This window comes from Salarias fasciatus, chromosome 23 (genome assembly GCF_902148845.1).
Source record: "Salarias fasciatus chromosome 23, fSalaFa1.1, whole genome shotgun sequence".
NCBI classification, from domain to species: Eukaryota; Metazoa; Chordata; class Actinopteri; order Blenniiformes; family Blenniidae; genus Salarias; species Salarias fasciatus.
Genome location: NC_043766.1, coordinates 22381055 through 22525233, shown reverse-complemented (window position 1 = coordinate 22525233; position 144179 = coordinate 22381055). Strand labels below are relative to the sequence as shown.

General features: G+C 40.1%; 4 protein-coding genes across 6 annotated transcripts; 3 read left to right on the top strand and 1 right to left on the bottom strand.

The window, feature by feature from the left end:
- The first annotated feature begins 9932 nt into the window (after window positions 1–9932).
- rnf126 (ring finger protein 126) lies at window positions 9933–17617 on the top strand. 2 transcript variants are annotated; one of them, XM_030082441.1, is made up of 9 exons: window positions 9933–10039; window positions 12448–12506; window positions 13850–13910; window positions 14471–14703; window positions 14834–14902; window positions 14992–15061; window positions 15174–15267; window positions 15413–15528; window positions 15643–17617. In XM_030082441.1, exons 1-9 carry the CDS (start codon window positions 9965–9967, stop codon window positions 15784–15786), a joined length of 921 nt encoding a protein of 306 aa, XP_029938301.1. In that variant the 5' UTR covers window positions 9933–9964; the 3' UTR covers window positions 15787–17617. The 2 variants fall into 2 exon arrangements, with proteins under 2 accessions (XP_029938301.1, XP_029938300.1); XM_030082440.1 differs by having other exon boundaries at window positions 14468–14703.
- A 1259-nt stretch (window positions 17618–18876) lies between these two features.
- Window positions 18877–38981, top strand: bsg (basigin). 2 transcript variants are annotated; one of them, XM_030082438.1, is made up of 10 exons: window positions 18877–19115; window positions 23297–23647; window positions 25146–25314; window positions 27763–27851; window positions 28896–29038; window positions 30503–30782; window positions 32507–32531; window positions 32610–32685; window positions 34540–34543; window positions 38972–38981. In XM_030082438.1, exons 1-8 carry the CDS (start codon window positions 19052–19054, stop codon window positions 32668–32670), a joined length of 1182 nt encoding a protein of 393 aa, XP_029938298.1. In that variant the 5' UTR covers window positions 18877–19051; the 3' UTR covers window positions 32671–32685; window positions 34540–34543; window positions 38972–38981. The 2 variants fall into 2 exon arrangements, with proteins under 2 accessions (XP_029938298.1, XP_029938299.1); XM_030082439.1 differs by lacking the exons at window positions 34540–34543; window positions 38972–38981 and adding an exon at window positions 32776–33518 and having other exon boundaries at window positions 18879–19115; window positions 28896–29035; window positions 30506–30782; window positions 32610–32681.
- hcn2b (hyperpolarization activated cyclic nucleotide-gated potassium channel 2b) lies at window positions 34980–72312 on the top strand. Its single transcript, XM_030082437.1, has 8 exons — window positions 34980–35598; window positions 37140–37563; window positions 42171–42332; window positions 52631–52849; window positions 63931–64077; window positions 64381–64621; window positions 67852–68016; window positions 71212–72312. Exons 1-8 carry the CDS (start codon window positions 35093–35095, stop codon window positions 72180–72182), a joined length of 2835 nt encoding a protein of 944 aa, XP_029938297.1. The 5' UTR covers window positions 34980–35092; the 3' UTR covers window positions 72183–72312.
- Window positions 72313–87581: 15269 nt separating this feature from the next.
- polrmt (polymerase (RNA) mitochondrial (DNA directed)) lies at window positions 87582–141152 on the bottom strand. Its single transcript, XM_030083557.1, has 21 exons — window positions 140973–141152; window positions 139864–139962; window positions 138577–139421; window positions 137869–138002; window positions 131989–132175; window positions 129072–129221; window positions 126739–126906; window positions 126060–126230; window positions 124879–125118; window positions 121536–122321; window positions 120544–120666; window positions 119361–119483; window positions 117563–117742; window positions 116430–116516; window positions 114269–114382; window positions 102937–102989; window positions 98622–98720; window positions 97941–98013; window positions 96173–96264; window positions 91156–91229; window positions 87582–89362 (listed from the first exon to the last, which is right to left on the bottom strand). Exons 1-21 carry the CDS (start codon window positions 141112–141114, stop codon window positions 89313–89315), a joined length of 3990 nt encoding a protein of 1329 aa, XP_029939417.1. The 5' UTR covers window positions 141115–141152; the 3' UTR covers window positions 87582–89312.
- Window positions 141153–144179: the final 3027 nt, after the last annotated feature.

Below are 144179 nucleotides of genomic sequence, written 5' to 3'. Positions count from 1 at the left end.
GCAGAGGGTTTCAGAGACCACCCACTCTCTGGATCGCACCGCTGGATTGTAAACAGCCTCAACCCACAGCTGAAACTAATAGATATCAGATCCATCACTCTATCAGAATATATCTGCCTCAGACATTACTTCCCATTGTGGGCTTTGTTACACAGCAAGTCTTTATAATGTTCCACATGTGAACATTATTTTACCTCTGACAATTGATCATTTTACTGACACAACAGCCCACACTACTGTTTCTCAGTTGATACTTTTACAGATTGTGTTTTATGGCTTTCTGGAAATTCTTTTCACTATAAACATTTATCTGAGGTAATTTTGTTTTCTGCTTGAGAAAAATAAAGTACCATTCAGTTAAACTGTCATTGAGTGTTCACTTTGTTTTTTACATGTACGAAATAAAGCTTCAAACAAAAGAAAAAAATAGAAATCAATATAACCATTATAAACCTGAAAAATGTAATTTTCATGAAAAAAATCATATGTGTGTGTGTTTGTGTGGTGTGTGTGTGTGTGTGTGTGTGTGTGTGTGTGCGTGCATGTGTGCTTATTTTATACACATTGTCGAGAGCCCTGCTTTTTTGCTATTGGCCTCTAAATTGCCTGTAATTCTGATTTTGTGTGTTAGTTCTTTGTCTGAGGTGTACCTCTCAGTTCAACTGTCTTGAACTCCCCTCAACCCAGGTCTAAAAGAAACGCTGATCGAAGGTGGATGGATGGCAGATTACTTTACAGAAATAAGCAATCATAATGAAGCCCTGGCCTCAACAAATCTACTTATTTAGTGTTCACTTCAAGCAACAATGTAAGTTCAGACAAGCTAACTGCAAATCACTGTATTGTTTCTGTGAAACATGACATCAAAACAAATCAGCAGAGGTAGGAAGTTGTGTAAATGCTAATTGTGCACAATTATTCTTGGTGAATAGCTTCACTTCCTCTTTGGGACCTCGGGGACAGCTTCTCTACGGGCTGTGTGTGTGGTCTGGCCCATATGTATTAGGTCCAACAAGACATGAAATGTACACAACAGAATGTCCTGAATGGATCCCCGAGTGTCTCAAACACAGCTCAGGAAAAAGCAGATTTCTATCTATGCTGAATTAACTTTGCTGTGGAGCTCTGTCATATATAAGCCAATGCTGTCTGGGAAAATGTGTGTGGGAAGATATGATAGTATATGGCCACACTGTTAAGGTGTTTAAAAAAAACTGGTTTCAGTTTGTGTTAAAATATTGAGGCGCATAACCAAAAAAAGTCAATGAAGTGTGATAATTGAGCCACATTTAGTTCCCAAACTGGACTCAAATTGAGTCCAATTGTGCATTCTGAGGCTTGGAAAACTACCAGACCATGACCATAATTTCACATCAGCTCGTCAGGTGGCTCGCACATAGAGGAGTAAATGCTTTCTTTATGAGCCTTGGACCAGTACCGGGTTGTTTATCATGGAACATTGGTTGGTTATGATGGAAAACTGCTTGAGCATTCTTTGCTGTCATGCATTACGGTACACACTGCAACTTGAAAGTGGAAAAATAGCTTAGATTTCATTTAAATTTACCTACTCATTATCAACAGGGTTGCCTAGTTCAACAGCAACAACACCTACAAGGCCATATCAAGGTAAAGACACGAGACCCACATGGTTTCCACTCCCACAAATTGGTGCAATGCATCCAAACAAACTTATGGTCAGTTTTTAAACAACTGACTGTAATGCATAGTGATGTTGGAAAAGGTAACAAGTTATTGTAACACCACTACTTTTTGAAGTAACAAGCTAACAACTGATAACTGACATGAATAGCACTAGAGAGCTGTTATAGTTTGTTACTCCTTAGTTTTGTTGTAAATGGAAACATTCACAGAGGCACTGACTCTTGATCCTACTTATGGAGCTGAGTGTTAGCTAAAGCTTTAGCATTATTCAAAGCTGCTGTTGCAACCATTTTTATTTCATCAAATTCCTGTTTAACTCTTTTAACAACATTAAAAATGCCTAAGTGTGAGCAAAAATACTATCACAATATATAGGCTATGGGCTGTATCCAAATAAAATTGGCTAGAATATAACAAAATTGAATGTAATAGAATCTAATACTTTGCTATGCTAAGTTATGCTCGGTTCATTAATCCATTGTTCAATCTTTGCTCATCTCTGCGTCATATTGGAGTGAGTTCAGAAGCCTACCAACAAGGTAAAGAGAGCGGGAGAGTCAGGCGTACCTACATTCAGAACCAATAGAAATTCAAAGACGCTATTTATCGCCAGGTGCATTTTCTTTGACTGTGACATGGAACCAGAGTAATGTGAGAAAACCAGTGCAAAGAACACACAAGAACTGCACTTGAGCAGGCTCCAAGCAAGGAATCAAACTGGTGACATGATTGCTGCAAGGCAACTATGCTGAACACTAGACCACTCCAGACCCTACTTCTTCTTTTTAAAGTGTTGATAATGTCTGCAATTATCTTCACTGTCCTCTGAATAACTAATATAATTTCAAATAAACTGACAAAGTGAATCAGACAACAGCACATCCAGTACAGCTGTGATCAAAACTCAAGCTGTGTGAGTTGAGTTATAATCTTCAATTGTATTCAGTGCCCCAATTGTATGTTTTATTGTTTAATTTCATCTTCCTTCCTTACTTATACTTTATTCCTTATTTAACAAACAAGTATTGTAAAAAAAAAAAAAAAAAAAAGAGAGAGAGAGAGAGAGAAGAAAAAAAAAACAGTTGTGTTGTAATAGTAATCACAACCAATTGAGCTCCATCCTGGAGAAGTGCTCCGAATATGAATTGTGTGAGAAGAATGCACTGACATACTAAAGGAAATAGTAATACATGCCCAGGAATTTTAAACGAGACTGTTCCTTCCACTGGGAGGGGCAGCCAGAATAGCTTCCTCTAATGTAACAATTATGTCCTGACCTGCATATAATTTGTCAAACTCATCAAAATTATGGCATTCATCCTTGTGGAATCCATGTCAAGATTGTCAGATATTTATTGCGATCTGTTAGAATCATCACCACAAAAGTAAATCTCATCCTGGAAACTCAAGAAAAATGACACAGGAGCCAAAGAAAGTAATTTGCATCATTTGTGGACAACAAGCGACAGCACATATATTTTCACTATTATAATGACTACTGAAAGTTTTCTGTCATGACTCAATTAGCAAACTAAACCAGAGCTATAGTAATATCAATATGATAATAAAGCACACTATAGCAGTGACATAATTACAAAGACAAACCAAAGGAGTTAAGAACACAGGGAAAACTATTGCACTGGTTATGCTAAATACAGATTACCACAGAAAAAGTCCGGTTTCAGAGAAACATCTGTAGTGAGTAACCACAAAACACTCCGGTGAAACAAAGATGGTCAGACCTGAGTCTTCTAATTGTGCACATATGTTTCTCTCAGCATCCATATTTTGTTAGCTGCTCACTGATGTAATCCCAAATACTTCTGTACCAATGCTGTAGCTGGGGATTTTGTTCTTGAGTAGAGTGGAAAAACACTAAAGCAGTGAAGATGCCTGCTGTGCTTCAGATATGACATGAAGACATACATGTTCATGAATGTATTATGTTTATTTTGCTGGCAACAACTTTGACTCTCTCTCTCTCTCTCTCTCTGTGTGTGTGTGTGTGTGTGTGTGTGTGTGTGTGTGTGTGTGTGTGTGTGTGTGTGTTATAGATGCTCTCAGATCTTGTGACACATGGTCTCAGACAGAGTACGTCTGGAGCGAGAGAGATAGTTTGTGATGGGTGGGACTTAAAACAAGTGACGCATTACTAAGAGGCCCAGGAAGTTCCTGTAGGCGGCTGTTATTGCTGAATGTGCGTGCGTATGTGTGTGCATGTGCGCGTGCATGCCTGCGTACGTGCGTGTGTGAATGTGATTTGGAGGGCTCAGAAGGACAGTGTGGGGCAATCCTGGCTGGAGTGTCTGGAAAAACCCTATGGAGTGACAAAAGCAGCAGTGTCCTTTGCAGCATATCAGTCTACAATCCTTCACAGCCAGTTAGACCGTTAATGAAATGAACATAAAATTTTTCAGGGAAATGCTCGATCTGAATATATATGTTCATGTGACAGTACATACATGTCCAGTTTGGAATATGTTTGCATACTGGAGAAGCAAATTTCACCCCTTGCTGTGTTTAACAGTGTGGTTTTAGTCTTTATTTGTAGATTACATTAGAAAATATGTACGTATGTATGTGTGTATGTATGAAAATATAATTGGCACTATATAAATATAGCTGAACTGAACTGAAATGAACAGAAAATCTCCAATGTATTTGTATTTATGCATAACTAATGAAGTTAAATAGCACCAGCCTACACAAAGTGTGCCTCATCCAACTTAATCCTGAATTATAACTACATGATGTGGCCTCTCAGTCTGGTGAAGTTGTTTTCTGCTGCTCACATGACCTCTTTCTGACCCACAGTCACTCACTCCCCAGATTGCATTGCTACAATGAGCTTTCGACTGCAATGGCTGTGACGCACTGGATAGAGGGAGACAATAGCTTACCTCAGCCAGGCAGACATAGCAAACCTCAGTGCTATCAGACACTCTCTAATCTCAGTTCATGGGACAGTGGTGTTGTTCCTGCTCCCACATGGCCAGATCAGACACAACACCAAGCTACAGAGCACATTAGGACCTAACTAGATTACATTGTGATGTGGTTGTGCAGAACCGTCTGGCTTTTTTAGAACAAGACAAATATGTTATTTTGCACACCACCTTGAACATTGTGCTGTTGTTGCACTGTGGTGAATAAGATGTTTCTGCATAGAGTACAACATATTTACATACATGTTTCAGTCCACTCATATTTCACATACAAAACAGCACAGCCATAAACTTGGTTCTTACTTGGCTGATGGACAGTCTGACAGAAACTCCTACCTACTTTCAGTGTGGTCTGTTAGTTACTCTAGATTCTAGACTTGTGTGACTGATTTGTAGGCATCAACCTGCACTTACACAAGTAAAGCAAATGTTCCATTGCATATTGCAGACCCCTTATAGATAAGTGATATCTGAGACATTCACTACTATCTCGGGGTCACCAGTCAGACGCCAATGACAATTTCACTGTGTAAACAACGGAATATTCTTCTCCTGTGAGCAGTTACATATTGACTGTTTTATGTTGAGGCTCTGACACTTGATGAAATGATTCTAATAAATACTGTTGTGCAGTCAAGAAAGAAAAAAAAAAAAGAAATCTACCTCTGGCAAGATGTGAGGTTGGAAAGCAGATGCTACAAAAATTTTAAGCACTTCAATTTTGCCTGATGGGATCATACAGTGCTTGACAGGAGTCCAGTGGAACAGAAACATAAATCACATGTGATGCCCAATTGCAAAAACACATCCCGAGTTTTCATGGGAAAAGAAATGGAGTCATGAACCTGCAGGAATTAGGTATCAGTTCAGAAGAGACAAAGTGTGGTCTTACATAGAGATGTCGACTACATGCACAATGAACTCCTTAGATTGTTGCATATGGATGTCATTGAAGCAACAACACATTAATAGTTTTCTCAGTAAGTAGGATCTCATAAATTAGTGAAATAAAAACAAGACTGAAAACCTACCATGGGTGCATGTTATCTTCAGTCAGCAACCCCCACGTGAGGTGCAGTGACAACTGATGCACAAAAGCGCCACCATGTGGCAATATTTTGAAATGTTTCTCTATGGTTTCAGAATGTAGGAGAAATTAAGGAATTGTTTCTTTCACAACTGAAGAGTTTTATTGAAAGCGTTATTGTGGTAAATTTGACTGATTAGGGCTTAACAATTTTAACAGTGCAGTATTGTTTGCCATAAAACCAAAAATTTGTGTGGAAATGTATTGATTGTTGATTACTTTTCAAAGAAGAATCTTTTTTGTCCAGACTTTAAATTTTAAAAGGTGAAGACCTACCCACATGTAATGACAAACTTGTTTTCAGTCTCTCTCCAAGGTTTGTTGATAAATTATATTAATTAAAATTCAGTGTGTTAAAGCGGGAAGTGATCCAATTTGAGGTGAACATTGAGTCCTATGGGAATGTTTCATGTAACAGATTTCAATTTCATCAAAAAAGAACTTGTATTGAAGGCTGTCTCTACCCTGGAAAGAGATATTTTATGGTATAAAGTTGCATAAACAATGGAACAATTTTATACACTATTTGGCACAACTGTATCTCTTCTCTTCAAAGTAAAATATAATTTATCTTTGATCGATTATTTGTTTATTGTCACAATGTTTCTTGTGTAGACATCTTAAACCACTGGAAGACCAGATTATTTTTCTTTTAATGTGCCAAATCATATATAAGAAACCTGAATTTGTGAGGTGAGTAACAAATAAGAGTATATGAGTTGCACTCGTGAAAAAATAGCCAAACCTTTACTAAACAGCTTGTTTTTATTCTTGACTCTTGTGTTGAACGGTGGATTGAATGATTGAACTTTGAAGAACCAACAATATAACTACTTAGCTACAACAGACAGGCACCTCCTCTTCGTGTTGATCAGCAGCCTGCACACACACTGCTGTCGGATGGATCTTGGATGGATCCTTCAAACAGCATTTGTCAAAAGTCAGCCAAAAGGATTGACTTGATCACTCCGGCATGTGCAGCACACCCAAACTCATCCCATTAGTGTTCAGCCGGGTTAAGAGTAGAATTTGCTGGCAGGTACTTCCATCTTATCTTCCAAATTTTGAAGGTATTGTCTCATATACTCAGCTCCATGAGTTCATTATCATCTCACAGGAGAAGTTCAATTTAATTGAGCTCTATTTATATGCTTAGCACAGCAGTCAGTGCTCGGCAGTTTCACAGAGAAAAACCAACAATTCCACATGAGCAAGCAAAGCTTATTTTTTAAAGAACTCTCTTTAAAAAGGAAGAAACCTTTGCAGAACCAGCCTCAGAGGTGGCAGCTTTCTGCTTTTCCGGCTGGCATTGGGGATAGAAGGAGAGAAAATGATAGGACAGACAGACAGGTTCTCTGAATCCACTCAGCATTGCTGTCACTTGCTGCAGATGGATCAGGGCTGGAGACTGTTGAGGACCCTGCAGGGAGGTAAAGGTGCAATAGTTATGCCACTTAACAATGCGAAGAGAAGCTTAGTTTCGGTCCTTCAGCACCAATAGCAGATTCACAAAAAAAAAAAAAACCCTAAATGGTCCAGGAAGGCCTGAAAGCCTAGCCTTGAAAGCAGAGACTGCATGTGCTGTCCTCCCTCACTGAAGGTGGGAGCCGGGAGAAAGTGTAGCCTCCCTTTCTACATTTAAAGAACCTAGAAACCCCCAGTGGGCCAGCACTCTGAGAATGAAGCGTTCTAGTGGGACAATTTGGGACTAACAGCTCTTTAAGGTATGATGGGGCCTGGTTGGTAGGAGCTTTGTAGGTTCAAAGAAGGATTTTAAATTCAATTCTAGATTTAACAGGAAGTCAGGCAGCCAGAAATATTATGCAAGTGAAAGAATGAAGTCCTGCAGACCTGTTTAATGTGGGATCTGAAGGATCAGTCCTGGTCAAAGGTCACTCCCAGGTTCCTCACAGCGTTACTGGAGGTTAAATTAACACCATCCAGGGTCTTCATTTGTTTATACAATTTCTCTCTCAGGTGTTTTGGGCCAAATGAAATAACATCTCTTTTATCTGAGTTTAAGTATTACAACTCATCTAGGGTTTTATGTCTTTAAGACAAGCTTCTAATTTGACAATTTGATCAGAGTCATCTGGCTTCATGGATAAGTAGATTTGCATATCATCTGCATAACAACAGAAGTTAATGGAGTAATTCCTGATGATATTCCCTACAGGGATTATGTATAATGTGAAGAGTATAGGCCCTAAGAAAGAACCCTGTGGAACTCCATGTTTAACTTTAGTCAAAGGTGGAGTCATCATTAATATGAACATGTTTGCTAAATAAAATCAAAGCCACTTTAATGCTGTCCATTTAATCCCAATAATCTGTTCCTGTACCTGTAGTAGGATGCTATCAACAGTATCAAATACAGCAATGAGATTTAACAGAACAAGAACAGGAACCATTCCTTTGTTTGAGTGTAGAAATATGGCAGAATTTCATGTTGAAACCTCTTTACATTGATCTCAAAGAAAATCAATTCAGTTCAACCAGCCAGCCTAATCTAGCAAACACACATGAACTGATGAAACCACTTGGATAATGGAAAAAATATCTTCCATGACATGACAAAGTGTTTTTGACCTGATTTGCTTTGAGATTCCTACTCTCTGGACAAATAACAATATTCATATTTATCTGTCTTTATCATTTTTTTTTTCCTTTGAGAAACATGTTCCTCCACACAGTCACATAACCTCACCCAAAAGATGTTACTCCTTCAGTTCAGTTCTCCTTGACTTAATCACTGATTGACTCAAAACAATCTAAGTTCTGTAGACAAGTAGAACATAAGAATCTTCTATATTTTCCATTCGCAGTGCACGTGTCTCTAACAAATGCAAACAAACCTGACACTGAAAGGCAGGAGGCCTGAATGACAGGCTTTCTGTCAGGTTATGTGACTGGAGGCCTGCATAGGTTCCTGACTGCAAGCAGGATTAGGGAATAGTTTTCTTGGGATTTCATGTTCTTGTGATGCCCACTTTGCAGTCTGTTGCTTTCATCCTCGCCTAAATGGAACTTGGCCTGCAGTTTGCAGATGGTACACAGTTTCTCTATTGTATTGTCCCTATCAAGATCAGTCATCAGTAACATCCTGAGTCTTGAAACAGAAACCACCTGATCAGTGAAGGAGGGGCCATCCTCACCGGGTATATCAACAGCTCAATAACGAAGAGAAGCTGTTTAGTGGCAGAAAAGATTTGTCAATTTTTGTTATGCACACAATCCACATGCTTACCCTGCTGCTCATCTCACATATGCTTAATCTATTATGCATCCAAAAAAAGCACCATTTGAAAGTACATTAACCTTGCTTTTCTATAGCCTAAGATTAAATGCCAAGAATTTTTCTCACAACAAGGAAGCACAAATTTTCTTACATTTTGAGTGTAATTTATTTTCTAGATTACTTAATGACTCGTGTGTTTGTATGTTGTTAGGCAATTTAGACTCATCAGTTAACCTCGAATATTTTGGGGCTGTGGGAGGAAGCTGGAGTACCTGGAGTGAACCCATGCACACACAGAGGGAACATGCAGACTCCACACAGACTGGGCCCTATTTGAGGCCCAACAACAACAACAATAACAACAACAACAACAACAACAACAACAACAACAACAACAACAACAACAACAACAACAACAACATAATAATGATGATAATGATATGCTTGGACAGAAAAGAATTAAAAACAAAAACTAAAATTTAAGATGGGATTATGAGGTTATAACTTTTTGAGAAAAGATTCAGCCTGACTTATTTCCACAGGCAGGTTGTTCCAAAGATGTGTGTGGGCCTGATAAAAGGGTCACAGTTTTCTTCAGTTTTCAAGGGATAATCATTGCTGGTCCCAGAGGGCTACCATCCTCCATGTCTACCCAGTGGCAACACACCTGACTTTTTGGAATCCCTTGAGAAGACCAGAAAGGCCCTGTCTGATTATGTGAGGCTTCAGAGTAGTTAATGTAGCCAGGCATATACTGTATGTGCTTTAAAAGTTCTAAATAAAATTAAAATTATAATTGTAAAATAAATAAATAGAGCCCCTGCAGAGGCACTAAGATATGAAAATCAGAAATAAATAAATAGTAATGTTAATGGTAGTGGTAGTACTGGTAGTAATATTGGGAAACAGTGAATATATAATATTTAAAAGTTCGTGACGTCATACTGAACGTCACTCGTATGTTTCAGTATTTAACAATGTCCTTGCGGTGTTCCGTAGTTCTTCCTCCTCTAGCTTGAGTGGCTAAGGATGGCAGAAGCACCACCATGGTCCAGCCGGTTTTTCTGTCATAGATGTTCAGCAGAGATTAGACCAAGGCTTCCCGTAAGTACCACAGACAGAGGCCACAGAATATGACAGCTGTGGTGATGAAAACGCTCTTGCTGTGCCAGTAGATATCATTGTGGCCGCGGTATAACACTTAGCATGCTAACAGAGTTAGCTGACTCCTACGTTTATCTTGCTAACGCACGCCTGTAAGATTGTTATCTGAATCAAGCGTTTGTCGGCACACGTATATCAACTGCGTAGTTATTAACGACAGCCACACCGCTGCCACACTTAACACGAGTGGCACCAACATCAGGCACAATCATGCGATGATTATTTTATCGGAGGCGTGTTAGCCTAACTACCGTTAGCTTTGGTAACTACAAACAACGCGAAAAAAACGAAAAATCCTTTACTTTATGACTTTTGTGCTGCGTGTCAACAAAACCCGTTGCTCTTCTAAGTCAACTGCCGCTATCACGCACGTGGATTTATTTATTTATTTTCCTCCGAATATTAATGACTTGGTTGAATGACCCGGTGACAACAAAGCCTCCCCGAGCTTTTCCTTGTTTTTTTGTTCAGTTGGCCACATAGGTGGGATTCCAGTCGGGCTAGAATGATCTGTCACAGAACAGTAACTGTGCTCATTACAATGCAGAAGATCAACCGTCACTTTCTGTAGGTTACTGGTAATGGCCTGTAGTCAGCGTCACACCTCAATTCCCTGTTCCTCCGCATTTTGCTGATAAGCTGTCAATATCAGCTTATTTTTGACCAGTGTTACAAAATACATCTCGAACCATCATCAGCGCACAATAAAAAAAAAATGTTAAATCAGGGAGAGGCAAATTTTTATTGGGCTTCTTTACGAGCTTGACGAAGACATCAACATCAGGTTGAGGTGTGCTGAAGCAGAGAGAGAGCTGAAACATGCAGGACTCGAGGCCCGGAGTTGCCTGCCCCTGCTCTATATATTGGATTCTGGTGATCTTGAGTTGTCACGTTTTATAAATGAAGGGTTCAGATAAGGAATGGCACATCATGTCAGTTTAATTTGACTTGTACTGGTCGATGTGCATCCAAATAATTTGGATTAAAAGGTTTTATGGGTGGATTTTTGGATCTGAAACATGTTATTGGAGTAAATAGTGTTCCACCCTTTTCTCTTTTATTAATAGCCTCCATAACTCCTATGGTTTGTATGGACACTTTTTAGCAGCAAAACGTGTATCTCTGGTTTGTTAGGTTTCATTTTCTTTTTTTCCCCTTCACAATCCCTTTGCAAGTGCCCGAAATAACCTTCACTATTCCTTTAATTTAAATAGTGTAGATTGCAAGGGTTGCTGGAAAGCAGTGCTTCTCAATTCCAGTCCTCAGGCCCCTATTGTCCAACATGTTTTAGCCGTTTTCTTCTTTCAGCACACCTGATTCTAATGAATACCTCATCATTCAGCTCTACAGAATGTGTTGGAGGCAAACATCTAAAACATGATGGATGGGGGGGGGGGGGGGGGGCGTGCTGAGAACCAGAATTGAAAAACACTGCTGCAGAGTGTGTGGCAGGTTGTTGGGTAGATTAAGGCAGGGGTGTCCATCTCTGATCCGCAAGTGCTCCCTTCTGCATGTCTTCATTTTCCTCAATCTCATGTTGATGTCCTCCTAAAGCATGTAGGGAAGCCCACTAAGGAGTCCCTCATTGCGATCAGGTATGCTGCAGCTGGGAGAAAGCTAAAACGTGCAGGACATTGGCCCAGCAGGACTGAGTTTGGATACCCTTGGATTAAGGATATGAAAGTCTGTTGTGGGTACATTTGACCTCATGCCACTATTCCACTCCATGGAAAAGGCTTTTTTTATGTACAAGAGTTTATTTTGCCACACCAGCTTTTTTGATGCTTAGTAGTAATTTTGTTTTTCTGCCCTTTGTAATGTTTGTCACAATATAAGATATGTTTATTGATGGCTGTTGGGACTCAAAGATGAAAACTGCGTAACTTCTTTTGTGCTAAGTTAGAAGCTTCTAGCTTGACACTTGGTGTGCTTTTTGTAGATCCTTCTGGCCTCTTTTGTCTTGCGCTGAAAATCATTTTAGTTGTAGTTCATCCCAATAAATAAATTCACCTCTCAGCATGTGCCTGCATATAGCCAATGATAGTTGTAGCCATAATTTTTTTTGTTTTTATGATTTTTTTTCCCCTCAATATAACAATGGATATTCATGCTTGGAAAACTCATCCTTATCGACAGATTTTTATCGCTGCAGTGTTCCCACTGAAGATCCTGAGGCTCAAATAATACTTTGGATACCATTGGGTTGATGTAATTTAAATATTGTGATACAGTGTGGTCCTTAACTTTCACAGAAATTCTTGTTATAGTTAACAATGGGTCTATATTTCCCTCAGAGTCACTTTTTAATTGCTACAATTTGGAACCTGTTATTGTTTGTTTCTTTACAGGAATATACATGTCCAAGATGTGATTCTGGGTTTATTGAGGAACTGTTGGAAGACAGAAGGTGTGTAAAAAGTGTATATTGTCAATACTTCATGAAACAGGATTTATTTCTGCTGTATTTGACTTGAAGTGGTGCAGTTTCATAAAGCATAGGTTTTCCGTGCTAGATTGTTTTCAAGTGTTTCGCTTCATTTTGGCCTATATTTCATTCCATTCACTCATTACCGTGCAGTAGTTGAGTTCATTTTGTTTCCATCATCTGAATGATGCAGAATCCCATCTTTTGGAGTCGTCTTAAGCCCTATTCACACATGACAAGTATTACCTAAGGACCTCTGGTAATTTGTGAATTACTCCCACATGTCTGTGTTTCTTTCAGTGCATTTGCACAGGACAGGCGAACTCTGTTTTACTTGAATTTACAGACATTATGGTCGTCGGGTAGGTTGGGGGGAATTTTGTGCGGGTGCATGCGTATTTTCATTTTACTTTAAATCTAAAAGAGTAGATCAACAGCTGGGGAAGCTCAAAAAGATCCAGACACTCTACATTAGGAGTCTAAATATTATATTTTCAAGGGACGGATTGTTTTTAATTTATATGCATCATAATTCTGAACCAAAAATGCGTCCTCCGTAATTATTACGAATCACCAGAGGTCCCAGGGTTGTTCTTATCCCGTGCAAACAGAGCTTTACAGGAGTAGTTTCAACATTAGACATGAAGGCCCAGTTTACATGAAATTTGTAAACTTTGCTTGTTTTTGAGGTGTGTTGCACACAACAAAGCTGCCAGTTTTTGAAAACGGCAGTTTGTGAAAACTGCTTTAACAAGGCTACATTTTCGCAAAAGCTTCTGTCTAAATGGGACAAACATAAGTTGCACACCGTTACACTTAATTTTTTCAGTGTGTGCATATCGATCAACAAAAATAATTTGAATTTCATATTGTTTGTACTGTTTGACAACAGTACCTTTTCAAACTGTTCATAATACCATTTGATGTGTTTCCAGTTACTGGCTTGGTACAGTATTCGATGTGTGTATGGTCATGTAAACCTTGCTGCTGTCTGCATGTGTAACTTCTTTGGAACTAACAATGTAGTTTCCAGCAAAACATTTTTGTGTAAACAGGGTCTAATTGCTGATGATTGAAGGGTTATTTGTCAGCTCAAAGTTGTACTTTCAGTCAATATAATAACACTGTAACTTCAGAACAGTCTATAGCCAGCACCTCAACTAGCAGAGTACACATAGTACACATATTTTGAAAGCGGCATAATAAATGAGCACAGATTTTGATATGACACCTGAAAAGGAAAATGGCTTCGTCTTCTCTCTCTCTCTTTTTTTTTTAAACCATTCTCACACATAACATTGTCAAATATTTGTCCTCCCGTTTAGTGCTGACTATGGCTCCATGCCTACCATCTCCAGTGGACCCTCGAACCAACAACCATTTGAGGTTTTTAACACGTTCTTTACTCAAACTCTATCTCTATCACATAACCACTCTTTATTCTGCTCCATTCTGACTTTCCTATGCTCACTGTTGCACAACAGACTTAGCATTTCTCAAATCAGCTTCCATTGACATTTGTGCGATCTGCTGTTTGAAAATAGAAGTTGTCTCTGGGTTTTTCACTTCTTCTTTTGCAGGGTTAGAGCTGTAGTCTGCATCTTTCTAATCCTAAACTAATATGTTTCAACTTTGGTCAGTCCAGAAACAGTATTTTAAAGTAGTGAGCTTTGCTCTTTCTCTGAAAACATTTGTGACTGAAACTAATGAAGGGCTGTTATGATTTTATTGCCTGTTATTAATAAGGACATTTTGTGTCACCTGGCATTCTGTGACATTTCCAGAGAGTTGATATTTGAACTGGTAGGCAACAGCACTCTTTATGCTTCTAGGTGTACTGTAATGACTGTAAGTAGCTGAGAGACTGCAGCAAAGTTGACTGACTTCTTGACTACTGGAACTTTGAGATGTTTTTTTTTAATTTTTTTTATCTATTTGTCTAGCACACTGCAGACCCACACTGGTATGCATTCCCCACGGGCTATGTGCCATTTACACTGGGTGTTTTTGATGACACTTTTGACGTTGGGGCCACACTGGGAGCAGAAGACAACCAAGAAGCTGAAAACCGCCGGGAGAGGGACCTGGCGTCGCGACAGCGATACAGTGCCAGGCAATTGAGAAGTCGTCACAGTTCAAGACAAGTCGGACGACATGAGGGAGTTCCCACCTTGGAGGGGTATGCATCGTGGCCTGTGACTCAATTTTTTACTTCCTGTGATTTGTCACAGTTTCCTGTGGCTCCATTTGTAAATCTGTTGTCATCTCCTACAAAAGTGTCATATATTTACCATGTTATCTTTTCCTAGAATCATACAGCAGGTAATGAATGGAATAATTGCCCCCACTGCAATGCCAAATATTGGTGTTGGACCTTGGTAAGTCTGTGTAATGGAAATAAATTCCAATAAAGTGCCAATTAATGTTGAACTTGAATATACTAATGTCTCAATCTTTTTTTTTAAAGGGGTGTTCTTCACTCAAATCCTATGGACTATGCTTGGGGGGCTAACGGACTAGATGCTATTATAACGCAGGTAACTTCCCCACACACATTTAGTACAATAACATTTTTAAAATTATTTACATGAGTGCATTGTATTTACATATGTTTTAATTCACTACCTAAAACTATTCTGTTCTGTTTAGTTACTGAACCAGTTTGAGAACACGGGACCTCCACCTGCTGACAGGGATAAAATAAAAAGTCTTCCAACAGTACAAATTACGGACGATCATGTTGGTAAGTGAGAAAGTAATCACTTTTGGTATTGTTGATTTCAGTGGCTGATTTCCTATGATACACAAGAAATTGTTTACCCACTGTTATCTGATGTTTAGGGCATATTTGGCAAGGTCCTTAAACTCATTGACATGTTGTTTTTCAGCTTCAGGACTGGAATGCCCAGTGTGTAAAGAAGATTATATTGTTGGAGAAAATGTGCGGCAGCTCCCATGCAATCACATGTTCCACAATGAGTGTATAGTCCCCTGGTTGGAACAGGTACTTCACGTTACTTTTTTAATGCTCTCTTTTACTATGGTGCTGTTTTTGGTGTTTATTTTTGTTTTCGAGTAAAAACCACAGAAAAATAAATCTGTCACTTTGTTCTTGCAGCATGACACCTGTCCAGTGTGCAGGAAAAGCTTGAGTGGACAAAACACAGCAACGAATCCTCCAGAACTATCAGGGATGAACTTTACCTCTTCTCCCTCCTCATCCTCTTCCTCTTCTTCCTCCTCTTCTACACCCCAGCCCTGAACTTCGACCAGCAATGAGAACGCCACTGATAACTCATAGAACATTTATCCTTTTGAGAGAATTTTTTTTTTGACTTTTGACTTTTGCACTTCAGAGCTGAGACCTCCATTCTCTGGCTGCCTTATGGCAGTAGTCTCAATCCACCTATCCAGGAGCACTCACGACTGAATTTTGTTTTTCCCACCTTCATTGGGAATGTGAGCAAAGGAAGGGCTGAGGCCTGAAGTGCAGTTTCCTTCGAGAACGATATGGAGAAGCGTTAAAACTTCAAGCAACTTCATCTTCTTGGAATTTGATGTTGCCACTTAAATTTGATTAACTTCATGATTATGTACAATGTGCTGAAAATAAAGTTTTGTGGGTGCTAATATTCTCATGCAAGTCATTTTCATTTTAATTTCCTCTTAAAGGTGAACAGTTACAGACTGTAATAGGACTGGACTGAAAGACTGCCCATGGTGACCTACTGCGATCATCGGTGGAAAAACCATTGAAACAAAGTCTTTTTTTGTTACATTTGATCCATGCTTAAATATGAATTGAAAGCGAAGAATTAAAAATCCAGTACAATGCCACTTCTGTGATTATAAATGCAGTAGTATATTGAAACTGTTAAAACACACAGATGACTATTGGGTTGTCTGTGCTTTCTGGTCTAAATTATTGTATTCCTTTCATCAAGTCAGGCAGGTCATTGCAACTACCAAGCAGCAACTACAGAACAATGACCCCATTAGCAAGTACCTTTGGATGTTTTCCATGCATAATACAGGTTTTGAGACCATTTTGTACTTTCAAAGTAAAGCCAAGTCCAAAGGCATGCCTATAATAAACAGTCTGTGTTGAATCCTTAACCGGTGCGCTTGCCTGCAAAATGTTATCAATAAGCCAATAAATTCTGCTTCCTTCTTTTGTTTAGCCATATGGGTGTATTTCCTCCACATTGTTCTGTTCTCCTCAGGGGTTTGTGTTCAAAGTCCTTTAATCCAAAAGTATTGTTAGGACACAATTCTGGCTTGGCTGAACACCTCTGACTTAAGGCCATGGGTATGACTCCACAATATGTTGATTCATGTTCAATTTTGTCTTTGCATTGTGGATGATGTTGCAAGTGGTTATGCCTTTTGACTGCATACTTTGAAGCTTGAGATTTTTAAGGATGTTGCTTCAAGCTTTATAGTTTCTTATAGCTTGTGCTAAGGTATAGCACTGATATACCATTCAATTATTCTTTGTTACAATTCAAAAGTTCTCATTTGGGAAAATGGTCAGTGGAAAATTTTAGAGTACAAACAGTTATGATGAAAGCAGCATTTAGTTTTAGAAAAGCAAAATTTGACAACCTAGCATACTACATTGGAATGCTAATCTTTAATAAAGATAATTTCTGTTCTGTAGTTGCTGGGTCCTAAATCTAATTCCTACTTAAAATTTTTAGGTGAGACAACTTTTCTGAGATATGTTTATATGAAGTGATTTCATGTGATTGTCCTTAAATGCTAAATATAGGACCGTTGTTGCAGGTATTAAAATAATTAAAATGATTTTGGTAATTGGTGTTGATGCACACATTTCCTTACAGTGTCTTGTCTGTTAACATGGTGAACAAACTTGTCAACCAGAATGTGCAATAATGTGTCTTTTTATTTCAAATGTTTCACCCGAGCAGCATGTAGTTCTCCGCTTGTGTTCATTTTCCCTGTGATCGTCTTTCGACCTGCCCACAATGTGCTCTGCATTCGCCCATATTCAAATTAGAAATGCTCAAGCCCCTTTACTATTTTTATGTTGGGAAAAGTGATATGTCATGATAAATATCCTAGTTACTGGATTTTTGCTGAAGTCTGCAGCTGATTCTTCATTAGATTATTCAGAAATAGTAATCTTTCCATCTTCTATGCCAATTTTGCAATCACAAGGCACCTACAGAAATTTAGAGTCATCAAGACTGAAGACTTTATTTTTCTTTTTTTTAGGACTGTGGGACCAAACTGGAGTACCTCGAGAAAATTCATGCACACATTGGACAGAAAGGCCCTCTGATTTAAACCTGGGACATTCTTGCTATGAGTCAAGCCTACTAATCACTCCTCCACTGTCTTGCACGATCAGAACCATGCGCTGCATTTTTGAAGAACTGTTTACACCAAAATGCTTTTTGATGGGTGATCTGTGTTTTCTGGTTTTATATGTATGTTTTGCATTGATACTTGGATTTTATGTATTTTTTTCATAATTATTGTCTTGTATTCGAACAGTATCTGGGAAAGGAAGTACTCCCTGCTGCACTGCACACTGATTTCTTACATTTGGACTCTAGGGTGTACAATGGAAACAACAAATGATTCCCAACTCTGGACCTGATTTATCAAATCAGTCTTGTTTTCAGTAATGCAAATAAGCAGTCCTGTAATGTTCTAAACTTTTTTTTTTTTTTAATGAAACATGTTTAAGCCTTGCCAAGCTGTTTGGCTCTTTAAACCAAATCAAAATACAGAGTGCTCTCACCTCACATTGAGAGTGTTGGGGGTTCAAATACTGGCAGGGCTTTCTTGTATATAGTATACATACTCACCCTGTGTGTGTGGTCCAGAATTATGCATGTGAGGTTAATTGGTGACCCTATATTGCCCCTAGGTGTCATTTGTCCTGTGAAGGACTGGTGACCGGTCTGGGGGATGTATCCTGCCAATACACATAGTTTGCTGGGAGTGCCCCACAACCCTGCTCAGGATAAAGTTGTCTAGTAAACGAATGATCAGGCACTACACAAACTGCTGTTTTTTGTAAAAAAGCTTTTGAAGCAACGTTTTTTTTTTACACACAGAGCATACAATTCTTCACCAGCGTTTGACTTAGTACTAGTAGTACTATTAGTAGTAAGAAGGTTTTCATTTGGACTGGCAATTTTTATGTACCATTTCATCACTTTTATTATATTCCTTCTTCTACGTTATCTTATGTAGCATAACTTTATCATGTCACCAATACAGTAATTAATAATTATTCGACTGAAACTGGACCACTCTGAGTGGGTCTATCGCTCTTCGTGTGGCCACGCCCACAACCCTACGTCATGCGTACGTGCTGATCGGGGTGTGTGCGTGAGGTGCAAATAGAGGACGACCAACTCCATCGTCTCAGTCGACCGTCCAGTTTTCAGCTCAACCCGGTCGAAGTTGGTAAGCCCAGGAGGGAGACGGTTCTGCCGAGCGCCGCTGACAGCCCGTTGGTTCGACGGTCCAGTAAATCCTCCGCCTCCGCCATGAAGTTACTGTGGGCTGTCGGCGCCCTTCTGCTGAGCTGTTGGCGAGCGAATGCGTCCACAGGTAAGAAATTAGCGTCAGCCATGTTTATTACAGCGTGTAGACTTTGCCCTGACGTTTTAAAATGTTAATTCACGATCTTGCTGTGTTACAGTGAACATAGTTAAGGCCTTCGACGGTCCATAGGTTTGTGGTGATGTTGCTCAAAAATGGAACATCTGTCACCGCTTGAAACAGACGTATGTTGTCGCGAGCTCATCGAGCCGCTACTGCTAGCCTCACAGTTTGCTAATTTGCGGTGTAAAACGCTGTCGCCTCGTTTCGTGACTGCAGTATTGTCGCGTTAAGGTTGGATTGTTTACAGATCCGTGATTTGGTTGTGTTAGGTAAATGTATCTAGGTTTTAATCAAATCTTTAGACTACTGCTGTCACGTGAGCGTCTATGTCGATTTGCAATCTTTTTTATTTTTTTGTTTTTGTGTTGCCGTCCGGTAGTGGTTACTGCCGGAATCTCAACCAATGGAAATCGCTGTTGCGTAACGTTTGAAATGCTTGTCAAACCTTTTTTAGTTAGCTATTTAAATTAACCCAGGTCATAGTCTCAGAAGCCGGAATCCCCACTGAAAAAAAACGTCGACATGTTCAGCTTGCCTTTGCTACATAGCCGGTAGCGTGATCGTGCTAAATGGGCCCGACAGTTTCCATTTGATCGACCTGCTGACTAGAATCAGATTTGTGTGTTGTTGCCTTTCCTGGACATCATTTAGAACCGTGTGTCTTAATTTAGGAGGCATTTTGAACGGTTGCAAAAAACATTCATACAAAATAGAAGACAGATCAAATAATCGCTTTCATAATCATATCCTCAATTCAGTATTTACACTGACAGTTATGAATGTAGGGTCTTGCAACGATGAGCAATTTTCTTACCAATACTGAATCACTGGAAATTGGTTTAAGATAAATTTCCTAGTACATACCGTTACACTATGCATTACATGATTATAGGATTTGGCCCCAGTGTTTTGCTGTTATGATCCTAGGAGGGCCCCTACCCTGTATGGGCTAGATGTTTTCCTGCTCCAACACACGTGATGCAGAAGATTTCTCAGCTCTGCAGAGGCCTGGGAACTCTCCAGCCATCTGAATCTCCTGTGTGGGAGAAGGGAGACATTCAATACTCGAAAGTCAGGGACTCCCTTCGAGCAGGGTTAGAAAATACTCTTTTAGGGCAGCATACACTCGTTTTTACTTGGTGTCTTGTGTAATGATAAAACCAACAATAGGTATAATTGGAAGCAGGGAGGTGGCACAATGTGCACTGTAGTCAAGCTTGTATGAGGAGCTTTGTGCCATTTGTTGTGTGGTGGGGTTTTTTTTCCGTCAGTAGGTCTTGGGTTGATCATGAGTAAAATTAAATTTCCCTGTAATTTCAGCCTCTTCCTTAGTTAACCTTTGCCCAGGAAAAGGTAGATGACTGGCAAAATTGGTAAAAATGGCTAATATGATTGTGAAAAGCAGCCAAATAGAAAACTAGAAGTCCACTACACTGCACATTGTGTGCTTGATTTTGAGTTGTCATTTGGTAAATGGGTGACTACAGACTCATTTTGTTAGTGAGCACTATTTAAAGACCATAGCTGCTTAATATGCTCTCACTTAAATCATCCTTTCATGATGAAAGCCTGCTGTCTGACTTTTTAGCCTTTTTTCCTCCCACCTGAGAGAATAAACATCGTTTTAATAATGGTCGTAAATCTCTGGCAGGCGATCAGAGCTGAATCATTAAGGTGGATAGAGTGGGTTAGAAATTCGCTTTCCACAACAGGTCATTTATTCAGTGTGCCACTTCTGTCATTGAGCTGGGACCGTTGGCATGCATTTTCTGTTTGAAAGAAAAAATCCCTTGTCTTAGCCTTTTCTTTTCAATGTCAACTTGGTGTGTTTGCAAAGCATTGAAAGTTGCCTCAGAATGATACATTTGAGTCTTTTAAAAGACATGTACCTGTGTGTGAAATCTTTGTAAGACTGATTTTCCTATCAGTTGGCCTGATATTAAAAAAAAAAGTAAAAGACAAACTTTATCTGAAAAAGATTGTAGCACATTCTTTTTCACTAGTATTAGGTCAGAACTGTGCAAGATACAATCTTATCTGTTTTTTTTTGTAAGGTAATCTTTGAACAGTTCTTTTTATGTGTATTGTTGCCATTGACTACATATAAATGTCACATGCTGAGAAGGGAATTTGATCTTTGAAAGCACCACAGCAAATACTTTCTCATGTTATAGAGCAAAAGGTTATAGGCAGTAAGGCATAGTGTCAAAACTCGCATGCTTCACATTTAATCAGAAATGGGACTGGGGCTGTGCCTATATTTAATTCTGAACTTTTGTACAGCATGTGCTATGAAGGTGACCTTTACTAGTGGTGTGGAAGCCATTCCTAGCTGCGAGCATTGCATGCTCCTAGCACACATGTGCAGAGACGAGAGCTCTTGTTGACAACTTCAGTGTTCATGCTGGTTCTACTCTTAACTTCCTATCTACCCATACTTTTTTTAAGCTTCGCTTTAAATACTGACAATCATAAAAACAAGTTTCGTTTACACACAGGAAATGTTAAAGGTGTTTGTTGTAGTCTTAAAAGGGTGGAGGGTGCTTGTGTTTGTGGCAGTTTTTTGTTTTTGTAAGACTGGGCTCTCAGAGGACTAAAAGTCAGCTAATTTTTTCACTGAAGTGTTGACTGGTTGCATAATTCTGCCTTCAACTGAATTTCTGTCTTACACGACTTGGAAAAAGAAATATTTTATGAGTCTACAAGGGATGCATTTGCCGAGCATTTAGGAATCGGATATGGAATTAAATAGAAGCTGGTATCTGATATTTATATTCAACTTTTTTAAAGTGCACTCTGGAATGGTTTCGATTTATAATAAACATAGCAGTTAAAGTGGCTTACTTGTACATTTCTTTACACTCCACTCTCTGTGGACTGAATGACCTTCAAAATTCACGTATTCACGATGTTTAAAAATACATTCACCACTTTTGGAGGATGTGCACACAATGGAACGGTGCCATATTGTTCGGTGCACTTTTATTTGCTCATTGTATTGCTTTTTTTATGTAAACATTATTTTCCTTTAACGCGCCTTACAGCTGCTTTTATGTGCATGTTCTGTTTCATTCATTAATTTCAGGAAAGGCCATTGTTTGCGCTTTCGCTGTTGTGTTGCTATTGTGTGACTATGTCTGTCTAAAGGGATGTCTCTCTGAAGCTTTTTTGCAAACAGCCTCTAGTGTAGGTATGTAAAAGACTGGTTGCCATTTGTGTGCTATGAAAGGCCATTGTGTCCGGTGGTATCCTGGATAACAAACTGTTGTGGCACTCAGTATTGTCAACATTGGTATAAGAACTTCCTGATGGGGTGTACCTAAATTGCACAATATAGGAATATCTTGTTTAGTATTAGTGTATTTCAAGACACTTAGATTTCAGCACAACCTTCAGCTTTCATGATACTATTTCAAGCTTCAAAGGTTCTTCATTGTCATTGTTCTAAAAACAGCAAGAAGCACAGCTTCTCCAACAAATACCCTGTAAAATAAATAGTCTGTCATGAATACAATGACTAGAATTGGTGCTCAGAAAAAGTAAAAATCTGAATCGTTACATTTTTACAGAGCACATTGTATAAATCAGTTAGTCACAGTGCAATGGCGGTGATCGAATCTGCGTGTCTTGTGGCCGTGGTGGGTGGCGAGCAAGTGTTAGTGGTGGGACACTGTTATTGAGGTGTGTTGTGGATTTCACTAGCCAATAGAGACCAACCAGTGAAAAAGTTTTAAATGTTTTTACTGAGTGAATGATTTGTACAAAATTTAAACTGTGTAGTGCAATAACAAATAAGCTCAGACCATCCCTATTTATCCATGTTATTTTATGTTGCATTTTGTTTATCTTAATAGATCAGAGTACCAGGAATGATGAAAACATTTCCCAAACTAATTGGGTGAAAATGTTGCTCTGATCTATGCTTTTTCTTTGTGCTTATTTTCATGTTTTCCATTTCATTTGTTTTATTAACTGTCTTTTTCTTTCTCTTTTCTTTTATGCTTTTCTGTTTTTCCATGCTTGCATCTGATTATTCATTCATCCAATCATCTGGTTTTGGTTTGAACTCATCCCATACCAAATTTGTTTGCAATGTGTTTGCTGTGTTCACCACAAATGGTGCACAGCGGGTTTTATCAAGTCCCCGTTGTCTCAGATGAAGTTGATTAATGATGATGCAGAGCTGCATTGTGAGGTGATAGGAAATCCCATCCCCGAGGTGCAGTGGTGGTTTATAGAGGGTGAAGAGCCCGACGAGACCTTCACCCAACTCTTTGACGGGGCCAGGAATGACCGTGTGCAAATAAATGCCACCTACATAGCGCATGCCACTAGCACCATTCACCTCACTAGCCTCACCCTCAACGACTCGGGCACATACGAGTGCCGCGCTTCCAACGACCCTGACCGCAATGAACTGAAGAAGACGCCAAAAATCAAGTGGATCCGCTCGCAGGCAAACATAATTGTGATTGAAAGTGAGTGGCAGAGGAAGTATGAGGAGACTCCAGTCAGTGTAGCTGGCTGTCCTCTCCTCATTAGTGAAGTCCTGGTCATTCAACTCCTGTTACACTCGACTGCCATGCTTCCCAGCCCAGTATCCCCTCCAACCTGCTTTCCCAAGTACAAACTCTCCCTTTCCCTCCCACAGAAACTCCGAGATTGTCCTGTTGTAGAAAACAAACCTGGTCATTATGCATGGCTGGGCTTCTCCCTTTGTCCTGTTATTACCTGACACAGAGCATGCCTTAAATCTGATGCCTTTTTTTTCCCCTCTCCTTGTTTCAAGGCGTAAGTGCTGTTACAATAGGTTTTATGGCATGTAATACTGGTCATGAGGTTGGATATATGCAAAATGGCTTCTGCAGAAACACTGTATTTCAATCTTAAAAAAAAAAAAAAAATACTTTGGTTCATTAAAGAAAAAATAATAAAAAGGGGTGTCAGATGACATAGTGTTGCTTCTTGGTAGAAATTTTCTTGCATTTCCCTTAATTGATACTAACATTGGCAATACCCCTCTGTTTATGCTTTTAGACTTTTCCTATGGCTTAACCTACAGAGCTGTATGCACAGAAGATGGCAACACAAATTGACAAAGATTTCCAGCCATAGGGTATTTTTCTGCCTTGTGGTCCAGTATTATCTTTAGATGAATTGGTCATTTTCTCCTCTCCACTGAAGCAAGGCTTCTTTATTTTAAATGTTTTCTTTAAGTAATCCTGTTATTAGAATTTAGGCTGATTTTATTAGTTCCCTTTCTTGTTGCTTCTTCTGCATGTATTAAATGATTATCCTCTTTGTCTTTTTTGTACTTCAATATTACCTTTCCTGTTACAAAAAAAAAAAAAAAAAAATAGAACGACCTACCATTTTTTTTCCACTGTGGGTGTGGTAGGTCTCCCCTATCTTGGGGAAGTGCTACACCTTCCTAACACAATTCTGTTCATTTGTACAGGATTTGAATTTGTTTGATTAAAAAAAAGATTAAATTTGTGTAAATTGATTTTCATATTGTAATTCTTGCCATTGTTCAGTTAAGGAAATCTCCGAAGGACTCAGGTTTGCTATTTTATAATTTTTTTTTTTCTTTTTCCAATCAACACTCAGCTGTTTCAATAAAATTGATACATTGGTCTTTTAAACAAGCGAACACTGCTCAGAGTGCAATGATTACAGTGATGCTGTGAGTTATAACCACACATCTTTTCATAAGACTTTTAATTTTTTGCTTGCCATTAAGTGGTAACATTATTCTGTCCCTCTATGTTGCTATGTAGAACCCGCCTCTTTAAGACAGCTGTTGTGTGTTGAAAGGAAAATGTAGAGTTTAAAAGGATGCATATCGCCTTTATATTTTGTCAATTTAATCTAGTGGAAGTTGAAGCATCCACTGACATCTGAACAAACAAGCGTGCCTTTTAATTCCATGCCTAAAATGTCATTTTTTTCCCTCCACCATCTCTTCATCTTAAGCTCCGAATATCTTCACGGAGCCATCTGAGGTCACCAACCAAACCAATGCTGTGCTCAGGTGCAACTTGACAGATACCAGCCTTCCAATCATGGGTTCACAGTGGCTACACAACGGCAAAGTCATTGAAAAGTCAGTGACCACTGATCCCTCGCCACACACGACCCTAAGGTATGTGATCAAAGTCGTCCAACGCAATCTCAGCAGGTCTGTCTTGCAGTTCATGTCTGATGAAACCAAAGACTTTGTGTGGCCCTATTGTAGAGCACAATGCCAAAAAAAGCCAAGTGGTTTTAGAGACAACAATTCAAAACAAAATTACAAGCATTACCAAAAGTGGCTCTTTCATAGTTCTTCGGTAAGGATTTAAATTATCCTACTGTAAGCTGTTCTGTTTAACACAAGTTCATTTGGAAAGTATTCCATGAAGATGGGGCAGCGTGTTTGAAGTCTGTCTTACCCAGTTTGATCAAAACTCTGGCAACAGTCATTTTGATAAAATCCTGGCAGTGCAGACCAAAGTTATTTCTTAACATATGTGGTCAAGTATGACAGAAGCAGCCAGAGAACAGCTCCGTAAACAGCTGCCAGTGTGAAGAAAGGACAGTTTGGGATTGCAACACTTCAGAGTTGTAAAGGTTAAATGGCTTAGGTTCCTGCGCTAGTACACCGAGTTGAAGAGAGCCTAATTTGCTTCATGTGACACACTGTAACCATATATAGTTTGTTACTTTTCTATTATTGACTCATTCATTTTTGGCTTTGAACCTAGTGTTACGGTCATCTCTGTCCTTTCATGCTCTCTTCTTCTCTTTTTGTTTGTGCGTACACTAGGGCTGGACAAAATTTCGATATCAATATATACCGCGGTATATTTTTATTCAATAACGGTGATATGAGTTTTAAACACATTTTCGATGTAGTGCATTACAGTATGCGTTTCACAATCACTAATTGCTGTTCACGGCGCCGCCGATTCAAGCCGAACAGAAAGCACGAAGAGTGATCCTGCACTCGACACGCACACCACAGCTGGCTGTCCTCAGCTCATGCTACAAGCTAAGCTCCACCGCGGCAAGTTTGAGCTCCAAAATGAGTACTGGTGATGTAAACGCAACTGAATAAGCTTCCACAAGCTAATTTGTCCAACAGGATCCAGCTGCAGACCTAAGTCGTGCCACGAATTAGGTATATCATTCACTGAACAGTCCATTAAAGTTAGCAGCAGATGCGGACTTTCGATCTCAATAACTCTTTAACAAAATGTCAGTAACATACAAAGGGCGCCTCCATCCCATCGTCGTGAGGTGGACTATTTGCTACAAGCTCATTTTCATTAAAAGTATCTGTCTATCAAGTGTCAGAAGCAATATTGTTTTCGATTAGCAGCCGGTGGTGCTGCGGGGTTAAGGGACCGTCTACAATTTACAAGATGCTGCAACAGTGAAGATAAATACCACAAAAAAAAAAAGTACAATTATTCGCTGCAGTGTCACCATAATCACTACAACCTTAAGTAATTATGTACTTAACCTTAATAATTCTGAGCACTTTTATTTTTCTCCCTGGTTGAAGCACCTTTGTTTAAATATATAAGAAAAACTGTGTTGGAGTTTAAAAGTTAAAGCCATTACTATTGAAAATGTGAGTGTATGGCAGTTATTTCAATTCCCTGTCCCAGTAATATTTGTTTGTTGTTGCTCACTCTTTTTTCTGTTTATTGCAGTAATTCTGAGCACTTTAATTTTTCTTTGTGGTTGAAGCACCTTTGTTTGAATCTATAACAATAACATAACTGTATTTAAGTGTAAAGTTAAAGCCATTTATATTGGAAAAAGGTGAAACTTACGTTTATTTGACAGTGATTTCATATTTTTTAAATAAAAGGTGAACATTTAATTTATTGTAGTGTTTTTTATTTCTAAAATGTTATACTGGAGGAGCTTCCTGGATAAATGATTTCTAGTTTTACAGGTAGTACATTATGTGCATGATTCTTAACAGTTTTTATGAGGCTTTTGTATTATTTATATCGATATCGGAATTATATCGTATCGACCGAAATTAAGACCTATATCGTGATAACATTTGTGGCCATATCGTCCAGCCCTAGCGTATATACACACACAGACGCACACGCACACGCACACTCTTTTCCCTCCATGCGTCTCTATGGCTCCCTCCATTAGCAGAGCTAAGGGCGCCATTCAGGCATTCAGCGCTCTCGATTATCAGAGAGATGGACCGTGCCGACGTGCAGCTTTGCCAGTAGTCTTGGCAGCAAGGCTAAGCGCCCCTAGCAGTGTACTCACTTGGCCTGACCTTAATTCCCCATTAGAGAGGGAGAAGGCAGGGCTACACTGGACAGTTGCTACAAACAAAAGTGTGATTGTTGTTCAGGTTGGAAATTTGAAATAATTGTTGATGGAACAAGCCGCTTTAGTTTTACTCTCAGATCTTAAGCATAAACGTGGTGTTTTTGTGGATTTTCTTCTTGGCTAAATTTAAGAGGCCGCTGGTCATAAAATCCAAGAATAAATATGCAGTATTGCAGACAATGGAGTATTTAACTGGCTTCTCTCTCTCTTTTTTTTTTTTTTTTTTTTTTCCTTGCTATAGTTTGGACAAGATCACTCACACCAATGCTGGAAAGTATGAATGTGTGTTCCTGACTAACCCAGAGGTGAAAAAGACGATTGAGGTCAAAGGTAAGTTAATAGATGTTGCAGATGAAATTACCTTTCAATGAGGAGCTCATTCATACTTCTTGGCCTTTTCATGTTGATGTTGTTAGTAATGCATAACTGGGTTTTTCTTCAGGATTGTCCAACTAACCTGTTGAGTCTTAGTTATAGTATGTGTAGTACAAGCCACAGTGGATTTATTTTCTTTAAAAATAAATGAAATTATGTTCACCTTTAAACATAAATTCCGTAATCTTTTTGCTCCATTTAAAATCAACTGGTATGAATCTTCTAAAATACCATTTTTGAGTGATGAAGAGCCGTACCTTGTTGTTAATGTGCTTGTTATGTAACTGTATTGTACAGTTTGGCCGTCAAAAGGTGACAAATTATACTTGTATTAGGAGCTGCTGTGTCATGTGAGCTCTCTGTACGCCTTTCTACTGGCAGTGGTGGGAGAGCTCACTGTTACACTTGCTGTTACAGACTATAAACATTTGAAAATCGCTGATCTTGGTTGTATTTAAATAAATATATGAGATGACTGTTTAGAGTTAGAAATGTGGTCTTTAGACCATCATCTTAAAGGGCGTATCATCTGTTAGATGAACGCAATTCCTGTTTCTGTTTTGTGCTGACAATGAAGGTCTCCTTCACAACATGGTCTTAATGTGGTTGTTTTAGTTCACAACTTAATGTTAGACATAATATGATGCTATCTAACTGAATCGTCACAGCAGTTATATTAACGGTATGCATAGAGTTAAACATCTGGTGACGGCAGTCTGAGTAAAACATATTTTTGGGATCTTTGATTTCCTCTTTTGCTCACTCTGTAAGGGAAGTAGCAGATAAATGATGTCACGTTTACATGGATCCTGTGACAACCATTTTGTGCAATAATTGGATAATGAATAGATTACGATGTAAGGAGAGTTTTGAAAGCTAAGATCTGTTTTTAATATTGCCTGCCTTGCTCTGTTCATTCTTTACAATTATCAAAAAGAAAATCTAACTTCAATTGTTTTTTTGTTTTTTTTTGTTTTGTTTTGTTTTGTTTTTTTGCAGCAATCCCCCATGTCTCTGCCTACAAGCACTCTGAACATGGCAATGAGAAGGACAAAGGCGTGATGGTCTGCGTGGGCCATGGTTATCCCCTGCCCACTGACTGGGTGTGGTTCAAAGAAGTAGATGGTGCTCGACAGCAGGTGTGTTTCCATTAGAACATGATACAGTCACTCAAACAAGACTTGCTATTGCTTTTAGATCTGTTAGACTTTCTTTACTTAGGGTGTTTTTTCTTCTCCCCCTCACCCAATCACATCTAAATCGCTTCCACAGGAGGCCCTAGTTTGCTAAATATCTGAAGTTTTTCCAATGTGATCTCATCTGAAAAGTCACGTTTTATTTGACTTTTATACCATTGAGGTGAACCAGCCGTCGCATATCTACATGGGAGCAGGTGGCGTGCTGCAAGGTCGCATTAAAAATAAAAAGTGGGTGCGGACTTCACAGCATTCACACGTCCTGCACAGAGATCACTGCCGCTGCTCCACATAATCACACGGTTAATGTTTTTCTGATTTTGTCTTGTTGTCACACACACACTGACAAAATTGACACACATGCATATATGTTGCATCAAACATATATGAAACAGCTTTTTGAGACATGTATATAATCGTCAGTCCCCATTGTTCTCAGCCGTTCCCTGTTGGCTTGTTTCAGCATCCTATAACTGGGTTTGTCAAATCTTTGGGTCTTTACTACCCGAGACAATATCACTCTCCACCACTATGACTGACCTGAACATACAGCAGTGGAGGATTACCCCATTGGCTATGGACTTATTTCAACTATACATTTCATGTTCTCTGTTTTGCATTTTGTGCTATTTTTGCAATTTTATATATTTTAAATGACTTTAATGAAAAAATAATACAGTTATGACTTGCCCCTTGACACCCCTAGAGGGAGCTCATGTACCACAGTTTGAGAGCCCTGATTCACACACTCTCTCACTGTCCCCCATCCTAAAACTGTGAAAACATTTTTAATTTTGGCAAATTTGGATTTTGTTTTCACATTCAGTGGTGAGGCTTACCCCATTACCACTGGACCAGTTACATAAATGCTTTATTTAGATATGAATGTCAAGTTTTCCATTTCAAATTACAAGATAGCGATGGTGCCTTGTTAATGCAACTTAAATTTTATTCCATATATTCAGAGATTATTTCCTGAATGGCATGCATACACTACACATACCACTCATGATACACTGGCACCACAGTTTGAGAATCCTGGATCTGTTTGACCTTTTCTTGGTTCAGGCAGTGAATCACATCGAGCTTGTTGTTTTTTCTTAGACCTTGTGTTGTTGCTGTTACATGAAACTTGGCTTTATACCTGGGAACTGAACACCAAATACAAGATTTCCTAACTTTTTTAGAAATACCCAGCATGTTGCATGGGATGTTTTCTTTTGTTTGCAGGTCACTGCAGGGCAAGTCTGGAAAATATCACATTTGAATTATGCAAACCTCCTTGCAATTACAAAAAAAAAAAATCAGAATGGAGTTATTAAGGCTTGTAATGTGAACGTAGCTGTAGTGAATGATTATGCAGCCAAGTTGTATTGTCTGTATCACTAAATCACTACCTGAAACAATCCACAGCTTGAAAGCAATGGCACCTCTGGAAAATATATGATCAAAACTACCCCCAACAACACCACTCTGACCATCAATGACCTGAGCATCCAGAACGACATCGGTGACTACGTCTGCTCTGGCGACAACGGCCTCGGCACACACAGCGACACAATCCACCTGCGTGTCCGCAGCCGCCTGGCCGCTCTCTGGCCTTTCCTTGGCATCGTGGCGGAGGTCATTGTCCTTGTGACCATCATCTTCATCTACGAGAAGAGGAGAAAGCCCGATGAAGTCAATGACGGTACATTTAACCACACCACCGTGCTCTGAACATGTGTTTACGTTGAAATTTGTGATGAAATGCTGACTTGTGGAGTCAAGGAATCTGCGGGGTTACAACAGTTCCAATATGCCCCAGTGTTTGTGGTTTTCCCAGATTTTTTTTTTTTTTTTTTTTTTCCTTTGTACATTTCAGCTGGCGCGTCCTGTTTACTCTTATCTACGTGAAGTATAGCCTAAACCCAACTTCACAATGAAAACTCTCTCATGGTGTAGTGGAACAATTTTATTGACAGAACTCTCACTTGACAGTTTTAGATTCCAAAGCAAAGGGAGAATTTTTGGTTGTTACTAATTTACGATTTTTTGTTGTTTCAGCATATATTTCTTTTTCAGTTTGTTGCCAAAATAGTTTGACAGATCTTCACTTAAACCTTGGATAGAAAAAACACAAATCATCCAGCCAGTTAATTCTCTTGTCAGTGTGACAAATCATTCAATTTCTGCAGAATGTAGACGTACAACAAACTGCAGTAAATTTCCTGCGGTTAAATGTTTTTGCAAGGCATTGAAATGAAGTGAGGCGATGTCTAGTCTGGAGCAGTCTGTTTGTCAACGTAAATTCATAAAGCTTTTGGCAATTTATAATATGCGGACTTGAATCAAAAATCAGATGTTGGTTTCCGTCTGTGATAGAACCTTTTCTTTTATTTACATTTTTACTTCTCTGTTCGCTGCTGAATTTGCATTTTGGTAAGTGAACAAAACTGCATGTCAGACTGAAGTGGTTGAACTGAGATGACCGTGTGGAGAAAGCTATGGGAGTCTGAATGAGCTGCTTTCATAGGAACCACTTCTAAGAGGAATGTGCTCAAAGATTTGGTCACTCTTTCACTGGCCCTGATACTGAACGCAGCAATCGTCAATGATTTCATTTCATGTCATTTTCATGGTCTTTAAAATCATCAGATTAAGCCAATGAAAGAGTCAAATGAGACACCTGAACCAGTGTAATGGTTCGACTTGAAAATTGGCAGGTTGAAAAGAGGTTTCAGTGGTCTGTCTGCATGCTTTCTGCATCTTGTACTCTATGCATGAGCAATAAAAGGCAACCTCTTCTCAAAATTAGCCTATCATTTGTCCTATTCATCATTCAGCGACACAGGTAGCGTACTTTTGCCTTCTCCTGTGAATATATGCTCTTGCTCGAATGTTGGTTCTGCCACAATACGTGCCAGGTTGTGAATTTAACTCGGCCTGTTTACAGTTGTGTGCCGTTCTTGTTTGTAAATACAGCCACTGCAGTGTTACTTGGATGTCCTTTGCTTGTACTGCATGTTATGTGATGCTGAAGGGTGACTCGGGACAGGACGTAAAGTTTCTGTCAGAAATTTCAGCTGATTCAGCACATGCTAGTTGAGGTGATGTTATTCAGTAATTTTTTTTTCTTTTGACAAACAATTTCACGGAATAATTTAGTAGATGGATGTAAATGTATTGTTGATGGTCAGGAATGCAGCAGGCAGGCATGCTTCCATGGGTTGGACTGGCTCATAACCTCATTACAGTCATGTTACAGAGGACGCCACATGGTACATGTTACAACATTTGCTTCGCTCACGTGGGGAGAGGGAGCGGCATGCAATTAGAGTCACACTTCAAATCAGCTTTTAACTGATTATGTTGGTTTTTTTTCTCTCTCCCTTTGTGAAAATGCGTTTTCACCGATGGTTTGCTGCTCTCCAGATGACGACTCAGGATCTGCTCCTCTGTAAGTTCACTCCACAGTTCATGGCTTTTTCTGACTTTGCCCGCTGTTCCAGAGCTCACGTTGCGCTGTGTTTTTTAGGAAGAGCAATTCTACTTCAAACCACAAAGACAAGAATGTGAGGCAAAGGAATTCTAACTAGAAGCTGAAGAGGTGAGTCAGATCTTCTTTTAACGTCCCCCCAATGAACGAGACGGTGAATGCAGTGTTAACCCTTTCCCCTTTTTTTTTTTTTCCCCTCTCTCAGACGGACGGGTCACAGGCAGTCCAGGATTCAGCTCTTGAGTGGCACATTATACTGTGCACCCTGCAATTTTAAGTACCTTTTATGTGCTTGGGTGTTAATGTTTTAATAAACTGATTTCCTCTCCTTTTATTTTCTTCTTATTATTCTCCACATTGTGCAGCCACAAAATTATAGTGTGAACTACTTTCTGCTTGAGGCCGCGGGGCAAATATTGCATGAGTTTAAATGCTGTTCTAGAAAAGTGTGTGTTGTTGAATCACTAGAAAGTTCACGTGAGGAATGCTTAGTTTGTGATCATTTTCTGTTGATGCTGATGCTTCCTACACTGACCTGTCTATGCTTTTTTTTTTTTTTTTCATCCACAAACAAATTTTTGAAGGACCAAGTGCAGGAGATGTAACTGTTGCTTCTTTTGGATGCAACTTTAATATTGTGCACTGATGTTGAAAAACTGCAGATTGATAGGTTTTTTTTTGTTTGTTTTTCTTTTTGCTTTTCACTCATTGTGATCTGACACATTTTTGTGAGATGGTTGGACTGTCATCTGTTTTCTTCACTGTGTAGATGATACCGAAGCCATATGTACCATTTTAACCTGAGTAGTGTTGTGATTGGATGTTACCACTTCAGAGTTACACTAATAATGACCTGGCCAGGAGTGTGTAAGTTGTTGTACCTTCCAGCTACTTGGAAAACCATCTCTTGTACAACGTGCACAGACTGAATAAAGGTATTTAAATTTATGTGTGCTTCACTTGCTTTATTCACCTACTCCTCTTACAGATTTTGCTTTTATTGGGGGGAGGGTGGGCCAAAGTCGTTTAGTACTGCCACCTTCTGAGTCCCAAGAACTTTTAAATATGATCCTGAATGCTTTAATGTTGTACAGCCCTCAGACTGTGACATCTAAACTACAAACAAAAACAATTGGTTTTGTTTTTCACAAAAATTTATTTGAATGACTAAATCTTGGTCCAATGTCTGGCCTTGGTTGTCTCAGTTTTTCCAGCACAAAAGATCATCAGGGGTTTTTCTTTCTTTCTTTTTTTTTTTTTTTTTTTTTGGGGGGGGGGGGCGGCTGTGATTACAAAAGACATTGCCAAACAGATTCAGTCATGTTGTCATTTACAATATTTAAGGGTCATTGAGAAACAGGTCAACAGGGGGGTTATTAAACACCCCTTGAAAATTCATTTTCAAGGGTAAAATTTGACTTAAGTAAAGTTCGCTGTCATCTTTGCATTGGCATTGAAAATTCCCATGTCAGTAAAAAAAAAAGATGGTGGGGCTGGGAGGTGATGGCAGAAAAAGACATGCTGAATTAAATTTTATTTTTAAAGGTTTTGAGAACAGATGATCACTGACTGAATCCATGCAGTGTAAGAGCTTGGTTAATGAGTTTCACTTTGAGGTTGTGCAATGCCCACTTTTGTCCAGAAGGTGGAGCCATGTGATCAGAACCGAGGACACTTCAGGAGAGCTCAGCCTCGGAAAGGCAACAGGCAGAAGCTTCATACCCTCTGGTGAAATAAACCCAGTTCTGTTATATTTGCTTCTCAGCTCACAACGGCAACACGAACTATTGACTCGTGCTTTTGAGGTTTTTGCTATTTTAATGATTAAATGTCAGAACGACCTGGTGTTGTGACCTTAATTGGTCATCTTAACCCCGTCGCTTCTTGTCCACTACAGGTAAGTCTCCAGTGAGTCATGCATGTTTGTGTTTTAAAACATCCAGAGGGTTAATGCTATCGACATGGTCAGATGGGTGAGCCCATGCATGGAAAAAGTGCATGTCATTTTGTTTCTGTGTTGAGCCAGCTGTCACGCCAAAGTGCTTTAAAGAGGAAGCGCAGAGCTCCTGTGCCTGGAACTTCACTCTTTCCCCGCCGCCGCCCAGTCTGCAGCTTCAAGGAGAATCTGTCTTTATCTGCCAGACGAGGAGGAGGAGGAGGACAGCGAAGACGACTCCAAAACTGAATAAATAAATAAATAAATAAATAAAAAACCTCGATCACTCCAAGTGGCCACTTGGACTGTTGGCGCTGATCATGTGAGAAGCGGAGGAACCAAGATGAAGAAATTTACGCCAGGAGGCGGAGTCGCGTGCATTGCGCGCAAAAACTCTGACAACAATGAGCGCCGGCTGCTGCCAGATGAGGGCTGTGCTGCTTCCTGTGCCAGTGGCAGCCCTGCCTCTGCTCTGCGGCGCCACAGGCATGCAGCTGCCGACCGGGGCGGCTCAGAGTCAGACCACCGGAGCACAGGGGACGCGGCGGTCTCAGAGCCGGGCTTGAGGGGAGAGGCGGCCATCGGTATGATATGCAACAAAAACGGAGACTGTAGAAGGGACCCGACCAGTTCAGGGAGCCTCTCTTCTCTCATCTCAAGACAGGAGAAGCAGGCAGATGGAGAAGTAGCTGCGGAAGAGGACCGGGAACTGGCTGCGGGCATGGACGGCTCTGTCGATTCAGCGGGGTCCCTCACACAGGGGCCCGGGGCCGAGGTCAAGACCGCGGCAGAGAAAAAGGACTCCAGAGTTTCTTTCTCTAACGCCCCAACTAGTAAAGGACAGACTCCAAGTCAGCAGTCGAGAAATTCCGTTACCTTCTCCAAAGCAGAGGACGGCTCTCAGATAGTGCCGGACGATGGGGAGTCCAGGGGGAATCAGACCTACATGCAGCGGCAGTTTAGTTCCATGCTTCAGCCCGGAGTTAACAAGTTCTCCCTGCGCATGTTTGGCAGCCAGAAGGCTGTGGAGAAAGAGCAAGAGCGCGTAAAGTCAGCGGGTAATTGGATTATCCACCCATACAGCGACTTCAGGTATGGGTCAAATTGAGTTAGATTCATGAGCTGCTGGACCTGAGTTGGGCTGCATGGAGAGCATGGCATGTCTGCTGTAACTGGTACTGCACACACCTGAGCTTTAATCACAATGAAATAAAGATGGAAATAAATCGTTTTAGATGTTTACTGCGTTTCCAAGGTGAGATGGAACAAAGGCAACAGTAAAGTTCACGAATTAAAAATCTGTTTCGACCAGAGGAGGAAATAGAAGACGCACAAACAGATAAAAACATTTTTCTCAACTTTTAAAACGAATAACATCTGGTCACTCTCAGGACATGTAAGAGTTTAGACAAGTTCTTTTTCTGTACGCAGGAGAAATGTGTTAAATGCATCTTGATTGGTCTTAAAAAAGTTAAAAAACTTTGGGTCTGTTCAGTGGTTTCAGCACCGAGGACAGCTCCCAGAGTCCCCCAATTATTTTAAAAAGTGTTTTTTTTTACAACACTTTAGGAGAAGTGTCAAGAACATTGCCTTGCTTGATACTGGCGTTAAACAACATGCATTTTAACAAGAATTTCTGAAAAACAGCATCTAATTAATAATGATTCAGCAGCACATTTCAGTCACTGAGCTCTTCAGCTGATTAGGCAGAAACAGAAACCTTCACAAGGGATCCAGAAATTTCTATCACGGAATAATCTGTCTGCTAATAATGGCACAGCCTGTAAAATACAAGTAAACAGTAAACAAACAGTGCAGCACTTTACAAGTGCATTTCCACACACCTTGTAGCTGAACTATTATGAAATCATTAATAGAGTTCATTCATTTGATAAAGAAAAGCAAGGAGACTTTGTCTCCTTCATAAGCTGCCAAGATATATTAGTTGCTGTTTTTGTGTGAGCATCGTTTATAATTCAATACCTTGGAGAATGGACTGTAGATTCTAGTTTCCAAATGTTTCCAATATTGTTGGCTGTATTAAAGTGGCTTTGAGAAAATGTTACACAATTTTTGTAAGTGTAAAAGTAGTGGAAAAGCAGTTGAGATGTGTGAATGTATCAAACGCTGTTTTTATGCAAAGATAACTGTTCTTTCATTTGCTTCATTCAGACTTGAATCAATGCATGTAGGTTGATACGTCAGAAAAAAAGAAAGAATTCGCTTTAACCGGGATGCACATTGAAATCACCTGCATGTTCCTGTGGTTCAGGATGGTTCACTATTTTTGTGTATGTGTGCATGTGTGTGTGGCCCATGAGGGCATGCTGCTTCACAGTACAGATAAAGTTGGAAATACCACTTGTCATGAATCAAGCTGGATCAGCATCTTTGTTGTGATGTGGCATCTATAGCGAAAAGCACCACTGTGAGGATGTCAGCTTTTAGATATTTTGATTTGGATTCTATGTTTGGACTTTATGTCATGCCCTCATAAGTTTTCATAGTGTGTAATTGTTTGGATTTCAGATTGAAACAGGGTATATGAAGTAAGTTGCTTGCATGTTTGTGCATTTTGTGAATGAAGAGCTAAACTGTCAAGTATGCATTCATATTTTCTGTGATTATAACAGGTTCTACTGGGACTTCTCTATGCTGATGTTCATGGTGGGAAACCTCATCATCATCCCTGTGGGCATCACCTTCTTTAAGGATGAGACAACCACACCCTGGATCATCTTCAATGTGGTGTCTGACACCTTCTTCTTAATGGACCTTGTGCTCAACTTCAGAACAGGCATCGTGTTTGAGGACAACACAGAGATCATCCTCGACCCCAAAAAGATCAAAAAGAAGTACTTGAAGAGCTGGTTTGTGGTGGACTTTGTTTCCTCTATACCTGTGGATTATATCTTCCTCATCGTTGAGAAGGGGATCGACTCAGAGGTCTACAAAACCGCCCGGGCGCTCCGCATCGTCCGCTTCACAAAGATTCTCAGTCTGCTGCGCCTGCTGAGGCTGTCCCGACTCATCCGATACATCCACCAGTGGGAGGAGGTACACTGATTTTTACAATTTATATTACTTTAACTATTAAAGCTACATTTGGATAAACAATAGTAAATAGTAAATGATCAAACACCTGTCCCTGAACAGAAAGGAGTGTTACTGATAAGTGACAAACACAGCACTCTGTGAACAGTGGGATATGCATAGTACTCCATTGTTACAGGATGTATCCTTTATGTCACCAATGACAGTTTTTGCATTTTATTCATTTATTTTTTTTTAAAATGGATTCATCAGTATAGCTGATAAAAATGCAACATGGACATTGATGAATGATCAGCTAGTGTAGTTTTGAAGCACACCGTTAACAGTTTTTTCATTAACAGGTAAATGCATTATTATATTAAAAAAAAACTTTCTCCTTTTTATGTAAAAGCTGATTAAAACCCTTCTGTAGACTGCTGTCGCCAGTGTCTTTGCAGTTCAAGTAATTGTCAAATTATTTTTAAACTCACACATTTAAGTCTAATGCTTAAGATAACTCATGCATTTGAGGGAAGCTGTTGCCCTAACTGATGATATTCTTGAGCGTTAGGTTTACAGGGATGTTTGAGACTGTAAGTGTAATGCCATGTGCCTCAAAAAGCCTGCAGAAGTCAGTCAACAGTTTGCAAAATGTTATTGTTGCGAACATTGAAGCATATGTTACACACAAGAGTGTGACTTAATGTGGATATATGTTATTTTTTTAACCTTTATATATATATTTTAATGGTTTTTCAGCTGTTCTGTGCCTGCTAAACATATCTTTACAAGTTAGTACTAGCATAAAGATGAAAATACAACATCATATACAGCCAGATATGTCAGTTCAAACATTTTATTTTCACTAAACATGTTGAAAATCAAAATGATTAGCTGATGAAAAGCCAACAAAATCATTTAAGGAATATATGTAGAGTGGATTAATCTTTTTTTGTCAATTACCTTTAGCTTGGGCACTCTCTGTCCCTGATCTAAAAATATGTTTTCAGGCTTCTAAATATGTTTATATGACATAGTTTTATATATTGTGCAGATGGAATCGCAGTGTTGGAATGTATTTATGGGAATTCAAAAAAACTTACAGCTTATTTTATTTCCCTCTAAGTCATTATGTCTACATTATCATTTCTTATTTTTTGAAAATGTTCAGAATTTTTATGACAGACTTTATGAATTGAAGGAATTCTATCAAAGAACTCATTATCACCACTTCACACACACGCACACACACACACACACACACACACACACACACACACACACACACACACACACACACACACACACACACACACACACAGAGCTGTAGCCAGAATCATATCATCACAGACTGCTGTACCATGCAGTTTGGATAATATGGTCAGATAAGGAGTCACATCAATAAATAACACAATATCATAGTGTAGTGCAGTGAATTTCCAAACAGTTCTGTTTGTCAAATATCCCTCGTCTTAATGTTATCCTGACACACAGCAATTCTGTTTTTCAATGTTTTATTGCAGTCTAACTGGAAACTGAATTGCAGTGCATGATAACACAGCTTAGCTATGCAGTTACAGTCTCAGAAAAATTGATTTGGATCCGTGGGAAAGGGGAAAAAAAAAAACATTTTCAGGAGAATGAAGGCAAACACTGGATTGATTTTCTTCGTATCAGAAACGAGCATTTCCCTACTTTTCTAAGTAATGGTTTTGATGTGGGATTTCAACCAATTAAGGCATCAAATGGTGGAAAATTGATATAGACAGACTAGATAATGCAACCACTCATGCTTCTCTAATTGCATTACACACCAGGAAATAGTGTTCTCCCATAGATAGATGCATTAGAATCCATCATATGCCACCATGATGCATAAACACAGTTCTGCTGCGGTCCACTCTGTGCATGTGCTCTTCGTCTCTGTATGAAATGATGTTTGTTTTGGAGTTTTTTTCTTTCGACTTGCTATCTACCAATCAAATGTGTGTCTCTCACTCTGAAAATAACCACTGCTCTTCTGATTACTGAGTAGTAATTTGAGCTCTTCAAAAACCCTAATCACTGATTCAAACACACACACAACCAAATGCTCCTCAGCTTTCACTCAGCCCTGTCCTGATCCTCTTAGTTCAGCTGAGCTCTGCTCTGCTCAGCTCGATCCCTACGTGCCTGGCCATGTTTCTCTTCTGCCCAGCTTAGCTCGGCTCAAACTAAAGTCCATCCGCTGCACTGGGGTTTCCTAAAAGATGGTCTTATGATTCATTGTGATTTCACTACATTACTCAGCTGTAGGATGGCACCGGGGCGACCGCAAGGACACGACCGCGTCTACAACTAATGAGGACTGGACATGTTAACAATAATTATTTGTCGTAAGCCACAGATTAGTTGATGTTTGGGTTTGTTGTGTAGCTGGTATAGGGGCAGAGATCAGTTACTGGAAGATATCAGTGCAATTAGCTAAAGCAAGAAGTCGGTGCTGTTGTGTTTTTCATGTGGTAGATATTGGCGAATGTGCATCAGACCATAAACACAGGAGTCAGGGTTTGGTGGCAGAGCTAATATTTGTCTCATTCACTGTTTTTTCTCTAAATGCATTTGACCACGTGTAACTGGAATGAGTGGGAAATAGTTTATCTGTGTTTTTCAGGCTGTGACTTGTGGTCACAGTGATATGCTTTGACCCAGATTGTGGTCTGACAGTGACACATGGCCAGGTGCTGTTCTGGTGTCGAGGGGAACATTAGTCCTGGAGCCTCATTAATCATGATGGGAACACTTCCAAATCACAGGGCAGGGCCTCACGGTGTGATTCCCTTTTTTGTTTCTTCCAACCCATTAGCCACTGTGGAAGATACTCCAAAAAAAAGAAGAGTTGCACCGTGAATGGTTTATGACTGAATTACATTTTTTGACACAGGACAGCGGTATGATGAAATTTCAAGTATAGAAAAGACTTGACCATAAAGAAGGAATTCAACATGTATTTAGAGATAATATCAAACTAATAGACGAAGCCAGTTATTGATATGGAGCTATTTTAAATGTAGAGTAAGATGTGATAATAACTGCACTACACAATTCCAGCAGAAATATTTTCAAAGGACCCCAAAGAATCTCATATATGTGAGGAGCAGATATTCAAAGGAGCTACAAGCAGAGGACAATGAAGCCTCTGAGAGGACGGATGAGTCCACCAATGTTCCAACCTGGCTGCTCCCCAACACACACACACAGGCACACACACACTTCCATTAAGTACATAATCCAGTTCTTTCATCTGAAGGGAAAATGTGATATTTTTGATGTAGAAGACAGCAGGGCTTCCCAATACGCATAAATACATGAACTATATGCAGGCATACAGTTTGTGGCCTACTTCCCCATTTGGACATTCCTCTTGGCCCCGGTGGAGAAAAATGCTTTTACTTGTGACTTAGTGAAGCATCGAGTTGGCCCAGTTAAGCAAGACATTTACACCAGTGAAAACACATGCACATAAAGTTGTACACACACACACACACACACACACAGTGGTAATGAGGCCTGGCCATTAGCCAGTGAAGCCACGGTCTTTGTTCACTGGACTGTGGCCATGTCAACAATCCCTCTGAGTTCTGGTGATCAGGGCTTAGAGACAGCAGTGAGTGGTCGACCTGGGCTGAAGAGCAGCGTTTCATCAACACGTGAAGAACTGCGATTACGAATGACGTAGATTGTATTCCTATGGTGGACCCTTTTTGTTTCAACTTTATTGTACAAGTGGAACTGTGTTGTGGTGTGTGAGTCCTGCTAAAACTGATCAGGTGTTTCACACAGCACAATCCACGAAGACCCAAATCTCCAGTGACGATGCTGTAGGGGTGTATCTTTGTACTGTTTAATGGCTCTGTGTTCATCTGACTTTATACTGCTAAATTGCGGATTTAAAGTTCCAAGTTGTTTGACTCATAGCTGCTTCATTTAATAGTTTTACTATTTACAATTAATCCAACAACTTCTTGTAAGGGCAGAGATAAGATAACAAGTACAACTGAAATTACTGTACCGCCAGACGTCAGGGTGCCCGTCATCTTAAGCATTGAAGTTTTTTAATCAAAGTTACAACCAACTGTTTAACTTCAAAGTAACTTGTAAGTTCCTACTCTGTATTAATGTAAAGTTAGTTTCTCAATTACTGTGTGAGATTTGACACGGTCACTCCACTTAGATTTTAAAAGGCATTTTATTTCTGCTGGTGAGCCAGTTTTACTACCACGAGGGGGATATTTAGACTTAATCTTTTTCCACCTCAAATTCAGTGATGAACATCAGCATATATGAGCTTTAAAATGTACTTAATATACTGATGCTTTCATCGACACAGCTGTGTGTTTGATGTCGAAACAGACTGAACAGTCTTCTCAAAGCAAAGGGAATCAGGTCAGCTGGTAATGATCGTCTTCAAGAATAAATCCTACTTGGACAAATGAGAATATGCAAAGACAGATTGAACAGTGTTTACTGTAATTGACGTTTCCCTCACTTTATATGGACGCATGTATCTATTCTCTTCGCACATTTGTCTCTGCTGTGTGTCTTTGTCTTTGGTTTCTGTAACACTCTGTTCCCATCTCTCCTGTCAACAGATCTTTCACATGACCTATGACCTGGCGAGTGCTGTGGTTCGAATTTTCAACCTTATTGGTATGATGCTGCTGTTATGCCACTGGGACGGATGCCTCCAGTTCCTTGTTCCCATGCTCCAGGACTTTCCCTCTGACTGCTGGGTGTCCCTCAACAAGATGGTGGTAAGCACAGATCAGTTCAAAAATTAATGCATCTTGAAGGTTTTCAGTGGACACACAGCACAAGCGTTTGGTAGCCGAGCAACAAATACTGCAAGAAAGAGCAAAGCATAAAACACGTCCTACATGGAAGAGAACTGCGTGTTGTTTACTCTCAGATGGGGAAATTCAGCTTATTTTTAGTTATATTTTCACACTCACATTCACTGGCTCGTATGCAGGACCGGCCTCAATTAAACCTACTAGTAAACCCAAGAGACACACCAGTGTACAGACAGCAGGAGTGGGCTGGGGAAAAAAAAGCATATGTTTTCACTTGGTTCATCCAGCACATTATGTGGTTTGTTATTCAGCTGTTCCCCTCTTTAATTCTCTGTTCAGATGTCCTTCCTTCCTTCCGTCTGCCGGGCAGGTAGCTTCCAGCCATCTGCTGAAAGACAGACCATTAGCAGAGACTTTCTCTAAAAATGTTGCTGGTGTAAAAGAAATGAAGTACACTCAAGGGGTCCAGTGGTACAACACTAAAGTTGCAGGAAAAACAATTATCTGACCAGATAATTAATGAGACAACATCATTAAAGGTTGTTCTTTGTCAACTTATAATATTTATCAGCCAAATAATAATCCCTGCAGGAACATTTTGGTAGCTTTCATCATGTGTCTATTTAGCGTGTTGAACCCTGAACCCCCCCCCCCCACCGCTATTCATTGAAATTCATGACAATAAATGGAAAAAAAAAAACACTAAAACAATCTGAGTCTTTATCTTTGCCAGCCTCTTTCCATTAACAACAAAGCCAGAAGAAGAAACCTCAACACAAGACATGCACTGACCACAGAGGGTAGAATTAATCCCTCCATCCACCCCGAAACTGGCTATGTTGACGACCACCAGTGTGCCAGACGTGACTGTTGCCGGCTAAATGGGAGCTGAGCTGTACCTGTAAGCAGCAATCTCCACTAAGTATTAGATAGCCAGCCACATTTAGAAATATTGCATGTAAGAGCGAACAATTTATTTACAGAGCACCATTCAGACGCAAGGCAAATTCATAGTGCTCTGCAAAGAAATAAAAGAACTAAAAATGAAAACAAAAATGATTAAGACTCTTAACATTAAGTGATCAAGATGATGAAAAACATTAAAACAAAGGGATTAAAAACAGCATTAAAATGAGAAGAAACAAAGGAAAAGATATCATAAGATAACAGTAATCAAAGAAGTAATATTCATTGTTTACATCCTACACAATCTATTGTTTTAGTGCTGGTTTATTTTCTGAACGAAATGCTGAGGCTGTGCGTGCTGAGTTTACAGAGTGGTGGATTTGTGTCTGTCTTGCATACAGAAAATGGACTGATGGAAAACTGCATTAATGTGCTAAATAAATCTGTTATCAATGAACTTGACGTAAGACTACGCTGGCTTTAGAGTTTTAGTGCAGAATGAATGTGAAGTAATTGGTGGGCTTGTTGACAATTGTGGTTTAATTACACTGAATTAAAGTTGTAAATTACATTAACATCACTGTAGGGACAAATTGCGCTGCCATTGTGCCACTATGATGAGGCTGAATGTTACTGTCAGCTGATTGATGCTTCCTACTCTAATGTAAGAGTCTACATATTTAGTTGTTTTTATGGCATTTAAGTGCTGGTTTAATATATGTTTGATAAAACATTTGGACGCACTGACTGTAAAGTCAATAAATGTGACTGAAAGAATGAAACACCTGCTGTGTCCACGGTGTGTTCTCACATTGGTTTTTGAAGTACAGACAGAGTCACGAAACATTTTATCTTATCTGAAATGTTTAATACATTGATTTGATTTAAAGGTAGAATAAGTTATTTCAGTTGGTGTGGCAATCAGAACAGAATGTATTTAAAGTGGCTCCTCAAGGGAACAGCAACAAATGTGTGGAATGAATAATATTAATGGATAAACAACACTGTGTAAGCAAGTTAAGGTTCAGTCCAAATATAGACGTCCTGTCTGCAAGCACTTACAGGCTTTCAAGTAAAATAATCCTATAAAAGATAATAGAGTGACAGGAATACACTCTGCTAACTGTAAATGTGGTAGATAAAAGTCTGACACAGCCTCTATTTTAGGTCTGCTTTGTAAAACAGGCCCTTACTGCAGGCCGGCACACTTCTACAGATAGTTTGGACACTGGTACAGAGAAGTGATGTACTCGAGTTTCAGGAACTGTATGAATGAGTAAGACCCCTGAACCTTCGGAACAAATGTGTCAGGCCTGTTTCATTTGCTCATGAGCACGCATGCGTGCTTTCCACGTACGTATGGGTCTCACACCCTTTTACCTTAAGGGACATCACTGTCATTTCACTGTTGTCACTTCGTCTTTCAATTTGTCATGTCATGTGCTTTTATTCTGTATACAGTCTCACACACACAAAGACACACACACACACACACACACACACACACACACACACACACACACACACTTGTCTTGTGTTTGAATGGTCGTTACACTGCTTTGCATTTATTTCCTCCCCTGAAAACTGTGTGACTTTCACTGTCGGAGAGCAATGACAAATGCAGGTGTGGTGTGTGTCACTTAGCTTAATTTCAAGTTTGGTCATCTTTGTGTATGGGCAGGTTTGAATATTTTCATTTTCTTCATGTTCTCCGAAGTACAACCGTGTGTGTGTGTGTGTGTGTGTGTGTGTGTGTGTGTGTGTGTGTGTGTGTGTGTGTGTGTGTGTGTGTGTCTTTCTGTAGCCTGAGCATTGTTATCCATCCCCCCCCTGAACAACCCTAACTTGGTTAAAGCGGCTGTGGGAGGAGGAAGAAAAGATAGATGGATATTTTGTTTATGTGGACGTTATCCATTTTTGGAGAGGACTCTTCTCCTTTATCACACGATGACTTGTTTGTGGTGGTGTATTGTCTATCAGTTGCCCTCCCCCTCCACCAACCCCCCCACCCCCAACTTGTCTTCCTCCTCTCCATGGTGCTGTGCATACGTTCAGCTTTCCTTTAGAAGCTTCAGAGCGATGCATGTTGTTCATGCCCGCCTGCTGCTCTCCGAGCCGTCGGTGCCACGCTGCCGAGCCCCGGCGTGGGCGTGGCTGCCTGGTATGCTGAGCTGTTTGCCACATCGGGGTAATCAAGGTCAGGTCCTCTCCTGAGTCACTTTGAATGAGAGAGACGGTGTTAAACGATCCTCATCCTCGTGCCTCCAGGCTCACTGGACATACTGGATGCCATCTCACTTTCACTTTTGGATCATTCTTGCGCTCAGAGCTTTAATAATGGAGGAAGAAACGATTATATAAACATCACGTAGTCAGAGCTCATAGTTTTTTGTACTTGCTCTTGTTCCCATCTCCTTTTGTTATTCTGAGCTTTTTGTGTAAAAATAATCAAAATAGCCTCCTTCCTCTGCTTTTTTCCTTTGTAATGTATTCAAATCTTCCCGTTATCACTCAAAGACAATACCTGTGACTTATGAAAGATGTGCAAACAGCAGACTGTGGTGTTTATAGTAAGCCTGATAATCGGGATCCTGCTGTACAGAGATTACAAAAGACCAGATCATCATGGCCTGTTATGTAAGTGAGTCTGTTATGTGGATGATGACAGGTGGTTTTGTCCCATCTATCTCTGCCTGATTGGTTGTTAGATCAATTGCATTAGTACAAAGTCACTCTTTTCCTCTCAATTTCAGCTTCTACTTCTTACTGTGCCATTCGTCTGTAATATTTAAGCGACAATGAGACACATCACTAGAGAATGAGGGAGTTGCTCTGGCTGTTCAGTTCATGAGGACTTATACACACTCACTTGTGTTCAGGTGCACAGCGATGCACTTGGCAATACAGTTAATGGGCAAATCCTCCCTTTATTCAGCTGCTGGAGTAATTCCACTGGCTGCAAGGTCTGTCAGCACACATAAGAATAATGGACAGCTGCATAGTGAGATGTGTGCGGAGGTGTTGGTGTGTATGTGTGTGAATGACAAAATGCCTGTAATGATCTGACAGACACTCACAGTGCTAATTTGGGTTTAGACCTCAGTGACACACTATGAAGTTGTCAAAGAAGAAGAGTGGAAACCAATGGTTCAATGTAGTGTGCAATTTGGAACAATGGACATGCACATAATATCCAAGTAGAAACTGAATGGACTCTTCATTTTCTCAGTTAGTTCTCATTTATGAGTGCTACATGTTTGTGAGAGTATGTCACAGATTGGTGGCGAACCCAAAAGTGGACTCATTCACCGAGAAAAGTTCAAAGACTTTAGTCCAAAGGTGAAGGTATCTTGAGGGGGCGTCCAAAACAATAACCAAAACATGAGCAGAAGTCAAAAACAGGCGAAAGTCTAAAACACGACAAAACCAACGACCACGAGGGTAAACGCAGGATGTCTCAAGAAAAAAGTATGAAGGTGATCTGGCAATGAAACACTCAGGGGAGAAGGTTTATATATAGCGGGGAGAGAAAGACACAGATGAAACACAACGCAGAATCAGACGCACAGAGGGAGGACAGACAGTAAGGACAAGTGTGCAGTGACGGACAAAACATTTAAGACACTGAGTCTTCTTGAGACCACAGAGCCATAAGAGAATGCAGATGTAGAGGTTTTAGTTATGCAGTGAAACTTTGTGAGCACAGCTTTTGCTAGGAGATCAATAGACCTTTTTGAAAGTATTCATATTTATAGATCAAAGCATTTTAAGTTTCTCATGTCCTTTTGAAACAATGCGTTTTTGTGTTTGTAAGGATGAATGCAATCTCATACTCTCTCAGATTCCCCACAGTGGTTTTTTTTTTCTCATCAAAACAAATACCAGAACTAAGCTATAAAGCATTTCTGTATCAGTGTCCAAACTGTGTGTGGAAGTGTGCCACTGGCCCTGCTCTGTAAAGCACATCTTAAAATAGAGGCTGCAGTGCCAGATGTTTATCTACCACATTTATAGTTACCAGAGTGTACTCCTGTCACTCCGTTATCTAGTTATATGCTCATTAACTGTTTGAAGCACTGCTATTCATTCATGACAGCTAATAGAAGAGATTTTATTTGTCCAAGAAAACATTCATCTGACGCTGCAAAATAAATTAAAGAATAATAATTCTGACTCATTTTCGTGTAGTTGTGAGCACTCTCACCCTATTGTGTATAGCCCTCATTTGACATTTGATTCAAAGATTATTAGGCCCTTTCTGTGTGGAGTTTGCATGTTCTCCCTGTGTGTTAGGAAGACGAAACAAGAAAGACAGCACACTTTATTATATAATGATTATTATATAATACAAATATCTTAACATCTGTATATTTCCTATTAATGCATTGGTTTTGACCTGGTACACTGGCTTCCCCCCACATTCTGTAAACTAGCATTTGAGATTAACTGGTCACTTACATTAACCAGTTGAATAAAACTGTGATCCATGCAAGCATATATCCATCCATCATAGATGGAACATAAATGGTTTCTGTGGTTATGCATAAAAATAATACATCTTTCTTCCTCTGTTTCTTGTTACCAATAAAGACACAGTTCTTCAACAAACACTTACCTTACACTGGGCACTTCCAGGACAGAACTGATGCTCTGGGTTTGACTCGTATGGCCACAGCTTGCAGTTTGAGACACTGAGCTGATACACATGGTTGCACACAAACAGCAGTGTAATTCGTACAGCTGTGTCTCAGTACAGGAGTCTCCAAATGACACAGTTCATTAAGGTGGGGCCCTCAGAGGACTCACATGTCGGATTGAGCCTCCTTCCTCTTTACCGTGGGTCATTTATTACAAACCTAAACTGCTCTTAGTGATGATAGTGGTGAACCTATGATTATTACCGTCAGAAAACCTTGTCTGGTAACAAACACACTCGCACGGCTGAACTTGATTCTCAGTTGCGCTGAGAGCAGCACGGCAGCTGTGGTGTTTCTGACTGCAGTGCTGCCGTTGTTGAATACCACAGGGCTTTACACTGAAATGTAAAAAAGCCTCTCAACTTCTAAATATCAGGCTTTGAAACTGGAGAATAGTTGAACGAATGAGATGACAGATTCCATGTTAATAACAGCTAGGTATCGAGATCATTTCTATCCAGTCTTTATTATCCGAGCTGATGCTTATTTATCAGATTTAACTATCAGATAATTTCCATTATTATTCATTTATGTAATGTTTCAATTGTAATTTTGGGCTCAAATTTCATTTTCTGGACAGGAAAGCTATTTTTGCTGATTAAAATGAAGGTCACTATTTGTCTTCATCTTAAGGTCCACCACTTTAAACTGGATTCCTGAATTCTCCTTGGGGGCCATGCATTGCCCACTGCTCTTTCAGGATCAATAATAATGGATCACATCACTTCACTGAATTACTGTGTATGCAAATAAACTAATTTGTTCTTCCTCTTTCTTGATTCATGACTCAAAACTTGCCAAATTATTCACCTTACCTTGACTGTGTATCACTGAAGAAACTGCACATTCTCAAGAGACAGCGGCCTTCTCCCACAATTACAAGAGGCACATGCTGAAATTAAATGTGCTAATTTTAAAGTGTCCTGGTCATTTCCAATAAGATGTGTGTCCAAAACACAAAACATCTCGATTCTGGTATGGGTTAAAGGAGTATGGATGGATGGATGAACTGAAGATTTTTTTTAAAAACTGTTAATAACTTCATGCAACAATGAAACCATCTACAACATACCAGCAATTTATTCTTAGAAGTAAAGATTGTGCACTGGGATTAATAACAATTAATTGCTTTACTAGAGCACATATAGAAAATACATAGCATAGTAAACAGTAAATCCTATTGTTTTCCATTCTATGCTACTTCATATTGTACTCCTTTAGTTCTGAATAATGAAGCTTAACTTTGCTAAATAGTTCATTCAGAGAAGCTTGCATTTTAAAAATGTAAGAGTCAGTTGTTCCACTTCCACTATCTGTATATTGTCAGAGACTGGTTGTCAAAATGTGCATGTTTGACCTAACTTCACTTCACATTCCGCAAGAAACTTTACCATGACTTTGTATAATGTGCCTCATTAAGCTCTAGGCTGAGGCCTATTCTAGGAAGCGGGATTACCTGGGGTAACTTACCCAGACATTCACAATCCCGATAAGAGGCACTATAAAGCAGGCTGTCAACTCAATAATTGAACCCAGGGCTTTCCAACCTTGATCAGTGCATGTGCACCTGCAATGGATTGGGTTTGCAGCATCTGCAAACCCTGCAGAGCAGCTTACGTCCCGATGGAGGAGCACACAGTTATTCTCAACTATTATTCTCAATTAATCACAGACAATGAAGTAGGGAGTAAAAAAAAAGCATATTTTTGAATTGCAATAGATAACTCTGACCTGTTTTTAATCTCAGTTGTTAAACCGCATTTACATACATGTGGAGCTGAGCATTTTGGCTTTATTGTAAATTCCCACAGAGACAGTAAAACAACACAGTCAAATAGATGTTGTAAGTCAAACAGCGAGGCAAGCCAAATGGGTGTGCCAGCATGCATGTACATCCACTATTCTATAATTACACCATAATGCATCATAGATGTTCCACATTCCCTTTGTGTACCTCCGTAAATGTATTATGTATAATTAGCTATCATCCGCACCGCTCAGTGAAGACTGATAGCAAATAAAACCAACACAACAAATTTCATTCATTTCCTTTGTCTCCCTCTTCGCCCTCACAGAGCGTGGTATCTCTGTAGATTTAGATTATTGTGTTACCATGAAGATTGTCATTTCCAATAGAAAGAGACAGCTGTGCACTGTGTCAGTTTTAATTAGCTGTTGCATAAAACTTAAACAGACACTGACCAGTTACAGATGGTCAGTGCATTTAAAGTACTACGTCTCCTTTACTTGGCACACAAGCAAATGAAGCATTTAATATTTGGTGACTGGAGTCGAAGGTTTCCACCTAAGCTTGGACACACAATCCCGCATGGTTCAGAGTTTAGAATTTGTAGTTTAATTATTTGAAAAACAGATCAAAAACAGAGGACTATCCTTCAGCCAGTTCTTGATTCCAATAAAAATATCTCTAGGAATACTGCAGTCATGAGCCGGGTTATATACACACACACGCACGCATGCACGCACGCACACACACACACACACGCAGGCATTCAGCCAGATTTATTTTCAACCCATGAATGAGCGATATACTGATACCTCCTGTATTTATGCTAAGATGGTGAAAAACTACAGGAAGGAGCCATAGATTGACAGTAATGATATCTTAGAAACGCCCCAATAGCATGAAATCATGCAAGATAGCCCATTTTATCACCAGGAGTTGCTGAGTTCACATACAGATAAAGTAAAGGTTATTACCTTAACCCAAGGAGGTTATGGAATCACGTTGGTTTGTTGGTTTGTTGGTTTATTTGTTAGCAACATTACGGAAAAAGTAATGGACGGATTGCAATGAAACTTTGTGGAAACTTTGTGGAAAGGTGGGTCTTGGACTTAGAATCCATTAAATTTTGGTGATGATCCGGATCACTGTCTGGTTCCAGGAATTTTTTAAAGGATTCTTTATCACTGAGAGACAGGGAGTCTTTCACAAAGTTGGGCAGGCCCGCCGACAGGGGCCTGTGTGGCATGTGCACGCCACGCTGCACCGCACGCCGCTCGCTGCAGTGCTCCGCTTCGATCTGACCACTCCCCCGATCACAATGTTGTTTTATTATAGATGGTGTTCTTATTGTTGCTGGTGACTAATTTGAACTGTGGTGGAGGTCTGCGCTCTCTGACTGCCAAATTCTAGTTATTTATGTTATTAGAGGGATCAAGGTTCAAGCTTCAAAGTGGTTCAAGGTGACTTTATTGATACCTGTCGGTAGATTTTTTTTTTCTGTTCTACTGCAGCTGGACAGTAGAACAGAAAAAAAAAAATCTCCTGCCAAACTCCTGACTGTTAGTTGCAAGCACCAAGGTGTTAATATGAATTACAAAACCAATCAATGGAATTACCATAAGGAATTATTTTATAAGCAGTATTTAAGATACAGACATACATATATAGACCCCTTCTCAGGCTGCATGTTTAAATGCTTTGCCAACAGTTGTGTGACGTATTTCCTTTTAAAAATGTGTCCAAGAACTCTATATGATAGTGAGACAAAGACTGAAGCTATAAAACAGCATTTCATAGAAATAGCAACAAAGCGAGAGATGTGACATTGTCTGACATAATCTAACAGCTTCAAACTGTTGTCATTTATCTTTCATGTAAGATTATAAGGTCCAACTTATCTCCTCAAACAAATCATAAAGCGTTGATACTGCTGACAGCTCGAGACCGATAGAAAACTTTAAGCCATGTTCAGATCCAGAGCTGAGTGCACAGAGTGACAGTGAGGCTGAGTCTCTGGTTACCCCGCTGCTCAAGGCTAAGTGCCTTTGAAATCCCATCTTCTGTCTGTACAGTCCATCAAATCACCTTTATAAACGCTAATTTTTAAACATCTGATGGCAGCGCTTTGCCAGCATGCCCTCTCTCAACCCCAGCAGATTTGAATCTGAAATTGATGCAAATCGCCCTGGAAAAATACAAATCAGTAAAGAATCTATCCCGTCAATCAGCGGCTGAGCCGGCAGAGGAGATTTAGGCCACACGCATGCACGCCACCTGCGTGCGCTCACACAAGCATTTAATGGTAAACTCCAGACACTGTGCAAACCACCACTATCTTAGGGGATGATGTGAGCTCCAGCAGTGCCTGTGGAGGGCTCTCTAATGAATCCAGCGTGGAGGAGTGGGGCCTTGACTGAGTGCACAAGCACCAATCAAAGAAAGACGGGAGCAGGCAGATGTACAGGCTCCTCGTTAACTGCTCGCCTTTTCCTTTGTCTTCTCCTACTTGGCCGAGACAAGGCGAGGCTGCTTAGTGATAATCATTAGGCCCCTTGCAAAATCTGACACAATCACGAGACACAGCTACAGACTTCACCAGTAATATCTTACTCCTCTGACTTCTTTTTCTGCCATTCACTTTTCCCTCCACCGTGGCTGTCACGCTGCACTCGTATGGATTTTCACCGCACTGAGCCCTAACAGTCTGTCTTTGGCAAGATGAAAGCCTCAGGCCATCAGGCCAAACCACCTCTAACATTACACTGAACTTATGAAAGTGAAAAAAGCTTTTTAGAGCGAGGCAATGGCCTGCATTGTCCACTTACTCATCCATTCTCACTTATTTCTCCTCCACCTTTATGTTCTTCCTAAATTTTTTTAACCCCCCCCCCCGAAATCCTTTCCTACAGAATGACTCATGGAGTGAGCTTTACTCCTTCGCCCTCTTCAAAGCCATGAGCCACATGCTGTGTATTGGATATGGAAGACAAGCCCCGGAGAGCATGTCGGATATCTGGCTCACCATGCTCAGTATGATCGTGGGAGCCACCTGCTACGCCATGTTCATCGGTCATGCCACCGCTCTCATCCAGTCACTGGACTCGTCCAGACGGCAGTATCAGGAAAAGGTAAGGATCTTGATCGTTTCTGGCTTATGCACTTCCTCACTGCTTTAACCTGTTATAGAGCACTCAGTGAAAGAGCTGACAATGAAAAACACAACCAGAGCCTTGTTACAAGACTTTCAGGTGTCGAGGAAATAAATACTTTGACATTTACTTTTCATGGAAGAAAAACGATTGGAGAGTGTAAAACAAACCAAAATGACAAGACTTCTTAATTCTCACCTAAAAATATTCTCATTGGAATTCTCCCAAAATACTATTCTATGCTCCTCTGAGCAAATTTAACATTATTTGATTTCAGCATTGTTTAAGTATTTTTGAACTCGCTTTTTTTAGATTATTTTGATTCAAATTCACTTTTTGGAACAGTGTTGAGACACCTGCTACTTGATTTCAGAAAAAAAAAGAGATGGCAGTAGAATGTAAGCCCCCTTTGCAACATAAGACAGCCAACAGTCTCTTTTAACAAATGAGTCAAAAGTTTTTTTGTACACTGAGCAGCTAAATAATGGATTTCAGCTCGAGGATGACAGAGGGAAAGAAAGAGCTATAATATCACTCCAAAGCGTTGATATATGTTCCGTAGATGGGAAAATGCCAATTATTGAGCCTGCCACAGCAGGTTGATGATAGTGTAGCAGTGTAGCTAGTTTCTCTTGTCTTGCCTTGTTAAAGCCTATTTAATGTGCGTTGACAGGGATATCGCTTCGTCTTTGAAAGATAGGGCATTGAGAGGATTAAGATTTATATTTGATGTCAGAGGGTGAGTTGTGTTGCTGCTATTTATGAGCATATTCTATTTTCAAACTCACTTTACACTTCAGATTCTCTTTAGCTTCCGTGCGCATTGTTTATGCTTTCAATAATAGTGTTCACATGGATTATTAGTTGTGACAATCAAGTTTGATTCCTGTATAATCGACAACAGTATGAGTATGTTGCCACTTCGGTAAGTGACTCCAATTTTAAGAAGGTGGCATTCTTTGAATAACAAGGTACTATAGTAGTTGTTTGTTAAAATGTACTTTAAGAATAAGTTTTTTCCTTTTTTTGGGGGGTGCGCATGTGTGATTTTTTTTTTTTTTTTTTTTTTTTTTTTTTCCCCCAGTATATCTGACTTAGGTGATGAGGTGATTAGTGGCGCATTATCATAATCGAGGTGGTCCTACAGTCTCCAGGACATCGTAAGAAGTCCCTATAACAAGAGTGAACCTACTCAGTCTCTCCTGCTATGTTGTGCAATGTGGATGAGGTTGTCATGCCTGATGTGAACAAAGAGGATACCTCATTTGATTCCAACACACACACGGCATCTGCTCTATTAGTTCAGTATTAACGGCTGCATCTTGCTGGGCCCCAGACCGTCTGTCACGTCTGAGCGCTGCCAAATCAAAGCTTTCCATTTCTGCAGGCCGGGGAAGGGAGCATGCTCCTGCTTTTTAAGGCTATAGTGTCACTGGTGTTCTGTGTCTTGTCAGCTTCCTTAGATCCTGGGTGATGTGGAAGCGTCTCATGCTCTCTCCCGCTCACACACACCCATTTACTATTCACACAGACGTTTACTACATCAGAGTGATTGGTCAAGCTTTGTTGCTTGGCAGAAAGAGGCCTCTGGCAAATGTTTAGAACAAAGGGTGATTAGGTTTTCTTTTGTCTCTCTGGGTAATCTCCAGCATGTAGAAAAGCTCTGTTTATTTTCTGGCTTTTTGTTCGTTGCAGCTTGGTGGGGTGTCATGTTGGAAAGATTATTAGGTAGGTCAAAAATAATGATGAGGATGATGATGATGTTGAGTTCAAAGAGGACCGACTCGCCGGTGACAGGCGCTGCAGTGATTTCTGAAATACTATAGACGTACATGTCTGATGAGGCACGCAGCAGAGAACGATACACTGTCACTGAATCCTGGAAAACGACCTCTGTAAACACCATGTGCAACATGTATGCAATGATTATTCACAGGCACACAGTGAATCACTGCAGTGTGATAATTAATCCACCACAGTCACCATGGCCAAAGATAAACAATGATTCAAATGGACATTTCATATATAATATCTCATCTGGTGTTGAGAATCTTATATTGAGAGATCCTTTCTTCTCTTTGGAGGTAGAACACAGAAACACAAACACCTTCACATTCCCACTTAAGGCAATTTAATGCAATCAGTTACTAATGCATGCGTTTTTGGGGGGTTGAGCAGAAATACCAGAAAATGCAAACTCCACACAGAAAGCCTGGTCCAGATTTGAATCCATGAGCTTCCCAATTATGAGTGCTAGCCGCTGATACTCCGCCACCATGCAGCATCTTGTGGAGAAATCCCCTAACAGAAATATTGATGACCTTTTAAAGTCACCATCGACCTCAGATCTCCCCGTCCTAAAAATCAAACACTGATTCAGCATTATCCTTTAAACCAACAACTCTGGAAGTACATGCACACACACTTGTTTTTGTGTGTCTTTTGATCTTGCCAACTCGTAACCTTGTGATGCTTTCTGTGCATTTTTAAAATCTAATTTAACTTTTAGAAGTTACTTTTCTTTTGATCATGCCCTCTATTTTTGTAGCCTCATTGTGTTTTGTTGTTCATTAATTTGTCTTTTCTTGGTGTTCCTTGCTTTCCTGTAATGGTTTGAGTGAACAGCTTCGTTTGGTCAAGTGCTACTTTGAAAGTTTCTGTTGCCCTTTTCACTTCTGCAGTAATGCTGTTGTGCTTAGTTGCCTTTTAGCTGAGCTTTATTAAAACCTAAAAGTAGGCTTCACTGGACTTTCAGACTTCATATATTGCCTCATACCACTTCAAAAATGTTTCTTGGAAAAGTGGGTGCTTAAAAGTTTATTCCACATATAGTGATATTTCTCAGTATGAATATATGAATCTGGAGAAAGTCTCCATACAATTCTGCTGTAATTGGTTTCCTGTAGGGTTATTTTACATTAATGCTATAGGTCTGAAGGAGGTCCTCTCGCAGTTTACCCCACACTGAGACTGTAGACAAGAGTGGAAAGAAAGAGCAAATGAGCTTCTGGCTCCATGCTGAGGTCTGCTTTGTGTCATTCACTGGAAGCTGTGGTTCGTCAGTGGTATGACGTCTGCAGCAATCAGCTCCCTGTCGTCTGTCTCGTCCCCCCCCGATTTCTGTCATGGCCACTGTGAAGTAATGAACAGAGCAGAAACACCCCGCAAAGTCACAACCGAGACCACTCTGGCAACATGCTGGCTGACTCCAACTCCTTCATAACTTCTTGTTCGCCATTGCCCTTTGAACTGACCACTGCTGCACCAAAGTCAGTCAACGCACTGGAAACAGAGCCATGGCTTTAAACTCTCCTCGCTGACAACAGATTGCTTTTCTCAGATTGTGTGAGCGCTAGCGACATCAGGGGCTTGTATTGACATACTGCAGAGCAAACAGTTAGCATTGCGCCATGTGTTGAGACAGAAATGTCATAATAGCTCCGACTGTAAGCATCTCGCCCTCTGTATGCAGAGACCTCACAGACCAAAGAGAGAGATGTGTACTGTAGCTGTTTACTGTCACTCTGAGTTAGACAAAACATCCTGGCATTTCCCTTCTGTATCTGAAATGACATATGGTGTTTGGTGATTGGTGTCTATGGACAAGAATATAAATAAAGACCCAGTGACATGGTGGTAAGAGTGGAATGAAACGCCTGCTGAACAGATGAACACAACCAGGGTGGTAAAACCATCTTACATATAGTAGTTTTGATTAAGAAACAGGAAGGGTTTGTCCTAATTTGTGTTGTTGTTGCAAATACAAGTGTCAGAAGTGTGATATTTATCCACTATTCAACATGTCTTTTCTACTTTCTTATGAAGCCTCTCAATGAACAATCAATCATCTTGAAAATGTTTTGCATGTCTGAATATTTCTTATTCTGTTATTTTCCTTCCTCTCCTTCTAAATATATTTTTCCTTACAAGTGCAGGCACATGAAAAATCAAACCAAAATATGTAATTGTGCATTGTACCAACTATGATGGTGTATGTGACCAATAAAAAATGTTGAATTTTGAATAGTGAATCTTTTAAGATGATAACTTGAGAAATTATGACCTGGTGGACTGAGTGTCACCTCAGACAATTTGCTTTGAAAAATTTTCCTTTTTTTTTTGGTTTTATTTTTCTTTACCTTTATTGTTCCAAGCAGTTCCTTGAGAACACGTATTTGCCTATGTAAGTAAATGGGTTTCACTTATAAACCTCTTGAACATTTCCCAAATCGCTTTACATTGTAAATCACAGTCACCCATTCACACTCCAATGGAGGTGCTGAGTCCATCGTTCCATTGGAAATATTTTGAGGTTAAGTGTCTTGCTCAAGGACACTTTGAAATGCAGACAGATGGGGAATTGCATCTGCAAACTTCCCATTGAGAGGCCACTTGCCTCCCATGGTAATCATTGGAGATGCCACAGTGTGATATTAATAATACACTGAAATCTGTCCATCCAGTTTTTATGCCTACCTCAGGCTTTTGAATGCTAATAGATTACAGTCAAGTGAAAATTAAACAAAATGTTTAAAGCTGTCATGCAAAACCCAGTGATCTGTTGCTGTGTTTCACCCTCAAATTTTGTCTCCCAAAAGACCTTTGGTAACATTTGATTCATCCGATTATTATGTGTTTTAAGTCCTTGTGTCTGACACGCCTTGCAACATAATTCAACATACGAGTCGACTACTGTAAGTAATGGATTAATTAAATCCTCCAGGCTTGGTTATTGTGATGAATTACTAAATGTTTGTGTCACGTTGATGTTCTTAACATACCTCATAGCTAGAAAACCTCTGGCTGCTCCTTTCTTAGTGGAATTTACTTTGGCTCTCTGCGCCTGAATAACTTTTCTATGACTTTTTCCAGTTTCTCCCTCAATCCAACATCATGCATTTTGGGTTAGTTGATCATTTTCCCAGATGTCTGCATGTGATTGTATTGTCTACCTGTGTTGACCCTGTGATAGACAGGTGAACTGTTTGAAAAATTCAATGAATAGTAAAGGTGGCACAGTGATGTAGTGATCGGCACGCACACTTAACAAGAAGACCCAAGGCTCGTATTGTGTAGTATGTTGTTTTGACTGAGGTGCGTGAGCATCAAGAATGGATTATGCTACATCAGTCTAGTGTCCAATTCCATTCGAGCAGATCTGGCACAGATGTTGCATTGCTTGGGAATCGCTGCTGCTGCTGAGCATCCCTCTGGCTCAGGAATCATGTATTTTTTTAAAAAAAAAGTTGGAAGCTGTGACCATAGTTAGAAGGACTACAGTAGCTGACATGTGAAGTCTTAGATAATGTAGATTGGTGTTTACGCAATCTTCACTAGAAGCCCTACAGCAGAAATGATGAGGCAGCGGCTGAACCTCAGTCATCTCCTCTTTCGCATTGAGGTGACTGGTGCCCTCAACCTGTTTCTCTCCACACCCCCCTTCCTATCTTTGTTCCAGCTGTCCTCACTTGTTTCATCCATCTGCCCTTGGCTGTTGGGCAATACACCATCTGCCAGTGGACACCACACACGGACAAGGGGCATTGCCCATTATGTAACCGTACTATTTCTCCTCCCCCTCAAAAGTCACGGAGTAGTGAGTCCAGATAGTTGTGTGAGGAGGGAGCTGTGACCTCTGGGGCTTTTGGTGATGGACACTGATGCACTTTGCCATGACAAATCAAAAAACAGCTTGAGGAACTATCCATTTATCATCTGGACAATCGCTGAGTCCTGACCTGGAGCCTGACACCTGCACCCAGTAGATTAACTGCACCTACTGAAAAATTAACAGCATGTTCTCACTAGGTATCGTTTGAGATGTCAGCTTTTTAATAATTCCGCTGCAGGGGTAAGTTCCTGAAATATCCAGAATCCAGATATTGATTAAAAAGATTTTACAGTCACTCTCATTAGACATTTCATTTCAGTTTTGAAACTGAATCCAAATTGCTTTATTCCTTATCTTCAAGCAACAAAGTCAATTTTAGCTGCTACCTTTGAATGCATTTTTCGTCCCTTCATGACCTCAACCATAGACCCCCAGCTTTTTTACATATCTGTTCAAGTTAGCTATACTTTGTCTGAAAAATTTGGAGAAAAGTCTTGACATTTGGCACACACATTGCCTCTAACTGAAGATAAATTGCTGAGGCAAAGTTGATTTTAGGCCAGTCTGACACCCTGAAACATCTCTCATTAAATATTAGCTTGAAGTCTCAGGGACGCCCCTTGATCATCATTTAAACAGATATGGTCATCACTAACCCAATCAAGCATGTGATCTGAGGTCAACAATGACCACTGATTGAAGCCACATTAATTGCTTTCTGTCATATTTTTCATGAACATCATCAATTGCAATTCTGCTTGTTATAAGACACATACAGCTAGGGCTTTACAAAATATTGGCAATTTATTATTATTGCAATATACACATAGTAAAAGCCAGGGTGGATACACACATTTGGAGAATCAGATGGAGACTGACAGAGATTGTGCTACATATCTGTCAGAAGCACAAAAATACATGAAAAATAGCTTAAAACAAGAAAAAGTCACCAGATTCTCTGCTTATGAAACCCTACTGGTGGGAACTGCAGACATGCACAAACACATCAATATCATGTACCTGAGGGTTTGTTTATTGCAAGTCATATCACAACCATAGCAACTTGTTTCATATCAGCCCAGACAGAATCCAAAGGGAAAGTGCTGAGGGAGGGTGCTCATGAACTAGCGCAAGTGTGGATGGACTCGTTTAATAGCTCACCCTCCTGAGCTATGGTGCAGATATATCTCAGCGCTCCCTCCATCCTCCCTGTAACATTACATTGTCCCACATGTCAGTGCAACAGTACATAGCATGAATGATTTGTGATCTGTGGCCCCCCCAAAAAAATCATGAAATGCTTTGAGTTGCTGGTTCTGGTTTATGAAAGAAAAAAACATAGACAATCATGCAAGACTCTTACATGATCAAATTTTTGGAACCAGAGAGATAATACAAAAAAAAAAAAAAAAAACAGCAATGGGGTGGGACAAAGGGGTGCTGACCAAGATGAGAAGTCAGCTGAAGCTAATAGCAAAGTGCATCAATGTTGAATTTTATGTTTTTTAAGCCACAACACCTTAGAAGGAATGAACAACCTTTTGGTCGTACAAATCATGTTAACTGCTAAATACAACATTTACTGACTGAAAAAACTAGATAAAGAAACTCTTCAAGGGTCTGTAATCCTAGAACAAGCCCTGGTTACAGAGAACTTACAAATATTTAAAACAAACCAACAAACTGGGTAACTGTGGAAAATAACGGTAATTAGAGGACAACTTAATCTACACGTGGATGAGAGCCGAATTCCACTGAATAAAGAAAATCCAGAAAATCCTGCTGAAAAATATCTGTCAATCACTCCAGACCAGACGGTCAATCAAGTAACCACGGCAACTGATGCAAAACTTTAATGTGCTATATAAAATTTTACATTACCTTATTTTCAGACAGATTATGCAGCTTATGCTAGATATAGATATCAATATAGACAGTGTGACTTTGTGTTTCTAAAAGCAGGATGTCTATAATTGAAGTATTTTGAAGAATTAAAAAGAAAAAAAAGTCTGGTATGTATGATGTGAAATTCCTTCCATTCTTTGTTGGGTGAAACCGCATCATTTTACAAACACGAACACACACACACACACACACACACACACACACACACACACACACACACACACACACACACACACACACACACACACACGTACACACACCACAGATATAAGACATGTCACATCCTGATCCATGACGTTCAGTGACATGGCCCATTAATAAGGGGGCCAATTCAATTTCTCCTTTCCCTCTGTGGCAGCTTACGGTGACAGCCATGCATCATGCTCCCAACCTACCAACTAGCAGCTTTATGTCCCATAAAAAACCTCTCTGTAGCTTCTGCTTACCCCTACCCCCTCCTTCCAGTTAGTCCACAGGGTGAAACTGATTCCATTATATGTATGTAATGCATTTGATAGTTTTATAAGAGCACCACATCAGGGATTGAAGTCCAGTACTTTCTGCCTTCTGCCATTAGGTTGTATTTAGAAAGGAGGCGGTGCTTTAGAAGTATATCAGATAGTTGTATTGGTGTGTGCTTGGAAGAAATCATTTGGTCAGAGGATTTGGAGTTCCAGTTTTAAAAGGCTTTTTTTAATTGGAAATATTAATTAAATAAACAATGAATGACGTTATAGTTATATATAATCTGTGTTTTTGTGTGCCATATGGTTTTTCAGAAGAACCTAAGGTTTTCCAGAACACAATTTCTTAAGCGCTACCTTCTCATTCCTCTGCTTTGTGAGTGACATGGTTACTAATCTGAGTCTAATGCTGAGAAAGTCACAAAGTCAATAAAGCTCAGTTGCCTCTGCAACCACTTTAAAAGAAGAGAGAGAAAGAGAGAGAGAGAGAGAGAGAGAGAGAGAGAGACAGAGAGAGAGAGATGTCATTCCAGTTTAATTGAGACTGTCACACTGGATCTTGAGGCAGGAAACACTTAGTAGCAGCCTCCCAATTTATCCTTGTGCTTGACTGAATGAGTTGGATTCTCTAGTCGTCTGCTGGATCTTTATTGTTGCTGACACTTGGCAAATGAGGTGGCGTTTGACAACTTTGTGCAAATCGCAATGTGTTTCATTACATGTGTTAGGGTTACTGGGGTTACATACATTTTAAGGGAGTCCTCACTTAACGTAGTGAAGAATTTGACAAGAAAATTCAGGTTTTATTTGAGGATTGGAGAAGAAATCTAAGGGAGAGACTGAGTTAAACAGCTTCCAAGATTTTTGTTTAGTGCTGCTGTGACTTTTCGTGCTAAATGAACCATGACAAAAGCAATTAATTAAAACTGAATGAGATGCAGATTAAAATTGGTTTGCTTGAGAATTAAAGAAGATCCTGTGAATTGTTTTGGAGATGTAATCTCATTATATGAGTCATTAAAATAAGTGACCCAATCTGATGGTCATTTTGTCATGTATGCGACGACCTTGTATTTGTAGAATTAATGCAGTTTATAAACCACACAAGCGCAGTGAAATGGGAAGGCTGTAGGAGTTGGATTAAATAGTCAAAATTCCATTAAATGTGAAAAGAACTACATCTCACTTTTTCACTTGTAAACAATTCTTTTCCCTTTACATGAAAACCTGTCTGGTCCTTACATGTGAAGAGAAAAAGCGTTGGTAGAGAGACAAAATTAATAATGTCCTGCCGTGACAGCCACTCTGTGCCATATTAAGGATATTGTGATTTGCCGTGTCAACCGTGCCGCCGAGGTCAACCCTCCATTCTGTACTCTCGGCCATATGTCACCTCATAACGTGACAAAATGTAATTTCCTGGACAGAAAGCTATTCTGTCCAACACATGTGTCATTGACTATTACAGCCAAGGTCACTGCCGGAGCGCCCACTGCCCCCTCCTCCTCCATACATATACACACTTGGACGACGTGTCCTTTAAATTCGTCTGTCAGTGTGGAACGCCGAGGTTCTCCCTCAGCCCTGTGCTTGAAATCTACTACTTGCCCAATTGACAGTTTATTCCACAGGGGGATGACTCACACTGCTTAGCACGCACAAACACACACACACACACACACAACACACACACACACACACTTGGGAGAGACTTTATGTAAGATTTAAAGCAACTCCAAAACACAGTCCTGTATGGATTTGTTGCAGATTTCGTATAGTATTGATGACCCTTTTTTAGGCTGTTTAGTCTGTAGGTTCATGGAAACAGCTGCATCGTTCATAGCGTTGCATCTGTGCGTGTTGACTGCTCTCCTGCTGGAACACGAGGTAGACTCGTTTCAGGGTTATCTTGTTGGCCCGTTCAAAATCATGCAGTCGCTCTTCCATCCTCGGGTTGTTGAGCAATGTGTAGTGCGGATCGTTTGTTTACAGAAAAGGTAGTGATGCGTGTAACCGCATTAATGCATATTCCAGGAATGAGCACACTCAAAGTGTGGACAGTTAATATATAGTCGTGTCGTGGTTTATTTCAGAGCTGGTACTGTGCAATTGCACCTTACCAAAAGAGACATGCAGGAGGTCTCGCTATTTCCACTGAGAAACCAGAAATGAAAATGAAATGCATAGTGGAGTGTTCCAATGAGCTGACAGAAGTGGACACTCAAGCATCCCTTGATATAGATAAACATAACTTCACTGAATATGCAGCGGTGTGAAACACTTGCGTTCAATTTGACCCTCCAGTGAACAAACAAGATGTGCAGCGGCCAGCCTATGTTTTATGCTCTTTACATCCAGCCGTAGTTCCATATTTATCAGCTACAACATAAATAACAAACATCTCTCGTTCGGTGTACACAAACACACACCGACTTCGGTTTAATTATTTACATGTATCTGTTTTACTCCTCACGGTTTCACATAGCAGTTGCTTCACCTGCATTTCTCATAGAAACAGTGATGATAAAATATTTTCAACTGTGAGCAGGGCTACGACTTTTTGTAAACTTTTTCAATAAATAATAATGATAATACCAAAAAAAAAAAAAAAATTTTAACCAATATCACCAAAGAGAAAGAAAGAGATGGAGGAAGAGAAGCTGTCTGTGGTTAAACATGTTCAATCCAGCTGTCTTTTTTTCTCTAAACACAGCAGAGCGTGATAAATCCTCATGGGTTTCCAGAGCTGTCATGTTTCCTTAACGGCTTCATCACAGTTGTCTTCCCATAGCTACAAGGTATAAATGGGTCACAGGATCCTCATGTGTGCACAGCTCAGCATCTCAGTAGCTTTGGCATTAACATACACATGCATGCTCAGGCTGCTGGTGACGGCCTGAGCGACGCGCTTTTCAAGTCGCAGCGGAAGGTCTTGCTTCAGCTATTTAGACACTTGCAAAGAGATCAGTGTGATGCTGCACTTCTTCTCAAACAATCCCATTTAACAATAAGGTTTGCTGTCTCATTCTTCATCGATCAATGCTTCTGTCTCTCCTTGTTGTTGTGTGTTATGGCTCCAGTACAAACAAGTGGAGCAGTACATGTCATTCCACAAGCTACCAGCCGACTTCCGACAGAAGATCCATGACTACTACGAGCACAGGTACCAGGGGAAGATGTTTGATGAAGAGAGCATCCTGGAGGAGCTTAATGAGCCTCTGCGTGAGGTATGAAAACAGCCCAGCACTCACTCTCAATCTGCTCACTCACCCAAAAACACACACATTTCCCAAGTGTTCATTAAGTATACACTGGATTAAGTTGATTATGATGGTTGGTTATAGTGTTTTCTGCATATATCCTGACTTTGTTGCAATTACCTACTCTATTTTTTAAATCAGATTGTTGAAAATATTTCAAATGAACTGTAACTCAAGGTTCACATTTAAAGAGACTAATAAGACATTTCCTCTAGCTGTGAATTCAATTAAAATCTAAATAAGTTCTTTACTCTCTGCTTAACCATTTAGGAAATCGTCAACTTCAACTGTCGTAAGCTGGTGGGCTGCATGCCGCTGTTTGCCAACGCAGATCCTAACTTTGTGACTGCTATGCTGACCAAGCTGAGGTTTGAGGTTTTCCAGCCTGGAGACTACATCATTCGGGAGGGCACCATCGGCAAGAAGATGTATTTCATCCAGCATGGCGTGGTCAATGTCCTGACCAAAGGCACCACGGGCATGAAGCTCATTGATGGCTCCTACTTTGGAGGTAGGTCACAACTTTAGAAGCTTCTTTGGTTGACATCATATTCTGTTGTTGTTGTTGTTAAAGATTTATGTTATTTATGTTTATTATTTAAAAACACACCAGCAACATAAACATAACATACAGCATCACTTGTAACAGTAATACAATCTAGAAAGTGGCAGCAGAAGTGGAAGTTAGTGGTGAAAGACAAAAGAACAAAGTGTAGAGAAAAGAAATTGGTGCAGAATATAAGATGACAGCATTAATAACTGTCACTAAGTCAGGTTTTTGATCAATGCCGAGTGTGAGCTTCATTTGTAGCCACCTAAGCCCTCTCTGGGTTGTGTGGTGCTAGAGCTGATTTCAGCAGTTTATTGGAAAAGACAGTGAGCCCAATAAAAATGCAGCAAACACATAGCAACAATCACACTGTACGTGAACTGTCAGTTCAGTCCAGTCATCAAATCTACTATCCATGTTTTCTAACCTGTGGGAGAAAGGTAGAATACAGTCTTTCATTAGAATCTCAAGTCTTCATTCACAAAAACAAGTTTCACTCTTGGCTTGGAGTAATGTCGCAGCTTGAGCACCACAGGAGTGGATCTGTGTGGTTAAAGCTCTGAATTAATAAGCGGCTGGAAGTTGTTGGGAATGTCAACATCACCAGGATTGACCTTTTTTAGCTCTCGGTCAGAGACCTCGAGAGCCAGAGTTCGGTCATCTACAAATAAGCTTGACTGTACTGTTTATGTGGACACATAATGCTACATTGATGCACACATTTATGGACATTCGACTGGATTGTGTTTGATTTAACAGTTTAATTTATTTTTTCTTTGGTTCTAATGCAGGTAAACATAGAAGTCATCCGTGGGGTGTATTGCCTCATAAAGTGGAAGTCTGTCAAACCAATTGATGAAATTGTTGAGGCTTCAACAAAAGACTGCATCTATCACTGAAACATTTTACCACAGGACTTTAAAAATATGGAAAGATGAGGCAACAGACAGCATGAATGTCTTTGCCTCCGACACTCCCATTCAGCTCAGGATTTTTCTCACTCTCAGTAGAAATTTCACATTGATTCTTGACTTGTCATTATTTCCTGCTATTTTATAAAATATAATATACTGTTATCAATAGATAAACTCCATAAGCGTGAGAAAGCTTCACTTTTCTTGAACCAGATGCTGTAGATCCTTTGAAAGTTTTTTTATTTACTCAGTCTTCGTATATAGGCTGTCATAACTGTTATAATTATGGTTTTTAACATTTGTTGGAGGCTTTACCTGCATAAGATACATTCAGTCAATATTCCTCCTCAGTATGCACGAAGCCATTCATACGGTCCCTCCATTTATTAACAATGAGTTTATGAGCAATGATTAAAAGATAACATGTTTACATGGACTGCAAGTGTTTCCCCATAAACACAACCTTTTCCACATCTGTCAGCAAGAAAAGGCGCTTGTGGGCGTCCAAAATTTACTTTACCCATCCTGCAGTTCTCTGTATTGTTCAGTGTGTTTAATGATGACTGTTGTCTTATTCACAAACTACAAATGGACCTCCAGTAGTTTGAACAGCCTTTTAATTTAGCCCCAGCGGTTTCATTAGGATTATCATCCTCTGCAAGCACTTCCCCCTGCACGCTAATGATGCTATGCACTATGCAAATGAACACGTTATGTATAACCATGAAGCTCTCCTAAGTGAGAGTTTATGAAAGGATGTCTCGGGTAGTTTCTGAGTTTTCCTGAACTTACATAAAAGTGGAACATCTAAAAGGGTGTGATTAATTTCTTGAGAATGATGAGGCAAAATTCAAAGGACAAAGAAAACCTACTTTCTAGAAAGCTGTTTTGAGAAAACCAAATATTATATAGACTGTGGGGATCTTAGTATTAGTTCAAAGAAAGCACAACTCAGTGCCTCGAGTATAACGGTTTTTGAAGGACTTCACACAGTTTATTCTGCTTACACTATAGCAGCTTCTCATGAGGTGCTAATCATTTATTGTCCTTCATAAAATGGACAGAAATCACGGTATATTCAACATAACACTTTTCCAGTACTTTCCATTAGTTGTATTTTACTTGTCATTATTTAGGACTGTTCACTCATACTCCACTCAAATATCTGTACTTTCTGCTCTCGCTTCTTTAATGAGTCACAGTGCGAGGATCGAGGCAGGCATTGTTCATGCTGAAACTCCAGAAATTAATTAAAATTGGAATTTATTTAAAATTAAGGATGATCAAGTTTTTATTAAAAAAAAAAACTTTCTGCCTTAAAAAAGGCTTGACTTGGCTAAAGGTTCAGGTGATTGTGTGTCAGTAAAGTGAAAATATTTTTTCACTCTCTAAATTTAAACATAGTTTTAAAAAAAACAAACAAATGAGTAAAATATTGGCAATGACAGAAGAAATATACGCAATATATAAAGCGAAATATATAAAGCAGTTTTCATTAAGTAAACACCAGCCTACACTGAAATATCGGTGGGCACCGTATTGATTTACTTCTTCACTTGACATTATCTTTTTGACACTGTGAAGATGTCATTATTGTAGCACTTGACTTTGTGTTTTTCCTTTTTAAGAAATCTCAGTGAAAAAGACAGCTATGTTCCACTCCAGTGCAGTGCCAGTAAGCACATCCTTAATTAAGTATCCTCACGTTTCATTATTTTTCTCTTTCCCACCAAGAGTCAGAGCAGGTCGACCTCTCAGGTGAGGGGAAACAAGGGCACATGGTTGTCAGGAGAACAGTCAGCTCCAGCCCATAAAAGGAAAAGCTGCATAGAAGAATATATAAAGGGAAAAAGGAAAAGAAATGGGAAAAATCAACCATAATGAAGCTTAGGTTGCACACCTCTAAATATAGTGCTGTGTACCCTTCACATAGCTGTCAGAGCTCTGCCAGAGGTGGAGGAAACACTCCGTGTTACTGTCACTGGGTCACACTCATGACATGTGTGAGATGCCTTCACTGTGATAACATGTTTGTGTTTGGTTTGATTTCATACATATCAGAGTGAATTCCACTCTTTCTCTGACATTTGCACAGTCGGGTTAAGTGAAGATCAGTTTCAGACTGCTCACTCTATCTCTCCTTTTCAGTATCTCAGCTCTTTTCTTTTTTTTTCTTTTTTTTTTTTCGTTCCTGTCTGACACCCTGGAATCAGCCAGCCTGGCATTCATCTGATCCAACCATTTCTTTCTTTCCCGGCTTGTCTGTCACCTTACCAGAGATCTGTCTCCTGACCCGTGGCAGACGGACAGCCAGTGTGCGAGCAGACACCTACTGTCGCCTGTACTCTCTCTCTGTGGACAATTTCAACGAGGTGCTGGAGGAGTATCCCATGATGAGGAGGGCATTTGAGACCGTCGCAATCGACAGATTGGACAGGATAGGTAAGACTGCCACCTTTCAGCAAAGGCAAAGTCTCCTTACCCACAACAGTTGTTTCTATTTGATACTAACACTAAATAACTCACCATTAATTATTCCGTTTGTACGAGAGTTAGTTTGCTTTGGTTTTAGTTTGCCTGTCTCTAATTGAAGATTTGATAACTCTTATACCACCCATACCTGCGTCATTCTAATTCATACAAAAAGGCTGTGATTTTGAAGAGACAAATAACTAATAATAATTTATTCTGAGCTACCCACATCTAAAAAGGTCAGAATAATAATAAATGAAAAGATATCCAAAGGAAATGTTCCATCTAAATGGAATGTATAGCTTTTTTTAGAGATTTATTCTCAAATAATTAACCTCGTACCTTTTTGGCAAAAATGTAGATGTGGTGCCTTAGCCATTCACGAGATGAAATGAAGTATAAGCATAAAAAAAGATTTTCATTCATTAACATGATGTCTCTGTCAAAACACAGTGTGATATGACAGCTGTGATGTGCAGTGTGATGATCCTAACAAGCGCTGTGTATGGTTTGGTGCAAAGGAAAGTAACTGAGGGGGGAAGTGTATCCATGCAAAGATGTGAATGATTTCCTTTGAATTTTAATGGTTGCTTAGACAGCTTGCCATTTTCAGGACACCTCAGACACTTAAGACTTTTGCATTTTTTGTCTTTAAATATAAAAAACTTATGCACATAATAATTGACTCCGATTGTCAGTGCAGTGGGTCATTCTTGAAACAATGAAAACAACTTTCACCTATGAGCATGCCACCTGAGGTCAGCTGTTGTTCTGGTGTCACTTCCCACATCCAGACTTCACATGCTAGCTAAATCCCCGCATCCGCTACCTGCCGGCTGTTGTTGCCATAGCAGCAAGACTCCAGTCATGGGTAGCCTTCGGTCGGGCAGCTTAGCGATTTGCAGGATGACTAGCATGAGATCTCACCACCAGCCAGACATTCCCACTGGGCTCCATGTGCTCTCCATGTGCATATTAATTACTCATAGCGTGTTTTGTTTTTCTTTAGCTGACAAATAATAGGATCAAAGAAATACAGGCCTGAAACATGTAAGAAAAACTCCCAATATTTAAACAATGAAATCTTCAAAATGTCAGGAAAATATTATATCATGGTATAGGTTATTTTAGCACACACACACACGTGCACACACGTGCACACACAGTCTTGAAGTGCACACCTGAATGATCCTTGGCCACATAAGCTGATTATTCACAAGAGAGACACAATTATCACATATAAATGCATCGCATCTGTTGAGAATATAACTCATTACAATTAAGGTCATAACTGTGTAAATATAGTGTCACATAAGATTGGTATGAGCAACTACATTGTAATAATTGGAGCAGCTGAAGGTGTAACTTTGTAATGAGCAGACACTTGTCAAAGCAACAATGCAAGAATCGTGTTATATATATATATGTACATTCCTTTTCTGTGTTGATCCTACAGAAGAGGCAGGTTCAGCCTGCCACCTGCTCCAAAGGCATCAGTGTGCTCAGTGTAGTTTTGAATGGACAACTTAGACAGTGAAGACCCAGTAAAGGTCCTGTCCTGTCTTCTTTATGCTCATCTACCATCTAGGAAGTGATCATCACAATTTAACTATCACATGGATAATCAGTTTGCAATCCGTGTTTCCTCATGATGACTGCTTCAATCACAGTCTTCCTCAGGTGAACAACAACAAGAATGACCTCCACCAAATCTCAGTGATACAATGTTTTTTTTTCCTCTTCATGTAACTCAGAATATATGGAATTCATTGCTCTTGCACTTTCCAATCTTGGATGGAGAACTCAGACATCGGGCCAGATTGTTCCTTTTCTGTCCTCCAACATGCAACCATGTTGACCATGTTGCTCAGTCAGCTGGCATAGCTGTTTTCAGAGAAATGTATTGTGGGTCTTCTGTGAGAGTCTGTCTTTGCTCTCAAGTAACAACAGATGTTGGATCATCAGGATGCACCGGAAAGCTCAAGCACGCAGATTTCTTGGTTTTTGTCCCAGTCTTCAACTCCCAAAGGCGTTACCATTCTTAGGTTTCCTACACTCATTCGTACTCTCTGACCTCAAAGCTGAGAGGTGATGTCTTAGGTCTTAACGTCGTTTATTTTCCATTAATAGCTTTATCAGTAAATGTAAAGTAATATTTGATTACATCTCAACTTTCTTGAGTTCACTCATTAGGAGATGCTACAACCCCCATATATATAGGCCAGTGTGAGCTTTAGTAGAAAGAAAGCGTTGGGCTTTGCTCCATTCTACAGTTTCTTCTATATCTTGGTGCTTACTGCATGCTCTGGGCAAGTCTTGTTGTATTAAAAATATAATGCTAAATTTCCTTCAAAAGGCTTTGGTGTATCCTTCCTCCCTGGCTCATTTTTCAAGATAGCAAGAGATAGCAAATGCAAATATTGCTTTTCGTGAGTTGGATCTACTGTTGGTGATGTCTTAATGTTTCCTTGCTACCACATTCATGGCTGAGGCATTCACATCTCTTGTTTGGCCCCAAGTCAGCTGCACATCTGCTTCTGAAGCTGTGGCCATTAAATCCAGCTGCGCTTTGAACCACTGAACCTGCATCCAGTGCACTGCAGGCGACTCACTTGCACTTAATAGGCCTAAGCCGGTTTAGCAGTTTGAATCTGAATCTGTCACCTCCAGGAAAGCAGTAGAAATGCCAGTTCTTCCTCCAGCACTCTCAAAGCTGAGATCACTCCTTCATACTTCCACAATGGATACACCACTGTCAGTGGTGCCATGTATTTTGGGCCGTTAAACTAATTGCAAGTGTCACTGCCTATTAAATAACAAGACACAATATTCACAAACACCCTCCTGGAATTATGTTCAAATAGAAATTATTTTCACCATAAATTCTTTTGCAGACTGGTAAAGTAAACAAACACCATGACAATGAGCCTGCTCTCTGTTTGACTTTGACTCATTACCTCTGGCTGCTGTACATTCTTGTGATTTTTTTGCCTGTGATGGATTCTGTGTGTGCAGAAAAAAAAAATAGACATCATGTCTACCAAGGCCTGGGGGGTGGGGGGAGTCAGATCACAATTTTAATGTCATTGCTAATTTTCACTGCTTTGGATGAGATAACTTTAGTATTTGCTTCAGCATACTGTCATTTCTGTCTTCTTATCGCAGGCAAGAAGAACTCGATCCTAATGCACAAAGTCCAGCATGATCTCAACTCAGGTGTTTTCAACAACCGTGAGAATGAGATGATCCAAGAGATCGTCAAATATGATCGAGAGATGGTTCAACAGGTGGATGTGCCCCGCCCTCGAGCCATGTCCATGACACTTTCACAACACAGTGGGATTTTTACTCCGCCAGGTTCCTCCGCACAGCCCCAGAATTCAGCGATTGCCACTTTGCAGCAGGCTGTAGCCATGAACTTTTGTCCCCCCGTGCAAGGGAACTCTGTTGGAACGGGGAACATGCAGTCTCCTAGGATGATGAGGAGATTCCAGGTGATGCAAAGTGTATCCAGTCCTGTGTCAGCCTCTCCGCTGCAGTCTCAACTCCTTGCGTCTGGTGCCTTTGCTCCGGTCCTCTCCAGCCCATCTGTCCAGAGCCCGCTGGCAGCTGGAGGGAGATCATTCCAGTATGGATCTAGTGCCCTGGCTGGCCCTACCTCAGGCTCCCAGCTTTCTCTATCCCAGCAGCACGCATCCAGCCCTGCACACTGGCCCAGCACCCACAAGAGCACCCATTCTTTGCAAATGGGCAGCCTGAGCCAGGATGCCAGGGCACTGTCAGCCTCCCAGCCCTCACTGCCTCATGAAGGAGCGCAACCATGTGTACCCAGTCCACCCCAGTCGACACGAGTCTCCTCGACTTCCATTGGACCTCCCCAGACCTCATCAGGTCAGACAGGTGTCCGGAGCGCTATAACACCCCGAGTGATACTTCCTCACCAGATGTCCGTGGGAGCCTTCCCTGCTGCGTCCCTGCCTGGTTCTGTGCATGGTTTTGTAAGTGGTGCAGGGCTCTCTGTGGGGGGTGTGGGAACAGGTCTAGGTGACGTAGGACTGCCTAAGAAGGACTCTATAGTGAGCCTTCCTGAGACAGAGCACATCAAAGTGAGATCCAGGCTGTCCTCAAACTTGTGATCTTAAATATGCTGTTTTTGGAGAATGATTCAATGATGAGCTTGACAGCAAGAACTAGGGTGGGGTTCCACTTGTCTTTACTCCAGTTTGACTATCCGAATGTAAGTTGAGTGATGGGCAGCAGGGAAAAACTAAAACGAGACTGTTTTAACACAAAAAAGTCTGTATTGTGACTTTTGAAACTTCAGCTTTGAGATGTTTCTACTCACAGACATAGTAGATGCAGATACGTAGTGGTAAAGTAGCACCTTCATTTCAGAAAATAGTCGACAAATATGAGTATATTTACCTCGAAAATACTCCCATTCAGCTCATTCAATGCAAACTTGGGTTTGAAGAGGACTAATAGAAATTCAGGGACCTGCTTCAGACATCAGGATACCATCAGGTTGGCACTTTAATGGAATTTAGCTAGCTTAACACGTTTGATCAACAGACCGAAACGGAATAAGATCTGGTCTCAAAGGCTTGATAATTGTGTTTTCATGAAAAGTTCAAGACAGTGGCGTGTTCTCCAGTTTTTGTTTTTGTTTTTTCCCTTCTTAAAGTAAGACCATGAACAGATCTGGAAACTAATGGACAAGAGAACATTTGCTGTGATGTGAGTTATTCAATTTTAAAACAAAGTCACTCAACTTTGACATAATTTTGATGATAATTGAAGCCATAGTTTTTCTGTCTGTTGACACTAATGGATGAATATTTTATAAATATTCTGAATCCAGATATGTAAGCTTTACCTGTCTCTGACAGTCCACACACAAATAAATACATGAGCTCTTCAGAACAGAGACAGAGAAGAAATTATACCTCCAGGGAAGATTGTCTTGTTTCAGCCACATCATTGATTTCTGCAAGAAATGTCTGCATTTGTTTACTTTAAAGTTGCATTAATCAATGAACGTAATATTACTGGTGAGTCCACTGACTAAATGCAATGCATTGAAGCCATAAAGAATGACCACTCACCCTTACAGACTCATGGAGCCCACAGTTCCTTTTAGCTTATTGTTTTAGTTTAACAAAGTCATCATGCAGTTTTGCCTTTCTCTCAAATCTTTTTTTTTTTTTGCCTGCTTCAATGTATCAGGAAATAAATGAATGGATAGTTTTATCAAGAACTGGGTACACCAAAACAGAACTAAAGAAAGTTTTCAGATGAATTACCCAAATGAAATTACAAAGTATTATATATGCTAGTTCTGCAGGGTTTTGTTTTTATTAATTTATTTTTTTAAATATATTTTGGTGAAATTGAAAACAGTCAGGTTAATTTGAAAGTACACTGGCTAATCCATATTTACTATTTATAACAGTTGTGAAAGACATACCTAAATAAATATCTGTCTGGAAGTAGAGGGTTAAGAATGAGTGCATGGATTGTGTTTTGTGAGTAGTAATATCCCACACTGGCTAAAATATTCAATGGTATTTTACAAAACTGTAAATCACTGCCAGCCAATTGCAGGATTTTTCTATTTACAAGTCAACACCCAGACTCCCACCATCAAAATGTAAATTCATTCTTTTCTAGGCATAATTCCCACTTTCTTTAAGTCTCAGTATTTCAATGTGTCACTATGCCAAAGTCCATTCCCACAGATAATGAAAATCTTGTGAAGCTGAACCCTGTTTTAAAATCCACGGATTGGATCAACAGCCAAGGACAGTACAGATACTTTGCAGGATGTATATTGTTGTGTGCCTCTGTCATTAATGCCTCAATGAGAGTTCATTGGATGCTGCTGATTTGTGTCCAAAAGCATTAGGAAGGGAACCTTTTGTCCTGGACCTGACATTCTCTTCTCCTCATCTCACTAATGCCTGAACCATTACTGGGTAATGAGAGTGGAAATTGGAATCCCTCGAGTCTGTTTGGAACTGTTATTTTTCTCCTTCGATTGGATTATACAGTGCCAATAATGAGTTCCTCTCCTATGATCATTTTGCATTTTCCTTTTTGTTCGGTCACCATTGCCTGCATTGTTATCCACCTTGAGAGTTCTGAATGGGACAGACTTGAAGGTTTCTCAGTATTTTTAAACAGGTTTTTGTTTCTTTTGTTTTTTGTTCTTTGAGGACTGTTGTGTTTTCATTGTGAACCCAAATTATGCCCCATGGAACTTATTTGGAAGCTCAAAAATAATCAATAGAGGCTTGTAATGAGAAAAGTGTTTTAGTGAACTCCTCTGTCCCGGAGGCACAGTCTTAGGACAGGAAATGCACCGAGTGACATTCTCAGTGAACAATCAGTGTATCTTTATTTTATTTTTTTAAATTGGGAAGCAAATAGTAGATTACTGAATGAATTAGGAAGAAAAAAATGGAGACAGCATTGACTGCAGGAAGGTCAGAATTTGTACTTAATTTGAGATCAGAGGTCAGTAATGAAAGCCCAAAAGTTCAAAATCAACACCACAATATTAATAAATGAGCAGAGTTGAAACCAAAGTTTCCAAGCTTGGCTTTTTGTGATATGCAAATCTTTCTAAATTTCACAGACTGAAACATTCACACTGACTTGCATACAAATGAAACAGTAATACACGCAAGTCATTCAGTCAGTTTTTGTCAGTTATTGTCTGAAAGTGATATTTATCGCACAAAGCAATAACTGTTTGAGAAGTGTGAGAGATCACTTTATGCAGATGATGTTCTGTTGCATCCCTGAGGTGTTGATAGAGCTGTATTACTTCATGTTTTAGACTGATTTCAAAAACTTCACTAAATATTGTTGATGATGTGACTTTTGAAGTAGACTTGCAAAACAACTCTCTTCACCAAATATATCTCAACTATGACATGGTTATTTCTATGTGGAAACATAGTGTGCATTATGTAGACCAGACTATTTATTTATGTAACCTAGTTTACTGTAAATGTGGACTAATGAAAAAAAAAAAAAAAGAAAATGTTTGAAATAGGAATTTATTTGTAATTTCTGAAAGAACATAATCATCTGGTACAAACTGATATGACTTGAACATAAAAATTAAAATGAAAGAAAACTGTTTCCCATTACAAAATATGTATCACTTCTTTTTCTACATTTGCTCTCACAGCACCTCCCAGAGTTTGTAAATAATCCTGTGCCAGCTGCTGTGAACTTGCATGGTTTTCTTCTGTGTATGTTTTATCCACCCAGTTCTGTGTCTAATTCCACGGCGTTGGCCAACAGCATGGTCTCCCTTTAGAACCAGTGCTGCTTTTAAATTCAATTTCCCTCCAGTGTTATCACCACTGACACATAATTAGCATGTTGCCTACGACTCTATAGATCCACTTTTCTACCCATTTGCAACTCTCCAAACATGTTTAGTGTTATGTAAATGTTACCACAACTCAGCTGTGCAGCTCATGCACCCTCAAGGCTTTTGTGAGCATGGCATCTGTGCCACACACACTCTCGCTGCACGCAAAGCAGCAGCAACATCAACAGAAGCATCTGCACTTGCCAGGTAGTGTGTTTTGAATGCTTCTTTGCATTGCTGCAGCTTCTCTGCTGTTTAGAGTAGTTCTTAATTTTATAACCACATGTCCCTGGTTCGTCAGTGGGGGTAAAGCAAAGTGTTTAACATATTCTCAGAAAAGGGCTGTTCATTTGAGGTGAGTAATCACTTACATTTAGATCTATTATTATATTATATAACCATCATTATCACAAAGGTTCAGTTATGCTCATGACCTCAATGTTTTTTTCTCTTCCAATGGCCAAAAATGCATTTTTTTGTATAACCCCCAAATTCCACAACGTCCGTTTGCGCTCAGCTCCGCTCCGTTTTGTCAAACCCCACAGCGTCCGCTTTGCTCTGCTGCGTCTCTGTTCCGCCAGGCCGGAGAAGCAGAGAAGCACATGCGCTACGTACCATCTACCTCCAAAAGTTGAGCAATCTGGGCCCACACTTGCATCTTTCTCTGTACATCCTTGTAGAAAGGATGACTGGGGTCATCTAAAATTTTATGATTCTCCAGTTCCAAAATCAGCGTCTCTTCATCCATGGCTGTTGTGCTTCAACATGCTGAATTTCGTGCAACAGGATGTTGACATTCGGGCCATTTAGAATAAAAGGCATGCATGGTCCTGATTATGTATTTTGTAGAAAACACCAAATTTATGGACAATAGCCTACAAATGGACTATATATGCAGCTGTGTAAACATTCAGAAACGTTCGACTATAGCTTGATTACAGGTAAAATAGAAGCTTGTCAAATAAAACTTGAAAGTGTGTTTTAGTTTTTGTTTGTGCCGCTTTTTCAAGTGTATATTTTAATCAGTATGGTATGTCTGTTCGTGATATATCTGAAAATTAATGTGAGGACACATAAAACGTCTTTAAACAGTTTGAAGTTTTTAATAGAGACAAAATGATTTTATTTTGTATGAAACCGGAGGTTGTTGGAGTTCTCTTTCCTGTTTGGTGCGATCTGATCTGTGGAAATTTATGTGCACGGAGACCTGGTCGGACCGGACCGGAGAGAAAAATAGACCTTGGCTCTATTTTGGACTTACTGAGCGGAGCGGACCCAGACGCAGCTGAACGGAGGCTGTGGAATCAGCTACAGTCATTAAAATAGCAACGTATTTGGTGTGGCGGTCGGACCGGACCGGAGCGGAGCGCAAACGGACACTGTGGAATTTGGGGGTAATATGTGTATGTTTATCATGAATACCATAGCAGACTATTTTTTATTTATTTCCTCTAAAATCTTTCATTGTTATTTGCTTAACTCTGTAAGCCTTTTTCCTTAGATCTCAGACTTTTTATTTAAACACCATTAATGCTGAACCAAATGTAAGTTCAGCATCAAATAACCCAAATTAAGAAGGATCCAAGACGGAAGTCAAACTCAACGAACAGGCCCACATCTTCAGTGATGGACACACCCATGCTATATGAGTATGAACCAAACTGTACTAAATGAGTAGTGTGTGTAGGAGTGACTAAAGTGTGTGTTGAGAAATCACCTTGAATTTAACATGAATTTTTAGCATCCTTAAATTAAGTTCACACATAGTCAATGAGTTTAAACCTCAGCAAACAGGATAAGACTGGGATTTGGGGATTTGCCTTTGTGATTTTGTAAGAGCCATCTTTCTTTGCCTGGATTGGAACATCATCATCTCTGTAATGGAGAATCACCAATCACAGTCATCACAGTTGCATAATTAGTTATCTTAAAATTTCTTGATTATCTCAACCATTTGAAAGTGAAACCTGTCATTCGATATTTAAAGCCAATAAAGTTTTCATATAGATCACAACTCTTCAGCAGCTTCACTGTTCTAATGATAAACTCCCTTCCAAATGCAGTCATCCCAAAATGATCGTTGTATTAAAATTTCTGTATTTCTTCTTTTTTTTCTTCTTTAAATTATATCTCACGTAATATGTTGGTAAAAACCATATTAAAATATCTTTTACAATATTTCAATCTAAACCTACATATTTACATAAAAACCACATCATTTCAGAGCGAATCAAAAGGCTAATGTTTAGCTCTCCAACAGCGCCCAGGAAACCCCCGTTCCGAAGCAAACGGATGATTCCCAGTGGTCACACGCTGTCAAACACACAGTCATATGCAGTTCAAGTGTTTGTTGAGGACCCTGGTTCGCTTTTATTCAGCAACATATTTGTCACATATACCTAGTGCCTAGCAAACACTGTAGTCTCACGGTGCAAACGTCACTGCCACTGCAATACATGTAAAAATGAATGGATTGTGTTTGACGACAGTTTAATTACGCTGCTTCGTGTTTAGGTAATTGATTTTGCTTTGGCATGTTTGAAAAGCACAAACAGGCTATGAGTTAAATTTATTTTATTTGCAGAAACACAAGTTCTTAATGCAATAAAGGCATGTGTTGGCGAATGCCTCTGCTTTCTGTTGGTTATGTTACTGTTCATGTGTTTTTTCTGCATTGGTAATGATTGTTTACATTGTTCTGGTTTATATGTTATTATTTGCCTGGTTATCAAAAAGAGACATCAATTCAAAGAAATTCGTAGATAGAGTAATGCTTTCATGCCGAACAAAATGATTTTGAAATGATATCTGCCGTATGTTTAAATATTAGCAATATTTTAGAAATGCAAGTGGTTATGACTTATATAATAAAACATGATGATGATATATTTGCCTATCAATTCATTTTAGACCACTTCCCCAGCAGTAGCCCTTCTGGTTCTTAGGCTGTATTAATAATTCATAATGACCCTGGGCTGCTCAGTTTCACTGGCTGATTCATGACAAGTGTGTGTGTGCTACACCTGCCTCTCTTTCGCTGCTTACGTTGGTCTGACCACCTTTGTACAGACAGGTCAAAGCAGTGCCTACCAGGTTGTGGCTCCTCACTTATTAAGTTGTAATTCTTCAGTGATAACTCGGTGTGGGTTTTTGCAGCAAAAGAAAAAATGTCCTGACTGCTAAGCTGTATCTTGGACGTCATATAGTCATCATTCGCCATTCTAATAAACAGTCTGAACTAAAAACCTTGAATTTTTCAGGGAAATATCATGGTGTCTTCCAAAGTACTGTATTCATTTTTCTCAGCAGGGCCAACAGAAAAATTTCACTTAAGCTACAGTAGAAAGTAAAAGTCACCAGAATTGCCCCATGAAATTATTTTGATTTGTTTGACATTCGTAAATCTTTCGTGCTGCAACTCTTTTAGAAATACCAGTGTTTCCAAGGGTCCATCCAGACTTACGTACACAGTCATTTTACAGTCAAATGAAGTGTTTCTTTCACAAAATGTTTCGTACGAACTACATAATCAGTTCGAACAATGTTTTTACAAATCACATCACACAGATTATTGCAGTGCGTCATGCCTTATAAATTCAGTGCTTTCAAGATTTGTTGCAAAAAACAAAACTTTGAAACAGATGGCATTTACAAAAAAACACTAGACCTGAACATTTGCTTTGCAAAATAGAGCAAGAGTCATGAGAACCTAGACAACTCTCATAAATGTTTTTTTGTTTGTTTGTTTGTTTTTAACTTTAACAGGTCAACTTTTTAATGAAGTTTACCGCAGCGATCACGTTTGTCATCACAGCCCTGCAGTACAGACTCCACCCCAGGGAGGGGTTTATGTATAGGCTGGGTCAAAGGCACATGGATGATCTTAAATAACAGATGGTTCATGAGGAGACATGGTGCTCGGCACCGGGGCACATTTCAGACTGTTGCTGCTTTCATCTGGAACTTGCACCTCTGAAAAATGTCTCTGCTGTTTATATGGAGCTCAGTGGAAGTCTGTAAGTCATTAAAGATTATCTCCAAAACTTTTCAGGAAAAACAGTTTTTCTGAAGTATATCACAAGCACCGGGAACTCATTCTGGGATATATATTTAGAAAGGTCACACTGAGCTGGCCTCAAACGATCTAACTTTCAGCCTTTTTTTTCAATAGGTGTTTTCTCAGCCCTCCTGTTGTGTTCCACTCTATTTGGACACATTTGAGATGTTCAACACACAAAACGAATGAATAAATCACAAAAGGTTTCAGATCACTTCCTGTTTCCCTGACCACAGTATTAGAAAGGGTCAGGTATCCTCAGTCACTGAACCGGACTGCAACAGTGGAGCCGGAGCCGAGCTGTGAATCAAAGCTTCCAGTGTCCGAGTCGGTCGACACCCTCAACTATGGTCGCCACTGAAAATTTCATCCTCAAAGTGGTGAGCCTCAAAGTCGAAAACCTTCTTCCTTCTCATCAAGAGGACCGGTTGAGGCGGTTTGGGTTTCTGATGAGGAATCCTCTGGGTTACCGTAAGCTTATTCAGCTGAGAGGAGACCCAAACGTCAGCCCAGTTGGAGAGATTCTGAGAAGCTCATGGTGTCCCCCAAAAGGGCTGCGAGATTTTGTGAGGGACATACTCTTTACTACCACGACTTAACTCTTTATATGAATGATTTTATTTGTTTGAGGGGAGTGGTGGTCTTGTGGTTACAGGAGGAAATGAGACCAGAGAAATCGGTTCCACATCCCACCATCATCCCCGTTGGTTCCTGAGCAAGGCCTAAATGCTCTCCAAATGGCTTGAATTAAAAAAAAATAAACCACCACCGACAATAACAACTTCACTGTAAACGTGAAAAATAAAGGAAGCTACTGTTTTATGCAACTTTTATACTGTCTTTATTTTTCTCATCAGGAATGATTGGAAATGTAAGTGGGCGAGAAAACAACTTGTGTTAAAACCTGATTCATGTACGTCATTTATCCTACACACACACACACACACACACACACCAGACTGTTCTCCCTTAGAAAACAGCCACATTGATCTTTTTAACAACTAACACGTCGTTTTAATATCAAGCGACTCTAGTCCTAATACTTTTGCAAATAACATCAAAGTAGTTAAAAGTAAATAAAAGTAGTTACATTTGACCACAAACATGAATCTCTGCATTGAATAATGACTTCAGTCTGATTTTCAAAACATAATAAAAACCTTTAAATTACTGTCTTAAATAGATCAATGGACTAACCACAGTAAACAACAAAATGTCACAAGCTGATTTGTAATTTACACAATGCGTCTCTAGTAAGAAATGTACACTTTCTCTTCATAGTATCCACTTGGTGTATGCGATCTGTAGTTTTGCATTTCAATGTACTATTTTCCAGTTTTCTCAACAAAGCCGTCGCTATGCTGGTTGCTATGAAGCTGGAAACAAAGAATCAGAAGAAAACATAAAAACAAATGTCACTGTTAACTTCCACAAAAAGCAGTCTTTGCTAAAAACCACAACATGTATATCATAGCTCTGATCATTTCTTCTTCATGTACGCTGTTTAGGTGTTCTCCCTGCATGTGTGGGTCTTCTTGAGATACGCCAGTCCAAAGAAATGTGAGGTTAACAGCTGACTTTGAACTGTATGTGTGAACATGAGTCTGTGTCCAGTGACCTGCCTCTGCTTTTCAAACCATGTCAGCTGGGACCAGCTTCAGTCCTCAGTCACGTAATTTGATAAAGCGTCCAAAGATTTATGGTTTTGTTATTTTTGACAAGTCGCCAAGCAGACACAGTGTTTGAAGGATTGCACAACCATCTGTTACCTACACTTACAAGGCCCTATTAGTATTTAAAATGATCACACAACTTCCTCATCTTCATTAAAACTCTGAAATTCTCTTCTGGTGGCGCTGGATGAGACATGGTGGGCGTGCCATTATACCAGCCAGTGTTTCCTGTGCAGTTGAGACAGATGGTCTCCAAAGGGAGGATTGAACAGACTTCAGACAGCTCCTGTGAGTTTGCTACTCAGTTTTTGACTTGCAGATCATTAGAAAAAGCCTCTGAAGTTTAGTATTTTTAAATTGTACAGCCACTTTTTTTTTCTCAATATAACTGTTCATACCTCAGTATTGACATAACAAGCTATCAAAAACAAACTTAGGGATGTGCATAAGGCCTCCTTCCTGTTTCAGCCCCCCTTACAGAGCCATTGCTGCCCCATTCACCAGATGTGTGTTTTTTAATTGAGTTTGATGGTTGTTAATCAACCCAGTATTACCAGTGAGGCACTGACACACACACACACACACACACACACACACACACACACACACACACACACACACACACACACACACACACACACACACACACACACACCCCATGCCACCTGTCTCTGTCTCTCCCTCACTCATGCTCCACGCCGGTGCTCCCGCCTCACTGTGCCGCCTCCTGCTTCCTCTCCCCCCTGCTGTCAGAGAGCTTTGACCCCATTTGCTGCCTCCAGGCTGGTGCTGCTGAGTGCTGGGCCCTTACGACACCACGGGGCACCAGATAGGCCGGGAGAGCCCAGGAGTCTGGCGCAGAAATCAAAGTCCTCTCGGTGTGAGTGAGTGCCACAGCTATCAAAAAGTGGCTTCCAGCTCTGGCATGTCTGGCAGATAGCGACCAACACCTCTGCAGAGTCCACTTCCTGATGATCCCAAGGCTGGAATAAAAAGCTTGCTGAAAGCTTTACTGCCTGTGATGATACACAAGTGCAGGTAGGATAACAGTTACATATGGAAAATACACATTATCACATCAGCAAGAGTGTCACTTTGTGTTTTACAAAGTTTTGTGTTTACAGTTAAAGTGAGCATTTTGATGTAAAGGGAAACATTTAGCTGCAGGAATTAATTATGTGTACTTATTTTCTTAATCCTGGTTCTGACCCCTATGAGCTGCAGACTGTCTTGCCGTAGGTTGAAACAGCTGCAGACATGGTTAGCGTCTCCATACTGATCCATAAAAAATACCAACACAACACAGAATAGACTCTAATTCACATCTCAGAGAGTTTTCTTTGTTTTGTTTTTTTGATTCAAAATAAATACCTCTTGAACATGTAATGAACTCACAGTGACGAGCTATGAATAAAAATGTACTTGTTCAAAGCTCCTCAGACTACGACCTCCTACAACGGGTGTGTAATACTCTTTTGGCTTCACAGGGCAAAAAAAATTCATAGCTGAGTGTGTGACAACTAGCCGCTATGTCAAGCTGAGAACAGCACCCTCTGCAGGGCAGGTAGAGAACTATCCCTGTATTATTAACACAGGTGTGAGCAATCAGAGCGCCCTTTGTTTGAGGCTGGATTCAGTTTGGCAGGATAGTTTGGTTTATGGATTGTTGTTTTATTTAAAGCTAGGGTAGACGATATTGTCCAAAAGCACTTTTAGTCATACTGAGTGAAATGCTCCTTGCCCCCTGGGAGAGGTCAATACATTATGTGGACGGAAAATGGTGCGGAAAAAATCTGACAACTGTAGCGGCCAAAGGAGTGTAAAAACTCCGACCAATCGTAAGGCGCGGACCACTCTTCAGGAACCAATCAAATCCCTTCGCCGTTCTACCAGCCCCCTGGGCGTACATTTCATTGGCGTGCACTGGCCCTGGTTCAGAGCGCGGGCGCGTTGCCAAGGCGCTCTCGGCGCTCGCGGCTCGCGTGAAAAATAGAAGGAAGCGGAGCGGGTGCGCTGCGCTCCTATGCGCGTTGTGTGCGGCAGTCAGAAAGGTTAATAACATTGGAGGCGATCACAAACTCCGCGCGCGCGTGCGACGCTTCCGCGTCCAGTGTGTTCGCTCCCAACTGGAGCTCCTCCAATGGGGTGGGAGCTGGGCGGAGCCTTGGGGAGATGCTACATTCGTGCTACATGCTAGTTTTCCAAGATAGCCGACCCTAGCTTTAATCTCACTGTGAATCTGAGTTCTGCTGGTGCCGTTTCTAAGATCCTTTCCTGATCCTTTGAATACTCTGTAGACCATGTCCAAAAGCTAGTCTGCTGCTTTAACTGGTTCGATTTCATTATATCACAATAAAATTGACATGTTCCTTTTTATCAGGTAAAGTCAGCTCACCTTGCCCCTGTTCCACAGTAGAGGCGGTGATTTTCTCTCATGAACGTTTTCTACCTGTCCTCCGTTTGTACGGTTCAAAGGTATCTAACTGGTAAAGCAGAGCTGAATGAGGACGTCTGGCTCTTCTTGTGCCTGTAAAAACTGTTTGTCAGCAGGTGATGGAGGGATATCGTAGGTTGGGTTTATTTAAAGCCTTTTTTGTCATTCCGCTTCTTATGCATTGATGTGTTCTGCTCACTAATAGAATACAAACACTTTATTGATACCTAGGGGAAATTCTTGTGTAAAACATATTAACAGCTAGCAACATCACAAAGTTGAATATGAAGCTTTTTAAAAGTATAATCTGAAATCCTACCTGGACAGAGATTATTTTTAAAACCTAGTTGGTAGTTAGTTCTAGGTTTAATGGACCAACCTATCAATCAGACTTGCTTTTATATGAGTATTCTGGAGCCCTCAGATTTCAATTAGTTTGTTTTGATTGTGGAAAGAACTCTGTGTTGTGTTGTTTTTTTTAATAATAAAAAAAGTTCTATTTAAATAGCATTTGTTGTACAATGTCTGCTAATCTTACATGAGGACTCAGAGCGGTCACTTAAGCAACAGCTATTACTTGTCTTGATACATTTAAATCATATTAGTAATTCCTTCTACACTTGGTAAGATTATTCAGCAGCGACATACAACTCTGCTGGGACTGTTTTTCTGTTGTTGGCACCACAGCATCCGTCTGAGGCAAAGGACACAAATCAGGTTATTGGGAAGTTGTTCAATTAATTGATTTCAAAATAACATGCTTCAGTGAACCTTCAATTTTATAATTTTGTTTTATGCATTTACTTATTTTTTGTTTTAATTGATTGCTGTTCTCATTATTATTGCGTGCATTGAAAAGCACTGTGAATTTCCATATGCCTGAAAGGTGCTAAATGGATAAATTTGCTTTTACGTAAATTTCCCACATACTTGCGGGACATGTTATGCACACATTTCTTAATGATGATTTAAAAACTGGGCCACTACTCCTCTATCTTCTTAATACTTAGTGTGCTGGATTTGGCCTTGTACTGATATGTTTGCTACACAGTTCAAGAAACTCAAAAGAGTTGGGCAAATATCAGTTCCATTTGTTATATAAGTAAAATCCATTCTCTATCTGAAATTAATCTACAGCTGCCATGATAGTTCTGGTTAAAGCCACAGATATGGTTTGGTTAGTTTCAGAAAGACATGCATCTTTTGAAGTTTTTTTTTTCATTTCAGACTGAAGATTTTAAAAATCTCTGGTGAAGTTGTCACAGAGAGGTATAATGATAGTTTTTTTTTTTGTTTGGTTTTTTTACTCGAGGCAATAGGCAAAAAGTTTCAGTAATATGTTTGTTTTCAAAAGTCTTGAAAAATCTACATGTTAATAAAATGTTAAAGATTTCGTACAGAGGTAAGAGGAAGCACCATTACATAAGTTAACAGTGGCTCTCAGGATTATTCAGACTATTGAATAAAGAAGAAAACAGCGACATTGAAACTGAAAATCATGTCTGTCACTGGTCTGTCACTATTCTGAAATTAATTGACACAGTAAATGATCAAGGAGGAATGGTTATCAGAAGTTTGCTTGAATATCCAGTCGCATAAGTGAAAAGCCAAACAAAATGTTATTTGCTTTTCTTTCTTCGTTTATTTGCAACAAAAGAATGGCTGTGAGGTTGCTATTTCAGCTTTTGGACCATCACAAGAATGCTGAATAAGTCTATTGAGCTGTTTATTGGCCTTGGAGTGATAAAAGGTACACTACATCTGGTCCGTACCGCAAACTAGGCACAAGTACAAGGACAGATGCGTAGTTAGGAATAGTACGAGAATGAAATACACTCGTACATGAATGAAATGATCTTCACTCAAGGTCGGTGCATGAGCTTCTTCTGAAGAGGTTCTATAATGACGGAGCTTGTTACTGTGCTGATACGACAGAGCAGAAACCTTCAGAAAACAATGGGTGAACTTCAAGCTCAGATGCTTTATTGATCACCATTGTGCACTTCAAAGTGTAGATTCTTTTTCTTACTCCAATATTTTGAAATGCAATGGTTCTAATATTATTTTCACCAAATACTGAACAAGACCACCATGAACGTGATGAGAAATGGAGGACAAAAGAGTCTAAACAGAAAAAAATATATATTTTGGATGTTTGTTTGTTGATGACTTAGGTCTATATTCAGAAAAACATGCAGATGTACACCTGGTCAGGTCCCAAGTCCAACACAACGCCAATGCAGAGATCACACATGGATACACGTTCATGCTGATCAGCAATTTTAAATGTTAGAAAATTTACTACTATTTTATTTATTACAAGCCAATGGAACAGTAAGACCGAGTCTTTTACTGACACCCTGTAAAGACTTGATGCAATAAAAACTGAAGCAGAGGCCAACCTGTGATAGCAGGAAGAAACATAAAGCAAAGGAAAAGCATAATGTGAGCCTTTCTTTAAAGTCTGAACTTATCTAAATTTAGCTGCTCTCAACATCATTATCCACCAAACTTACCGGAGGTCTTTCGGCTTTGAGTCACGATTACTCAGTCACATGAATGGCAGAAGATGTTTCAGACATTTCCATTGGTAATTGGCTGTAAAATAAGGTCAAACGAGTCCCATAGCATTTCAGCAGAAATCAAGGCTGAGCCGTCAGTGCTAAAAGCAGTAAAACACTGCTTGTATGGACTGTTTGGACGATGGTGAACACTTTTCCTTCCTCCGGACACATTGCTAGAGAGAAGTTGCAGGTTCCACCTGCACTGCATATTTCTCTTTCACCAAGTCATCATCATCAACAAGATGTGTTCATCTCTGCAGTGGATCCGTTAATGGAAGCTATCTGACTACTTCCTGCCACCAGCCGTGTTCCATTACTGCAGGTCGGACCAATGGAGCTCAGAGATCTAATGGCAAACATCCTTGAAATCACTCCGGAGAAACTGAGACGGGCAAATCAAGCTCCATCGTAACTGCAATTTGTTATAAGGACATCTTCCAATATCCTGCTTAGAGCAAAGTCAACTGTAGTTTCTCCAAAACAACACACGCCGACAGAACTAGAAGCATGTGCTGCAACTTTCCCCTGCTGTGCCTGGAACTGTGCTCAGTGTTGAATTTTTCCAGCTCCTCCGTTCTGTGTGTTCACATGTATTGATCGAGCCAATTACACCCTAATCGTCCCCCAATCCATGCATGCATCCATGACAGCTCCTTGGTGTGGAGTGAAGGTCACGTAACAGTTTTTAGGCCACTGTGTTGTGAAATGTGATATGTGTTAAGTAGGTGTGATCCTGAGAGCACTTTACAGGAGGAAGCTTCGTCCTTGTCTCCAAGAGACAAGCAGCGGTGGGAGAGACCGGCTGGACAGAGAATACCAAGTTGGCTTATCTAATTGTTGAAAAAACAAATGCTTGAGACAATGTAGGAATCGCAACAGGCATGTAAACCTTACAGAGGTTTGGATATCATACTGATCTGTCTTGATGGTGAGACTCTTCTTTAAACATTAACAATTACTTTTGAAGAATAAACAAGACCCTAAAAAGTTTTGGTGAGTGGATTTTACTTATATGTGCTTTCTGTACTTTAAAGTCAAAATGTCCCATCCACACAATTACGCAACTTAAAGAAACACGTCTCACTTCGAGATGCCAATTATGGGAAAGGAAACGACTTCTTCCACCGTCAGACACAATTGAAAAAAAGATTAAAACAAGTTTCAGTATGAGCTTATGCTGCTATTCCAATCAAAAATCAATGGCTTGACGTGAACTGGAAACTGCAAAATCGTCCCGTAACAAGAATGTGACAGTGTCTCTGTACAGTGGTGAAATGGTGACATGTCCAGCGTCACCTGTCTTCACTCAGTGTCAGCTCCACCCCCCCCCCCCCCCCCCCCCCCCCCCCCCCGCCAGTGAAAGATCACATTTTTCAAAATGCACTGATTCTACTGAATCAGTTTTTATTACATTCAGAACATTAAATATAAAACAAAGTATATTTACAAACCTGCATAGAGCCGATCTAATCTGTGCACACAGATTTTCTCTGAATATTGACAACAGAGATGAAAAGGCCAAAGTTACAATGAACAAGCCGGGAGAAGTTCATCTGTTGTTATATCCAGTTCAATCTCCTACCTTACTGTTTTTGTGATCGAAAATCATAACATTACCACTGAATGTATCAGGTGATATTCTAGACTAATATAACATGCAAATATGGAATTTTAGAACATTTTGTTCACTTGGACAGTGTGGAAATATGTTTATGAGAGTGGTATTACTGGCTCGTCTGCCAGAGAATACAAAGCTTCAAAACGATTTTCTGCCTCAAAACAAAGCAGTGAAAGGTGACAAAAAATAAAAATTAGAAAACATCAGATCAGAGTCCAGAGTTGCACGTCACAAAAATATGAGAACCCTCTCCGCTTACTCGCTGTCATGCAAATCATGAAAACCTATGGCTTAATCGGGGGTCAATTTGCCCCCTGAAACATTATTTTCATTTCATTACATGTCGTCGCCCAGCCAGCTTTGTTTAGCTGAGCCTACATTTGCCTTTGAACGCTGACGGCACCTTTTGTCTGAAACTACTGTAACATTTCCAGCAAATGATCAGATAGCACTTCTGCTATTTTTACATCTAGATGCGGCACTGGCCCAGAAAAATAAGATCTGAGTTGATTAGTGAAGCCTGCAAACCCTTTGTGGTTCATCTAAAAGGCCTTCATCTCGCCGTACACAATGGGACTGGAATGCGCAGATATGACTAAATAGCAGGCAGGCACATTCATCCCGTTAAAGCACTCCAAGAATATCTGTGATTCTCTGAACCATCAAATGACTGAAGAGGCATTTTAAGAAACACGTTTATTTTAGCGCAATTGTCAAGTATTTAGTTGCTCCATGAAAAGTAAGAATGAAGAATTCTCTGGAACACAACACTCCCATGTCTCTTTCTTTGAGTCCTGTGCCCTCTATTTCAGTAAAGTACAGCCTTCATTTCCTCTCAAATGTCCCCTCTTTAAGCTTCTTCAAAAGCTTAAATCCTCACGCATTGTCTCGTGGAGTCATCCTGCCGTTCGGTGAGTGACGGGCTGATGATTAGGTGGGATAGTGGCAGACGCTGCTCCTCGGAGGTCTTCGCGGTATAAAAAAAAAAAAAAAAAAAAAAAGCAGACTGCCAATCAGGAGCAATTACAGTTTGCGAGTAAAAAGTTTTTGCTCTCTCCAAACGAGTGTCTCTGAATGATGGACGGATCAACACAGGTCACATGTGATTCGGCGCTGCTAATGAACACACATGCAGACACAGACGCACAGGCACGCGCGCACACACACACACACACACACACACACACATGTTTATACGAGGTCAAAGCAGCCCTCTGAGAGGTACTATTTCAGTGATTGAAGTTTAAGCGTTTCCATCCAGTGTCGATGCGCTCATTTCTTGCCTGGATGAGCATCCGACTCTCCTCTCCATCACTCCGCCAGTCAGTTAATCAGACGAGTTCACTGTATGTGAGCACCACCGGCAGCTCCAGACGGCTTCTGGACCAAGAGGCAGGCAGGCAGGCAGGGCGCGACTGAATCAATGTCCGCACATCTGCAGGAGGGGGAGCTGGTCGGGACCCCGGCAGCCTCCCTGCTGCACTCCTGTCAATTCCACTCATCTCTTTTTGCCGGCGTGCCCTTGTGAGCTTCTCAGCTGAAGAAATAAGTGGATTCTTTCACCTGCTGGAGATCAAAATCACCTGGAGAGGCAATAGGCAAAGTGTCAGTGCAGGTTTAAGTGACTGGTCAGTAAACATGATAAATAAATAATGGAAAAACCACAGCAACAGCACAAAATCAAGAAAACTTTACTTTTAACCTGATCACACAACATACGCTACATAATGAACGTTTATTGTTAATTAGTTAATTTACTATGGATACAATGACATCCATAAATTCTAAAAGACGAAACAACAAACACCTTCTTTAATCTGTTTCTTTAATCTATGTCCCAAATTTTCATTACTAGAATCACACTTTTTTTGTTGTTGTTTAATTTGAAATATTATGCATTAGGAAGTCAATTCAGTGAGTGTCATTAATGTTCCAGGTGTTTTCTTCCCGGGAGGTGAAACATCTGAGGACAACCAGAGAGAAGAGATGTTGTTCGGCAGAGGTGCAACAATCAACCTCACACATGATTAAAACTTTACTTTTCCTGACAAACTGAAGGGAACGGGAGAAAGGCATGTATATGTATATGTATGCAACTTTTTGTCATACACAACAAAAACCCACTGATTAGTCAGCAGTTTACTCCAAATAATTTATTTCTTCAATAGTTCAGACAAATAATGTGCTCCCTCCGACTTATTAGAGTTCCAGTTGCAGAAAAGATGAGACACTGTATAACATCAAAATAATGTGCGACTGATTATTATTGACAAATAATCTGATTGCGCTAATTGTAGCTGTGGATGCGGTTCCTGTGTGGCTCTCTCTCGGTACTTTGCCTCCCTGACGGCTGCAGGCAGCAGCAGGAGCTGCAGCCTGAATTACTGAGCGAAGGACGAATGGAAAAACTTACTGTAGGAAGAAGTTATGGCGTCAGTGCTAAATGGGTGTTTGATATTTTGGTAGGCACATCAGAGCAAGCAAACTGTACTGACGTAAACCCGAAACCCTCGATATAATATTATATATTTCATGTGGAAAAAATAGAGGTCCAAACTTTGATTCCCCACTTTAGAGTGGAGTTTCGTGCTTATTTTCAATCTTGTGTTTCCTAAAATAATTATAGCAGAACACGAACGCACGCACGCACGCACACGCACAGACACACGCGCAGACACACACACAGACACACACAGACACACACACAGACACACACACAGACACACACACAGACACACACACACACACACAGAGTCTTGCAGTGCACACCTGACTGAATGATCCTTGCCACATAAGCTGATTATTCAGAAGAGAGAAACAATTAACAGTAATCAATTTATCCCACCGAGCTGTCGGTGCCAGACAGACGGTGAGTGTACAGATGGAGATGGAGCGAGGGGTTACATAACAGCAAAGCCTGCGTCCACCTGACTGACGGACAGAGAGGGATGCTGCTGTCCGTACAGCCCCTCCGATGGACAACAAATAGGCTCCCCTGTGGCATCAAAATAGAAAACCCGGAGCTGCCAGCGACGGTGCAGACACACATGATTGCAGCACTAATGACGTAAGCTGAAAATGTTTTTGCCAAACTCAAACTACACCTCTTTGAAGGACGAATACTTCTTTCTGGCGGCTAGAGGAAAAAGTACAAAGGGTGTACAGACAACAACTAACAACCATTAGCTTTCTTTGGAAGATGGGGGGGGGGGGGGGCGTTTGCTTAGCCCCCCTGTCAACCTCAAAGTGAGCTTTAGGGCATTTCTCGATGAATCCTCTCCAATTAAGACAATCTCCTCCACCACTTATATGCTGCCCACCGTCCTTAAAAAGGTGTTTGTACTGCGGATGGATGTTTGGATGCTTTCACACTGACCTGTCTGTGGCACTTTGGCCAGCAGCAACAGCAGCCGTCTGTACTCCTGGTACTTCTTGTTCTTAGCTTCAGTCCTGCAACAAAGAATGAAAACAAGAAAGTAGAGAACTACAATCACTCCGGGATGTTTTCTTTAGTGACTATGAAGGTACAAAGTAGACTTTAACATGTGTTTAATGGAAGTTCGAGCCAGTATTCAAGTGTCCTTGAGCTCTTCCAGCTGATAATTAAACTCCAGCATGTTCATTTTTTTTTTTGCAAAGATACAGTTTGCAATATTTTTAGTCACTGTGAGACCTCAGGTCTCTGGAAAAACGGATGTGACTGGAACTGAAGTTCATCTTTTGTTGTGCTCTGCAGGGAATGAAGTCTCACAAGAGAGCAATCACTGACGACTAGGATCAGCAGCGTCACACAAAGTTTTGAAGTTGAAGAAAATTTTGTCAAAACTCTCTGTGTGAAGGGATTTCTCGATCCTGTGACGATTCGCTTCAACAGAAAGACAATCCCACAGCATGAGCTACTGTTGTCCCGGCGGTAGAGCTCCACCCCCCGTGACCAAAAGTGGCCACAATCATGCTTCAGTACCACAAGTTCAAAGCTCTTCAGCGAGATGTCAGCACGGTTAGCATGGTGTGTTCAGCACGGTATTAAGTGGTCGGCGATGATGCCCACACAAAGGAAAGCCTTTTAGTTTGTTAAGCTAAATTCAGCTAAAATGTGAGCTACACTGAATCAGTCTATTTCCATTAGCCTGTCTGAGAATGTCCACTTTTAAAATGTGGTCTGGGACAGAAAGTATTTCATCAATGAAACGTGTGATCTGAAAAACAAGTTCTTAATCTCAATCTCATTTAAATATCTTGAATCCAAATATTTTTTATTACTGAAAGTTCAACTGCTTCAAGGTTTTCTAAACTATTTCAGTGTCATTATTATTAGTGTCACAAAATATCCTGCACATATTTACACAGCATCAATACAAACTCCACAATTTCATCTTCCACATTAATGTGAAAACAGCTTCCTAGTGTCAAAGAACACAAAGCAAAAATGTATTTAAAAGAGAGGGGGGATTTCTTTTGATGGGGGAACTCTATCCAAGTCCATACTGTGACAAGTGAGGCAACTCAAAATATCTTTGTAGTTCTCTGAATAATGTTTTTGTGAAGTTTGGGAACAGCATCAATAGGGGAGAGACGAAGAGGCAGAGGTGATGCTGAGGAGTAAAGGCTTTAGAGAAGGTGTCCAATTATCCCGCAGAGAGGAAAACACAGATGATGAGCAAAACACTGCCTGAGGCCAGGAAGACAGAAACATAGAGGGAGGGAATAATTTTATGTCTGATGTGACACACAACTGCAGAAGAAAGTGTCGGTTTTACAGTCTTACAACCCAGCGTGTGTGTGTGTGTGTGTGTGTGTGTGTGTGTGTGTGTGTGTGTGTGTGTGTGTGTGTGTGTGTGTGTGTGTGCGTGCGTTTAAAGAGAATCACATGAATTTCCCATTGTGCATGAATTGTCCAATTTTTAGGTGAAGATATGTTTTAAGGTTATACTGCGGCCCAGGTTAGGTTCAGGCTACAGATTTGAACAACAGATTTGCTCAGTCTCATTTGAAGACTGGACAGCTTAAACTGGAGAGCTGAGGGTGATGTTGATGTTGGGCCAACGCTCTTCTTTCTGGTGCAGTGTTCATTTTACTAGAACAGAAAAAAAACAAGTTGTGTGCATGTGTGTGCTCCTGATCTTGTATGCTGTTGAACACATCAACCTGACTGTACATCATAACCTCAAGTTCCTAAGGAGACTGACAGTGAGCCTTTTTTTAGATAAATTAAGAGGTTGCTGTTTTTGTTTCTCAATGAAAAGAAATAAGGTTTGATTAATATTAGTGTTAGAGTAAGGGCTAGGCTTAAGCAAGTCAATCCATCTTTATTTATAAAGCACTTAAAACAATCACAAGGACACAAAGTGCTGCACACAGAGATTAATAACGCAATAAAAAAAAACTAAAAAGACAAATTGAATAAATACCTGCCTTGTGCTGTTAATTTTTTACAAAGCTTAAGGCCATCCAGCTCATAATATCAATAAGACGCTCAATCAGTGCTTGGTATCGTAAAAGTCTGACGGTCTTAAAGGCATATATCTGGCATAAATAGCAGTGGAATGCTGGGCCCTATTTTCGTCAACCACGAGCAGTGGAAGTGCTACAGAGCATTTGCGCTTCACCAACAGGGCGTGTCCAGGGCATTTTGCAATTTTCATGCACAGTGCAGTCCAGTGCAGCTCGGCACATCCGTTGATCTCACCGATGCAAATGTCGAAGAGGGAGGAGAGATAGTGAGTTTAAACCCAGCTGAGGGTCATCTTGGCCAATGAAATGAACGCCTCTCCTCATTTTTAAATGCACTGCAGCGAAGCACACAGCTAAATTAACATGATTAAATATGTCTTATTTCCTGGCCGCTCCGCCACATCCCACAGAGAGAGGATAATTAAGCTTATTTCTGTTCCTTTATGCTTTTGCACAAATCCGATTAAGAGTTATGATGCACATGCAAAAAACTATCTGTCTTGTACCTTGAAAGCCTTTCTGATTCGACAGTGTCAGCTCAATCTCCAATATCTGCAATCGACTTCTCCTCCTCTTTGTGTCATTTCCACCTTACAAATCTTGTTCTCTGATTTTATTCTTCCTCATTGTCAATCACTGCATATGTGGAAGCAGTATAGGTTCTTTGATGGTGTGAAATAATACCTTCTTCTATCGTGCTGCAGTCCAGGTGCCATCCTCCTCAAAGTCACAGGTAGAAATGATGTTTCACCTGGACTTTTACACTGTTTTACGCATGCATATAAGGCCATGTTTGGCAATCCACTGGAATTACGTTAGAAATATCTTTTTTTAAATTAGATCAATCCCCCCACTGTCCGCGACAATGCAAGACATCAACGAGATCACACTGAATTGTAGCAGAACAGAACGGTGTCTCTGTGTAATGTACGGCATCAACTCGCCGCAACTATGGCATTTATCTGTGGTTTTACGCACAACATATACGTGAACAGTCCGTCAGCACTGCGACAACTCTCTGCCAGCATCTGCTAGTGATGCAACGTTAGTGCTCAATCACAAGCTCTTTTAATCCATTCATTATTTATTTGTCAATGAGAAATCGCTTCTTATACAACCCAGCACCACGGTGCACAGCAGGTGGCTGTTGACACCTGGACCACAGGAGGACAGCTCCTCAGCAGATGTGTTTAAATAAAATTTACTTCATGAGTGATTTTGCGCATCATTAAAAAGGGGGGCTATTATGTGTTTTTTAGCCCTTTAGTATCAATCTAAAGCACACTCAAGCAACAGCTTTGCCCAAAGTTGGATGGTGAAAGCTGCATGTGTCAAAAACAACTTAAATCAAATTTGCCTCTGCATCAGGCCGCCTCAAACGACTGGAAATGAGTCCCTGTCTGTATAAAAATCTCCTCAGCTTAGCGACACGCCCCCCTCAGAGTGTCCATCTCCATGTGCATTCTGCGAGAGCGGAGAGGGGCAGACTACACCAGAGATGGGGTGGAGCTGTGCACTGTGGGTGGAGCTGTGCAGCACCGAGCATTTCAGCGCTCAACATGGCTGCCAGGGGGAGATTCAGGGATTGCTCAAATATGCGTGAATGGTTCAGGAAACAACTCCATGCATCTTTTAATGGGGAAATGAAACTATAGTATTATACAAAGCTCAAAAAAGTGGATTTGCATAATACCCTTCCTTTAACGTGACTGACACTCTGAAATCCTGCCTGTGAGGTTTTGGTGACCTGCGAGCACTGCTCACCAATCAGCGAAATTACTACTAGTCTGGGCGCAGATCGCTGGTGCAGAGAATGGACGTGGTTGGAGGTGGCAAGTTTTCATCGCACCGTGCACATACTGTTTTGCCACGAAATTGTCACTACGCTAAGCTGACTCGTCCAACACCTCACCCTGGACCCACCCATCGTGGTGCAATTGGAGCTGACCGGTCAACAAAAATACCATTATTGCCATGTCTCTGCATATATTGCACCTGTGGAAATTACCACTGCACGGCCTGCGCCACCGTTCCCTGCACCGTGAAAATAGGGCCCACTGTGTTATTTGAATATGAATCCAAGGCCTGATGGAGAGAGAATATGAGAAATCCCAGAACTGATCCCTGTGGAACACCTGAAGAGAGGGCAGTGGTGGCAGACACACAGTCACCAAAGTTTGGTGTGTCAAGTAAGATCCATAGTCATTGCTCCAAACAAGATGTCAGGGTGTCACGGTCCACTGTGTCAAATGCTGCAGTTAAATCTTATAGCACCAAGGAAACACAGATGTCAGAGTCAAAAGTTAAAAGAATGTAAATAAAAACCCTAAAAAAAAGTGCTGATTCTGTGCTGTGCAAAAATTAAAACTGGATTGAAAAACCCAAGAAAGTCTCCTGAAGTGAGGACAACATGATTGTGTGTTTGTTCCTTTTTTTGTTTTGCTATCATCCACGCTAACAAGTGGTGACTCAGTGGGTCAAGACTGCTTTAACTCTAGAGTCCAGTTGAAGAAAGGCTCAGCCAGGGAGTAGTGTGATTACGGAGAAAATCGATGTAAATCAGAGCAATTTCCCCAGAAGTCATGGAAACATAGCATGTGTCTATCTATGTGTGTGTACATTCTCTATTTTATAACATCTGTCTTGCATGCGTGCTGAGTTATATAGCTTTGTCTGCACAATAAAAGTCCATAAAGATCACAAAGTGAAGCATAAACACTGAGTGGGATGGGTGGCGATAATCGTTTGTTATGTGAGGATAATTCAAACAAAGGAACGGGGACAGAATGCAGACAGGGCCGACAAAGCACAGAAATATCTGTATTTGTAAGAGTTACATAATATTTTGCAAACATAACATACTATATGAAAGTGCTGAACCTGAGATTTGTGTGTTCTTCCAACAGGGGGTATTCCGATGTGCAGGTGCATATACTCACGGGAGTCCAGAGCAGTATTTCTGTAGCAGGAAGTTTGACAGCTCTTGAAGGATTGGCTGGCTGTGCAGGGCAACAAACTGTTCCCGGCAGACCTGCCAGGAGGACAGGGCAGACAGAAAAGACTTTGAGTTACTCTGGTCTAGCAAACACTTGGTCGGCAAACTCAATGACCAGGTAAAGGACACTGCTCCAGCTGCACATTCGACAAATCATCTTTTATTCCTCAAACTTTGAGCAAACGTACTTGCTTTATCCAGGCTTAAAAAACAGTTTTCTGAAAACATAAAAATGCAAATGCAAAAAAATGGGTGGATAAGCATCACAACTGACACCACACAAATGTGGTAAAATTAGTCCCAGATTACAAAAATGACACTTTTTAGACCTTTTCACTCGCCTTTGAAAGGTTCACAGGTGCCACACCTCACAGATTTTCAGAGACACTTTACAATCCTTCATTTTATAGCTGGCAGGCAAACATTTGTGCCAAACTGTGGTTGGTTTTGGAGTATGACTGAGCCTCAAGGGAAGCTGGAAATGACAATCCCAGTGTTGTCACTACACAGCAACAACTGGATGTATCATGTACTTGAAATTGTCAGTCAGTACCTTGTAAACTGTTGCAAAATTCAAGTGAATATCGATACACAGCTCAAAATGATCTAAAGAGAGACTGTAGAATAAGCCAACAGACAATTGTTCAAGGGTGCACAGTCTGGATAAGTTACCACTCCCTCACAGGACCAGACTGATGATCACACTCATTTACTCACTACGATGTACACTGTAGTGTCATCAATTAACCTAACGAGCATATTCATGGACCATGGAAAAAACAGAACAAAAAAAAAAAAAAAATTAAAATAAAAAATAAAAAATAACAGATTACCCAGAATAGCAAAAAACAACAACAAATCAACATGCAGGCACAGGTGGAACATGCAAGTTCAAGACAGGAACCCCCTGTCGACCAGCATGTTCATCCCTTCTTGCTAACCATTACATCATCATGCTGCCCTACATTTCCCCAACACTCCCTAATAATTCTGCCCACTCATACCAAGTGCAGTCTGCAGCAGGCAGGATGCAAAATGTGTGAATGAAGAGCGATGGACGAACCAGAGACCATTTAAAGAATAATGCTTTTTCATATATTCAGGTGTTGACTAAGAAATTTAACACCTCTCATCTGCTGTTGTGTCCAATTACCTGTGTAACGAGGGAGACGTAGAAATATCAAGAGAACGCTGGAGAGCACACGAGTGAATAAATGTGAGGGGGAACTGCTTCATTGGTACAAACTCCTCTGAGACTGGGTGAAGATATAAAATTGTGTTCTTATGCTCCATCTACAGAAAAGTGGGGCTTTATATGGTAATTGGATCCATTTCATTATGCGCTACGCCTCAGTCTGGGCCTGGAAAGGTAGTTTCAGCTGGCAGAGGAGGGCACTCATTTGCTGTTTCGTCTGGCGGGTCTACCTGCAGCTAGCAGTCTGTAAACGTCTGAAACTCTGACAATACAAAGTTTGCTTGTGTGAGCTTCATAGACTCTTCCATCTCAAGAACATCAGTGACACAAGCTCAGTTCTCGGTGCGTCTGAAAACACACAACCACTCATCTGTCATTGCTAAATCTTCAGTACTGAATCAAGAACGAGCGGGAAGAGTTCAATCCTGTGTGCCACTTTTAATGAACGGGCAGTGAGAGGTAAAGTGAAGGAGCCACGACAAGTAACATCAAAGACAAAACAACTGTAAAGTCATACCTTGTTCATGATGTCCACCGTGATCGCATGGGTCCAGAAACAGTCGTGAACTGAGACGAAAGTCAAACCAGCACTGGAAGGTCATCAAAGAAGAGTAAATGAAAGGAAAATGAGAATTAATGTGCAGCAATCCCGCCAGAGAGAAAAGACACGGAGAGCGTAAATGAAGTGTCCAGGACATTTTTACCAAAATAGCTGCTGGAATCTCTATATATGTTAATGGTAATCATATTATTGTTCCACTATGGAGACTGCACTGGTCACCAGGACAATTTAATAATCTTGCTCCATTTGTTTTTAATAAAAGGTAAATGGTCATAACTGCTTAAATATTTTATTGAACAACCAGGATATATATATATATATATATATATATATATATATATATATATATATATATATATATATATATATATATATATATATATATATATATATATATATATATATCCTGGTTGTTCAATAAAATATTTAAGCAGTTATGACCATTTACCTTTATTAAAAACAAATGGAGCAAGATTATTAATTATATATATATATATATATATATATATATATATATATATATATATATATATATATATTATATATATATAATACATGGTATCCAAATTATATATATATATATATATATATATATATAAAAAGACTATCTCTGGCCATCACAATATGAAAACACACCTGTAGCAGTGGAGAGCAGTCAGCATCATGTGTGTGGAGTCCAAAGAGTGAATGAAGTTCGGTGGGAAGGCATTTTTCTGTTTGACTGTATCTGGTCTCCTGAGAAAAGACATAAAAGCCCAAGCATAGACAAAAATTAATATATAATGAAATACTCTTTGTACTTTCTGCAATGGTTCGTCTAATCTTTGATGCTTTCTCATATAATGAGTTGTGTCAGCTAAACCTTCTCACAAGACGGAAGCGGCCTCATAATGAACTGTGCTCATAATTCCCAGGGAGACAGTTAGCAATCTTATATTTCGATTATTGTTTGGGTTTTTGCTGCACTTGCAAGACAGCATGTGTAATAAGCCTTGCATGAAAACTGCTGTACAGTTACGCTGTTTTAATGATATTACAGTACATCTATGAATAAAATATGGATACAGATAAATGCACAATGTTGTGTCTGTTCACAGCAATTCTCTGCACATGTATTAATAGCGTCTACTTTTTAAATTTAATTAATTTAATAAGTAATTTGGCGCTGTCATATCACACAAAACTACTGCTAACCTAATTTAAATGGCTTCATTAAAAAACATTATGGAATATATTCTTAGTAAAACTGGAGGTTAATTATTAAAAACGGACCCTTAATAAAATATATTGTATGTAATTAGAGTCCCTGAAATTGAGAATGACTTTGAAATACTCACACCTGTCTGACTAGCAAGACAGGAGCCTAAGGAAAGTGTCAAGTGCCGATTACATGGGTCGACCCGCTAGCTTCTGTGGGAAAGGGGTATGAATTTGTAATTCTCTGATGCAAAAGACAGTGCAATTACACATTTTTGTTTCACACACTTCATTTTTTTCCCACAATCCAACACACAACCTTTATACATGGTACCTCTGTACATTCATGTGCCCATGGGTTACATTCAAATTCAACTCAATTTATTTATGTAGTGAAAAACTATTGTACTGGTCTCAATATGAGGCATGATCATATGCACAGTTAAGCTGAGGGGAAATGCAGCACTTTTGATTGTGGTTGTTGGGTGTCTTCCTGTTCCTTCAAAGCCTCTGAGGCACAGTAATGTGGGTCTAAATGGATGATTAGGCTACGATGGGGGTTTTGCCAAAACGATTTGAGAAACAGAGATCGTGGTTGTTGATTACAGCTGTTTTCTCCTTGTGCCTTGCAGAAGTGGACATTTTGGCAATTATGTAGTAAACAACAACAGTAACTTAAATACTAAAGTTGTTTTGTAACCCAGACTCAGGGATAAAAGTACTTTCCTCATTTAAACAGGCGAACTGACATAGTCACAGAATATTAGTTACACGGTGGATATACTCAGTCCTGAAACTCATCACCGCTGTGACATTTCAACATTAATTCATAGATCAATTTGAGTGGAAAAAGCCTCTTTGTTCAGATAGATTTCAACATCAATATTTTTCTGCACTACATAACCCCCAGGGGACACCCTGGCTCAAGGCTTTGTAAACAATGCTCAATATGAAAGCATACACATATTTAAGATACAAAACAAATGGCATGAGGGCAATATGAATGTTGCTGCTGCTACTGATGATAAAACCTGCAGTGAAAAAAAGCATCCTGCCAATCTTTATCCCCCATGTTCTCATTACCCCGAGCCTGTGCCATTCAAATCCTTTGGGCCGCCACAGACCAGAATGCTCTTCTAATGGGAATGCAGAGAGAGCAGAGAGAGCTCGAGCCAAACCTCGAGCTAAAACAAAAACACACACAGGCACACACCACGCCAGTCTGTCAGTCTCACTTTCCTTCAGTCCTTTTTATTTTTGGCTTGAAAATGTTACACTTTCATCAGACTGCTTTTATTTCGGCTGTTCTGGGCTTCAGATGAGCAAAAGCAAAAATTCATGGAAAATCATTTGCAAGTGCATTCAGCCATCGGTGCATTAAAAATGACTGTCAGTCATTTTTTATTCTTTTCTTTGTCCAACACCTAACCACACAATCACAAAACAAACACGGTGTGTTCAAATCCCATAGGCCTGACAAACTGGAAGGTGCAGAGTCACTGCTCTAGGGGTTACTATCCACAGCTCTCTCAAGCATAATTTTAATCCCTATGGAGCAATCAAGCAGGCTGTAGGGCTCACTAAATACCACAAAAGAATCAAAATGTGTGATACAGCTTCATATTTAGGGGTGAGACTTTACATGTAATGTGTTTTACACAACAATTTGGTGGCCTGGACAATCAGTACTTCTTCCCTCAAGATGAAGTAACTAGAAAAAATAAGTCACTATTCCTGTCTTGGACCTTGCTTCCAAACTTGGATCAATTATTTTTTTTCCAGGAATTTTAATTGAAGCAGATTCAATTCTGCTCCCGATAGTATGTGTCTGTGTGTAATGAAAAAGGGGCAAAAGTTGCAATTGTGTCAATTTTGGTTCACAGTGTCAGTAAAAGATACTTTCTTTGTCAGCAAAACTCACATTTCATTCATAACTCTCTCCCGCCTCTCAACAATGACTTCCTTCGACCATCACTCTGTCTGAGATAGATCCGTGATGTACTGTAGATGTCAGATCAAGGAGAACGACTGTCAGTCTTTGTCATCTGTGTCTCCTGTGCTTTCGCTCCCTCATTATTTGATTTTCCAGCAGTCCCTCATTCTGTCCCTTCGTAATCTGTACTCACCTCTGTCTCTTCACGTGTTTTAATCTCTACATTATCTCACCTTTCTAAAATTAATATTATAATATGGATTCTGTTGATTTTTACACTCGCGTTCCATAGCAGCTGAAGGTTCTCTTCATCACCGATGCATATTTGCTACTCCTGGGTCAGCATGTTATTTAAATTCTGCTCAGCAACCCACAAAGACATAATATGTGTGTATGATTTACCAAGCAGGTTTCTCTTCATTAAACCCAATTAATTAAGATGAGTTGCTTCAGTATTACTATAATTCCATTCATTAAAGTACACTCTACATATTTCTTAAAGGGCTCATATCAAAATTGTAATCTTAAAACTGGCTTTTCAAGGTAAAAAATCTGTAAATCACAGATTCTGTGGCCTGTAAATCCCATTTTATTATAACATGCATTCATAAAGCCTTCAGTTGGAGATGGCTCATTTCACCCTGAACCACGTTCCAGTTAGGTTTATAGATCTGGACGGCTGAGACACCGTTGTCCATATATTACCATTATATCAATAGCAGTCTTTTCTCTGTGTCAGTGGCATCTCCTTTCGTCTCCCTTTCTCTGTATCTCACAGTAGAAACAGAAGTTTGTGATCTGCTTCATCAACCATCCACTTCCCAGTGTTTGGATGAGCTTGCCGTCCACTGTGTGCTTGTTCGTTTGTTGCTCTCTCTTACAATCCCCTGACTCTAACAAGTTGAGATCAAAGGTGCTGTGTCTGACACTGGCTCTTCAGAGGTTTCCTAATGTTGAAAACGACTGTTTTCATCCCAATCATCTATCCTTTAGCATCATGCTTTTTTTTCTTTTGCAAAAGTGTAAGAAGGTGACTATGTTGAGATTGGCATAACAACTGAATTAATAAAACTAAACTGAAGTGAAGTAACTTTATATTCACAAATTCTCAGTCTGAATGGTTTAAACCAGTGGTCGGCAATTAGCGGCCCGCGGGCCGAATGTGGCCCGCCGAACCGTCCAATCCAGCCCTCGAGAGGATTCCAACACGTGCGCACACGAACGCAAGCACGCATTACCCCGGCCCGGGCCCTGGAGCGGACGCACGCACCCCAAATTGACGGTTCTCCGCCCGGGTCTGCGGGTGCATGCCTCCGTCGCCGCCAATGGATTCCACCCCCCCCACCCCTGTCTGCGGTCTGCGGATGCATGCGCGGCCCGCGATTCAAGTGCCCAAAAAAAAAAGTGGCCCGCTGCCAAATCTAATTGCCGACCCCTGGTTTAAACTATACTTTCAAACTCTTCTGATGGCATCACTGCACTTCTAGACAAGTCTACTCTGAGTGTGAAGGAGCAATTAGTCAGTGTATCCACCAGAGACAATGCTTCTGTGTTAGCGGCAGTGTCATAACAGCCTGAAGTGATCCAGAAGTGAACCGGGGACTTGTCAAGTTGTCTAAATACAAAACATGTTGTCAAGGAAAAGCCGATAAAAAAACCTCTGCAAGTTCACATTATTGTCACCAACTTTCCTTTGTCCTGGTTGTTGGTCAACATTATAAAAAAATAAAATAAGGTCAATGAGGCCCAAAAACAAAAGCTGTGGTTCAGATGAGAAAAGAGGAAAACGGAGAGAAATATGTCAGTGGCAGGGAGACTTACTCTTTAGTGTCATGGGTGATCTGCAGGTTTATGTGCTGCATGGTGCTCTTCAGCTACAGAGACAAAACAAAACAAAGGAAATGGTTAATCGCATCCATCAAGTCTGCCTGATGAAAAAAAAAAAAAGAAAGAAAAGTCAACAACAATAAAACAGACAAATCATTGGAAAAGCTGAAGAAGAGAAACCCAACACAAGATATTCCATAGATCCAACACAACACCATATCTCCTAAATAAAATGGAGAACCAGAAATCTCTTGCATAAAATGTGACCGGGGTGTAGAGACATGCGTTCACTCTTTCTGTTGTTGTTTGATCTCAAGCCTTTGGAGCAATGTAGCACAGGAAACGTGTAAAATTTTGTCACATCAAGTTACAAAGGATTCAGGTCTCTTCAAATTAGGCTTTCCTTCAAAACATTATCTGTGAGCAGCTGTTATTTCAAACTATGTGACAAACATCCGTTTCTGGCTGGGAGATTTATTTTAAAGCGGTGAATAAGTGACAAACCTCCCACTGTTACAAAATGGTACCAAGAAACTTACAAATTTTTACCCTTAGATATACTCACTGCTGACATGAAAGAGGATGACAGTCTGTTGGAGAGAACATGACCAGCCTTTCTGAGGCGCTTACCCCCAGATTGCAGGGGAGGTTTTTCTTTGGTGCAAAGACAGCCTTCAGCTACATTAAGCCACTTTATTTTGGATGGTGCTACATTTTCTTTTATATTTTGGGATTTGTATGAATTCAGAGTGTTTGATTGTAGTTTATGTGCTGAAAAAAAATCAATAACAAATATTTAGAAATATATAGACTTGAGCAGCTATTTGTTACTGTTGGCAGCATTTTACAACATCTGCCTGAAAGCATGAGGGAAATTCCACAGATGAAACATGATCTGGCTAGGTGATTATTCATGCTTTCAAATAAACACCTGTTTCATTTAAGGAGACCTTGAGTCTCTTCACAGTGCATTACAATGATAGTTGAGCAAAATCCCAACAGTGTTCTTTTGCTTTTTGTCTTTTACAGACTGTCCACTAACATGCCAGACTAAAGACATTTAAATGTTCAACTTTTTCCAATAAAAGACTAATCCAAATACAGCTTTACTGAAAACAACTGATATTTAATTAAATTAACAGTTTTTTGACGGTTGTTTATTGTTGACTTAAAAAGCAGGCTATTCTGTATTAAAAGCTGAAGGTAAATCTGTTCACAAGATCTGTGCATGAGACAACATTCACAGTAACCTCTGGAACCACTGTACCGAGGCGTTCCCGGGCCAGCTGACCCAGAGCTCATGATCATAGGTGAGGGTAGGAACGCAGACCGACCAGGAAATCGAGAACTTTGCCTTTCGGCTCAGCTCCCTCTTCTCCATGAGAGACCGATATGACTGCATCACTACAGACACTGCAAACCGCTCCAGTGCACGCCGCAGGTCCAGGTTCAATGAAGCCAACAGGACTACATCGCCTACAAGAAGCAGACATGAAATCCTGTGGTTCCAGAACTGGACCCCCTTCGGACCCTGGCTGCACCAAGAAATTCTGTCCATAAAAATTACGAATAGCACCGGTGACATAAACGGCAGCCCTGCCGGAGTTCAACATGCACCGGGAACAGGTCCTACTTACTGCCGGCAATGTGGACCAGACTCCTACTTCGGTCATACACAGACTGGACGGAACTCAAAAAAGGACCTCGGACTCCGAATGTCTGAAGCACCCCCCATAAGGTAACACGAGAGACGTGGTCCAACGCCTTCTCCAAGTCCACAAAACTCGTGGCGTGATCGGGCGAACTCCCATACACCCTTGAGCACCCTATGGAGGGTCTAGAGCTGGTCCAGTTTTCCACAATCAGGACAAAAATCACATTGTTCCTCCTGGATCTGAGGTTGATATCAGTTGAATTCTCTTCTCCAGTACTCTGGAGTAGACTTTCCCAGGGAGGCTGAGGAATGTGATCCCCCTAGAGTTGGAGCACATCCTGCGGTCCTCCTTTTCACTTGTCATAAACGGAAACCAGCACCTCGGTCCGCCAGTCAAGAGGCACTGTCCCACACCACGATGCCATCTTGCAAAGATGTGTCAAACGAAGACAGTTTCTGCACATAAAGAGACTTAAGGTACCTGATTGGTGGTGTTTTTTTTTTTTTTTTTTTAAATCAAATATCAAAGAAAAATGAGTGAATCAGAGGCCATTTTAGAAGGGCGGGTACCACGTGGCCAATCATATTGCTCATTACAACCAGAAGTGAAGAATAAACATGGATTTTTGTGGTAATATTGGTGAGAAAAGATGGTTTTAACCCAAATTAGACAGTGATAAGGTAAGAGATCGCAATACAGATATTTTGGATGGCTTTGGGCAAGCCGTCTGTGAATTTTTAGGGCGTCTTGCAAAAATAAGCCGTCCAAAAGACAGGTGGACGGCTCGCTGCACTGTGCCATCTGATTATATCTCCATCGAGGTCAGCAGCTCCCCACCTCCACTGTAAACAGTGTTGGTGGAGACCCGCTTTCCCTTCCTGATGGGAAAGCACTATTCTCACGAAAACAATATAGCAAGTAATCGACAACCTGGTCCTCGTCAAATAAATCACTAAAATTATTGCGCTTACTTTGTTCGCTGTTGAGAGTACACTAATGCAGGAGTTCTCTGATGAGGGTATGCGTACCCCTGGGGGTACTTGAAGGTATGCCAGGACGTACGTAAGATTCACCATTTTTCTTCTAAAAATAGCAGCAAATTAAAAAAAAAATTAAAAAAAAATCTCTTTTTTCAATCAGAAATGTTTTGCCCTGGTTCGAGGGTACATGTCAAGAATTAAAGAATTGTTCTCAAAGGTTGAGAACCGCTGCACTAATATCTCCAAAGTGACTCAGTTGTTTAGTCTGAACATATGTTCCTTTTTCACTGATGCAGCCATTTCAAAGACACTGCATTCAGAGCACTGTAAGCTTTTCCATTTGTCCGTACTGCAAATGATCAAGAGGCTTTTATTGTCATTATACATCATTATTTCACATTTAGATCAATCTACAATAATGTGATGGAATGGAAAATCTCTTGTAAATTGTTTGTTCTAAATAATTAATGGAGTTAATTATGGAGTTAGTAGAACTGAATCAGGAAAGAGAATCAAATAAAAAAAAAACAAGTACGGTAGAAAAATAGAAAAATTCTACTGTAATTTTAAAACAAATTAATTTTTTTCTCAATTGCATCAGAATAAGAATTAGAATAAGAATAAGGCTGTGTTTCCATTGGTCATTGTGAAAATGGATTGCTTTAGCAGAAAGAAAATGGACTAATACAGTTACTGGCTTACTTTATACTGCAGCGGGCTAATTTTAAAAATGGCTTTTTATAGGATCTTTAAATGAAGCTGTTCTGCATAATACAAATGCCTCCTGCGACGACGAGTGCAGGACACCACAGCATGACTGACTGCCTTATGACCCTTGAATAATCACACGTTTGGTGCTAATGCACAACCCTGTCATTTGATCCTCGTTGCTTCTCCCAGGGTTGAACACTGAGTCCTTTTGAAGTGCACATATACCCGCAAATCTACCTAGTTGCCATCCGGCTCCACTCCGAGTCAGTAACGACCTCCTGGAAAGCGACATTCACCCCACGGTTGATGTGTTGAGCTCTCTTGGGTGCTGTGAAGGCTTTGGGAGCAGTGAAATGTCATGTGGGTTTCAATACGGAGATGTTTTCACACATTGACGGGGGGGAAAAACACACTCAACAAGAATAACACTGTGCAACTTCAATGATTATGAGTATTGATTTTTAGCAAAGTCAGCTCTGACAAAAAGGTGAAACTGGGGCATCGAGACCTCCATCTATATTGAGCTATTGGGGAATTGGTCCACTGACATATTGACAGAATCACTGAACCTTAGCCTGAGATATTGCAGCCACCCGAGTCCTAATTGAATACAAGATTTACAGCAGAGATGATCACCATGGGTGTTGTAATCGCTGCTCAATCTACAATCGGATAGGAAACTATGGGATGAGCTTCTATAGGTGGGGGTGTGTGGAACTGTATGTGTTTGCAAATTGCCTGTGCCTCCAGCCAGTCAGGACCAACCAGTTCTTCTTGTGCTACTCTTAGCTTGGTAAAATGGTATAGAAGATGAACGGATGGCAGAAACCCAGGAGGAATTTACCACAATATTTAAGATAGATTGTACAGAAACAAGGAAACTCTGTCCTCGAGGTGTCAAGATATCTGAACAGGTGAGAAGGATATGTGTTATGGTGAAAAGGTTTAGTATATCGTATAACAGTGTCCTTGAGATATTCTGCTTGTGACACTGAAATCTTACATACATGAAATCATTTATATCAATAAACAATGTTCAGCCATACAACATACTGCATTGCATTGTACGGCTAATAACCAAATACAGCTAAGATAGAGGACAAGGAAAATTATTCACAGTACTTCTCTGAAGTGCTGTGAATAAGAAACCTCCACTTTATAGAAGAATTAGAGTCACAGGTGTTTAAACAGGCGAGTACATTATTAGCTTCAGGGGGTCTTCAAGCTACCCGGTGCAGTGGTTCCACTTGATTGTTTGGCAATTGCTATGTGATGAATTACAGAATTGTTCAATTAGCAACAAAGTGCTTCAGAGGAAAAATACAGCGTGATAAAGACCTGTTACATTGTGATATGGCTACCATCTCATTCATCACCCCTCTAGAAATACATCTGAAAGGGTCTGCCCTTCCCCTTTTAACATCCACTCTGCAAATGGACAACTTTGAAGGGGAGAAAGGAGACAGTGTCAAGTAAAATGTGTTGACGTTGGAAGAAATAGAGAGGGTGTTTTTGATATGAGTTATGGACTAAAACATTGAAAATGAGGACACTCCTGAACACTGTAACCCAGCTCATTATAATACACTGCATATGCACAAGATCTGCGTACAAGATCTGAGCAAAAACCCCGAGGCTGTGATGAATGAGGCCCTGGCCGGCCCTGCTGTGTGTCTGTGGGGAAAAGGCTCCTGCTGTCTAAATCACCCTGGAGTTGCAGTGCAGATGGTCATGGAAGCAACACCCATCAGTAACCTCATATATGCCAAGAGGGAAATCCCAATCTATCACACGATGGTTAACAAGAAGCAGGATATCCACTGGAGTGAAATCAGCTCTCTTTTACACCCAGCACTCCTCCTCTATCCACCGTTCTGGGTCAACTGGGCCTCGCCCTGCTCCATTCTCCCCATGAAGACTGATGAATACAGCTGCAGACTCACAGTCACACATACACACCACCGTCTTGCCACACTTTCAATGACCTTTTCAAGACCTTCTTTCTTCCAAACTTTCTTCTTTTCTCTTTTTTTTCCCCTCCAGGGGGTGTCCTTGAAACTTATATTGCATTTATTATTTCCCCCCAAAATGCCACAAGATTGTGCAAGTTCAACGAAACATCATGCTACCCCTGGGAATGGCTTTCCTCCACTTGGAAGCAAAAGAAGTCACGGCGGGCAACACGCTGGCATTTAAAGATACTCGGTTCTCTGGCTATACAGGCTCAACTTAACTCCACTGTGATGCAAAAGAAAGTGGGATCAATGAAGCAGGCCAGTTGTTCATCAAGATAGCTTCATGGGAGTGAAACTAGAAGTTCAATATTTCAAGCAAGTGCTATTTTAAAACTGACATTGCAGGAGAACTAAACTGGAAAAAGACCAAGAACAGATAATAAAATAAAATAAAACAAAACAAAACAAAACAAAACAAAACAAAACAAAACAAAACAAAACAAAATAAAATAAAACTATTGTCACAGAGGTGGATGTTATGGCACAATAGCAACCATGATATGATTTTTTTTTTTTCCATATTCACAAAAATCTATATTTTTCACATTGGCACTCCAAATACAAACCTCAGTTATTTCCAGTTTCAGCTGAAATCTAGTTACTACTCATCCATATATATTTTTTTGGGTGAGTAAAGGCAGATTTCGGCTCATCATTAAGACGAGCAGACGAGTAAGAACTTCAATTGCTGCAGTATGTGTTTTTGGGCTCATGCTGGCAAGTCTGAAGACCATCCTGACTTGTAGTAATTCTTGGAAAAATGGTGCTACGAAAACAGCTGGTGGCTTTAAAAGTAATACTGTCACGTTTAACAAGTTATACTTGACATATATGCTTAACAAGCTATATTAAAGGTGCATTAAGGAGTTTGCACGTTTTATGCAAAACAACGGCCCCTGCAGGCCTTGGACGTAACTGCAGCTTAGTGAAACACTCGTGCCTGTGGCTTGCGTCCATGTACGTGCACAGAAGAGTGGATCTCCTTCCTCGCTCTTTTAATAGCGCTCGAGTAAAATTTGAGTTTCTTTTGCCTGCTGGGGTCTGAGCTGGAGTTGTGGCAGTGCTAGAAGCCGGTCTTTTCTTACTTTCTGGAAGATCCATCCTCAATACTGCTCAGTTGTTGCTCGCTAAGCATCTGGCGGAGTAATGGCAAACAAAATGAAACCTAAGGATATCAGGCCAGCGGGAGCGCGCATTACGTCACATTCTCTCAAATTCTCAGCAAAAAAATTCTGGTGCCGGACCGGCACTGCAACTTTCAAGTGACAATTTAACGCTGTTGGCAATACTTACAATGAATATGTCAGGGCACATTGTACACATCATTGAATATTTGTAACATATTTATAGTGGAAAATAAGTATTTTTAAAGTTGAAACACTCCTTAATGCACCTTTAATAGCTGATGAAATTGTTCTTTTTTATGTGACATAAGTGCTCTCTTTTTTCTCTGTGAAATCCAGGAGAAGAATTTTCCCATTTTGCTGGCACAGCCAAATGACAAAAAAGTGTGATTTGATTTGATATGAGTATGTAGAGATGTGGCCTATGCTTGGCACACAGCCACTTCTCACTAAACAAAATGTTTTATCAAGTATAGAGCAGAAATACCAGTGTAGTCATTAAACAATATCTACGATGCAATGGAAACAAGTTAATCTCACTGCTGTATACACTGTAAGTCATGAACCTGTGAACCCAAGGCATAATTTTCAGTGATACCATAGTTTAGTGGGTTAATTTGCTTCAACTTTGGACAAAATTCAGATTCAGCTTTACTAGGCTAATATAGACAACCAAAATATGTTAAAGAAAATTCAAAAACTCGGTGACTTTTTATTTACAACGAACTCTGTCGGGGAAAGACACGTCGATTCACACAGGATCCCCATCGTCTGAATTTTTACTGCAGATGAATTCCTCCTGACCTGATATATTCTTCCAAGTGACTTCACCAGCTGGGTGGACAAAACATCCCAAATCAATGTCTTTCAAAATCAGATGAAGAAAAACAGCATCTCATCCCATTCGACAGTGGAAGGCAATCTACAGTTGAAAAACACATATAGAACATTTGTTTTCTTTACATCAAGTTTTAAGATTGGGTTGAACGGCAGACTTTGTGGTAATTTCACAGTAAAGCTTGTAGTTAGCAGCTGGTCCTCGCTTGACTGGACCTCACTGTTCTATTATCGACAAAATAAGTCACTGTCATTGAAATCAACCTTAATTTGGTGGCAAAGCTGCGTCAGGATTGTTTTAATGTGTGACGCCATCGCTTGCAAGATCAACATCAAGGTGACGGAGGAGGGAAAAGTGATTAAATGACCAACAACAAGCTTAAGTCTCACTTTAGTGCAAGATTGAAGGTGGACATTCACATGCGACTGCCCAGAAACTCACTAGCTCATGATGTATCCAGGACTGGTGAGAGGTGTCGTCAAAGCTTTAATTTCCACCTATTAACTTTCAGGCCCTGTAACACACTAGGTGTAATTATTGTTTTCTGAATGACTGGGTTTCACACAAGCATTCCCATCTGCTGTACTTTACTATTTCCTCTTCTACTTAAAAGCACTGTACCTGTTTGTCCCAAAATAGCATCACAAAATCCAAAGAAACGGGACTCTTTCAACTCATAGGACGTTAGATCACGAGCTTTTAGTCGCACTATGAAGTCACGAATCCAGCCAATCCAGCTGATGATTCCCCCGTGTAGCTGTCCACTGAGAGCGAGATTTTACTGTAGCTCTGCCTGAGAGAGGGAATAAAAAATAAACAGGGAATCTGAGCCAGAGTGACCTCTGATCCGATTAGCATCTCCCAATCCTGTTAGGAAGCTCCCTGATGTATGTTCATGCTCCATTCAGCTACTCTATCCCGCTATAATTTCCTCACCTTCCATCAACCATGGAAAATCCCTGATTACTGAGGTCAGCATTTGTATCCCCTTCTCTGTGTGTACACTGAAAAGAGCCAACAAACAAAACTGCTAGGATTCGCACACGCGTGCGGGCTCGCTCCAGTCTGTTGTGCATACACACATCTCATTCCTCCTGACTCACTGGTTTTCCTACTATGCATCGCACTTCAGCTTCCTATTGTATCTAGAGTCTAATTATTAATGACCCCGAGAAACACAGTGGCCTTGGATTTAAGAGGCAGAGAGGAGGCTGGGAGATTGAATTTAATCCAGCTATGCAGGGAGAAGGTGACCTTTCTGCAAGTTCATTTCATCTTTGTTGTCCAATGATGCAAATGGATTAGGGAATTATTACAGGGGATAAAAAGAAGTTATCTGTGAAATGTAAGCTAAAAACTCATTACATCAACCCCACCACATCAACAGGGAGAGCAAGAGAGATCGAGGAGAGAAAGCGAGAGAGGCCCCCTCAGGGGACCTGCCATCTGCTACCCTCACTCTCCTGCACCTGCTTATGGGGTGGCGCTCCCCCTTCAAGACATCCTTATGCTTGATGTCAGGCTGGAGCATCAGGCATGCGAGGCAGCCAAGGAACTTGCTGTCTGATTGTTATTGACCAACACGACAAGTCCATCGATCCCATTCACCTCAATAATAAATTTGAGGATTTTTACAGGTCAAACAAGCCTTTCCATAGTTAGTCACCCTTCAAATATACACTGATTTAATTTTTGTGTACACACGCACTCAGCCGTGTTATCTGCAGACGTGCTGGCCCACAGGCACCCTATCTCTAAGACGTGTTACTATCAGGATCTCCATAGTGACCGGCCACTCAACTATGTTGCTGAGCTCCATTACAGTTCAGCCACTCACTGCAATCACAATACACCATCAGCTGTGCACTCCACAGCGAGCCGGGAAGCCGAGAAGAGACATATCATCTGCACAGCAACCAGTGCTCAAAGCTCAGTGTCAACTGCTGTCCTGCATATTAAACTGAAAGAAAATCCAGTACCGTAGGTAGCGCAGTAAAGTCCAGACAAAAATACTGTGAACACAGTATCAGTTTAACAGCAAGTTATCTCATATGAAGGGAACTGCATTAAGAAAGCAGAAATAAAATGCCACTTTTCACAATCAACAGATTAAAAACTAAAATTGTACCTTTTTTTTTTTTATTATTAACAAGAGAATTTATGACAGCTTCTTCCAAAATGAGGAGATGCTTTGGGTTTGCCAACATTTTCTGATCCTATTGATCTGGTCTTCTATGATGCCTTTGGATGTAGGATACAGGATGAAACAGGTAAGTTACTGAAAGCATCAAGTTCATTGTTTCATGACAAATCTCATACATTTAGAAAAACAGTGAAGGCAATACCCTTCCACTAATCATCCAAGCTGTCATTTGCAAATATACTGCACTGCTCACACGATCCACTTTCTGCCTATCAAACCCTGCTTATAGGGATTTTGTTGCATTTGTTTAGTGATGAGTTTTGCATAAATGATGACTACTTCAAAATGGTTATATTCACATTGAACTATTGAAATAAAGCTGAACTGAACTGAATCCTGCAAAACGACTCTTTAAAGCGACGGCAGCACTTGTTCTAAATTAACTTAAGGCTTGGGTGCTAACTACAGTGGGGAAGGAACATGTGGCTCTGAGGTGAGGCTAAACTGTAAAAGGTTCCAGAGTAATTTGGCTCGTGTGTCTCCTGAACCCTTTGAGGGCACTTGGCCTTTGAAATGAGTTCAACCACATAAGAACTATGAGTACGGCTCAGAGGTGATTACTGATGTTACTATACAAGTGGAAATCAGAACAGGGAAATCTAGAATAATGCAATCAGCCAAGGACCTCTCAGCAGCAGTTGTTTTTAAATATCGTTTTATTAATACCTAATTTAATGCTGAATGCCACATAGGAGCAAAAAGAAGCTGAACAAAAAGAAGAGCACTTCTCCACAGATTTACAATCTTGTGAGATCAACTGAGAGCAGCAGCCTGCGCTCTGCCTTTGACTAATGGGCTGCCCTGATCAAGCTCATTAGAAATTCCATCAAAGTTCAATGAAATATACTGTGTGGAAATTACACGGTGGGATGGCAATGACAGAGAAAGTGGTGATCCTGAGCTTTCTGGCTACTTTGTGGAAATACTGGCGATACTGTGACCGGAATAGGCCAGCAGAGTGAGCTTTTGTTTTATCTGTCACAATGTCAAGAAAGAAAGATTAATGAACACTGTTTGTACTTATACTTTTGTGAGTCAAAACGTGTATACGGTGTTGCCTGGAAAGGTCAGTTGTGGATTGTATTGAGAAAGTGGTGAATGCTGAGATAAGGGGCAAAAAAAAAAAAAAAAAAAAAAAAAGAGTGAATCTAAGTGGTGAGAATACAAAAAGGAGAACATGAGAAAGGTCAGTCAGCTCCTGAGTTCTGAAGATACACTGAAATGTAGATTGGCCGGTAATTGGCTAAGCTGTCCATCATATGTTTGGAAACAAATGACGGTCTATGAGGAGACACGTGGTTACTAAGTAATATGCTGATTAGCATACAAAGGCTAACGGAGACACAAACAAAAGCTTTAATATTTTATCTTCGTGAAAAGCTCACAATGTAACCACATTCAATTCAAGTTAAGTAATTTTACTGTGAGCTTCCGTGCCTCTGGTTAGACTTACTGTAGGAGCCATATGTTGGTTCTGTCACTCGTGTGTATTTGTTTCTGTCTATTCTTGGTGGGCGGTAGTATAGAGGCGCACCAGGTGTGTTAAGTGGCAGCCACAGGTGATTGGGGAGCGCTAATTAGTTTGGGTGTAGGAGGCGACACAGTTTTTACCGCTCACGCAACTGCTCTCTTTGTTATTATTTTGAACTCTTTAGTTTAACTGTTTATATCATCTGTTCATTTAACATAAATGGGAATGTCACCCTACATGGACGATGACTTTGGATGGATTCTCTTTGAAGCGTGTTATAAACGGATCTCTCCCAGCTGAGTGACTAATGGTTTAGTTGCTACACTTACCACTTGGTTGCGTGTGCGATGGTAGGGTTGAATAATGGGTAAACCCAGGGGTGTTACCCACTCCACAGTGTGGCCACACTTGGAGATGAGCCTGGCGCTCTCCGTCAGCCAATCCTGCAACAGAAGGAAGCCAGCATAGCAAAAATCAGAGCACTATCTCGCCAGGCAACAACTGCGTGAGTTGTGATCATGATAGCAGTGCACACTATTTAGTTAATTATATTAGATGTTTAGTCTATCATGCATTTCACTAAAACAATAAGAAAATAAGAACTTCTATGAGCTTAATGAAATGCTTATTGATGCATTTTTCTGCTTTACTTGGAGAAGCAGCTAAATGTTTCAGCAGACCAGCATTGTTTACAATAAAAATTACATCAGCATCTAACACCATTTATTTCTAACAAGGGACCAATCGATATGAAATCAACCCTAAAGTGTTAACAATTCAAATTCCAAAAACTCTATTTGCCCCCAGGGTGCAATTCAAGGAACACACAGCAGCACTAAACGAACAGGAGAGAAAGATCATTAAAGTGCAATGGGTTAAAGAAAAAAAAAGGTTGAGCCACTTGCAAGGCAGCTGTGGCTACTGAAGTGTGTGAAACGGTGAATGTGACTAACAGCAAAAAGCACTTTGTGACTGATTAAGCAGGAAAAATGTGCAATATAAGAGAAGTTTCTCTCTCTCTCTCTCTCTCTCTCTCTCTCTCTCTCTGTCTCTCTCTCTCTCTCTCTCCCCATTCATCTTTGACTCCCTGGATTTACTTCAACAAATTGAAATGACAGATAAATTAGAAAAATTACACACAACACATTTGCTAACTACTTGGATATCTGACAGATCAATCCTGTCTTGTCTTCCTTTGAAAGCTGCTGTAGAGCAAAGGGAAATGCGGGGCCTCCGGCAGACGGACAGCAGTGACGACAAAATTAATGTAAAACAAACACAGAGGAGGTCATGTGTGATCAGCGTCCCCCGTCTGACTACAACTCTTTCCCATAAAAGGCAAGAGGATATGACCTATATAGAAGCAGCAGGTACACACGCACAAGCACACACAGACACACAAGCGTCGGGCTGGCGCCAAGGTGTGATGGGAACAGGATTTTTTTTTTTTTTAATGTCAGCCTGGGGTGTCCCCGTTCATTCTTCAAAGACAAACACATGCACGCATGCAAACAAACAGGAAGGACACAAGCAAGCACGCACGCACGTAAGCACGTACACGTACACGTACACACACACACACACACACACACACACACACACACACACACACACACACACACACACACACACACACACACACACACACACACACACACACACACACACACACACACACACACACACACACACACACACACACACACACACACACACACACACACAGTGGGTGGTGCATCTGTTTGCTTGCTCGAGTCCTTTGTGTGCAGAGATAATGTACTATCCACTACCAGGTGCACATACGAGATCTATAAATGGTGTGTGTGTGTGATAAATGGATACTGTTGCTAGGGTAACAATGCAGTAAAGGAGTCATTAATAAAAAAATCATGTGAATGCCACAGTAGGTCAGTATAAAAGTTATCTAACAGGTATGTTAGTCCTCAGCATACTGCAGAACAGAGGTAAGCACTATAGGAAAAAAAGGAAAAATGTGGGGAATGACAAAGGAATGAGCAGGAGTTCACATCAGATAAAACAACATTTTGTGTATATTGAGATAAAAGCCTCTGTTTTAAACTGAAGCATTTGAAATTCAATTAAAATTAAAAGAACTATTCAAACGAAATTTTCTGTTTCAAAAATAAAAGTAATCCAGGCCAGGGGATTTGAGGATTTTTACCTCTCCATGGGGGAAAAGAATAGACAGTCAAAGAAACATCTTTAAAGTGTAATGTGCTACAAGCTGTTTCACTTTACTTTTTCAACTCATATAAAAGCTTAAATATTTGTGTCGATCTACATTTACCCTTCATTTATGAAAGTGTGTTTTTTTGTAACTTCAGTGAAAATTTTTACTGAAAATAACACATTGAACCCACATTTCTCCTTAGAGCCGCCACTGCCAGTATTATAGAACTAGCAATGGAGAAAGAAATTGTATGAAAACAATATTTCTTTTCAAACTTTTTTTTTTCCCAGAGTCCTTACCTGAATCTCTCTGGTTCCAGTAAACATCTCCTTTAAGCCACTGAACACCTGTCGCACCAGGTAATGAGAAGCGTCCCATATATATTCCTGGAAATGTAAAGATAAACGATTATACTTTTGTATATATTCACCGTTTTCTCTGCATACATTTATAAGTTACTCATACTCTATTTGAATTTAAAGCTGGGATTATACATAATGCATAAAGTGAAACAGTGCAAGACAGAGAGTGGAGTATCTGCATCAGTTGTGACATGATCTCCTTAGTGGGCACTGCCTCGGTCCTCGCTTCTATTCCCCTGTAATGAGTCACAATTATACTTTTCTTTAATGCCCTCTTTAAACAATTAGGGACATTATGCAGAAGCCCTTTAGCACAAGACTCTGGCTTTAAAATGGTAGATTCACCGAAAGCAGGATGGAGCTGATTCCATCTTTAAGGATTAACTTCAACCATTATAAGGAACCACATAGCAATGAGACAGACAATAAGCGATACAGCGATGTAAGAAGATTAAATATTTCCATTCTCCTGCTATGCTGTTATTTGACAGAATGGATATGCCCATCAAAGAACCAATCTATCCAACCATGTCACAGTGTAACTAAAAATAGATTCACAGTGACTGTGCAGACGATATCAAATACATCTATTGTTGGATTGCACTCTTAGCCTCGCTAAAGCTACCTGAAAGTGTTTGACTTTGCTCTGATGAACAATCCCACTGAGTGAACAAACATTCAAAGCCATGAAACTCATTTTGGAAAGATGCGGTGACTGTTTTTGTCAAGGTCAATGTTACTGAAATTCACAGGAGTGCAACATCAAATCTGGTAACATTAAAATATGTGTGGTCACTGTCAGCTGTGTGATAAATGCTCTCCTTCACAAGATGCTTCCAAGGCACTGAGGGACCTTTACTTCATTATGAGCCTGCAAGACCATCTGACCTTAATGCATGTAAAAGAATGCATTTTCCTGCAAGGCTGTATGACAAGAGACCCACATACAGGAGATCCTGTGCCAGAGGAGCACTCTGTCATATCGAGCTGATAGCAGGCTAAAAATAAAACACGGCACTGTGTGAGGAAAGCCCCTCACTCCTCAGCATCCCCGTCCACCACTGCTGTACCTTGGGGAACTCATCAATCTCCTTCAGTCTCTTCTCTATCTGCAGGCGTCCCCCATAGCGTGTGACCCCGTACACCACAGTCATCACTGTCTGCTTGACCACTTTCCTGCTGATGAAGCCCTCCAGCACCTTGGCGATCATCAGCCCAGACTCTGCATCCCGAGCTCGGAACGCCTCCACCTGGAACATGCAAGAGTGTTTGCATGAAAAACCACGTACATGGGATTGACACACACACGCACGCACGCAAAGTCCTTAATATGACATCAACAAATATTCAAAATATTGTGACAAACAGCCCAAACTCTAAAGTATCAAATGTGCTGTCACAATAACTTACTGTTGGCAGTCAGGAGTCAAAAAGGTAAACACACTGATAGAACATCAAGACAGTTTTCATTTAAAAAGAATTAATCAACATAAACATTTCAAGCTTGGGTGAAAAACAGACTCAAATACTCTGACTGTCGCCAGTGTCAATGCCTAATATGTCACCCTTGCAATTGAACAAGTTTAATTTATCCAAGTAACTTTCTGTTTCACAGACATTGTGTCATTTTCAGCAGTGTTTCCCAAGATTCAGATTTGCAATAAAATACAAAACCACAAAACCAGCAAGTCCTTACTGGATAGGGAGCGAATCAAAAAGAGTTTGATGATTGTTTTGTAAAAGTGTTTGAAAAAGTGTCTCTGGGATCAAAGGGGGAAAAAAAAGTTTCGAGGACAATGAGAAATTTGGATTTTTTTTTAGCTGCAGAATGTCATGAACAATGTTGACTTTTTGTCCTCAGCCTCGGCCCAAAGCTGCGATGTCTGTAACACAGTCCACTCATTCAGCGTTGTGTGGAAAGACTTTCAGACCACATGAGGGCTGGCAGCAGTGAAATGAGCAGTTCTGGCAACGAGTGTTCACAGAAGTAAACGCATGCTTGAACAAGCTGAGACAAAAACAGGACAAACGGGCAGGTGTTCCAGCCAGTGGCAGCCCAAATCTAATGAAACTACAAACACAAAAGCCAGGGTTATAACATCTGTCATCTTTAATGTTATTTCCTGCAAGTAAGATTGCATTTCTTTCAAAATTTCAAGAGTTGCTTCAAATTGTTATTGCCTAATTGGGACACTTGTAACAATGTTTATTCTTACCAGCTGCAACTAATAATTAAGCATAGCATTTAAAAAAAACTTTACTTTCACTGGATTTGTGCATGCATGCTGGGTCTGAGGTTTAAACTGAGGCACTTGAAGAAAAAGGCTGGGAACGACTGATCTACAGTATTATATCATAACTGCATTACCTTGAGGTAAACCTACGACAGTAAGGAAATGGCTTCCCATAATCACTGACAACCACATACAATGTACTTTGCAGAAGCGGTAGGAACAGACACTTTTCTTCAGTTCACTCTGATTCCTCTCGCAGCGAAATGTCACTACATCACACAGCCAGCTGCATCCTTTGATAGCATTCGACCTAAACTTTCCTTGTGAGGCCTCGGGCATGAGAAGCACACTCCATTCTCTAAACTTTGATGCAAGGCAAAACAAGCTGAGCACTCTTTAAATGTAAGCCGTAACCTTAAAATATTTTCATAATGCCGAACCTGTCGCTCACTGTGGGATCTAGTGAGTCATCTGAATATTAACGGCTGAGAAACTGCCACGTGCCTTGCAATGAAATCTACCATGGTTCGTGCAAATCCACGCAACCGACAAAAAGGAATCAAGTAAAGCACAATAGATATAACAGTAGTAATAATCATAATAATATTAAAAAAAGAACTTTTGAGGAGCAGACCTGTTGCGCTACTCCACTGTACACATCCTGGGGCAATTCACAGGGCATGAGGTTGACGGATCTTGCACCAATAACATCCCTTCCAAGAGCGGCGTAGTGCTGAAGTCCGTTACATGAGCCGTCCTGCAGGAGAGGTGGAAAAAAAAAGATTACAACAACAGACTAGAAAAGCAAATATCACACATATATCGGGCTCGACAGGTAGAGCACATGTTGGGAGGATGTATGTTGACACGACTCAGCTCATGGTCGTAGTTTTAGTTTTTTGCACTGAATACTACAATAAAAAAAAATGCAGTTTAAGGCAAATTCCAAAAAACTTGGTGAAAGTGGATTAACTTTTTCTTCAGGTTTCTATGTACAACATTTTCATATCCATGTCCATCGATTTCAAAATGATGTGCCCTATCAGTGAGCCAGCAGTGTTTACATAATTAAATGAATATAACAACAGCACAGCAGAACCGTGTTTGTCCATTTAACACTGATCTAAACAAACACTCCAACACACTCTTACAGCTTGCAACGCAGCACATTTATCTCTTAATGCATTTAACTTATTATCATGAGAATAGTTTAGACAACGAGCCAGAAACTCTGTTTAAACTTACAACACAATTACAGTTATAGGTGTGAATTATCACAACAAACAAACAAACAAACAAACAAACAAACAATGGTACAATTAGCTTTAAACCAAGTGAAAAAAACTACACTGACAGCAAATTATTCGAAAAATGATATGATTGTTTTCTGGCGCAGGCTGTATAGGAGAGGGCAGGGGTTTGAATGTCAGATGACAGAGCAAAATATATCAAGAAGTTGCCTGGTCTGTAAGATTAGTGTTTGAACTTTATGGCAGATAGTATAAAAAATGGCCCCAGATGGCTTTGGAGGTCTTGGCTTGTTAACTTTGATTTGCCCTCTAAAATAGCGCCATAAAACATAACTGAATGGTACACGTATTTTTAGCAGGCTGTAAACCTGAACAGTGATGGAGGCCTATGGCTCCGTCAGACAAGTAAATTCTCGAGGACAGTCTGGTCTGCATTTCCCAACTGAGATAAATATGAAAAAAATTAATGGACCTTCACATTTTGGAATTGCAGCTAAATGTTTTAATAATACATTTGCAGGGGACTGATATGCATCTATTTGACTGGATAAATCAGTGTTATTGTACCTGATGAACAGGAAAATGAGAGATAAACTTTGCAGGATCTGGAGCTCTCACAGCATTGGCTATCTCCATACAGCAGGCCAGAGCCTGCCAAGGCTCGTCTGCATTCATCCACCACTTCTTACCCTAAAAGAGACAAGCACATCACGCGTTAAACAGCACAAATACAAAGTTTCACTAAGGGATTATCATGTCTGTCTAATATCATATAATCTATATGTACTGATATTTATCAGACTGTCAGTTCATCTATAAATTCAGAAATCTCTGGGCAATGTGGGTTTCTTAAGTACATAACGATATATCTCTCAATTATGTATCACATACTTCCCCTTTTCCTTTAACTCCGAGTCTCACACCAGGATGTCAAAGGGTACCTCTTTTTACAATATAACTTGAAGTGTAATTTCACATAGTGATGCTTTGGTTCCATTATTAGCCCTTGGCATTGATTGCTTCAAGTTTTTAGGTGTTGTTGTTCTTTAACTATATTTCCAACATATACTGCTGATTAGGCGAAGAGACTTGAAGGATAAAAGTGCGATGTCAAGTTGATTTTGCTACTGTTGTCTGTTGTATTCTCTGTTTTCACGAACCTCTAATCCCAACCAGTCAAGGCCGATAGTCAACTCAATCTGGCTCCATTAGGGTTTTTCTCTACATGAATTCTAATGCTGTCATGAAATCACTGAGTTAGAGTTGGTGCATTATAAATTAAACTGAATCAGAAAAGACTGCATCGAACTATTTGGAAAATATGATGGACTTGTGCCTTCTAAGCTTAATAGAGAGACATGAGCTTTTCTAAACAACTCTAATGTTGCGTCTGTGTAAACCAAACTGACAGTGTGTCTTGTGAAATTAATTATTGTGATTGTCTCTTCTAGAACTTTGCTCTGTGATTACATTGCTATTACATTTATATAAACATGATCTGTAACTAATCTAAAACTCTATTGGCAATGAGAAGAACAGCGATAAGAAGATATACGTACAGTCAGAGGTTTGTCGGCAGAGTCTAGTATGTCGTCTATGATGGTGTTTGCGTACTCCAGCCGTCCCTGTAGCGAGCTCCTCTTCTTTAACCCTGTCAGGTTGACTAAGTGGATCTTTAGCCAGTCCAGGCCCTTGGGACCGAGGGGCTTACCCTCAGCAAACACCAGAATGGCTCGTGTGACATCGCTTCCCAGATGATTAAAGTACGGCGGGCATGGGTATGTGCGTCCCCTGAAATCCATATTGTGAGGGAACCAGAAGATCTCGTCCCGCATGTGGTGAGCAATGGAGAGTTTATAGAGAGCATCCATACGCAAGCTGTGCATCTCACTGCATTTCTTTTTGGCATTTATCACCTCTCTTTTGAGCTGGGCCTTTTGGCTCGCTGTATAGTTTGGATCTTGAGGGTTGAAGTGGGGTATTTTTGGAGCTTCCGACAGAGGAGGAGGAATGTCTAGTTTATCACTGCCACGATCATTGAAGATGGAGATAATGATGTCCAACAAAGGCTTGTTGATCCTCCAGGCACAGTTTCCCAACTGGTTCAGTGAGTCGAAGACAGCGTGAAGGTTCTGACATTTCTCTAAGAGCAGCTCGTGCTGTGTGGCGCCGTCCACAGTGCGCATCAGCTTGGTTGGTGTGAGGAGGTACGCTCCAAACTTGACCGTAGTCCAAGGCACAGGAGGGCACATCATTGGCATCACATAGGAGTCAAAGGTCAGCTTGGTTTCCGTGGCCTCCTGCTGCATCTGTGTCAGAATGGGGTGGGGCTTGATGAAGCCGATCTGGAGGGGAAAACATAACAAGAATTACAAATAAAATAGTCACATACAACAGACACTCCAGTGAAATGTGGCACCTGCAATAACATAAGCTCAACAGGTCATGTCTTCTTTTCAACTGGTTCATCATGACGGCATGAATAATTAATTCTGTGCATAATTCTTACTAATTAAAGTAAATAGCAAACAGATATAGGCAAAACGGCAAGCTTGGCTGATGCACAGCCTGATCAGTCATATAACAAACCAAACATTAGCAATGATTTCTTTACCAGAAGATCCTGTTAGTGTGTGAGAGATACAGTATTAAGCAACAAGTGCACAAAACTGTGGTACTCAAAGTGGAGACTTGACTGAGTTTAACGAGGACCAAATTGTGACTGGGTAGATGACGGGGTCAAAACATCTCCAGAAATGTAATATGGGTATCACCAGTGGTCAGAGGGGGAGAAAAGCAGTGAACAGGTAACAGAGTTATTGATTCAGGTGTAGAGTCAAGGATTGTTTGCATGATCTCAGACAGAGCAGCTCTGAGAAGATGAGAACTTAATGCTGCTTAATTTTCAGGTGGTCATATAGTTATGGATGTAAAGCATGAAAGATTCTTTATTGTGAATGCATATCCCACAACAACTAAGATTAAAATACTTCACTGGTACTATTTCTTTATCTGTCCACCTGGTCATAAGTAAACAGAAGAGAGGTTAAAAACTGCAGCTCCTTCAACCATAAAAAAGTTCGAAACTTTCTCTAATTTCTCATTCAATTCAAAGTAATTGATTACATAATGCCTCCACGCTGCAGGTTTTCCTGCAAATAATTTTGAACTTAATCTTATTATGTAAAATTAGGTTGGCAGCTGGAGCATTAAACTAGAGACGGGGGCGTTTCCTACTCTTAGGTCTTACGTTTGAAAGGTATTATGTCGTAGTTTCAACTCAACAAACCTTAAAGCTTGTGGCGCTTAACAAACAACCATCATTTCTTGACAGGAAAAGAGAATAACACAGTAACCTGACAGGAACACCTCAGCTTTGCTTGAATGAGTCAGAATTTCACGCTGTGCTATGAAATAATCAGGATGCTCCCCTGATGGGCTAACCTTCGCGGAGGGGAAGATGGAGAGGGAGGCACGGAAAAAAACAAAACAAGAGAAATAGAAAATTACATGAAAATGAAAGTCTGCAATAGTGTGCCCCACTGCTAAAACACATCAAGTCCCAAAAAAAGAACTACAATTGTCTTTCCTGCTGCCCATTTTTCCCACAATACAGTCGCCTCACGCTCCTGCAGGGTCCCATGGCAGTAAATCAGCGAGCCAATTAAAGGGACACTAAAAAAGGGATTAGCCTAGAACCTATTCATCTTACTCAACTGTTCTCTCTGCCAATTCACACAGCGGGGAAATGGTTTTATAGATGAGACCCTTTGGAGCTTCACACTGGATAGGAGAGTACTCAAGTGTTCAAGGTGACGGGCTTTCGAGCAGCCTTCTTGTCCAACGTGAAGGTCAAGTGTTTTAAGGCAATTCATTTGTTTCTGCTCCTCTGTGGCTCTTTTCTTTATTCATGAGAGGAGCAGCTGAGTGACTGCTCCAACTTTATTCAGTCAATCTTTTAATCAGACTGACTGTAAAAAAAAAAATATCAAAGAATCACAATGAGTATGAACTGAGATTTTCAGATAAAGTATTTTTTTAAGGAGCAGTTCTGCTCATTTCTGTACATATTCAATTCTTTTGAGTACAATTTACTATTGGTTTCCATGAAATCTCTTTAACTTTAATCTTTGGCCCTGTTTGTTCCACATAAATCTCAGGTGAAAGGGCTTTTCTTTGCTGTAGGTCAATGCTCAGAAATCCTGTTAGCAACTTATCAAACATATTTGAATTCTTTGTATCCAAATCTGAATGGTTTTGTCACAGAGGCCGATGGATACAAAGAACCTTGAAGAACAGCGTTAAGTCTCTTCTGAAGCTAAGAAGTTGCACTGGCAATAAGCCTGGACCCTCCAGGCAGACTCACAATCAACTGCAGGTTATTCAATCATGTGATTTTTGAAATAGCAGAGCAAAAAATGCACAGCTTTATTTGTCCCCGTGTGCATTTAGTTTTGATTAATCAGCCATGGGACAAAAAAAGACAGAAACAATCATATTCAAATATTCAGACATCCAGTGGACAAACAACAAATCACCTTAAAAATAGCAGAGCTTGATTTAAGGTATTGCACAGCATCGTGGACGCCACAAATAGCATAATGAACAGGTATGAGGACAACTGTATAGTAAGGTCCACAGGTTTACAATATCTGGCCTGTGTCATGAAGAGTGTTGGAATACCTGAAGGCAGAAGCAGTTATGGAATATGCACATGCATTTAGTTCTTAAATGTGGGGAAACATAATGTAATCACAACAACTTCTGCTCTGTCTGGTTTTCTGGAGCGTGTTTGTTTTAACGAGTTGGTGGCCAAGGTTTGTCAGCCAGACTTCAATTTCACAGGAGCAGAAGATCATTCTCAACCAGATCCAAAAAGCGACACTTTCAAGTGAAGTTTACCTGTCTCGTGCTGCGGAAGGTGTACATGTGGTAGAGGATAGGGATGAGCTTCCGTTCAAAGGCTGGGTTCAGGATGTCGCTGTTGATTTTGAGGTTCTTAACCATCAGATCCACCAGGTAAGTGCCCAGCTCCAGAGTCACTATATACGGCCAGCTGATCTCCCCACCCTGCAGCGTGGGTCCTGAACTATGCTCCATTTCCAGCTTGCACCACTGCTCTCTGGGAAGGACGTCGTACACCTAGATGAACAAAAAAGCAGTCTCTTTTCAGATTTAAGATGGGTTATAGTAATAAATGCTGCATATTTACATCAGTGAAAATCCACAGATAGCATTTCAATTTGAGTGAGACCAGGCGAGCAATATTTTTCAATAAGATCTGCATCAACAAAAGAGTTTAGTTTTTACTTGAGGAATGGGATATTAATATATAAAAGCATCCTTGACTTGCTGGCAATTATGTGTTAAATGCTCATAATGTTTGGCTTCAAACACAAAGCCTGAAACAATAAATGAAACAATATGAAATGCAAGATGATAAAAGTGAGCAACACTCAAGTTCTGCGAAACATAAGAATCTCAGACTCATTATTCCCATAATTCTAACAACAAAGGCTACATTAAAAAAAGAAACAAAAAAACAGCTTGCATTAAATAAATATCTTAACTAACTTTTAACTAAAGTAATCTCTGAACTATAATGAGTCCTTGCTTGTTATAGTCTTGATGACATTAGCAGTTTTCCCAGGGTGCACCAGAAACATCAGAGACACTGAGTCAGTGATACTAAGTACCTTCATTTTCACTTAAAAAGACTCAACAGTTTGTTAATAAGTGCAAAAATTTCTTCATTAAAAAGAACGCAGATGTTAAGACAACATTATCTGGCTTCACATCAGTTCAAGTCATTCAGTCTGGTTTCAAGGAAGAAACACAGAAGTCAAGAGAAAAGCATTCATCCAACAAGAGGCTCCCAAACAAAGGATATTCTTGCTGTGAGGCAACAGTGTTAACCACTACAGCACAGTGTAGCTTAAAACAAAATCAGGGCTTGGTATTAAAGAAAAACTGTGACACATGTGGACTGAAACAGTCTGGTTTTTGCTTTGACAGGTCAAATAGTAATGACAGAAGATGACAATATCCATTTGTACTGCTGAGTCTTTTTGTTGTTTTTTTACCTTGGTATCTTTGGCCAGCAAATCAGTGTACATGCTGTAAATGCTGCCAAGCTTTTCCACCGTCTGATTCTGGTGCTTCTGTCTCACAGAGTACTTGGTGAAGACCCTGTGGCCCAGATCTCTGGCTAAAATCTTCAGTGATTCTCCACTTGGGGGCAGGTTGGAAACACTCTGGAAAATAACAGCCAAGATGAAAAGATGAGAAGCATTAACAACATGCTTGACACAGCAGCACATGACTCTGTGACACTTTGTAAATAAAGAAATAAACCTCCTGATAGAGACAGTAATAGCAACAACAGTTTTGAGAATTAACACCCTGCCATGTGATTTTCTCTACATTGGAAGCAAAAATATCTGATCAAAAGAAACTCAGCTTTCCTGCCAAGGCGTGACGCTTTTCCAGCTGTTCTCACTGTCAGCCTTTTGAATTCTGCTTCTGCGGTTTTTCAGATTTGTTATGTCAAATTACGCAAATGCCAATTTCAAGACAACACGAAAAAAGATACCAGCGTGAGCGCTACACAACTTTTCTTTTTTTTTTGTCACGTCACAGTAAAAGGAAGCCGTCGTCAATCGAATGACATTCATTCAGGCACATACAAAGTCTTTGTTATATCCTTCCATGGACTTCTGACATTTCATCGAGCGAGTGGCTGGGTTAAGTGACTTGTATTACCTGTATCATGATGTCAACATACTCCCTATCCTCCAGCAGGCATAGATAGGGATAAAGGTTAAGCCTGTAGCTCTTGGTGTTGGTATTAGCCAGGATCAGCTTGCAGTCCCTGAGGGCCTGGAGGAGGACCTTCTGCCACTGTGTCCGCTGCTCTGCCAACAGCCTCCTCTGAAAGGACAACGGGACTGAGTCACCCATCTCATGACAGTGACTGACAACAGCGCGTCAGTAGCAGCTGAATATGGGGAAAGAAAATGAACAATCTCGCAGCCTTTATCACACGCTGTACGATTGGAATGGAAGGCAACCTAAGTTGTGTGGCAGGAGACAGGGTCACCTCTCACTGGACACAAATCATTGTGCAACATGACCATGAATTTCATTTGGCGGTTGAGCTTGTTTGGCTCAGATATTCACCGATGACAGCCAGAAAACACGCTATCCTTTGAAGAAAATACAACTGGGCCACAAGCTTACTGACACAAGAGAAAATTGTGTTTAAATGTATAAAAAGTACCAATGAATAATAACTATTCATCACATTCATTACAGTGAACTGAGGAAAAAGAAGGAAATTAGCAGATAGGAAAATAGGACATATCAGTTTTCTGCCTTGCAGAGAGACAGTTGGAAAAAATAAAAGTTGGTACAAAAGTACATCATCATCAATTAATAAATGAATAAAGCCATAGTAACATCAATATTACATTTGTTGCCAGTTTTTTTTTTAATGTATAATAATAAACGTTGCACTCAAGCTTTAAGTGAGTAGCCTTATTTCCAGTCTTTATTAAAGCAGAACTTGTTAAATTCATTTTTACCATGAAGCCAGTCGAGAAGAGTTTGTGCAGAGATTGCATGTTCTCCCTGGACTATGTAGGCTTCTTCCTCATACATCAACTTCATTCAGCGATTTAGAGACATACTTGTTTGTTAGTCAGTAACTCTAAACTGCCTAAAGATATGGCTGAGTAGGTATACAGTTGGTTGTGATATATTTCACAACACTCTAACAGCTTGATTTATACTTATATTTAAGATACTTGATACTATAATACTTATATTTATATTTAAGACTAATATAAATCTCTTCAACTACTGCAAAAAATGTTTGCTTCACAATATACGCTGTATTTTATTTTGCTATAAATGAAGTAACTCAAACTGCGCATCATCTCTGTCTTGTCTATTTCTTTCCAGTAAAGATATAAGACGACTCAATCTGTAATGAAAGTTGATGACTTTCGGCTCATTTACAAACTTTTGGTTTTAATTGTGCTTGAAATGACACATAAGCAGACAGCTACACATCGCAAGTTTTTAAGATATCTTAACAAAATCTACAGTTTGACACAAGCCACACAGTAGAGACTGTAATATTGTAACTTCACTACATGTTCAATAACTAAATCAGCCCGGACTCCTCTTTCCTTTCAAACTGAGATATTTATTTCTTCACCTAATGTGGTACATTTGAAACATTGAATGTATTAGTGTGCGTGTGTGTATATATATATATTTCTTCTTTAATCTAATTCAGCTATGACTGAAGCAAAGGACCAGTCTGTCTGTGTTATGGATGGAGAGGTGACTCTGCATTCTCCCTGAAGACCTCTATTACAATACATTATTATTCTGCCCTGCCTGTCTGTAAATGCTTCTTGGCCACCAGAGACTCTCAGCCTGCTCGCTTCCCACATAGTCCATCTGCAGAGACAGACGAGCCAGGCTGGACTGTAAATGCCAAAGTTGGAAAGAAGGCACACCGCAGGAAGATGATACTTCTTCTAACCTGTCAAGCTTGCATGTGTGTCAATTCAAAGTCTATCAAAGCCAGAAAGAAAATGTCAGTTAAACCGCAAACAACAAGCAACAATGTGAATTAAGTGCAGCCACTACAGGTCATGTATGTCAATGTATTTGGATTTTGAAGAAGCTTTATAGCACAAAATGGGCAGGTGGCTCAGGTTATGCTGCTTTCCCAACTAGAAACAACACTTTCAACACTGGACTCACTGACAACTTCATTGTTGAGCTTGATAAGCAGATAGCTGTGTATGTCTGATCTATGTAAAGAGTAGAAGGGGGCAAAACAATATGGAACAATCCCACAATGCACTGACTACAATTCTGATGATAGTTTCTGAGGCAATGTATCAAAAAAAGGTGTAACTGGATTTAGGAGTTATCTTAAAGCCAAAGATTACTAGCAACTCCGTCTATCTCAGCCAGAAACCAGTGTGAAAAAGCTGTGTGTAAATCTGAATGCAATGAGCTGAAATAATAATAATGATAAAAAATAAAACACAGAAACCATGTCTAGGTTTTCTCACCATTTTTTCCATGTTTTCAGTGACAGGTTTGGCAGTTTCCACAGAGTCGATGGTGACCGTGCAGGCCTGCTCCACACTGAGCTGACGTTTAAAGCGATCCTGAAGCTCCTCTTGAGTGAAGTCCAGTTTGGGGTAGGTATGGTTTTCCCTCTAAAACAAGCAAACAAGCACAAGACAAGATTGAGAGAAGACTGAAACAGTGAGAGAAAGAGAGAGGGGCTCACTATTATACAGCAGTAAACTTACTTTTTTAAAAAAAAAATATCGTATTGAACAAACATCTTAACTAACAAACATCTTAACTAACCTCCAACCTAAGTAACTTCTGGACTGTAAATAGTTCTTGCTTGATATAGTCTCCATTACATTAACCATTTTCCCAGGGTGCACCATAAACATCAGAGACACTGAGTCAGTGATGCTGACGCATGTTTTGCTTTTAAATGTTACTGAGCAAAGACAGAAGATGACAATATCCTTTTGTACCACACAGTAAATCCATAACGTTTCCCATAATTCCTCACACCGATCAGGAGGATCATAGTAAACCTGTTTTCTGCAACAGTAAACACGAGCATAACCTCAGTATAATTTTTATAGGCTATTTCAATTCTCCTGAGAGTAAATATAATCATTTTTTAATGAAGATGTGTGGCACACAAGTCGAGAGCGCCTGTCCAGACAAGTGAGTAAAAATAAACAAAGTTATAAAATCATGTCAGCCAACACTGAGTTAATTTGAGTTTCAGTGCCGGACGTTTTGGATGGTTACTAAAGAGACGATACAAAGAGTTCATTATCCTCAGTCTGACAAGATACAGAAACACAGTGGGTACTAAACCAAACCACACTGTCAAAATACTACCAACTGGTAGTTTTTAAGGCTCTACTGATCACAATGGAGAATAACACAAACCCTGGGGCAAGGATAACCAAATAGACAACGGAGTATTCATTGTTACAACAGGTAATCCAGGCAGCAAATTATCCAGTAATGTATTTCAGCTTTAGTATCAGACCCCTACATACAGCAATATGTAACATGAAGCTGTGCTGAACTGAAATGAAGTCAATCATGCACATAAACATGTATATTTTCTGGATCAGTAAATTAACACTTATTTTTCCAACCAACTGATGTGATGCCTATTTGCCAGACAAAACAGAGTTTTATTAAACTACTGTAGAGTGGAAACAAGCAGCAGATGTGATGAAAACTGGCAAATGTCTTTTTAAAATGTGCTTTTAACGCTTAACAAGAATTAATGCGTAACAAGACACTAAAGCAAAACAACAACACTGCAGGATTTCATCAAAATATGCTACAGGCTGCTTGTCAACTGGACTAAATTAACAAAAGGTTTTATCAGTTTACACACACTTTTTATATGTCATGTCTTCATGTTACATCATGGATCATTTTTGATGCAGGCCAAGACTTTCCATCATTCCGTGACCCTGAATCGGCCTAAGCAGCACAGAAGATGGATGGATGGATCAACTCATTATGAATATACAGTCGTGAGGTCATGCTGGTTTAACAGTCTTAAAAGCAACAAACCTTCAACTGCAGATGAATGATCACAGGAAATTTGCATGATGCAGAATGATAAAGTGAAGCTGTGTGATTTTTAAGGTATTATTTCATAAAATGACAGGAACGCACACCGTAAACTAACAATTTGAGAATGTGTTTGTTTTTGATTCTTGAGACTGTTCAATATGATGAAGATGAAATTTTTAAAAGAATGATAATGCAGAAGTTCTAGGCAGGAAATAAAGTCAATTAATAGTAACAGCTATGATATAGGCCAATTTTTTGAGAAAAAAAATATACAAACATCACAAAAGCTCTAGTGACAAGTTGAAACAAGATCAAACTGCATTTTGTATGGCTGACGGCTTCATCAAAATTCACTCACACACCAGCAAGCAATATTCTAATTAGATTGTGTTTCTGTGGCTATCGCTGACTCAAAAGCCTCCTGAGATGATCCAGTCTGCGTTCCTGTTATCAAGAGAACCTGTTTTTGGACAGGATTTAGGCTGCTGCGAACTGCCAAAAAGTCAAAGTCGTTGTCACAGAAACTTCCTGACTACCTCGAAAAATACAATCAGAGCACGCAGTAACCAAGCAGTCACATTTGACCTGTTCCATCTATCACCAGGTGGCATAGTTTCACATGCACCCACCCACCTGATAAAAATATACGACCTGCTGATTGCCTGATTGCCACCATCTCTCACAAACACACACACCAATCGGACCGGGAGCACCAAAAATATATCACTCAGATGAAGACAATCATGAATGGGGTACACAGAATAAGACTAAAAATACTACATGTGTACAAAAAAAGCTGTTAATGAATCATATGACAGCCAAAAGGAGAGTAGAGGTGGCAGAAAGGAGGAGAGGTGAGAGGAAAGGAGCCAACTAAGGCAAGAGGGCCCATTAGAAAGCAGAGTTGTCTGACTATAAATAGGCCAGTGCCTGTCTGACTGTGAAGGGGTGACAATCAAATCTTCTAGTCATGCTGGAGCCTTCTGACAGCTTTCCCAGCTGTCTGATGCCTGGACTGGCAAAACATACACTACAGTCAGCCTTCAAAATAATTCCTGTGTGTGTAAAATACACAGTTTACACTTGCATCATTGATTTCTGAGGCATAAAAGTCCAACCAGGTACCACGACACAGTTCAGCATTTTAAAGTGAAAAGCAAACTGCTCATTAAAAGAAAAAAAAGAAAGAAAAAAGTGTGGATTCTGTCATTCTAGCTTCAGAAAGCAAAAGTCACAACCTGACTTCAGTTAGACATCAAAGGACAGTAAAATACCACTTATTGCAGACTAACTACATAACATCACATGTGGTCACATCGGCAGTATCTTCACAGTAAAGCTATTTAGTGATACCTGTGCGTAGAAATCCTGAACCAGAGCAGAAGACCCCTGATTCATGTCCAGAGTGAGTCTGGGCTGATAGTCGGGCTCAACGACACGTATGGCCCTCAGCAGCATGTCCCGCTCATCTTGCCGAAAAACACACTGACTGAACAGATCATCCACAGACAGGCTGTCCTCCTTCATCTGGTTCAGGCACCTGGAAAGACAGAGACAAAGTGCATGTGAGCCAGGTTTTAGGTGTGAGTGGGACCAACAGATACACTTCACACTGACAGAACATTTACTGATCATAACTTGGATATTTCAGGCTTCTTTGTTTAAAATATAAGAACAGATACTAAATAATTACCATATTTCCATGGGAGCAGAAGAGAGAACATGCTGTCGCAGTGACCCGTCCTGGTCGGTTTAATTGTAAATATTTACATAAAATTCACTCTCCAGTCTGATAAACACACTCACACGCCATGTGGATATGTTTCTATATACGTTGGGTGAGTGCCCATACATGTCAGCACGAGTTTCACAGTGGAAGCTGCGGCGCGCTACCAGACCTTGAGATCTCAGCGTTGCCAGCTTTTACAGCTGGCGCGCGGACAGATTGTAAACAGTGTGAAAGAAGCCAAAGGAAGCATGAAGGTATCCAAGACAAAAAGTTTAAGAGCTGCCTCTCTATGACCAACTGTTTCATGCACCCTGCTGGCAGATGAGTGTATGCATGCAGACATGCTGCTCTTTTGTGCAGTGTTGCTGTGTTGATGCAAACTCTGAGCCAGGTGTTTTTATCTGAGGCAGGACCACTGTTTGCATTTGCATAGCATCATATTTTGAAAATAAATAACTAATAATAATTTTGAAAAAAAAAATGGTTTGTAGGTAATCGTGTTTCTCTGAATGAAAACAGAACTACATTTTTTCATTCAGAACTTTAAATGTGCAAGGTTTATTTCAACAGACCTACAAAAATTTACACACTCATAAGAGGTGAAATGCTCAGTTTGAAATGAACTTGAGTTATTACAGGTGAACCTGAAAACCTGGATAGAGTGATTATGCATATTGGATGTACAGATGTGCAGCATTGCTATAATACAGTATATAGAGAACATAGAGAACAGATTGAGGTCAAAATACCTTGTATCTGGTATCAGGAAGTTATTATGTGACCTCATTTTCCATTGGACGAACCAGAGAGTGCTCAGAAAGTCATACCAAAAACCAGAGGAATGTTATTCTCTATGTGGGAGATTATAGTCACTGCAATGGATCTGGCCTTGTAGTCTGATCATTAAGTGGGAATTCATAATCTTCTGACCTGCCTGTTATGAGAATGACACCAAGATCATCACATCTCATTGGATCCCAGATTAATTCGGTTTAAAAAAAAGCTGACGGGTCCATGGGGTCATTTTATATGTTTCTCCTCCGCTGATAGACAGTTACAGAATATCAATTTAACTATTTGCATGGACAGGCCGTCTGTAAGAGTCAAAGTATGAGTTTGATGGAGAGGCAGATGGCGACTGACGACATTAGTGAAATGCTTATTTGAATAGAATCTCCGAGAGATCTCCACAAGAGAGCTCACTCCTCGCTCCTGACTGGACTGCTAAATGCCCATGATGCCAATCAGTCTCCGTAATACAAATGAAGAAAGTAATGACTCCCATAATAAACAATTTGATATTTAAAAGTTAAGAATATGTAAATTCTGTTAAATTAAATGCTATTCTTCAGTGGGTAGTGCCTTTCAGAGGTTAAAGTGACAAATATTTTTGTAAAGATTTATGGATACATCTGCACACAGTTTAAGCTTTACTTTGATTTGATTTTCCAAACGTATATCCTGTGCGGGACTTTTACAAAGGATAATGAATTCACAAAGACATGCACCATAAACTAAACGATAAATACATATCATTGTCTTTCAAAAATATCTGACTAAACTGGATATCAGAGTTTAATCCAAATGATGTGTATAGGGGATAATAAAATGAGCTTTTACTATGTTCCTTCCATAATCTCTTGTGCGTGCTACACAACAACCCTGTTTGGTTACACTGCCCCCTAGAGGTCAAGACAGGCTGTTCATGACAGAGCTAAAGGCAGAAGTGAGGAAAACCCATTTGTCATCAACCACAGGGGGATAGCCGAGTCGTTTCACCCCACACACCTTTAACTGAAGACAATTATAAATAACAGTATGCTAATTGGCAACAGGAGGAAATCTTGGCTCAGCAGGTTTCACCTTATTCATTCTAACAAGATGTGTACAGGTCCCGCACTTCGCAAAGTAAAACAAATGAGGCACAGCAGTGACATTCTTTGCAATCTTTGTCAGTGCTTGAAGTTATCTTTGGAAATATTTGCGAAGCTTGCCGAAGAGGTCAAACTCTTGAGAATTTTTATTCATGCTTCTGGGTCTCTAGTGATGCAACATGCAATTTTGGTCTGAGTAAATGAGAGAGAGCCTTGAACAAAGACGGGATTAGTCTGGGCACTGGCAGTGTGGTCCAAAGGAACAAAGAGGGCAGAGAGGTTGAAAGATAGCGCATAATCAGCCTGGTGACTGCTCTGCTGCGCTCTCGGGAACATGCAGCTCTGGAGGACATGGCCGTTACAAAGGGAAAACTTAAAGGGGCAAGTGCATGCATTGTGTGGGTGTCCCTTTTTTTCATGTTGGCAAGAAACGTTTTGGAGAATTGAGTTCACAGGTAGACTTACGAGATGAAAATGATAGCAGGTGCAGGTAATAAAAGTAAGAAAATAAAGCAAAATAAGTGGCTGACTGATATTCCAAGAACAAAAAAGTGACAATGAAAATGATCATCAGCACAGCGCAATAAAAGAAAGGCTTCTCAGACAGAGGCAAAGCTTGAAAACAGAACTGCACCAGACACTGTCTCATGTGAGCATCAAGTGATCAATTCACCAACCAGACACCGTCCCCCTGCACTGTCCCCTCTCCACAGGGTGGAGTGTATGTGTGTATTTCTGTATGTGTGGTTTCAGCTCGCAACACAACTGAGGAGTCATGATCATCTGAAAACAAATCACCAAGCGTGACGTGACGAGAGGAAAATCATATTATCACTCTGAAATCACACGGTAGGAGAGAGGGCTATTTTCCATGGTGTGAAAACGAACTGTGAAAATCAGAACTGGAGGTGAATCAGAATCTTTTTTCTCAAAGAAAACACATATGGTGAAAAACTATAAACTTTATCAATGCAAAGGCACAAATAAGTCCTCTAAAGTTTGTTTTTATTTCCTCCAAAAGGTCAAAGGTCAAGTGTTTAATACCTGTGGTAAATATAGTCTGCTAATCTGGGGCAACTATTTACATAGTCAGTTAAGACATTTTTATGATGAGCAAACACTGCATCAACTGTATCAGAGCAAAATAAGGATATTTTGAAACTTTAATATATCCACAGTACGGGTTTAAAAATATCTACAGTAGCTCTAAATGCCACTGAAAATTACAGATTTGAAATGATGAAGAAATCAGTGAACAATGATTAACAAAATATGACCAAAAAATGTAACTGGTCGACATTAAGTTGATCGTAAACATTAAAAAAAATACATTTTTTTATGTATAACATTTATCAAATATATATTTGCAACATCTCACATAATGATTACTCGGGACAGAGAAGGTGAAGTTTGTTTCACTGAAGTTTAGAAACATTAATAAAACTGACAGGGTGCGTCTTAAGACACTGTCACGCACGAGACGATGACAGACAAGACATACTCATTTTTTTCACCTGACTTTGAATGAATGAATGAATGAATGAATGAATGAATGAATGAATAAATGAAGTATGAGAACCACTGCAAGAAGTCATGGTGGATTCTTAAGCAGAGACTGTAGCTCGCCAATGTAAAAGAGGGCATGCACCTTACGAAAACACATGTTCTGCAGGCTCTGGGTTGTCAACACACATTAAGGTGAGTAGAACAGTATACTGCAGTTCCCTGTTGTTTTTCGGCGATAATAGCTTCAGACTAATGTTGGGCATTACTGCAGAAATAATCTAATATGAGTCCAGCATTGCCTGGGCAGCAGGCCAGTCCAGTGTCTTTTAAATCTGCTGCTGCAACAGAGGCACAAACAGTGACACAAGTAGCTTTTCCCCCAGAGCTGTGCCCAGTCAGCTTGTGTGTGTGTTAAATGCCATGTATTCAATCAAGTAAGTAGATTAATATCACTTAGCAGTTATTTTCACTGGATAATGACCCAGTTACCGCTGCAACAAAAACTGGGCTACAAGCTGTCAAGGTTGTCCTTCAAAGAGAAAGTTGTGAAGTGGAAAAAATAATAATTAAATACAACACAATGCATGTCAGTTTAACTGCTGCACCTTGCAAAAATGCAATTAGTCTAAGCCAACCTCATTAACACTGTGTCAGCATGTCACCACAACCAAACCCGTTTTAGGTGGCACTGTAGAAGTAGCACTAAGTAGCAGAGAGATTTTCACTGTATGAAAAAGTTTTTAAAAACAGTCAAGCGGGGTTTCCATGGAAACCAAATCAGTGGTAAAGACACTGAGTATTAGGAAATTAGGGGCAGCTTTTGGGAATAAGCTGTCAGCTTCATACAGGAGCGATACAAAGGATTTCCTTTATTCTCAAATGACACAAAAGATAACTCGGCTATTACAGAGTTGAGCAAAGTGTATGAAGGAAAAACAACCAATCATGAGCATTGAAAAGAACCCATCTCATTAAAAAAGTAATCCGGGAAACACTTAACACAATACAGAAAGTCATGACAAACAAGATACAGTCTCATTCAATATCTCAATATCTCGGCGGGCCTATTTAAGCTCATCTTGCTCGATAGTCTGCATATGAGAAAAGTAGTAAAGACAACAAATTGGAATGTCTCGCAGTAACGGGAGTTTAATGTAAGCAATAAAATATAAAATAGTAATTGGTGATAAAGGCACTTTTCGATTTAAAGCATGATGAGTCAGAAGCATCATCAGTCCTTCAGTTCTTTGATGTTGGCTAGAAATAGTAAAAAGAAAAACAAATCTGAAGAAGAGGCAAGAGAGTTAATATGGACTCAAGCCTCTAACACCTGAGAGGAAAAAATTAAGGTGGTTTATCTTTTGCATTTTCAACTGCATTGTATATTGTGGTAATATTTGCACCCTAACTGATTTTAATACATCACAGTGACACATCAGTGTGTTAAAATCTTGAACACCTTGGGAATGTCAACTGATTATAGAAGACATACTAACAAGCAGCCATTTAAGACAAGACAAGCACAAAACTCACTTACATGCTATTCAAAGAAAAGGTCCAATTGGCAACTCTTTTTTATCAGGAGTTCCCACTGCCAGTCCTCCCAGTCCTCCCAAGGTGCATTGTAGACATGGCTAGTGAATATGATGGAAGCCCCTTTCTGCCAACACTGGGATTCAAACCCACATCCCCCACATTTAAGATCAAGAAAGACCAAGAACAACACCAGCGGTGTTCATTCTTAAATATAGTTAGTCAGTGGAAACTGGTACAATGCTTCCAAGTCTCTTCCAGAGCAACTGTGAACAATACGTGCTTAGTTTAAAATGCAGCAAGCAGCAGCAAGTCAACCTGGTGGACACTAATTCCAGATCCAAGCCTGTCTATTGACAGAGACTGTTCATAGTATTAGGAAGAAAAACAGTTGTATTGAACCCATGAAAACCATGAGCACCACATGCCCCCTGCTGGTTATTCTCTGAATTGTCAATTATTCATTTATTTTTTTTAATAAATGTACGTATCTGAAACCTCTATCCAGTTATTGACAATTACACTGATTACGTGTGTGTGTGTGTGTGTGTGTGTGTGTGTGTGTGTGTGTGTGTGTGTGTGTATATATACCTTGAAATGACTTTTGGGGAGCAGTTTGGATTGCGGCCCATGCACTCCAATGCAGCAGCATAGGATCCCACGTTTGGTTTCAGACCAGCCTCTTCCAGCAGAATGAAGATGCGGCCGATGTGATTTAATGTACCCTAAAAAGACAGAAACACAGGAAGGCCATGAACTTCATCGCACCAGGGTACTTCAGTGGAGATTCAGAAAAAGTAAAAGGAGAAATTATCTTTTTTGTTCCAGAGATAATCAAGTTATTCTCCAAAGACAAACTGAATATTAAATGTAACAAAATTACTAACTAAAGATAAGACACAAAAACAACAGATAAAAAGTATCAACGAAACAGAAGGAGGCAACAGAGTGTGCAACTAAATATTTGGCAAGCCTCTATCATGAAAGTAAGTTAGACATGTTGGGGTACAAAAAACACAAATCTACTAAATTAAGGCAGCAATGGAAAATTCAGTATCTACTTTGGTCATCGTGCAATGAAGCTGGTTTGCAAGCTCAAAAAGTCAAATGATTTGTAAAAACACTATCAGTTATAGGTACTTTGGGGAAATTCTTTGTTAACTATCAGATAAACCCCATGACAATCTGCCACACATTGTTTTCATGTTGGTTGTTTTTATTAATGTATTAAAAGCCAAATTCACACATGCTATGTATTCAAATATCATTCAAATGTTGTTTTTCAGTTTCAGAACTCACCTTCTTGGCCCACACTCTCATCATGATGTTATAAACTCCCGTGTTTAGCAGTCTGCGCCGGCTCATCACTCTATGCTGGCTGAGAAGAAAACGTTGAGCTCGCTCGATGTCCCCCACGAAGACGCAAGCTTCAAGGTAAGAGCAAATGCTGAGCTGGATGTCTCCACATGCAACTGCCTCATTCCCTTCCTGCAGGTGCTCTTCGCTACTTGAAGATGTCCAGTCACTGACTTGCAGATTGAGCCTCTTTTCCAGCTCCTCCACCTCAGCCAGCTCCTTCGCTCTCTCCTGGAGCTCAATGGCAGTCTGTTCATCTTCCGCAGGATAACGTTTAGAGGCTTTTCGCTTCTGTTTTGACAGTTTATGCGATTTTGATGCTGGTGCTGCTGTTGCAGCTGCAGCTGCTGTAACTGGCGAAGAAACTGCAGCACGGATTTTGTCGGACAATTTTGTTTGTTGAGTCCTGTTCTTTTTAGCAGCTGAAGATATTATTTTATGTGCTGTGCCAGAGGGCATTATGTTGCTTGTAGTAACTTTAGACTTTTCAGTTGGTTTCTCCCGAACACTTTTCTGTGTTTTCTGCTGGATGTGCTGCTGTTTCTTGAGCTTGTTTTTCCTCTCCTGAGTTAATTTTTCCATCCAGCGGCTGGGCTGAGATTTAGAGGTTCCTTTAGCCACCGTTTGTCCAGATTTAGGAATGTCTGTTTTCTCATGGGGTGGAATTCTGGGACCCCTCCCAGAGGGGACACCCTTTCCATGGGAAGGAGCTTTGACAAACTGCACTTTTGCATGTTGGACATCTAGAACGACGTCAGATTGGAGCTGCTGGATCCGGGCCTCAAGAACTAAGAGAAGATTATAAAAGGTATTAAATGTGAGCAATAAAAAAAAGTGCATCAGGTATATCTACAACATTTACAGAGATGAATTAGATGTCTAACAAACAATAACCTCAATAATCTTGCAAAAACATCCTACTGTTTGTAGTTTCTAGCCAAAATATCATTACACTTATTTTAAGACACAATTACCTCACCAGCAAAACTTGAGGCAGATGGAACACAATCAATTCGATCAACATTCAACTTTATCCATACAATAGCTTCATATTTATTTTTCTATAAGTGTGTCTTTTGTTGAGAGGGAGATATTTTGACCATAAACTGCACATTCAGAACAATATACCTGGTAAGTTTTTGAAGTTTTGCAGTGCAGTATATCACAGACTAAAAGCAAAATGGTCTAAAACAAAAGAAAGCCAATCATCATTTACAGATCAAGACATACCATCTAACAACTGAGACTGTTCCAGCACACGTTTCTTTGCATCCTCTGTCTTTGGAAATACAAATGACACGTTTCTTCTTTGAAGATGCACAGGTGTTTCTGGGGGAAAAAAGTAAACAGATAAGAATTATCCTAAAATACTGAGCAAGCAGACGACCTCCTTGACATATATTATGCCAGTACTTTAATCATTCTGTGAAAAAAATAGCTCTATGCCCAGTGCTTCAATCAGGCCACTTTAATTTAAATCAACTTGCTATCAACTCAAACATAATGAATGACCTGAATGGTAGTATTTGAAGTCATATCAAGAGCTTGACCTGAAACTAATCATATTAAACTGTACATGTACAGTTTGCCAACTTTTTGAAAAGTCAGACTGACTACAAAAAAGAAAACAAATATACTGCTCCAGTTGATATGGCAAGTATTTAAAAGCAGGCAATTCATCTTATTTCAGTTTCAACAGCTTTACATGCTTTGAGTTGATTTCTCCATTAATGAGATAGACGTGGAGCTATGAGCTCCCACAAACTACAAATACTGTCTGAATAGTATTAACAGTAACAAAACAGCAGCTGAGGGGATAAATAACTTTGGTAATCACAGTCGTGCATGCGGACGGTAGTTTTCTATTGTGCAACAAATTACAGTGGATCTCTCTCTCTCTCTCTCTCTCTCTCTCTCTCTCTCACACACACACACACACACACACACACACACACACACACACACACACACACCTGTTCATTTAAATAGAAAGTATTAATTTAAATTTTTTTTACAGAGTTGCATAGAATTTAGCTTCATAGAGCCAATGTACAAAATTAGAGCAGAATGCATCCGTTGTGGTAAAACACGGACGAATGAAAGAGGCTGGTAATGGTAAGTCTGCGCGTCTCAAGACAAAGGTTAGGCTAGAATAGAGAACAGTCAATTAATGCCTTAAAGTGGTCCAATTACGTCCATTACCAAAACACAGTGGTGGACTCGGTAGATTTCACGTGGTGTTTGGTAAACACAGCGTACATTGAGCATTTAGGTGTCACGATCTCGACGATACTTTGCTAAGTTGTCCCATCACGTTGAGACATTCTGTCCCTGCTCACCTGATATTCGTCTCACTGCGCTTTTCCTCGCTGACACACAGAGCTGACAGCAATCCTCAAACGACACGCCAGCTGGATACTTCTCAAACAAACGGCGGCGGTTCAGGCATTTGACAAAGGCACGGACTCTCAGAAGTGACATGTTGACATGTAATAACCGCGTTACTTCTCAACACTGAGCTGCCATCTTTAAGTAGACCCGGCTAATCGAGTGGAGCGATGATCGCTTTCCAAAGGCTGATTAGAGGAGTGCAGAAAAATCGATAGACGATGACTTTTGGAAACTGAAATCTTGTGAGACCTGTTTTATGTCTTCACAAATTAGACCTATTCGAGCAGCTAATCACACATCCATTAGATATGGGAAACGCTATTCTTGAATGAGATTATTGATATGTGAAAAACTAAAAAAACAAATAAACAAAAAAACTACTACTACTACTACTACTACTACTACTACTACTACTACTACTACTACTACTACTACTACTGAGGTAACTAATACAGGTAAAATAAATCAAGTAGAAGTGCAGAACTATCATAACCATCTTAACGTTGCCCAATCATTTCCAAACTCAGATTACAGTCTTTACTAGGAAGTCTAAAAGTAAGTGCGATTTGAATACATTTTCACATCTTAGGTCTTTAGTTCATCATAAAAAAAAGGTCCTAAGTAAAGCTCAATCCTGCAAAAAATCTTTGTGGACAAGTTAAAAAAATACAATGAAAACTTTAAGAGTAACAGTTAAAACAATCATATACAATGTTAAAGTTAACATTAACCACATAAAATGATCAAATGAATCTTTGACACTATTTCAACCTGAGCAGGCATGCAGGCCACTGGAGCCAATCCCAGGGTACAGTCAGGACACTTCACTACCTATCACAAAGAGAGCAAAAACTCACATTCATGCCTAGGGGCAACTCAGGGTCTTCAATTCACCTCACATGCATGTTTTCACTCTATTGGAGTAAATCTGAGTACCCAAAGAAAACATGCAAACTCCAAAGAGAAAGGCCAGCCTGTATTTGAACCCACAACCATTTCACTGTGAGGCAAGAACACTGACATGGGATCACATGCAGAATTAAATCAGGAGGATACCTTTAATAGTGAAACACAACAAGTCAGTCCATGTTACTCACGTTGCCTCTGGTGTTTTGTTTGCTTTGTTTGTTTGTTTCCTGACATGTGTTTACACAGAGTGTACTCTGTTTGTACACTTGTTTGAATTTTCACCTTGTTTTTAAAAGTAGAGAGCAACAGTAAATGCTATTTGGAAAAAAAATATTCATTTAAAAAACAATACAGATGCCTGGCAAATCTATTTTTGCACAGTAACAAAAATTTTGTATGGCATTACTTCCAGTCTTCAACCAGCCTCTCTATTCAAGTTAAGGTCACATAGGGTAAAGCCCATTGTGACAGACATTGCACAGATTGCACAAGCACACCATGGGGTTCACAAATTGAGAGTCAATCACACATGCATAAATATGACCTGTTTAGTGTCACTGGTTCACTGGCCAAGCAAATCTTCACACTGTGGAAGGGAGTATATCAACGGAAAAACTAATGCAGGCACAGAAAAACCTACAGGTCCAGTCAGGAATCAAACATAGTTCATGTATTTCAAACTCCAGTGCTGACCGCTGTATCATGACTCTACTCATGTAAAGCAACGTTATTTTTATTATTATTAGTTTTTTTTTAACGTTTGCAAAATCTGGGCAATCAATAAAATGAAATACCACACAGTAATTGTTGATTTCTAGAATATTGAATATTCCAACCCCACCGCCCCTTTTTTTTTTTTTTTTTCAGGGGTTGGATGAAAGGGTAAGTATGTGTATGTAAGGGTGGATGTGTGGAGCGTCACAGTACATAATGTACCATAAATGCTATCGGCCTACAGGTGGCACTGTCACTCCAGTCAATCAAAATCAGGCTGGAGGTCAAACAGAAGACCAAAGTGACAATGAGTTGAACTAAATAAGAAACCCCATGCTGTTCCTATGCGTTTTCTTTTATGTCGCAGACAGAAATATAACTCAATTAATGGGCCAATATCTACAACATGAAGGTAAACTATATACCCATTAGAAAATATTTACAACTACATAGCTTTTCAAGGCCTGTTCATATATGTCTGGAAGAAATATCAAGGCTTGATAATTTGCTTTTTTTCTGTATAGAATCACTTATGCAAGTATAATTCTAGGTATATCAATAAAATCATGTTTGTAAATCAGATACATTCTACAAAGACATTTTGATCTCACCAATTTATTTCATTTATGTAAACTGACCATCAAAATCTTCCAAGTCTTTACTATTGAATAGCTGAGTTTTTTCATCAGAACATATACCGTGTATAGAAATACCTTGACCGAAGAAACCAAGTTTGTATTAAATTACAATAATCACCATGAGTTTAATATTGGTTAATTGTGGAACCTTAAATCCTGCTGACTTGGCCAAAGCACAATAGGATGCCTTTTGAAAATGATTCTCTTCTTTTTCAAAATGACTTCAAATTGAATGTTCACCTGAATTTATCTTATTCTCATCCTGTGTACTTTCCGACCTCCTAAAGCTTCAGTCTCGTCTTGTCATATGTCCATAAAGCATTCTTAAACACTTTAACAGCCTTTTGTGTCTCAGCAGCTGGAGGTTAACACAAGGACTACTTGACTGAGAGAGAGGGGGAAAGAGAGAGAGAGAGAGAGAGAGAGAGAGAGAGAGAGAGAGAGAGAGAGAGAGAGAGAGAGAGAGAGCGAGAGAGCGAGAGAGAGCAGGGGGGCATGGGCACATGAGGGAAATGAGGTCCAGGCAGTACATCTTTTCTCACTGGAGGCAGTGGCTGAGAGCATAACAGTGGGTGTCTGCTGCTGGGCTGTAGGTGAGGATCAGGAGGTGTTTGTTGCCACAGTTCATGAGCAGGGCCCCTTGACAGCCTCGTTTGATGTGGTTGGCCCCTGTCGGCGGCTGGCTCTTTGCACTGGTGTGACAGTCATTGCCGGGTGAGTGACTGTCAATGCCCCAACCGACAAAAGAGGAGAAGACAGGCATTCATGGGGCCTGATAATGGCCTGGCCAGGACAAGGCTGCCATTCTGCTACACTTTGATCATGTGGATTCTTTTGCACACCTTTGTCGGGGCTCCCTATTTGTTTAACAGATGGAGAGAAGGCTGTTTTTGA

Excerpts from the sequence above, each read along its gene's own strand:
- polrmt (XM_030083557.1), bottom strand. The coding sequence starts at position 141,114 with ATGTCACTTCTGAGAGTCCGTGCCTTTGTCAAATGCCTGAACCGCCGC. Across the intron at positions 139,963-140,972 it reads CGCAGTGAGACGAATATCAG|AAACACCTGTGCATCTTCAA; the intron begins GTGAGCAGGGAC and ends TTTTTCCCCCAG. Across the intron at positions 119,484-120,543 it reads CTCATTTTCCTGTTCATCAG|GACGGCTCATGTAACGGACT; the intron begins GTACAATAACAC and ends CCTCTCCTGCAG.
- bsg (XM_030082438.1), top strand. The coding sequence starts at position 19,052 with ATGAAGTTACTGTGGGCTGTCGGCGCCCTTCTGCTGAGCTGTTGGCGA. Across the intron at positions 25,315-27,762 it reads TCGCCACACACGACCCTAAG|TTTGGACAAGATCACTCACA; the intron begins GTATGTGATCAA and ends TCCTTGCTATAG. Across the intron at positions 29,039-30,502 it reads ATGGTGCTCGACAGCAGGTG|CAGCTTGAAAGCAATGGCAC; the intron begins TGTTTCCATTAG and ends TGAAACAATCCA.
- rnf126 (XM_030082440.1), top strand. The coding sequence starts at position 9,965 with ATGGCAGAAGCACCACCATGGTCCAGCCGGTTTTTCTGTCATAGATGT. Across the intron at positions 10,040-12,447 it reads AGATTAGACCAAGGCTTCCC|GAATATACATGTCCAAGATG; the intron begins GTAAGTACCACA and ends GTTTCTTTACAG. Across the intron at positions 15,529-15,642 it reads TAGTCCCCTGGTTGGAACAG|CATGACACCTGTCCAGTGTG; the intron begins GTACTTCACGTT and ends TTGTTCTTGCAG.
- hcn2b (XM_030082437.1), top strand. The coding sequence starts at position 35,093 with ATGATATGCAACAAAAACGGAGACTGTAGAAGGGACCCGACCAGTTCA. Across the intron at positions 64,078-64,380 it reads TTAATGAGCCTCTGCGTGAG|GAAATCGTCAACTTCAACTG; the intron begins GTATGAAAACAG and ends TTAACCATTTAG. Across the intron at positions 64,622-67,851 it reads TGATGGCTCCTACTTTGGAG|AGATCTGTCTCCTGACCCGT; the intron begins GTAGGTCACAAC and ends TCACCTTACCAG.